The sequence below is a fragment of the Haliotis asinina genome, chromosome 6, assembly GCF_037392515.1.
Source record: "Haliotis asinina isolate JCU_RB_2024 chromosome 6, JCU_Hal_asi_v2, whole genome shotgun sequence".
Taxonomy (NCBI): domain Eukaryota; kingdom Metazoa; phylum Mollusca; class Gastropoda; order Lepetellida; family Haliotidae; genus Haliotis; species Haliotis asinina.
The window spans coordinates 60,422,790-60,541,284 of NC_090285.1; the positions used below are offsets into that span (position 1 = coordinate 60,422,790).

Here is a 118,495-nt window from a genome sequence, read left to right on the forward strand (position 1 = left end):
TGCATAAACATCTCCGAGAGGGCACGTCTATCCCACCTTATCTTTTGTTGAAAATCCTCCGTTACCCATAGATTAGAATCTGAGTCGAGCTCTACACGGCTCCGCATGAAAATGTCACTCTTGTCTCTCGACAGAAGAAATTAGCGATGATAGGGCTATTTCTCTTTTTTGGATTGAGCCTATGGGCCCTTACGATAATGATATCGTCTGCATTTACCATATCCAATTTGTCTCGAATCATGTCCCTTACTTTATTTTCATTTTGTTGCCAAGTTTCATCTTTCTCTGCCTCTATTCCATGAAACAGTAAGTTATTTCTGCTATTTCGGCACTCCAAATTTTCCAACTTTTCCTCCATTTTCGAATATTTTCGTTGTAACTGCAGGTTTGCTTGCACGAGGGAATCGCATTTCACGTGCAGATCGGACGCCATCTTGTCCACCCTTACATTCAGCTGTTTCTAGTTCTCACTCATAATTTTCATATTATTCTTAATTCTCTTAATATCAGGATAGCCTCACTGCCCACAGTTGCAAGTTCAACATTGCCACTTTCACCTACTGTCAGAGTTTGCGGTACTTCTTGTTGTCGGGTGGTCGGGCTGAGATTGGACTCGACGTCTCCACTTAAGAAGTGCTGTTACGCTGAGCAAGAGAATAACACTCAAAAGTTGTGAAGATGCCCTCTTCTTAATTATAATACCGTGCAAAGTCCTCCTGGCCTTATAAGGCTGCATAAAACAGCCTATTCCGGCCCTGTACTGGGCAAGGGAGTCTCCCATCGTCGAAACTCCAACACCCGCGTCTGCTCAGTTTGACGCATGCGCCTAAATTATAATGGTGATAATCTAGTTATTCTACTGTCCATCGATGACAAGTTTTTATTCCCTGTGTATTTAGTCTTGAGATTCCAATTCTAGTCACGATACAGCTGAATTAGTGCCGATGTGACGTTAAATTTGAACTCACTGTCAGGACACAATGACAGGTCATTTAAACTCAGGGATCATAAAACGTGAGCAGTCCTGATTTTGACGCATTCCAAGAAGTTTGCGAACCATTGTTTTGTTGTACTGAACAATCACCAAAGGAGTTCTTTGGTATACTGTTATTCCACCCCAAATCATCACGGAATCTCCACCAAAACGATTCCTCAGGCATGTGCATAACGTTCTCCCACGCGGCTATAGGCACTATGGGAAATGTTAAACCTGGACTCATCTGTGAAAACAACATTTCTCCACCAAAACAAGGGTCTGCGGACATGATTTCGGCACATTAGGTGAGCTTGTTCATGACGTTTTGTCAGGATAGGGCGTGTGGCGGGACGCCGTGGTCTGATCCCGTGATGACCCCGTCACTGCAAATTTGTGGTTAAGATGGGTCACCTTATCCATGTCCTCTCTTGGCGTTGGTGCACGTGGACGTCCAGCCGATCGGTGACGTCATTTGTGTTCTGGTATCATCTCACCAGTGCAGAAATGGAGTTCCGGTGGCAGTGGAAATGCGCAGCCACTTGTCGTTTGGACATTTCCCCACGGACCATCCCAGTGACCTCATGACGTTATGCAGTCGTTTGCCTTAGCATTTCAATAGCCGTTTACGTTTTGGAACGATCGCAAGGACAGGGGTTAAGCTTTCCAAAGTGACAGTATTGTGTGGCATTCATTTGCTCTGTTTCTCTTTCACGGAATGCACGTCCAACAGCGTATTGCAAGTCACATGGAGGAAACCACGGCCGTCATGGAACGTGGTTCGTGCACCCACAGACATAAAAAACATGTCATGTGTTCAAGTATCGCACCTGCCTAATTACATAATGTGGCAGAGACAGGGCTCGGGTGCACGAGTCATAAATCCATTTATTTTGTTTGTGGCGTCTTGCCTGATATGTAGCCAATGATTGAAGCTGTGTATGGCATATTGTCTTTATCAGAGAGGCAGGCAGACATATAAGTGTCAATAAACCAGACACTGAGCTTTCTTTGTGACAGAGGCTGCTTACCACAATTAACAAGTTGATTTTTTTAATGTAATGAGTGGATTATTTACTTGTATGTGAACACAACCAAGATTGACTACTGTTAACAACATAATATTCAGGACATGCATACTGTTTCCCGCTCCGCGAACCTATTCACTGCGCATGCGTTATGGGCGCAGCGCAACAGAGCTGTTGAAATCGCCTTTTCCCCAGCGCTAATTTAGTGAATCGTTTGAACTCCGATTTCGCGGGCTTTTTTCACGTTTTATTCAATTTTATAGGCTGAACTGGCATTTTTGATGATTTGTTTCGGTAAGTGCACACCGAAAGGTATCAGAATCTGCAAAGTTGTGTTTTGCGTTGCATGTGACATTTAATCCAGAAAATTCTGGACTGGCAGTTTTCCAACCGGCCTGCTAACTTTCGACAGTTACCAGACCAGCTGTCTGGCTGAAATTTTGGGGATTTTACAACACTGCTTTTCATCCATGACATTTGTTCCTCTTGTTTGAGTGACTGAACGCCTGAGTCTGAGCGCTGCAAGAAACGGGCTTAAAGCAGCCTTTTCTCGTCGTAAGAAGAATTGAAATCGTGGTAGGACTTCGTTGATGGCGCATAAAAAATAAAAAAAATAAAGGGATAACATAAAAGCACATGCGTTTCCTTCTTTTTTGCCAGGTTTCTTCACAAGTTATGAGATCCAAAGTCCTTTCATGTGATCCCTTATTTTTCCCTCAGTATATTAGAAATATGTCATCTGACATTCTGAACATTGCAGTGGAAAATACTCGAATGTGCCTCAGGTGTGGCTTAGGATTTGTGTTCCTCTTAAAATGTCTTACTTTCTCTGTCCATATAGTCAAATATATAGTTTGTTCATAGCACAAAATATCAATAAACATATATCGCAAGATGAATTTCATTATAGATAATGACATTTCATTTCAAGTCCTAAGGCCTATTCAAATCCCATCTGTAGCTCAAATTGCAAGGAAAGATATATGACGATTTACAACAAATGCTCTACGAAATCCTTGTTAAACCATTAGCAAATTCAAGTATTACTTTCTGTATATTTGCAGAATTTATTTGAATTTATTGAACACAATGAAACCTATTTTCAATCACGGAAAAAACACAAATGAAGTTGGTCAAATGGTGTGGGTTTTCACATTTTTTACATTTGTACATCATTATTTCTCACGGCCAGTTTTATTATTTTCTTCTTTCGATCCACCGGACATTTGTCACTAAACGTAGTGGCCGTAGACATAGTTAAGTACTTATCTTCAAAGGTATAGGACAATTTGTTAAAAAGGCAAACAAATAACATCAGAAGCAGCGTTCGAAATAATCACCGGTCCAGAGGCCCAGCACCCTTGTGGCCTTTGGTAAATTATGTGCCATTTTCTTTTCAAACAGAATGTATCTTATATGTTTTCTCATTAACGTTCGAGAACAGTCTATGATTAATCATGTTTCGATAACTTGCAGTTCCATTTCCTGGTATTTCAGCGTATTGAGCAGAGGAATGGTAAAACCAGTGTTACTAAAATACATTTTTCTCTCTGCACTATAGTCTACGCGAATGAATTTTGTAGAAACAATGTGAAAAAACTCGAATGTGCCTCAGGTGTTTTCTTTGTTTTTATTGGTTTGACTTTATCAAATTGGGCCATCAGATTTCATTCAGATTTTAAAACCCGCAGGGCCTGATGACCAACTGGTAAATGAAAGTATAGCAAACACTGGTCTGAAGTATATAAAGTTTTTGTGGGAGAAATCCTCACTGAAAACGTGAAAATTGTGGATGAGATGGCACCAGCTGAACGTACTTACCTTCCTACCAATCTGTTTCTTTCTTCATTATGAATATTCGTACGTTACCCCGATATTTGAAAATATAGTGTCAAACAAAACAGTGAGGAAATTATACACAGTTTCAATTTGTGTCATAAAATAAACTGACTAATTCAGTCCATGTAAATAAATGCAAACTAATTTCAATGGCAGTACAAAACATATTCGTAGGACAATGTTCAATGGCAGTTGTAATTAGAACTTACGCATTTTTTCCGCTCAGCAGGTAAGGTTTTTCCTTTAATTATCTTCGGCAAACAACCCAATTCCCACAGGACAAATCCTAACGTCCCAAATTTTCAAAATATAAGAAGATGTTCAGACATTTTATGTATTTTATAGGATATTTATAGAGCACGGATATCCATGCAACTAGTGCTTGCTCAAGGCCATGGTATTTGTTTCCCTCGATCTTTGGATGTCACTCTCAACGTCACATCGTATCATCAGTCTCAACTCCCTTTGGAATATACAACCCTTGCACCCACTCGGTGCGCCGAGTTTTATTGTGGCTCTCTCATCCTAACGAGGTAGCCAATTTACAGCTGGATGGACTGAGACACATAGTCACAGTACTTTGTCCAAGTTTACTGCACGTTGCTGTACCTGTAACTAGGTGTATGCGTGCAATCATCACCATCTGGTCATAAACCCATAGGTTCGTGGCTTCTTTTAAGTGCCCAGAGTTATGTACCGTACACTTGGGGTTGTGACAACACGGAAAGATCGCACACCTCGTCTCCTCTCCCTTCTAAATCATTAATCATATGAGAATAACATTTGGACTGAAATGTCCATTGGATACAAAAGAATGAGTTAGTGAATGCAGCTTAGTACTTTTGTTATTAATCCTTTCATCGACTCCAATACCCTTTTGTTCTATTTTATTGCTATAAAGGAAATGTGGAAATAAGATACAAAACCTTTTCCTGGTTCATGGGCGTTCCTGCATTCAGCGTCCCAGAAGCTGTGACCTTGTCACAGAAGCTGGACTTGGCTAAAACCGTGTTTATTTGACAACCTCCAGACAGAGACTTTACAGTATATTCAGCTAATAATGGATTCTTGTTCATATGTCATGGACCAGAACAGGAGACGGGCTACAATAAAACAATTAATTTACTAATCTGCTCCGTACATAATTATCATGCCTCTCACAATAATCACAGACCGAGAGGATGAGAGAGATATAATGTTTATTGCAATTTCTTTCTGTGCATGGTCACACAATGCAAATATTTTCGTGACACACACATACATGCAAACCTACATACTACATGTGCACCTACACGAACCTACAGATATATCTACATACCTACATACACACATACATGGGCAGTTATACACGCACAAATATATTAATCCACCTATCCATTATCCACATATACATGCATGCATGCACATACGTCACACAAAAACATACACTTGCATTATAATCATAATCTTTGCAAAAATAGAAGACCTGCATATTATGCCATCCATATCATGCAGTTCATTCCAATGACGACATCGGTACTGTCAAGCTCAGACCTTGACACACTCACTGCTATTGGTCCACATGGGCCCCGTTTCACAGAACTCCCGTAAGCCGGAGGTCTCGTAACTTTTGTTGTAGCATTCGCACATTCTATACTGTAACATAGGAAGTACGAATGCAGCAAACAAAAGCTCCGAGATTTTAGGAGCCCTGACTAATATCAAGACAATGCCAGTCCACATATCCAGATTTCCAGAACATCTGGCAGCAGAACATTCCCTTACTCCCATAGACAGATGTTTCTCCGGGCCTGTCCCCTATCGACCACGCTTGGTATGAAAGGAGGGACATTTACGTCAAGCCGAGAATTAGCCACTGGTTCAGATATGGAACATTTCCCAAGGTTTCTTCAGTCGCCTATGCATCGTCGTTGTTCTTTATTCCAGTTGTAAAACTAAGACCGTTAATACGTTGCAGAGACCAAACGGCATGCAGTTGTACACAAAAAATCACAAAGGACCTACAGTCAAACCTGTCTTTCCCTTATGTATAACGATTCGAAAGTCTGAAGTCCACACACATCCGTAGTGTTCCATTCTTTCCCCTCTCATTCGTTTTGATGACCGTAGGTAGTATCAGTGACAGGTGACTCAACTTGCCAACAAATGTGTCGGGTGTCATTGCTGCTTCCTTGAAGTCCATAGGATTCATAACATTCTGGGCTTAGATTTTCGAAGCTCTCTTAGCGCCAAGTCGCAAGTCTGTGTTGCAAGTCTTCTTGCCTTCTATGTTTCTTCTTGAAAGGTGGCTCGTCCTGAAGGTCTGTCTTGAGCATAATTTGTCTCACCATAGCAAAATACAACCAAATACTGTGAGATAATATGTTTCTTAGTCTCCACCTTTTCGGGTGTCACTGCTGATTCCTTGGCGTCCATGAGATTCATAACATTCTGGGCCTAGATTTTGGAAGCTCCCTTAGCGCCAAGTTATAAGTCTATGTTAATGTATGGGACTTCATATGAGCTCTAAGGGAGCTTTGAAAATCCAGGCCCTGGCCTTTACCGTGACTCCCACTCTCAAGAAGACGCTCAGCACTGACGACTTGGAGTTCACACAAAACTGTACTGACTGACAACGCCACAGTCCTTGTTGCTATATTTGCAACAAGTACCTCTGCCATACACATAATGGTAGTTGGTGACAGTTGGTGCTATTATCGAGATCAGTTGGTATGACAGATTCCTTAGTTGATTGTATCATTACACGTGTATCGTTACTAACAACCCCTCAATGCTGTATAGGGGCACAACACCTCAATACATCTTTCAGCGTTTCGGTGGTATTATCAGTCATTCAGTCTCAGCGCTTCTTACCTTGCCTAAATGAGCTGTCGTTTCTTGCCAGTTCCTTCTCCTAAAGTATCATGTTCATGAATGCTGTGTGAATCTTTGCCTGGTAGAGAATACGGTTTATACTGTTGTACTGTTGATATTTAATAATACAGGAATAATACAGGGACTGTTGGATGTATCTGGAATGATTAGTAGCGTATACGGAAGTGAAGATATGCCTCCTGTATCCTGCAATTCAACCTCGATGTGGCCAAAATAAGCAAGAGGAATCTGTGCAATTAATCTGTATAGAACATCCAAAGACTTGGATGATGTGAAAAATGCTTTCAATAAAACTATAGCCGACAGCTGACACAGTGGATCCTGTATCAAAAAGAACAGTGGCCTTAACTCTGCTAATGAAAACTATCCCTTAATTTGGTTGAACCACTGCAAGTTGCTTTATTGTGATGGGACACTTCTTCCTTCTTATCCCATCCCATAGGTTTCGTCCTGTTTAAAGTGCACCTGTGATCCAGAATTACAAGCCAGACTTACTGTAAACGTTCTTGCTGGTTGCACCTGAAACAAATGGTCCCTGAGGTTACAATGAAATGGCCACATGCCTTTCAAATTCATTGGTATTTACAAAACAGCAGAATAAAATACACAGCTGCAGTTTCGTGTGTCATTGGTGTGGAAAAGCAATGTGAACATCCGGGCGTGTAGTATAGTATTTCAGATTTTTATCAATTACTTGCAATAACAACACTACTTGGAGCAGTTACAAGACAGACATTTGTTTAACAATAAATCATCATGTTTTAAGCATAGTCTTTACACCAAGTGTGCAGTTTTGCACGTATTATATACAGAACTACGTCAACAAATAAACAACACTGAAAATGGTTCTGTTTACGTTTTTAAATTTAAATTTCTCCGACACATTCACAGGTTTACTGCTTTGTCACTTGACAGGAAACCATATTTTTTCAACATTCAGCTTACTTTATTCAACAGCGATTTATAAAGAAATGATTAATTTAGAGACAGTGAAAAGTAATTTACATCACAATTCCTGTCATTTACGTTTCACAGCCATGTTGGAAGTCAAGGAATGGTTTTCATGAAACATGTCTGAATTACTTTTATTTAACTTGATGAATCAATATATTATCGTAATGTCACAAAAATAACTCGAAAACGTTATACATGATATGGCTAAACAGCACAGTCGTACTTGTCACTGGAAACCATTGGACCATTGAATGCTGTTGATTTCATGTGAAAATCGACTTCAGTTTAAGAGTATAGCAGGTGCTGAAATTAGTCCGACAGCATTTGTACAATTTAACTAAGAAGGACTGTGCAGCGTTCAGATATGACCCTCACTTCATGGTACAATTTACTCCAGTTGTTAGACAAACCTAATAGCTACACACGAGCGAAGCGCCAACAGACACACTACTTACACGCTGAGTTTCTCCACATATGTTCAGGCGGAAAGTATTGACCCTTTCGTAATTGTGTTTAATGTGATCGGCGACAATACTAGTACTGCTTCATGACATCTGGCCTTCTCTTTATTGAGATACGCTAGCGGGGATTCATTCAGAACAGATCTTGTCAGTAAATATCTTTGGAATTGAATTATCAACTGTATAAGTTGCTTCCGATGACGATAGGGCTACTGATCAACAAGCGACATGACGTCGAAAGTAGGTTCATCAAAACGTAATATGAAATGGGAAGAGAGGCGTTTTGTTTGATTCATTAATGCCATCTAATCGAACCTGACCTCTGAGCGGAAATTGCTTGCAGCTGCTTGGTAGATTTAGCTCTTCGGCAATCTATATTCAACACTACTAGCATACTGTAGTAACAGTTGGAGTGAATGAGTGTTTATCGTACCTTCTTGTATATCATGTCAGTTATATGTGACGACGTGTCATTGTGAAGATGGATGAAATGCCATAGTGATTCTTGGCTTCTTGCGTTTAGTAAAACATACCAGCCTGCGAGGACAGTGTGAAAGGGACAAGCTAACATACTGTCTCAAATATGTTATTACACAACATATTTCTGTCTTTTAAACAAACTCTGAGGCTGCCTATCTCGCATGTTTTAATTATCTCTATCAAATTAAATGAAGGTTTAGGGCAGAGACATTCAAAAACGTCCAACATCTGGGCGTCTTCATCTCGCAAGGCAAATATTTTTGTGTCTTTGCAATTTCCTTCAAACATTTATGTCGTAATGTTTGCTTGTGACAATCGATAACCTCATCATTCAAGAACAAGGATGCGGAAACCGGCCCTTACGAAAATGTTGGGAGAAGACATGAAATTGCATAATCCGGTTTTTCTGAGATATTAATCATAGTATTGTCAAAAGATTGATATATTGTAGTTCTCATTTATGTCAAGTATTTGTGACTGATTCGTGTAACTCATTTGTGTTGTTTAAATAAATTATATCCTTCATTTAAACTACAAGACCAACGCAAGTGAGCATTGATTTACGCAGTATGGACATGTCTCAACCAAGTCAGCAAGCCTGACCATTAAGGGTCTAATTGTTTCGTTGAAGACAGTATTATACTCTGCCTCAACATGTGCTGAATTACTCGAAACATTCTTTCCTCGGCCAAGCACATGCCTAACTGCAAATGTTGCATTTACGTCAACAGTAGGTAACCATATGGTAAAACGATTTTATTCCCTTATTAAGTTTTTTTCAATTAGTCATGCATTTGTTTGGAAGGGAAACTTTCACAGACATCATGATCAGTATTGTCTATTTGTTATGCCGGCATACAAGCGTTTATTCGCCATCAACTTTTCAAGGGTTGTGTTACGCAATCTCAATTTAAGACTTCTTGCTAGGCTAATTGTTTTAATACCTACTTGTATGAGAATATTGCCATTGTCTGTTTCTATATGTTATTCTAATTGTTGCTTATACAATACTTATTCAATAGCGTCTGTAACTAATATTCTGTCATTGAACACAACCATGCTTGGTGTACAAGCTTGTAGCCTGATGGTGCTGGAAAACAATGACATTTTCAAGGGCTTTTCTTTTGGAAGAGTATCCGGACTCATGACCACAAGACTGTTGTTCGTTCGTCTATGAACAAGTTATTTTGAATTCCCTTCGGCTTTTCTTCACGTGAACATTTCCTGTCCACCCCCACATTCCTTAGGAAAACCATTTTAAGTCCGAGTCAACGAGCCTGTTTTATAAATTTACTCATTTTTTCAGTTTGCACATATAAGAATTGCAAAGCTTTTAAACCCATGTATGCATTTCAATATCTTCCTGGTGTGCAGTAAGATCGATGCAATCGACTGAGATCTCGGTTGGCAGTCAACAGCGTTCTGCAATAATACCTGAAATCTTACCGCCAATCGCCCTGTGGCATCATTGTAGCAATATCTCCCGTCGGCCATTTGTATGTAAGAGCACTGTGACACCGCCAGGACACTTGTTATTGAGAGAGCCGTGAAGGCCCGGTTTAGAACAGGCCTTCAGCAACCCATGCTTGCCAGAAAAGGTGACTATGCTTGTTGTATGAGGCGACTAACGGGATCGGGTGGACAGGTTCGCTGACTTGGTTCCCATGACATGTCATCGGTTCCCAATTGCGCAGATCGATGCTCATGTTGTTGGCTGGATTGTCTGGTCCACACTCGATTATTTACAGACCGCCGCCATATAGCTGGAATATTTCTGAAACTCAGCTCACTCACTGTTTTTGAGATATGTGGCAACATGAATTGCAAAAATCATAACAACGAAGCATTTTAATTTGTAAGCAAGATACATAACTTACAATGGCTCAGAAAAAACATTCACCAGTCAACTTGATTGTTTACAAAATTGTTTACCGGTCTGAATTTATAGAATATTTTACTGTCACCAAATCTCCCAACCCAGACCTGTGTTCTATTACTTTTTATTATATAATAGGATATTTATATAGATATCCACGCAACTATACTGAAAGCCATTAAAAACGCAATTGTTATTTGTGGGGCTGGAACTTGCGAAACTTCTATTGAAGATTGTTTTACCTGTGATGCAGAGGATGTAGGGATAAAAGGCTGATATTCTTATTCATTTCGAGTTTGAGTCCCAAAGCATTTCTCTTTTATGATCGTCGATACTTAAAACTGCACTTTGGACATTTCTCGTAAACACAACCACATTCACGAAACACGTTGTGCATGTGCATTACCTGCACCGAGGTCCTGCACAAGGAATTGTGAAACTGAATCACGTTCAGAAAATGCCACGCTTGACACAAGACGACAAGAATCGGGTTCTCGGTGTGGTTAGCAGCGTTTCTTCAGATGTGATGATTGTCAGGCGCTGTAATGTGCATCCATCCACCGTTGGTCAACTCAGACATCGGAAATCGGAACATCGGAAATGTTGCATTTGTCCGCGACCTGGCGCACCACCTTTGACGACAACTCGACAGGACCGCAATATCCGAGTTCTACAATTCCGAAATCGGTTGAAAACAGATGCTCATGCTGCAAAGAGGACAAATGTCACAAGACAACGTCATGTCTGCGTCAAAACTGAGCGAAGATGCCTTAACGCAGATTTAGCGCACCCTTTGCAGATGGACGTAAACGGATTTATCGACGTACGTCGAGAAGAAAGGCTGGCGCCAAACTTTTTTATGAACATTGTCGTTTTAGAAGGGGTGGTGCCATAACCAAGGGCAAGTGCTGAATTGACACCGACCTGTGTCCAAATAAAGAAGCTTCTTTCAACTTTGTAATAATGGATATGCCACAATTCATAATTTTTTGCTTTAGTTCAAAGTGGTATCATTTGCAAATATGGATGCGCGACAGAGAGGAGCAGGCAACATGGCGTACCAGTGGTGAGACAAAACTTTATATTTGTAGTGCAATGGCGTATATAGCCTAACGTGCTTAGTTCCTGCCTCCTGTTCACGGAAGGAAAGTGGCTGTATTATCCTGAATGAAATAATTCGTTGTTGTTGTTGTTGTTGTTGTTGCTGTTGTTGTTGTGTTTTATTTATTAACTCCGCACTCAGACAATCCAACGATCAACGGCGTGTGTCAACGGCGTGTGTGAACAAGGTCAGCGAACCTGACCGCCCAAATATGAATGGAGTTTGACATGCCAATAGTTTGCCATCTCTGGCCAGCTGATAATCTGCTTCGTTCCACAATGGTAGAAATATGATCGAACATTGTAACGAAAGCAAACTGAATACCATCATATGGCACGTGCACAACCTACACATGCTTATGGACATGCTTCCCAAGGTATGGTTGGGAGACACTTTCCAGCAAGTACACTTGGAAAAACATTCTTAAATGAACATTCTTATCAAACGCATCATTATACACATGCTTCAACTTGAACGATCCACATATTTAGCGTGCTTAACTTAAACGTGCGAGCGTATATTTTTATGTGGTGCGTGGTGCAAATGTAAATATATATACTCACATCAGATATCTAAACAGGAAACAAATGCGAAACCCTAAATTGCATATAGCATATAGTGAAGCCTGATGGTGTATTAATACACATCAATAGAAGGAATAAACAAAATGCACCATGTCAATGAACATGTTGGTATCATGCCAACACTTCTCGTGAAATCGAACATGCTCGGATTGTCACCACCACTGGTGGGTATAAGATTGCACAAAACTCATTGTTCAACTCCACATTACTTCAAATTGAACGAAAACAGGCAATCGGACGTTTGGAAGCTGCAGTGTCTGTCCAAAATGTTGCCCGTCATTTCGAAGTAAACATAACAATGATTTACCGTCTCCAGCATCGATACAACGCTACACAGACAGTTGATGACCTTCCTCGGAGCTGTCGTCCGACAAGATAGTCACAGTACCGGTCAACACCACCGACATCCGTTCGAAAACTTAATAATGTCAGCAGTCTTGGTGGCCAAAGAAATGTCTTCACTCTAGGTTTTTGTCTATCTGACCCTGTTTGTATTTCTTGTATTTTATATTCTCTATACTTAACCTGAAATACGTATATATCATGCAGCTGTTCTAATTTAAATTTAGCAGAATATTAATTTTAGCAGAAATCAATGTCCGATGTATATTGAGTGTTTTAGTGAGTCTAAATCTTTGAAGGGAGGTAAAATGGATCACTGAAACCAGTTTTAACACCAAGTATTCCCTTCCAGTGGGAGCAAGTAAGTCCCAAAACATTCTAGGTACATTTATACTACCCATATTTTTAACCGTAGTATTTTTGTAATTTTATATTATGGCTTGATTGGCCTTCAATCACCAGAAAGGGATAGTGCGGATCCAGCTGGAGTCCATGTCGGTAGCAAAGGCACTGTAAGTCCCGATGGTCCCTAGTATGGTGACCTGCCCTTAGATGTAGGAGATCTAAAGTCCATTTTAGATCGTATTGTCCAAAAATAGTTTTCTACTTTTAAAGATATTTGCTAGCTAGTTTTAACTCATTTTATGGTAATCTAATAATTTTACTGTCCTTCGTTGACAGGGTTTTATATTTTAGATGTCTGTGTTATGAATTTTGAACTAGCTTCAGTTAGGATATGGATAAAATCTCTCTAAGGCATGATGTCATTGCAGTGAAGGTTGTTGGCTCACTGCCACTCATTACAGTGCAGATCATCTACATTACGTAGCATATATATCATTGTGTTTTACAGATTAAAGATAGTATGCAGCAGAGGGGGTTCGGGTGATTATGGCACAGTCAGGTGGGTATGGCTCATCTTCAATTCAGTGCCCTCGACCCGTCTACACGCAGCCCAGACAGCGAATGGGAACCTTCCCAACACTGCAGCCTTCTGCATTACCCAGATTGTCAGAAGGGCTGTGCTCCCGGTGGGGAACCCGGACACTCTCCTGATCTCCGCCAAGTGTTCAGGAGGTACCAAACCAAGGGCACAATTGGGAGCCTGGCGACAGTGTACTTAGGATGCAAGGGAGACATTTCAGCGAGCCATGCCAGTATGTCTTTTCCGATAGGATGTTTGTGCCAAGGAAGGGCATCCACTGACAGTCCATGTGAATTCATTGCAAAGACAACATTTCATATTGGTATTTTCTTTAAGGACTACATCCTGGCGATTGCAAGTGGGACGTGACGGGTCCTGAGCAGCAAAAAGAAAGCCCTTTCATATTTGAGATCAACCGACTTCATCCAGGCGAAGGACTCGGTTGGATTGCTGTTCTGCGACGAGGATGGTGTGTTCTGTTAGTAGAGGTAGTAGGTAGCTCAAATTAGACACACTTGTTTTTGCAAAATGTTCCTGTCTCAGTTGTTGGGACTGAATAATTTCAAACTACACAACTGGGTTACAGAATATACATTCTCGAAAATTGAATTTTACCCAATCTTACAAACATTATCAACACGTCACTTGAGGGGCCTTTTGTGAGATACGCATTCATGTGGTATCAGTTACGGCACGAGGTCCTGCGTATAGAGAGGTCACAAAACAGTTAAGCAACGTTGAACGTGGAGAGTCCTTGGATGGGTGACCGTGTTTGCTTGACTCGTGAAAGCTTCTGGGCAGCGTTCGAAACAATCGCCGGTTGTTATTGAATCTCATTTTTCCATCTGGACTCAGTGGTGTTATACTAGTCATAAACGCTTAGAATTAAACACTGGGAAACTTTTACAGTGTAGTCTATTTGGGGTTTTTTTGTGTGTTCTTTTTTAATTTGGTTGACTTAAAGAAAGTGGGACTGCAGATTTCATTCATGGCCTGTAGATTTCAAAGCCTGCATGTGGTTGCAGACCCTGAAGGCTAACTAGCAAATTAAAGTATTGTAAACACTGTTTCTGGGTCTTCAGTCTTGACCCACAGTGAAGCACATCTAATGCTAGTGGTCTCACCTTAGGCAAGTGAGTTGCCTAATTGCCTCTATTCACCCAGCAGAAAACGGGTACTCAGTTGGACAAAGTCATGAAACTCTAATGTTCTAGCGCCTAACACGCAGGTTGGGATATCCTATGTAATAATAATCGGATTCTGATTACAGCAGATGGATACTAACAGTGTCACTCTAAATTCAAGTATCGCATTTACTTACAACAAAGCAAGGGAACTGATTTAATGATACAGGTCTCTGTAACGTTAGTCCGGGTGTGCAGATCATTATCTGATGTGTACCAAATCCGCCACGTAACAGAGTAGCAGAGGATTTAGCTAGTCATATTATTGATAAAATTGTTGCTTGACCTCTGCCCCACATGTGGATGTTCTTAAATAGGTAGGTAGGTAAGTAGCCTAAAGACAACTTGAGTAAACATATTTGTTTCAACAATGTTCAAGTGATACTGACTCAATTATGTTTTTACTATTTAATAACAACCATATAAGATTTACGTTTTCGAACAAACCAGCTAATGCCTCATTTAAAGCTACCTTTGTCCATAGTAATGTAGCTTGGGATTTTTTCATCATGGGTAGTGTTTCAATCAAGAATCATTTCAAAAGGAGGATTGACCTCATCTTCCTTCATAGCTTTGTAACGGCAAATGTTAAAATTTGCCGTCTTATTGTTGCTCGAATAAATTGCTAATATGGGCAGATCTTTAACTAATCATCATAGTACAGGTAATGATTATCTGGTTAAGGTGTTGTTATTAAGCCTTGTCACTTGCTCGAAATCAAACACCTTGCCTTAACAATTTGCCTTACTTGTTAACCTCAGTACGTACATACTATGCAATTGTACACCCCAGCGGTAACTGAATTCATATCACCAGTTCCTCTTTTGTTCGCAATATACATTGCTTTGGTTTTGTTTACACTGAAATATTTATCTCTTAAAAAGGTGAATGAGTCGATTTACAGTCATCTCAGATTTAAATGTCATCGCCCACAGGTGAACAATGAAGAGAGGCTACACAGCGAGATATGAGTTTCTCCGCACGAACAGAGGAGGCTCAGCAAATCAGTTTGACTAACTTATTTTGTTTATTCAAACCGTAAATATTCGAGTCGGAACAGACAGACAATACTTTATCACCTGACAGGGAATCACACAACTTGAGAGAAATACAAATGAAAAACAACAAAAATGAAAGTACTAAAAATAATTAAATGAAAAAGATGATAACAGGACAATCAACGTTTGTTTGAAATTGCAATGCTTTGAGGTACGAAAGAAATGACACTATGTAGCGAAGGCTCGAAGGTAAAAGCTTATAGTCTAGATTCATAAAATGTGTTGGGTCATCAATTGTTATTTCTTCGTATTTCAGACGTTGGAAGTATTTGCCGCTCATAGAGAAGTACGTTCAACGTCTGAAAACCCATTCAGTGAAGTGATATGAGCATCGATATATGCTTTGGGGATAAGATGACATGATCAGGCGCCTCCTGTCGATCCTTTTAACCCGCCTCTTATGACAAGCAAGTACTGCAAATTATCAGTTATGTCCCTGATCCGTAACTATGTGCTACTGGACTGTGTACCAACCAATGTGCAAAACGTGCAATATGTTGTATTATTCAATAATGTCTGGGTTCTAGAAACATTGGGTAAGGCATTCTTCTAACTGTGTTGCCAACAGACATCACCATGCTTCAGGAGCTCATCAAAAACGACTTCATGTTAAGAATAATAGTGCCATTCAAAAATGGAATGAAAAACTCCTAACCCTCCAACGGGCCTCCTAATCGTGCACGTGTGTATCCCCTGCTCCGCGCAAGATGCAAAGGCTGAGATTCAGTTCTACGAAATACAGATCGTGTTAAACTGGATCACAGAGATATTCGTTGACAGAGGCGGATGCTGACGGTGTATTCGCTGGAAGGCGATTCTTTTGGGCATATGTACAAATGGGCCATTTTTCGTTTGGACTTTTGCAACAATGGGTTCGAGTGTTTATACAAGAAACCTAATTCCAGAGGAAGGCGAAAACCACAAGACGTTCATGTTCATTTCATTCATACATATTTACTAAATATTTCACTTCCACTGTCCCTCTTAATCACTAATCATTAAAATATGTTCAAAGTGCCATCAGACATGTAACAGTATGCGATGCACATACGACCATACTCATACACAGTCATCTGGTTGAAATACACCTTGCACTTCAGTTCCTCGAGCTTAATCTGCAGATTCCTGTACCTCTTTTTCCTTGGTTGAGAGGAGCTGAAAGGCGGCGTATTGCACCATATAATGATTTCCGTGGATTCATGCACTCTTAGAAGGAAGTCTGGGGTGGAGGTGGAGTGGTGGTTGTGGGTTGCGTCTCACATGCTGACTACGAATCATGGTTCAGCTTTCAGGTAAATTTGAAATTCACTTTGAAATTATTAACTCTTTGTTGCTGATGTATAACCGGCTCAAACATGCTCGTTGAGTTGGTGGATGGAGGTGTGCACTCCCTGACTTTGTGTACCTATAGTTTCATACTTTGAAAATTTGTAACCCTCTCTTGCCAATGTGTAACCAGTTCCAAGATGGAGTGTACACTACATGTCTTAGTATGAGTGACTTGGTCCTGGCACTGGCACAAGATCACCCTTAGTGATGAATGAGGCAAAGAGCATTTCGTTCACTTATGCAGTATCAGATTGCAGTCTAAGAGATCCAACATACAAATATATTAAGACTCAAAATCAACAAGACCTCACACTGATGTCCTGTATGGTTAACTGGTTACAGAACACCCACCGGGAGATGCCAAGCAAAGATTGGGCTATATATAGTCAGAAAAGCTGGGGTAAACTTTGACTGACTCAATGTGCGCCCCTGCCAAGTCACCTGCACGCACGTCTGTTTCAGGCTTGGAAAGAGTAGTGTCCCAGAACAAGCGAGACTGCAACATATTCTCTCTTCTATTAAAAACAATGGGGATAAAAGAGTTTATTGCAACTACTCTGGATCTCTACGGGGAGTATCGGGGATTAGACCTTCATATGTGGGGTCGTGAACAGCCTGCAGAAACAGGCTTATAGGACGTAATCCAAATCATATATTTATATCAGTTATAATTCATAATTAAAGAGACGCCTGTTAAGATTCTTATTTCTGATGCTGTTTTATTTCTCCACGATGTAAAATATACTGTCACAATATGTCAGCGGTATGTTAAAATAGCATGTCATATCTGAAAGCCTTCTAAAGAAGTGAGCTGTGTTTTCAGCTACTTCTGTTTAACTGAACTGAACCTGACTATATGTATATGCTGTTTCTATATACGGCTACTCTTGATGCTTGTTTCGGAAATCTTGATTCAAAAGGCTTGACAAAAGAAGCTAGAGCATTTACTTTCGTGTGATTAAAGACCGATACAAAGCATCTGAAGTGAAGCTCAGTTTCACAAAACAGAAGTAGACCTAGAGTGTATTTCAGTCTTTGCGCACAAGTATGTGAATGACAAAGTAACTCGGGTTAAACGTTGCTTTGTGTGTCACTGATACCTCATGGGTGTCACCTTGGTGTGGGAGGAAATCACCCAGTAATAAACATGTGTGCCACTAGATCATGACATGGACAAGATGACAAACCAAGAAACATAATTGGGATTCGAACCCACGATCGTAGGTTTCAAGCACACGTGACGTACTCGCCTCGGTTCAGTGCGGCTCATTGTTCAAAGAAGACATCACCTCATTCTTAGTGTGAAAAGTAACGATATTTCTTTGGTCTTTTGACGCTGACTACCCATTCAAAACATATCATTTTCTTGTGAATTTACAAGTGGTTAGATTCTCGGGAGTACTTCTCCAGTATATGGCATTTTTTGCATCTGTCTCAAGCTTTGTCAATGTCTTGTTACCCTTCGTAGTAGTACATGATGGTGGCGTGTCTCATAGTACATGTTAACACTTTCATCATTTGGAGACAAAAAAAAGTATATGACCGTCTCCTATTCTCGCGGGTTTCCTATTCTCGCGGTGAACGCATTTTCTGCCGAGATCGCCTATGCGTGATACTTAGCGGTTGTTTACATCATTGACCGGTAACTAGGAAGTGGTCCAAGTCTGTGAATTATCAAACTTTTGCAATATAACAAATATTCGTGAGTTGTAACCACCTTGCCCGCCCTTGGCGATAAGATTCCCCTTTCTTACACCTAATAACGTTACTTTCTCGTTATGCCGCGCGAATGGGAGACGCCTCGAAAAGTCAGCGGCGGACGACCATGTTTTTCGTGTGCGAAAATACACCTGATGGATCAAGCAGTTGATAGGTGCAGATGTTAGAGGGAGAATCTCTTCATTTAAAATCAAAAAGCATACCTACGAAAAGAACTGTTTGTATTATTTTTTCAGCCGATATCCGTAAGTACCGCGAGAATAGGAGACGCCAGTATAATATTCCATAAAATAGAACGATTCTTTATAGCACATTATTTTGAAGTACTGTTTGGGCAGAAACTTGAGTCGAATATATGTTATATTCCATTAAGGTTTCATTACCAAAAAATAGCATCCATAACTACCAATCATGAACTTGGCATTCAGTGAGTACTTTTCATAAGTCCATCATTGTACACAAGACGTCAAGTCCTTGCCCAACTTGAGCACGCTCGCGGCACATCGAAGAACCTCCGTTTCATCTCCACTGACACCATGATCTTCACCTGCCATACTTGTGTCATCTCCACTGACACCGAGATCTTCCACCCCTCACTTGTGTGATCTCAGCTGACGTTGCGATCTCTCTCTGTCTCACTTGTGTCATCTCCACTGCCAGCGAGATCTTACGCTGCCTCACTCGTGTAATTTCAGCTGACGTTGTGATTTTCCTCTGTCTCGTTTGTGTCCCCACCACTGACCCCGAGATCTTCCCCTGCCTTACTTGTGTCATCTCCACTGACCCCGAGATCCTCCTCTGCCTTACTTGTGCCATCACCACTGACAGTGAGAGAGTGAGTTTTTTTAGCCGCACTCATTGTTCCAACTATATGACTTGCTATAATACTATTTATGTTGTACTTGTTTGTTGCAGAAGTGTCAAATAAGAGCACAATAACCAACAGTTAATATGATTCAGATTTTGTATACATCAAACTTCCCCTGTCTGGTGGGGTAACAGCCAATGAGTATTTCTACTCGTTTCTGTCATAATGAAAATTCAAAGAAAGCAAAAATTACCCACCATTATGTATTGCAAGAGTAAAGTAACACGGCATGCCGTTTGTTCCCGTGTTGTCAAGGTTTTTCTTTCAGATGAAGTATTGACTTACCTTAGCATGTAGCTATGACAGGTCCCAGCTTCAACGAACGGCTGGTATCATCACAATCGTGGTGATTCGTGGTCATGGGGTAGTCTAGTGGTTAAAGCTTTCGCTCCTTCAACCTGAAGGCAAGAGTTCCCCACATAGGTACAATTTGTGAAGTCCATTCCAGGTGTCTCCCATGATGATATTGCTGTAACATCGCTATAACTAAACTCAGCCATTCCTTTCCTATGGACATAGTCATGATAAAGTGGAATTTGTAACAGTCTAGGCTGTTCAGATTGGTCCTGTTCGTTTTAATAGCTATGTTAACCTGCTGAGCGAAAAGGCAACTTTAGAATATAGCTGAATGAATCACATATCCGTTGTACTGGTTTTTTTAGCGCTTAATGCATTAAGTTGCATAAAAAAGATTAATGTTTCTCGGGCTCATTTTTACCAGGGCAGTTGGACTTGCTTTTTAATTTTTTTATAGAAAACAAGTGACGAAAGGGGAACACATTTTTATTTGTTCATCTCAGAAATGTAGCTTTGGAAGTTTAGCACGTGTTGATGAGATGTAGATTCAGTCAGACTCGTTCTCACAGACACTTATTCTTATAGTGGACAAATGGATGATCGGGACGCGGCCAGGTCACAGTTGTTTCTTAAATGGCTATAAAAACATGTTACGCGCACAAATAAAAGTGACGCATCGATGCCCGAGAAACATTTCACTTTTCATATTTAGCCTTGCAATGGACTGTTTATTGGAGATGCACTGAAGTAAAGACAGACGAATATCTTCCGCACCTCTTACATTATGTTTTCAAAAGGTATGGAGGGCTCAGGTAAGATATCTATCTGCGTAAAATGTGCATGTATAATTCAGATAAACGCGTATCAAAATCAAGCATATGAATGAAGGATACGCATAATTTTCTCAGAATACTGTAAGATTTTGTATACTGCAGTACAGCAAACACGTCAAAATATTTTTTTCAGTCCTTTTCACTCGATGTTAAGATCTCGAATAGTGTTGGTTGTCTGTATTGAAGCAAAAGTTTGGGTTTTCTCAAATGATCCCCATTATTATTTTTTATCCATGTTCGTTGAACAGTTATTTAAAATCCAGAGCTGCTATATGTTGTGTATCTATGAAAGTAATATAACCATGCAGTTAGTGAAATACTCCTTGTATTTCCGTTGGTACTTTACTCTTGAACTTTAGTTTTGAGGAGTGAAATACCCCTGAGTCAGAGTAATTATCTGGAGCCCTGTGAAACTAACTCACCGTAACATTATCTGTTAGCTGCAAGCAACGTTATGAAAACATATAATTCAAACCTCCATAATGCAAGCACAGGCATGAACTATGCAGAAATATCTTATATCAAATTGCCTGAGATATTAGAATTAAAAGCGGATGCAATGTTAATAATAAGGTATACCGACACGCCATGTAAAGTGAGCGTGTAACTCCAAATGTCAAATGAAATGACAAGAGTAATCATTTGAAGTATAAGGTATTCTCTTCGAGTGATAAAGAGTTTCATATTTATAATTTGGTCAGTTCCACTTCAAATTCCATGACAGAGATTAAGGATATATGTTGAGTGCGAGTAACAGCATATGTATGATTTGTGCACGTCGTGAATATTATGTAGGGATGGTTGCATATATAGCCTTTAGTTCGAATATTAGTTGGAATGATTTCTAACGCTGACCACGTAAGTCGCAATTTTGTACATATTAAAACTTATGCCGTATCTCCTGGTTGGGAACCATAACTTTGCATGATTTGTCCGGTATCGTATTTGGATGTACAGAAAATACGAAGGCTTCACAGAACACTTCTTTTTCTTAACTTGAAAGGTATTTCCTGGAAACCTGCAGTCACTGAGTGTCATTACCTCCAAGCCTTAATTTTGCTTCTTTGTACGTTGCAGTGTTTCAGATGTAATACATGGATTATAGGGAACGTGTTGGTGGGTGTGTACACTCTTCAAAACAAGGAACGCTTAAGTAATTTTAGAAGAATTCATTTTGTTAGTTTAAAGGCAAATTCCATGTACAATTCACGCGTCTATAGACAAATGGCTCTCCTACAGAACAGCAGCCTGTATTGATGTGTTCCTGTTAACTTGGGTCAACAAGAAGGTAGCAAAGTCTGTACTTTGTATGGCCACCATTGTCAGTAATTACTGGATAGGTCGACAAAGGGCCCCCTGCGGAATTGTTTCCGACTCCTCACTTAATGCAAAGGTCAGCTGTGGAAGTGTCGGAGGCGTGACTTGTCAATCGAGTGTTCTATTGGGTCCAAATCGGGTGATTGGGAAGGTCATGGCAAGACACTGACCATTTTCGATGTCTCCAGGGTATTACGATCCTATAAATCTCCACTATACCCTGGATGCATCTACGACTCTATGAATTCATTGCCTTTTATCCAAACAGTTGTATACGCTGGGAAGATGAGCGTGGATGTCGCAACTCAATTTCGCTTTCTATTTTATTAAACCGATTTAACTTGGCAACACAAATGGTGCAGAGGTACACTGAAAGAGGTAGAAGGAGTTCTTGCATATTTTGTAAAAGTTTCGAAACTGTCAGTTTGTCTGCATGTTCTCCCAAAACCTGAGTCGAACTGCGAACAAACTTCGCAGCTGCAAACGCTGTCTTTGCTGACACTGGCAAGTTCGGTTGTAACGGCGGCTTAGCTGATTGGTTACTTTGAAAATGCTCAGTCAGTAAAGGGGGGTAATTATCCCGATGTATCCATGGTATAGTGGAGATTTATCGGAACGTATACCCTGGAGATATCGAGGATGGACATCCACTGTGACGCGTGTTGCATGTGCAGTAACGCTCAGTAACTCCCTCTGACGGTCCATAATCAGAACCGTGTGACTTGCAAGGACTTCTTGGATCTAATGTTTTGCCGTGAAACTCCGCTAGGCCACCACTAAATCAGGTCCTTGTGTGCTGGATATCTCCCCTCGCACCATGACATTGTCTCCGTCGAATATATCAACTTGTCGAATGCAATTATGGTCAAACCGTTCATTTCTCCGACGGTAAACTCCGACGATTACGAAAGTCTTCAAGCACGCGAAGAAGAAATCGTTATTCATCACTGAACCAGATTCGCCAGTTTCTAAGGTTTTACTGCCGGAATCTACGACACCATGACGATTGCGCCAATGGGAATCTCTCAAAACAAAGGTAACAATTGGCCTTCCTGGTCGAATTGCCACCTCACGCAATCGATTCCGACAGTTTGGTCGAACATTCTTCTCAACGCAGGAATGTGCTGTACAGCCTCTACGGCTTTGGCAAGATGTTGACGCAAGTGAAAAACCTGCAGGTGGATGTAGCAGTCTTGGTGACCGCTTCTCGGGCGACTCGGAGCAAAACTGGTCTGCATAAAACGACCCCAAAGGCGATATATGGTACTCTGATGAAAGTTGAAATGTCGGGCAAGTGCAGACTATGACTCCTCATCTTCAAGGCGGCCTACGGCGACGTTTCCATTGACGGCACTTCCTCTTTCTCATGCAAACAGAATGACAAAGCCAGACACACCGTTTGTCTTTTGACAGTGATCGATACCGCTTACTTTCACGTGCATTTCGCTTTGCGTGTCTTGATTCTAAGATGCTTCTAAAACAAAGAATCCGTTTACAATCATACAGAGATCGTTTTGGGGATGAAATGGTATATTTGTATTTTTTTCTTTTTTTTCGCAGATACGTTTGTCTAAAATTCTAAAAATCATCTATGCGTTTTTAAAAATGTAAATCATCATTTAAAGAGGCAGTGTCATGCGCTGTGTATCTTGTGCACACTGGTTTCAGCCCTATTATGAAACTACGTTGACATTAACGCCTCACAGTGCAGAGCAATTCAGTTATAATTACACAATAAAGACAGCATAGCTGACCTGCCCCGAAGTACAGTCTTGATAGAATGGCAACAAGAAAAAAACAAAGTAAAATCCTAAAGCTGGGCAAGTGTTGTCCGAATTCCGACCACGCCAACTGTAAGTAGAAACAATTATACTTCGGGAGATATTAGAATATGACCTTGATCTGTGGAAATGTCGGTCGTTTTTTCGTATGTTGTATAAATCTGTCTACCTCTGGATCTAAATTCCATGCCAACAAAACTGACAACACGGCGACTTTGTGGGTGGGTTCTCGTTTTAGCGGACACCGTCGAGAACCGGAAGGACACGGCGATGTGCCCTTTCAACGAGAGACAGAGAGTCCTTCCATGAGCATGCTGCGAGTGATAACTATACATATAAATGATCCGTCTAAAAAGATTTAGGTCAAAAAGGGTGAAGTGATTCAAACAGAACGGAAATGAGATCTCTTTTAATTCATATGAATGTAAAACCTGAAAAAGCCCTCCATTCTGAAACACAGTAGAGTTGAAAAACGCGTCATCCTACACTCTTGAGCATACCTGTCATGCGCAGTTTTCGCGTGGGCGTGTGGAGTCCGTGCACATGCTTGATGATTTTATCCTCTCAATTGGCTGTTTATTTATAATGAGAGTTAATGATTGATATTTAGTTTCACGCCGATTCTTTAATAGGCATTGTTTAAATATTTGCATTTAAACCAAGTACTCTTTTGTAGGCGTCCAAAGTCTTTCTTATTCTCACTACAAGAAATACGAAGTCTTGACTTCGACAAGTTTGAGCTTTGGACATTTGTCAGCTAACTTAACCTGGCAACTTAACCGACATAAATCTGTCTTGATTTTAAGCTGCAGCAGATTTCCATATAAAGGTCATGACAATATGAATGGACAACTGATAATCAGAGTGGACACCAGGTGTGCGAAAATGGTGAGGGTGTCTTGCGCTATTGGTAGCACCCACCGCTCAGACACTTTGCATAGAAGTGAGTGTTTGTTTGTTGCCTTCCATCGCCGCAATGCAATTGTGAACTAAACAATCACGTCTTGTATTGAAATTCAATGTTGCAACAGTGATTTTACACACTACGCCAAGAACTTAGCTAAGTACCCCTCACATCTCAAGACTGAATGAACCTCGATCCTTTGGAGAATATCTGGAACATGATTAGTTATTGTGTACAACAAAGGAATCCTCCTGAACAGAAACCGGCCAGACTGGAACCTGCTTTACACGAGGAATGGTATGAAAAGTACCTTCAGAGGATCAGGAGGCTGACAGGAGATATGAGGTGGAGAGTGTTGGCTACCAGTCACATGTAGGTTACACTCGGTATAACCTTGAATCCGGTTAACACACAAAAATGACATTTTGAATGTTCACACTCACCAATAAATTCAACATTAAACATTCCAGTGCCATACTTATACAGGTGCATAGTTTTGATTGAAAATCAGTGGATTTTGTTGTAATGAGCATTTATCATCATAAAATCAACAGGGATTGTACTCATTTCATGGTTTGTATGAGTTAACGAATCATACGGGTCAGAAAAAACTAGTGTTTCCATCTTGATCACCACAGGAAGTTTCATGCACGTGTTGAAAACCTGCCATTGCCAAAATACAGGTGGTGCTTCATTGGGTTCTGTGTGAATATGTCTTTACAGAATGATTAAGTAGCTCGGTGCCTCAGCGTGTGCTCTTTTCGAAATTGATTAAATTGCCCGTCATCATGTTTTATCTTTTAATACATAAGTGAATGATTCAGTCGCCTTGGGTGGCTGCTGTTTCAACATTTCGTTTGTACTGCATCAGCCTACCCACCCTGAGCAGTTCATTAATTAGTAGGTAAGGCCAGGCAGTTACATTGGTCACACTTGACTGATTTTCTAATGACTGAGCTGGAACGTCTGAGAGTGAACCCAGGTAGGCAAACCACGTTTCACCATCCTGTCATCGTTCCCGTTTCAAGACATGTACATCGCTTCTTCGAGCTCTACTGATGCCACATCAAATTATAATTTAGTCCCATGTTCGACGGCGTTTGTATTCCAAATTTTAGACCTGGTTTCAAGCCGTACTTAAAAGATTTTTTTTTAAGCCTGGACACTATTTCACTCGTCTCTCAACCCAAACATACTCGCCTGTGATTTGGGGTCCCAGTTTGCGAATGTCAGGCGCGTAGGAGGCCATTGTTTGCGCGTAAGCACGATAGGTTGCGAAACTTTTCATTTAGATAGTATTAAGGGCTAGCCCAGACTTGTTAGCAGCAATCATGGGTATGCCCGGGCTTTTTCATAATGGTGTACGGTAGCTACACCCCCGAATGCATGTCCTTCTTGTTCAGAGACAAAACTCGGCAAAGTGATTGCCCACTGTCTATCTGAAAATGATAATAGTGAATTTATACAGCACCTCCTTCCAAAACGTATTTGCTCAAAGGCGCCGAAGAAGAAGTAGGGGGGGATATGGGAGGGATATTGTGAACAGGTCAGTTTTTAGGGCTTTTGTGAAAGAGTCTTTACAGCTGATTTCTCTTATAGTGCTAGGTAGGCTGTACAACAGGAGTGAGTGAGTTGAGTTTTACGCCGCACTCAGCAGTGTTCCAGCTATGTGACGGCGGTCTGTAAATAATCGAGTCTGGACCAGACAATCCAGTGATCAACAACATGAGCATCGATCTGAGCAATTAGGAACCGATGACGTGTCAATCAAGTCAGCGAGCCAGACCACCCGATCCCGTTAGTCGCCTCTTACGACAAGCACAGTCACCTTTTATGGCAAGCATGAGTTGTTGAACGCCTATTCTACCCCGGGACCTTCACGGGTCCAACAATAATAGGGCTGCAACTGAGAAGACTCTGTCACCCATAGTGGTTTTGGTGGTTGGCTTGGAAACAAGGGATTTGCTGGAACGGAGTGATCAGCTGGGGGTATGGGGGTTAGAGGATTCTTCAGATATATGTAAACCTCCACGGAAACCTTGACACCACTAGTAAAGAATCCGTGGTGCAATCAAAAAAGGCATACCTTTCGACTGCGTGGTGAACTGTCGGCCATGTTGATGGGCAGCAGATCCGGAAATTCTTTGATCACACCTTTACTGACATTAAAGTTGTTGCAACATAACGTTGTGTTGAAAGAGGTTTACGCATGCTCAGACAACGGTTGCGTAATTCTTTGGTCGTGGGCGTTCAAATGTTAAATTCAAGTTTGAATACAGTTTTCTTGCAGCTTGTGAGGAATACACATTCACTTATGAAGAATGCCGGAAAGCATGGTCTTGACTATCCTCGGTATCTCCACAATACCCTGGATGCATCTACGGCTATAATTTATTATCTCCCCTGGTTGGCCTCTTATCCAATCAAGTGTACACGCTAGGAACTTTAGCGAACCATTCACAACTCCCTTTTGCTTTTGAAATTATCTAACCGATTAACACGTGCCGTGCACGGGTTCCCTGAAAGAGGCAGAAGGAGTTCTTGCATGTATTTTGTTTTGATTTTCGGACTTATCAATGTGCCTGTATGATTTCCCCAAAATGTAAGTCGCACTGCAAACAAACCTTCGCAGCTGCGACCGGTATCTTTGTTGACACTGGCAAGTTCAGTTGTAACGGCAGCTTTGCTGATTGGCAACTGTGACAATAGAGCCAGCAAACGGAGGTAATAAAATGTTCGGGCCAAGCAGCAGATGCATCCAGGGTCTAGTGGAGACCTATCGTAACGTATACCCTGGAGATATCGAGGATGGGTCTTGACTGACACTGGCAATCAAGAGTCGAATTCTCAACATGGGAACCCTCTGCTGTTCCTCATGCAGAGCCTTCGTCAATGTTGAGATTGAGATCTCTAGTTCGAATCTCGCCAGTGCCATGCAAATGTTTCGACGGCGTTGTTCTGCAAACTGGCGAGGTCTCGAGACCGATGAGGTGTGGCGTTGTCATCCATGAACAGACTGGCATAGATGTTATTATAAAAATGTTGCACGAGGGCTGTATCTACTAATTTTTGTTGGTGCAGGTACTGTGTGTGCGTGCGTGCGAGGAAAGAAGGGACACCGTTGATCAAGTATATATTTCGTAAAAAAAATGGCAGCATTATTGAGCGTAGAACTTCAGACTGATGTTAACTGTGGTGAGAACAGTTTACACAGACTGTTCTTTGAAACACTGACACAATGCTACATTTCATTTTATCAAAATTTCAATTATCCAAAGGCCAATGACTGAAAGATATCACTCAGATATCCAAGGTATCAACCCGAACCAGCCGTATTTGAACACTGAAACAATACCATATGACTATGGGTAATATGATGAAAGGAGTTTGATTGGTTTGGAATGTCTCCATTTCTGTTAAAATCTGACGAATTGTGAAACATTATAATCCAACCATACCGAACTGGAGAATTTTTGAAGCTATCGGGTGGAATTTAAACCCATACTTTGCATGACACTGTTGATTTCATTAAGCTGTAGTCTTGATAAATGAAACATCAGTGCGCTTGAAATGCTTTGGAGAGTTTTATCAGATGTCAGTGTAATAAACACCAATTTGATGGCCACACGTTCCAGCTGGGATATGGAATTGCGGACTAGTAGTCTGACATGAAATTTTGTGGTGGGTTTGTGCTGTTCCATGATACAGAAGTTCGGTGTTCTAGGTTTATCATCTTCAAAGATCCACGGCATCACACACCTTTATCAATAGATTCGGTAGTATTGGATTTGGTTCAAGTCAACGTAATGAAGTACAATATCACTGAACGTATGTTTGTTGTGTGCGACGTAGACGAGTCCATTTTCCTATAGGCGATATAACTATCAAATCAACAAGACACATTTGACATATGTAAATAAAGACGTACGGTTATATGTCAATCTACTGCCCGAAATCCAGTCTGATAGAGCCCGAGGATTATCTCTTGAATTCGAGGTTGAATGCACTAGCTTATTTTTAACCATAAATACAAATTCCAGGATGAGTGAGTGAGTGCGTTGAGTTTCACGCCACACTCAGCAATAATCCAGCTATATGGCGGCGCTCTGTAAATAATCGAGTCCAGATCAGACAATCCAGTGATCAACAACATGAGCATCGATCTGACAATTGGGAACCGATGATCTGTGTCAACCCAATCCTGTAAGTCGCCTCTCACAAGAAGCATAGCCGCCTTTTATGAAACGCATGGGTTGCTGAAGACCTATTCTACCCTGGAATGTTCACGGGTATATATTTTGAGACATTAAATACGATGCTTTTCTGTGGGAATCAGGTATCATACTCCTTTACAGATCTTAACATAAACTTCATGAAAGAAAGACACGTAGAATGTTAATCAATAGCTGACATTCAACGCACATGAAAAAGCACAAATATCTTGGAGATGACCCCGTGCGCCAGTACACAGTGCATACGCCTCATTCCAGTTGAGTCGACAGTCGTTATACTTGCCTGAGCCACCTAATAGCCATCTATCGTCAGATCTAATTTTTTTTTCTATCTACGCATTACCTGATTTTACGAGTAAACATGCTTTTCTGGACACCCTCTAACGCATCCCACTGATTGCCCAGTTAGGCCGAAGTGAGTTATTTCAACATATCCTACTTGCAGTTGTGAAAAATTGAGGTATACAGAGTAACAGCCTAAAAACAGTTGTTGTTTTTCATTATTTCCGATAGTACTTAAGATCCCTACTCTGATTTCTAATCACGCTCTTGATTGCGTGGAGGATAGAACTTTCAAACCTGCAAATGGGAAGTTTGTCAAAGATCACTGACATATCAAACATAACAAGCATTGCTAAGTAAATAAAATGTGTGCCGGAGAGCGAAAGGTCAGTGGTTGGATCCCTTCCCCTGGCCTGGGCTACCTGCCGAACATGTGTGACATCATCTTAATGCTATGTACTGGTAAACACATATATGATGATCCACGACCTGACAAATGACAGAACGATCCACTTGAAACAAGAGGGAGACAGGTTGTCTGATAAATATCGAGAAGTTCATTTTCCCCGTGTGTTTCACACATGAATTGTTATAGCACACTCGATTTGGGAACAGGTAAATCCCAACGAATTGAATCAACACAATATACTGAGCAAATATGTTTATGACCACCGATCCATTTCACGAAGCAAATGACTTTCCTGGTTTTATTTTTTTGGTTTTTTAAACAAAATTGTTGTGTGTGTTTTTTTACGCCCCATAAACTTAGTACAAATTGACGGTCTGCACACCGGTCGAAATCATCAAGTTTGTAACTGCAAGTTTTGGGTTCGCGCAACTTGATGGAACTGATAAATGTAGGTCCACTCGCACTCCTACCACCTTCTGCCTTAATGCGCTTTAAAGCTGCCGTTGAGAGTCCAGTAGCAAGGCTACTTTGTAAAAGAGGATCTGCTTTGGTTGCACAATTGTCCATATACATGATGACATTCTATGCTATCTTCCTTGGCTGAGAATGAACTATTTGCCCATGTTTTCCTAACTTGGACATTTTTTACTACAACTGAAATCTGTTTAACAGTAGCCAGACTGGTGTTACACAGTAGCAAGACCGGTGTTAATCAGTAGCGGTGTTGATTACATGTCACGGTTAGCATGTATTGCAGGTGCATAATCGTACCTGTAGCAGCCAAGTGTACTCGCCCAATTCGTTGTACCGCCTCTGTTGTCACAAATGCGTTTAGTGCGCAGGATCATCTAATATGTGTCTAGCAGTAAGTCAGTCTAACCTTACGCTGCTTTAAGAAATTTTGACCCCTGAAGGTCCCGGGGTAGAACAGGACTTCAGCAACAAATGCTTGCCATGAAAGGCGACTATGCTTATCGTAAGGGGCAACTAACAGGATCGGGTGGTCAGCGTCATTGATTTGGTTGATACATGTCATCGGTTCCCAATTGCCCTGATCGATGCTCATGCTGTTGATCACTCGATTGTCTGGTCCAGACTTGATTATTTACAGACCACCGCCATACAGCTGGAATATTGCTGAGTGCGGCGTAAAACTCAACAGTCATTTTAGCAATATTCCTTCAAAACCATGGTGAGGTGATCCTCTGCATGACAGGCCAACGATTTAACCACATGACTGCCCCACCACCCAGCAGATAAGTTATCTTGAACATGAACCAATTTAACCTCATCTCTTTGCTGCATGTAGAGTGATTCAAGACAGCATTCATTGACTATGAATAAAACACAACAAAGTTTTACAGGGTTTGCTTGATAAAATGGACTGGTCATGAACTACTGTCTCTTGACACTGAGATTTCACATAGTAACAAAAGACAGATAGAATTTACATTATTTAATTGCCTAAAGAGTCAAATAAGACATATCTGCCCCATAAAAATACTTACAAGAACGTGAGTGAACTTGAAGAGGACTTAATTAGCCAAAAGCTTGTCATTTACAGATAAGTTTATTTAATATTTTCATAACTCAATATACTCTTTTTTTCATGGGTTGTAACACAATTCAAAAGCAAACAGTAAACCTCCCCGATCTGAAATACTGTAGCAGGAACTGAAGCTAGCAAGTACCTACTTATGTTCCACTCACACTTCCCAAATGACAATCATAAAAAATGCTACAAGTAACACCAAACACCAAACCCTTATATACAAACAGGTTGTGGACATCAGTAACCTGTACAGCGTTATCTAGTAAATACAGGAAATAATAGCTGCATCATACACACTTGCACCTGCAGAAGACACTGGAACATCGTGGGCACACATTCTAAACCTGGGACATGCCATTATTACCATAATGAGGCCACCATGGTTATACAATCTGGTGGTGCTGAATATTATCTCATTCTAACAAGCACTTTTCATGTAATAAATAAGACGTCATTTTTTTTAATTTCATCACATTTTTTTCACATTTTCACTTTTTTGAATCAATGGCAATTTTGGTATCATTTGTGTTTTATGTAATTGTGAAATGCATCACTTTTCCTTTTAACTTCAAAATGGCAAAAAAAAAGTGATTCTGTAAACAACTTTTAAAAATGTCTCTACAACATGATTAACTTACAAAGCTTTCATGCAATTAAAATACACTGGAAAGTGATAGAGAGAGAAGTACTTTGTCATATTATTCCTATTCAGATTTGATAATGACAACTTACAAATCACACACCTCAAAAGAAAGAAAACAAATATTCCAAACAATCAAAAGAAACACAAAACCTTACAAATATGAATGAAAGAATTTCAAAATAAAAACATCTTCAGAATATACACAGATACACAAACATTGTTTTTGAAAAGATTAAGATGTTCCTACCGGACATTAAAAATAGCATTTCACAAACATAAATGTAATCAGTAATCCAGACAGAATATGGTTCAAATCCGTCAGTTATGGATTGTACTTTGTAAAGTCCCTCTTCAAACATATCAGAAGGCTTCATGAAGATTGTTTCAGTGTTTGAATCTGAGTTGTACAGTTGCCATGACAACAGCAAAAAACCGAATCTGTGATGTCCCTTGTGGCAACTGTAGTGATCGTTACAGACTCCATGGTACCATTGTCATGATTCTCAGTATTCTAACATTAACTATACTTCTCAACTCCCAACTTCGGAAAGCTGCAGTGAGGTATTCCTAGATCTGAAACATAAAAGTTGAATTTGGTTCATAATCAGTAGTTTGTGGTGGTATAAATATTCATCAGATACACAAATTCCGTAATGAAACTATTTTTAGAAATGTGGGTTTTTTTGTATATCATTAACATTTCAATGAGATAACTATGTCTAAATCAAAGTTTTCAAAATACTAATGAAAGACATACTGAAACTGAATTCTTCAAAATACTTTTTAGGTAACTATACTAACAAATGTTTATTCCTGTACACATAAAATCCTTGCTTTGGTCCTGGACTATTTAAAAAATATTGTTCACAGCACATATATACTACTTGAAAGTAAAGATGTATGCAATTTAATATCAATTTCTGCAACAACCGTTTATTTTAATTTCCGTTACACATTTTGTTTTTAATGGTAAGTCAGGGTAAGCAATTGGATAAGCAGCCAAAGTGTATGCCTTTGCGTATATAAAGTGCCATCAGTCACACGTCTGTGCTCAAAATACCTTCGGCAAATTCTGTCAGGGCTCGGAAAACTTTTATAAACATAAGTTATTTAGTATGTCCCTTCGCCATTAATTTCATATCTGTACTCGAGATGTTTGCTTAACATTAGTTTAATTGCCTAATTAATTACTTTGAAATAATTCAAGATGCTGCCCTTACCGCTTCATCTTGCACCCGAGCAGCAGAATGTTTTGACCACAGAGCACATTGTTTGGCCCAGCTTTTGATTAACTAACTCAGGACTGAGTAAGTACATTCCCTTGGCATATGAATTGTGTGCTTAGGCCATATATTGGTTTTGATAATGGCACTGACCATGTCTCACTGTTCACAAGTTGTGATTTGTTTGAATGAATTACTTCATAAGTCATCCATTGTATATGTTACTTATTATAGAAAAATGTTTCATTGTTTAATAAACTTTAAATGTGTTGTCATGAAATGTACATAGAGTAGAACTGTAACATGAAAACATGTAAGTTACTCAATTATTTCATGAGAACAAATAGGACACAAAATGCTGTTGTTTTGCGTGATCAACTAATTAGTGACACTTCTGTTGTACTGTTTATTTCAATTGTCACTCCGTGAAAGCATTTATCTCCCATGCTAAATGCTACTCTGCAGATCCCGTGAACCGTACTTATTCACTCCAATTTCGGATCCATTGTTTAATTTGTTCCAAATTGTTAGTTCCAAAACCATGTGTTAGTAGTAGTGATTATAGTGATTAGGTTAGGCTTGAATATAGTAATGTTGGCAGCAATCCATCCTTATTAATGCCATGACGTGTTTGTATGAAACTATTAGTACTCATTGTACTGTAGTTGCATGTACTAGGCGAGGAAGCCCTGTCACTTGTCCAGGTGTGTAGCAATGTAATCAAGGTAGTTGGGGGTGAGTTTAGATACCTACCTCAACTGGAACACTGTATGACATTTTTTTTGTTTTTCATTTTGGTTATTCTTGATATTAGAAGATTAATTTGTGTAAAACTATCACATGAGTTGACATACTCACTGGGTCTGTTATGTTTACTGGAAGTTAATGCAAGTGCTATTGGTACATTTGACTTTGGATGTAGAAGATACTTTCTTCCAAGCAAATGTTTATGTTGAACTTGTATGCACTTACTAATTTGAAATAAGTTACTATGTATGTACACTATGTATATGGGATCAGTATGTACAAGTTTCATCTGTGACAAACCATCCACAATGTTATAATGTATATTAATGTATGTTTCTGTTTTATTGTTTAGGTTGTTCTGTCGCCAGTATTCATAAAATACACAGACGCAAAGAACAACTTGTTCTGCTTTTTACACATATCAGGAATGCTAAAAATATATGTTTTACACGAATACACAGCTTGTCAAGCTCTCTGCTAATCATACTAACTATCAGAAAAATGTGTAACAATTTTTTTTCTGTACCTCTTATACAAGAATACATTACACAGTCGGACATTTCCCACTAGTGTGGGAAGACGGATCACACTCAGTCCAGCAAATATCTGTAATGCATTATGCATAACGCACAGAACCACTGCTATTAAATTCTGCATCAGCAACAGGAACTTCTGTCATTAAAGTATCAAAAGTGTATTGTCAGATCACATAGCAGGAATGTGTACTACAACAATCTCCTGAATAATTAAATCAAATTGTGTAGCCATCACATATGATGTAAAACTCCCATGATTCATGGTTGTATCAGAAACATGTAGTGACAGACAAAACATGACACTGTTTATCTGATTTATTGCCAGCTAGGAGGAAATCTACAACCATCAAGGTTCAATTACTTAAAAGCTATGCCCCAGTCCTGGACAAGCCAACCATTCATCAATACACTGCAGGGGGCCTTCAAGCATGAACAAGCTGTCAGTGGTGGGGATATTGTATTTTGTCTCTGAGATGCATGAGCATCTATTAATTCGGGGCACAGCACTGACCTATCATCAATAAGGGCCTTATGGCTATTTAAATGTGATCAGTGTTCATGTAAACAATGGTAAAGACTAAACCACAAACCTTTGACATGTTCAGTTAACATGAATCGGATGGAGATGGCATTACCTTATGGATGATCAACTTCTTTATTTTCACAAAAGCAACTTTTTTTATTGATTCTTATACCATTTTCAAGCATATCAAGTTGTCACCTCTGTACCACCAAGTTCTAGAATACCAATCAATAACTGGGATAACTGGGATAATTCATTTCATTAGTGATGAACCAGGCCTCTGACACATGACCGAATGTGTTTTGGCAGATTATTGGATCTGGCAGCCTTTAGGGGCTGTCATGCATTGCGGGTAACCTGGTACATGCCTTACAGATGTTCATGTTTTACTAGCTTCGAGCCAAAAACTGAAAACAAAAATATGAAAAGAAAAGAACACATTTCACATTACTTGTGAGTGGTGACATATTTAGGCTTGGATTACTAACAGTTTAGTTAAGCTGTTTTTGAAGCCTTATAACCTTTTATCATGTCATGTTATTAACCATAACACCCTGTAGGTGAGATTCTCTACTTAATTCACATGGGTACAACCCATGAGAATGGTGCCGATGTACTAGTGAGCCCCAACAATATTCCAGCTGACAGCATTAGAAAGTCACAAGATCTACTTACATCATCAATTTCATCAACACCTTCTTCAACGTCATCGAAGGTGATGTTGTCATCAACATCCTCTTCCCATGTGTTTTCATTGATTTTAGCTGAAACAAACACAGACCACGATCAAGATACAGACTACCACATCAGCCAATATTCTGGCTACTACACAACCTGTACAACCTCATTGTATCATTCCTCTGCAGGAAGACAATTCTGCATCCCTCTGTTTACCTGTGTGACATTAGTGAAGTGTTTAATTGATAGATACTGACTAACCACCTTTGAAACAGACCTGTGTTCAACTCATTGAAATAAATAAAGAGATATTACACTATCCTTTTCTCATGTTATAGCAGGAAAGGCCACATTTGTTAGGAACATGGTATGTGAATGAGTGAGTCAGTATTGTTTCAACACAACATCTGCAATGTTGCAGTAATGTGCAAAGATTTTAGAACACTTACACATGACCTCTAACATTTATCAAATTGGGTAGTGTGTCAGACAAGCTAGCATGTGAGCATAAGCAAAGGAAATCATATCTGAATGTAATATGAAGCCAACTGGGCAAAAGTATTCAAGGAATGAACACTGACTTGCACAAACATTCATAGACCTTGTGATCTTAAAAAACCATAACAAAGATAAAATCTCTGGAGCATCTGTCATTCTGACTCAGGATTGTCTTCACTAATGATTAGTACCTAAAGGAACACACAGAGATTGAGGAGTTTTCTCCCTTTATACAACTCCAGCAAATATCTCACCTGTGGGTGGCAGTTCTCCATAAGCCTTCAAATTCCTGGCCTCATCTGGCGTGTACTTTAATATGACATCAGCCTTGTTATCCTGGTAATCTCTCAACCCCAGCAGAATGATGTCCCCACCATTAATCCATACCTACATGAAATTAACACACACACATGCGGCAAGTGCAAAGCAAAGAGTATCACTAACAAGTCATCAAAAAAGTTTCAGTGCTGAATACTCCATAAACCATATTTTGAAAACAATTCAGCAACATAACAATACATATCATAACGACATATTTGATGCATCCTTAATTCTGATATACTACCAATCAAATTCTTCATAACAAAGGAAGATAAACAAACATTCATGTTGCATTTAAGAGCAAAAATGATTTCTTCCTATCAACACTTTGAAACTATCAGACATTCTAAAACAACTGTGAGTCATTGGTCACTATGTCGCTGGTCATACATATATGAACTAACCTTCTTTCTGAGTTTGCCTCTGATGTGACACAACCTCTTGACACCATCAAAGCACAATGCTTCTAGCCTGCCATTCCCCAACATTTTTGTAACCTGGGCATACTCTGAAATGCAAGCAGACAGACCTACAGCATAACTAGACTTACTTTAAAACATGTTAGCACTACGATGTTAACGATGGTACGATTCACTCACATATTCAGCGAATCAAACCACAGTCCTTCATGAATTCAATTTGTTATTCATGGTCACCAGAACCAAATATTAACAAATATTTACATTCTTAAGGGAGCATGTTTGACTTTAACCCTTCTGTGCTTTTGCAAAGTGAGACATGCAAGACTGGAACATGTAGTAGCCTTGCAATAGAGCAAGTCATGTCAGCTTGCCAAGGCCGTACATGATACTGTAGACAATAACTATTACTTACCAAATTTTAGTATCATGAGTTCACTTTTTATTGCAGTGACAAACTAACACTTTTTACATGGGCAATCCATATTATTCCTTACCCAATATTCGTAAAATCCCTTGAACTTCCCTTCTTAAAATGAGGACATGAAATCACACTCACCCCCAAGTACACTCCCTTTCCTCTATGTTACATGACCAGCCATATTTTTCACTCTCTCAGAACATTCCAAACACAAGGATTTGCAGTGAAATTCAAGTGACACGAAGGGGAAGTTGGGAGGGTTGACCTCATGGGTCAGGATAAGGATAAAATATCAACTTTATTCAGAAAATTACACACTTTTCCTTATCCCTACTGATGCTTAATCATGTTAATTCGTTACAATATCCGACAGATACGATGGTGGGTCAGTATTCTTGGATACTTTCTTCCTGCAAAATGTCCTGAATATCCCCCAACGGAACTATAATGACACTGTAATTCTCTTGTTTCTTTAAAGTCCAACTGGTGTCCTGGAGCGAGCCACAGCGTCAATTTACTTTGATGTCCATGTGTGGTCATATAAGTAACGTCTTGTTAGTCTCTCTCTCACTTACTCACTCACCTAAATGTATCCACCTGCCAAGTTACAACCCATACACCACATATTATCCAAATATGTACAGGGTATATGATCACTCATGCTAGTCTGTCGCAGTGTGTGCATGGACTCTCAACCAACCAACCACCTGGTTATGTGAAGTTATGAACAAGTCATGTGATAAGGTGAGCTATTTTTTATTGCGTTCCAGGAACAGTTTACTGTTGTGCTGCAACAAGAAGGACAAATTGGTGAATGCCTGAGATGTCCTCTGTGGCAATGTCTCCAAGACAGTGGTTTGCAAACACTGTATCTGATTTTCAAAAACAGCCCTCCATATAATTCAGAATTTTCCATGTAGGTGGAAGTGGGCATAGGTACCAGAGCTCTCACTTTTTATGTATTGGAGGCTCATGGTGGCTCAGGTCCTGCTGCTTTATATGCTCTTAAAATAACAGTTTTTATCAAGACTGACACCATTTTTTGTTGGATTTCTGTAGGTATCTCTGTAGACAACAGAATAAATAGACGCTTAAAATATGTCTTGAGAGCTCTAACTCGACACAAAGATACATCCTGCGTATCGTGTGGTCCAAGTACTGTACATAATGCTGGGATGTGAAATTCTCTATCCCAACATAGTCCCAAAGGTTTCACAATTTGCGGTGTCAAACCAATTTCACGTAAAATCCAAAGCATGAATTTCTGACATCCTGGCTGCCGTGGCTAGGGCAAGTAAAAAATATTGTCTTTTGTGTCAAATATCTGTAAGCGGGAGTTACACTCTCGGTTTGTAATGATGTTTTATTGTTAATTTAAATGTCAATTAAAATAATTTTGTACATTATAATTTATATGAGTTAGAAAGTGTATATGAATTGTGTGTTATAAATATTGTACATGATGACTGGGAGTGCAGATAGTGAGGGATTTAGGTAATTAATTGATTGTCCGAACTCGCTTGACATCGGGCAGTATTACAAGCGTTGGGGTTATGTCTATATCAGTAAAGACAGAGTACATTATCATGGGAAGGGGGGATACAAGCGGAGAATTGTTAAAATGGACAAGGGGTGATGTAGTGAGGGATTAGTAGGACCAATTGAGATGGGAAATGATATACAAATTGTGTTTCTTTTAATTTCTATAAGTCTTGATAGTTTATCAAGACTTAAGAAGTAGGTATAGAGGTGGACAATTGAAAGGACAGCCCAGCGATGTGTCATGTTTTTAAAATTGTAGGTTGATAGATTATAGACTTTGATGTTAGGAGGATTGGGATAAAACTAGAGGGAAAAGTTAGATTCAGGGAGACGGTTTGCTGGGCTAAGTTAGACGGTCAGAGGTCGCTGTGCTCCCAAAGATTCAGGATTGCTTACAGTAGGTTTGTAAAGCACCTGAGTAGTCTTCCATATAACCGTTGATGAAAACTTCAATAAACCACTAGACAATCTACGAGAGACTTGGCTCTTTGTTCCTGTTTCAAAACCACTTGGACACAAAGCCCAAACAAAGAACCAGGTTACATATTCAAAGGATTCTGATCCTCCAATTTGAATGAGCGAAGTAATGCAAGTACTTCCGGTACTTTAATTTTTGACATCTGATTTCACAGATATTACTGTACTGAGTGCAGCTAGATAAGTTGAAAGTGTCAATCCTTTTAATCACCTTGTTTGACAAGGATGACATATGCTTCAAACCGTTTCCATTTGTAATCATACAAATGGCGCATAGATCAGCATAGTACAAAAGTAACTGCCCTGGCCACCCTTCCAGAATATCTCTATTTTTTCAAACAGGTTTTGATACAACCCACACATATGGAATATTCCTGGATTCTTGTGTGCTTGTTTGGTATGCAGATGAACTCAAGTGCCCCATACATGCTGTTGCAGACGGTTGACCAGGATGAGAGATAGAGAGCGTTTGCAAGAATGTTCTTTGCTCCTGGAGTATGACATGCTTTTATGTGAATGTTCAACTCATTGACCATGTTGAACAGGGGTTCAAACATTTTTAAAAAGCCAATTGCCACAGGGCAACAACAGCTCTAAATTACTATTATTGCAAAATGTAATAGCTATATCATGAGCAGATATGAAATGAAACCTAAGTTTATTTGCAGTTTGAAACTATAAGTGAAAATTATTTAGTAATTTCCCCTGCATGTCATGTCCTGGGCTGAGGCTAGCAGTCCTAGAAGGCAATGCCAATCTCAGAGTTTCAGTGAAGAAAACAGTGTTTGTGATATTCCAGCTTGAATCTTGATTCAGCAATTGCTCAGAACCACAATAAGGCTCGGAGGTGAAATGAACCATATCCCTAGCAACTGCATATCCTCATTCGGTTCTAGTTCAGATTATAGTAGACTGACAAACCATCATTGCTGAGCTTGTAGTTTGATGGTGAAGTCAAGTTGTAGTCTGAGCTGACTGACTTCATCTTGCACTTGAAACCAGTCGTCCAGATAAAAGGCACTGCACAACCCTCGGCGATGTAGATAACTTACTATAGGCCTTGTTATCCGTGTAAACAACGAAGGGACCGACGATATTCCAAATGGGAGGACATTCCATTGAAAATGATGACCCTAGAACAGGAATCTTTGGTACTTCCTTGAATGTGGATGTATAGGACATGCACATTCACACGTTGTGAAAGGTGAATCATTTTTAAACGTTCTGGTTTCAGTATATAATCTTGAATTTCCTCATATTGTAAATAAGTCTGAACATTTCTCTGGAGCTCTTCTTTGGTACCAGGAACATTGGGGAATAAAACCATTGAGTGAGATGATCCCACTTATTTCTTTGACTGCGTACTTGTCTGGTAGAGACAAAATTGCTTCTTTCAATTTCTGGGCCTGATTTGCTGCGTAGTTGAATGTCAGTGATGTGCTGGTAAGCGGTGGGGTAGCCTTTAGCTTTATCTGGTATCTTGCACAATGAATCTAACATATGAAGTCATCCTGTAGAATTCCCTAAGTTTCCCAGTAACTCTGTAGTCTTCCACCCACAGTTGATGGTTGTACGGAAACGACTGGGGATGGAACTTGAACTTGATCTTCAGTGACGTGACTGTGTGCCACTCCTAGGGGAACGGTCTCCTGTTGTTCCCTCTAATAGTAGCCAAAGTATCAACAGACTTAATCGTCATCACTTCCCCAATTCCTGCATGACTGATCTAGCAACATCTGCAATTCCTCCACTAAAGATGGAGCAGACCAAGGGACTCTACATAGAGGTTTGGTAAATCTGTCTCTCCAATTGTAAGATGATAAAAAGTCCATGTCTTCTCAGTTGAGTTAATCCTGCCAATGTAGATGAAAGGTGCGCCAACATAAATTGTTGATCTCTTTTCCGTGTCAGAAGGGCTGACAAAATCATCCTGTCCTCTTCTGAACTTTAATTCTTGAATCTAGATATTATTAATGCTTCATAAACAGCTCTAGATCTGGCTAGACCATAAAGTGTACGATGAGTGGTGCCATCTAGTTAAGCTAATTTCTTGTCATCCATTTTACAGATTTAGTTTGTGTCAGTAATAAGATTATAGTCTTCGTTAATCTATGGAAAATTCATGATGGGTTCCATGAGGTGTAAAGGACATCTTTTTGCATTGAAAGGTGATATATCTTTGACTTTGACATACTGTAGCTTTGTTGAAGGCTGCACAGAGACTATCCAGGTATTTATGAAATACGATAAATGAGAGGAACATATGGGAGCATATCAAACTCCTCATTGACCATCCTGTTAGTGAACACTTCATTAGATTTCTTCGATGGAGAATGTAAATCCAAGCCATCAGCTGTCCATGAAGTTACTTCTGCATCGGAAAATATAACCTCTGAATCTTCATCCAAGAATCTATCTAAAGATAAGTGTCCCTGCTTGATTCCCTCCATGTGTGAATTCTTGCATATCCTTCAAATGTGAATCCTCAGAACATAATTCCTTATCATCTGTTCATGTTCTACACGTATCACCCTTACTGCACTTTCTTTTCTGCACGAATCATCAAACTAAATCCCTGCACGCAATAGCCGAAGGCTTCCTATATGTGCGTGAGGACTGATCCCTCATTGAGGAATCCTCCTGAGCTTTAAGGTACATGCATGCAGGAGTGCATGCTTCACAATCTGGGGGTGAAGATGATACATAACGTTGTTGCTGATGACAAGATGTGCGCGGAGATTCCTTTCTACTGTGAATGTGATGTTGATGATTAGTAGAATCTCCTTCCTGGAGAAGTACTGTTGATGGAAGAGGTTGTCAATGGAGATAATCTATGAGAACATAAACGTTAAACGTTTGCACATATCGTCTTCAACATTCATATGGGTTTGACAGTAAGGTGGGCCTTCATGAGCAATGACATTCACCGCAGGTGCCTTCATGGCAGCCTTCTCTTCTACGAAACATCAATCCATTAAGGGCATCATGCGTTGTGCGAATTGTTCCTTAAAGAGTGGAGGATCAAAATCATATGCTGAATATGTTGACCTCTGTGGAGGTGAGTATTCTGCCGAGAATACAGATGCCTCTTCTGATGCCACAAAGACAATTTAGATCGCTTACTCTGAAATGCAGGTGATTCCCTCAACATAGATCTCTTCTTATCCTTCACCAAATCAGAGTCATGCTCATGAGTCATGACTAGCATCTCACTGGAATTACAAATATCAGCTGTAGTATTCAGTACACGGTTCTTAGCGCAATCATTTGCCTTCCCAGACTTGACTGAAGGATACCATCTGACTTGTCCCATGCATGTCTAAGAATGGGAAACAAATATTGATGAAATTCTTCATATGATAACTGTCGACAAAGATCACAGCAGATGTTGAAAGAACAAACCATAGTGCTCGATACACATAATTAGTGTAGATTGAACACTGAAAACCTTTATCTACGAGTCAGACAAGTTTTCATCAAAATGTAAAGAAAGTATGAACTATGAGTATGACTACAAACTGAAAGCACATATAAAATACATAAATTATACATAAACTTTTTACATCATATAATTAATAATACAGACCGAAAACCATATACAGCAACATTTAGATAATAGTCCAAAAAAGTAAGAGACTAGTGCCGTATAGGGACCCCACGTCGCCTACACAGCCTTCCTGTTGGGTGAAGGAGAGAGTGATAGATATGGCCGGTCATGTGACCAACAATGGCACCAAAACATAGAGGAAAAGGAAGGTACTAATAAGGTGAGTGTGATTTTATGTCTTCTTTTGAAGAAGGGAATTTCAAAGGATTTCAACTATTCCACTAACTTTCAATTAGGAGAGGGAGACAAGCAATTAAGCATAAGTCAGGATAAGGAAAAATTACAACTTATTTATTCTGTATGGGCAACATTGCAACACAGATTCTAATCATGTAATATGATAGTCAAGCAAGTGTCTCCTCAACTTCTTGCAACTGTTAAACAGATCACAGCACATGCTAGCATTTGCAGGTGTTGGAAATTACTGTAAACTACAGATAATAAGCCGAATTTTGACGATTGAAAAAGGCATTCAGAAGAAAGTAGACTTATCCATGGGTTACGCCTTCATCAAACTTTTTTCCAGAAGTAAGCAAACACCACAGCACTCCGTGTGAACAAACAACAGAAGACTACTTTGTAAATAAACACATAAAATATGTAAGTCAACATCACTCGACAAAATATCTGAAATTCTACAAGCCCTTGGGATATTTTTTTCAGTTTAAACAAAGCTGGTCCAGACAAGCAGGCTGATACTAGCAACAATTTTTCATGAAATTAAAATCCTGCATTTTAACTTCACACACCTATCAGCACACAACACAGCAAAACTAAAATCACATGATGTTCTATAGAAAGGAATGGGAAGGGGAAGGGGAGGGTGTCACATTGGAAATGTTTTCAGAAATATTTTGTCCATAAATGGTTACAGTAAGACATACACCCATACCTGTACAAAAACTGTCAGTAAAACAATAAGACATCATGAAAAGGAGTATTGATCACCAAGAACAGTTAGGCCATGATACTAGGGGCAATACTTGGTTTGTGGTACATGCACAATGGGGCAGCAATTGGATGTTTAATATTTTTCTATACTTTATGACAAGAAAACACATTTGGATAGACATCTTTATAAGCTAAATCCAAAATAACATGCTTCACCAGACAAAAATGTCCAGCTGCATGAATGTTAACATTGCCATGGTTACCAAACATTTTATTGTAAACAATATTAGAATATTCAGTTCAGATTTACCTTGTCCATCTTCCTTGAACACCAACTCTCTCTTTTCATTTTCATTTTCGTTCTTACCCCTCCTCCTGTTTTTACCTCCCTTTCCTGTAATTTAGAGTAAATCAGTCTCTTAGTAGGAAAACATTGACAACATGGTTTTTAACATGTTAACATCATTCTATCTATACTACTCAAAAGTGAGTGAGTGAGTTTAGTTTTAAGCCACACTCAGCAATATTCCAGCTATATGACAGCAGACTGTAAATAATCGAGTCTGGAACAGACAGCCAGACCACCCGATCCCATTAGTCGCCTCCTACGACAAGCAGAGTCACCTTTTGTGGCAAGCATGGGTTGCTGAAGGCCTATTCTACCCCGGAACCTTCACGGGTCACTACTCAAAAGAAGTTGAGAACACAATTCTTTCATATTACAAACATTACACTTACCGTCAGTGTCATGCTATGACAAGATAATATTCAGAATAACTAAGTGCAAGAATGTTTGTGTTAATGAACATCTTTTTGAGTAGTACATCAGGGATTGACTTGGGCCGCGATATCGCGATTTTCTCGCACCAGTTGCTTTAAAATCGCACTCAAATCTACCTGCAGCGATTTAAAATCGCATCCTGCTTACCTGTATGATAGGAAGTTTTTAAATCTGTTTTACTGAGAAAGGATTTGTCGTTATTTTGTCCTGTCAAAGATATTCCCGTTGCTTTCTACCAAATTTTAATCTTCGAAACATAACTTCTGGTATGGAACACCGAACATCGTTACACAGTGCTGCACAAAATGAGCTGCGCTGCAAGGAGTATGGCAAACTCTGAACCCCGCAGTACTGTGTTGTTTATGCACAGTGCGACGGTGTACAGAGTTCGCATTTGGAAGTTGTGTTCTGCAACGTCACACAAAGGGCAGCTTCTAACGAAACCATCTTATTCGATATAAAAATCTTTAAATTCTTAAAGACTACGAATGAAAACGAAGAAACAACTTGACCCATTCAACACCGTAGGCCGAAAAATTGGCCAAGACATCGCCAGTCCCCAGGAGCTGTAGGTCGAAAAAACGACCAGTCAGTAGTTGCATCAAAATGATTTATACTTTTCGGAACCTAACTAACATATGATTCATTTATCAAATCTATCACTCTTCATAATGCCTGTCAACACTTATTACATTTAAGATAGCCATATTTATCGACAAGGTTAGAATTGAAAACTATTTTCTTTTTCCGTAATGTTATTTTTAAAAAAAACTATTCTCACACACATGCTTCGGCAACGGGTCCACATCCGAGTTCTCAGTGAGCAAATCAACAATGCGTAGAGGATATAATTAAACAAATCACATAAACTGAAGAATAAAAGCAACAACAGTAATCATAAAAATTGTCTAAGAACATTATAACTTACTATTTCAAACGTTATTGTGCGATCGTGTCATGTCATTCTTTCTCGTTGGGGGGGGGGGGGGGGGGGGGGGGGGAGGGGAACAGTATCCATTGCTGTTATCTGATTGGCTGACTTAGGTCACTTGTCTGAATTTGACCGATCACGATCCTTACTGCAGGCTGAGGCTAAAAAGCGTCATTAGAAACCAATGTTTATCCAATAAACGCGCTTCTTACAACTATGAAAATACTCTAGGCAAGGATACCTTCATTTTGTTGATGTTCAGAGCTTTCGAATGATACCCGCCATCAAACGAATCGCCTCACATGTTCTTCATTATCAGACAAAGATTTTAAAACGGAGGTTTTTCACGCTGTTGTATCACGTTACCAAGCGAATTGCCACTGATATCAGGAAATACACGACCATACATATTACTTCTGAAATCTTTCTAGAATATTTTTCTGATCGTGTATAAATGAACATATGAAAGAAAAAGTGAAGGGGATGTCATGACTTGTTACAAACAGAAAAAACGCTCCAGGTTTTTGTTCCTCCGTGGTTCATCTAGACATACAAATGTCTATGCCTGCATTTTCATTACAAATTAACTTATTTAAGTTGTAGTCGTATTACGTGAAACATATGATAAAAATAACTTTCAGATTTACAAACAGTAAGATTAGTCCTTTCAACTGGTGTATGATATGCAGTAGCAATAATGATTTATAAGTTGATATTTTCTCTTGATAAACATAAACTTCATCTATGACCTCAGAGTTGCTAGGAACTCGGTGTCATGGCAGTTTATGCCGCTGGTTGACTGGTGTTGAAAGAGTTAAGTCGTTGACCTTGATGACAACCAGAATGCAGACACCAATGGTGATGCTAGTAGATCTACAGACTTTTAATTCATTGCAATTCAGGATTGCTTGACTTGAAATTGATTATGACAATGTTTTATTTGTCTCGTTATCTTTTTCTTCTGAACGATCATGAACAGTTAAATCTCATAAGACTTTAAAAAATCTCATGCTTTTGATCCCATGTGAGATTTTATCTCACATGTTTTCTGAGCCAGGTTTATCCCTGGTACATACATAGTTATACCAACTCAATGAGCCATCAATCCCAAAAACAAGAGAGAACACACAGTACACATGATACAAGAACTGCAAAATGACATGAAAATAATCAATGGAATGTGACTGGGTCATTCTGGTCTACCACAATTACTACAGCCAATACATTCTCTACAAAAAATACAATCAAGTACACATATCAGTATTCTGTGATAATTAAAGTATTTCCAAAATGACTACAAATGTCCTTTTTTTATTTCCAAATTCAATTTAATCATTAATTTAGGCCAAATACAAATAATCAGTACTTGTCAACACCACTCAGGCACCACCCACTTATATACAAAAGATTTCATAAGTGTTCTGCCTTCTATAACTGCATCATCTTACCTGACAGTATGATGATATTTTGTGCTTACACCATCAAACCAAAAGTAATGCCAAGCACAATTTTTTAGATTTGTGTTTTAAGTTTTTAGTTTGAGTGACAGGATGTATTGCCATGCATTCAGATGCCCTTCCAAAGCAACAAATACAATTGGTCTCAATTTCCATGGATTTCATCAGGATTTGTTTGAGAGGAAGCCATGTCTGGCATGTTTTCTAGACACTGATGTCAAACTCAAAGACTTAAGCAAAGACAGCATCATTACGGCCTGAGTTTATTGAAACTAAATATTTGTTCATTGTTTTCTCACTAAACTTAAATATGCATTATATGTATACATTCTGTTAGGGATATATTTTTTGTGACACTATCAAGAGAACAGATTCTACTGATTCAATAACTTGGTCAACGAATGATCTGTTCCTCTCATCAAAGAATGAAGGGGCTACTACTACTGTTCTAGATGGTTGGTGCAGGCTACACCTAACTATATCGTTAGCACTTGGAACCCCATTCCAATCTTTATGGTTAGGTACCACGTTCCCATCAAACATAACTTTTTACAATCCTTACTGCTAGTGGTTAGATACCTCTTTTTATCATGTTTATGATCATGAAAGTCAGTTGTGAGTTGAAATCTGAATCGAAAATGAAACTGTATGAACTTTATTGGAGGAAATAGTTACACTGAATAAGAACATTAATCATTTAAGTGGACATGATTTGGTAAACGAGACCTTAATGTTTGTGATTACGTCTGCTGACTGTCCATGGTGAGGTGAAGTCTATTTCCAATTCAACACATGCTCAAGTTCAAGCTGGTAAAAATAGATCATCCATGAGACCAAAATCGAAATTTAACAGTGTGTCATAAAGTTCAAATAGACAATCACATGAAAATTATTTATCCTGCAAAATGTTCACCTGCATAAAGTTTTTTCTTGCATTCAATGAACCTCACTAAACCATGTTCATTCATACCTGAAAGGGTGTCGAACCAGAGGAAAGTCATTCACGATGTTCATATACAGACAATTGTAAGCCTTTGTGTCTAAATTAAACTAAGTCATGATAACCTTGAATGCAGGATGTTTCTTTCCCGAACAATCATTCACAGATACATACATTCTTTCCGAAGTAGTGTATCCCTCAAATGTTTGACAGTAAACAAAATGGACGATTTGTGGATTCGCGTGTACACTTTCTGTCCTGTCTCTTCCTCGCTCAATAATTCTAAGCAAGATTTTAAAACGACGAATCAAAGACGCTTACCCTTATTCTTTGGCATGACTACTTGCTGTGTGAGATGAACAGTAATTCAAACTAGTGAAACCAGACAGCTGTCGAAGACTAATAACTAACCAACTTCAACATGTGTTGAGGACAATCAGCAACGGAAGTCTGTAGTTTCAAGAATGCTAGTTACCTTCAACACTTTATGTTTGTTATTCGACAAAATTACAATAATGTTTAAATGAAATTAACTGGCAAGATATTTTCTCTTTTCTCGTTTCAAAATATTTACCTGAATAATCTATTAATAAATGTTACACATACTCATCTTCTCAGCATAGTTAATTATATACGTGTTTGTTTAAGTAACAATAGTTGTGAAAAAGTAGTAAATAGTTTCGCAATAGGTTCCGTAAATCTTTAAATAGGCCTTGGGTCATTCACATTCGGTATGACGCTCTCTGGCGAAATTCTGTCAAATCCGTATGTTAAAAACAATAAAAGTGAAATGTTCAAACGTCGGTTAACGACAAAATTTGATGACAAACAATAACAACAAACTCTAAGATCGACTTTCTGTGGAGTTTGTGGAAGATCGTGTGCGTGTTATTGGTGTGTTTCTTGCGATGTACAATGTGGCTGGAATTAATTCATTTACAAACTAGTTCTGATTACAAATTACCGTTAACGACGCATCGTTCTTCCATGAAAGTGAGCTCGAAGTTACCAGACGCCCTCGTGCATTCTTTAGCACCCCACGCAATTTAGCTTTAAAATAACTAGAATACACAGATTTTTAAATATTTTTTTCATTTTTTTAGCATACTTACACAGTGATTTTATGTGTCATGTTAAATTATGGTTAAAACTGCCTACAGTCGATAGAGGCTGAAGGGATGACACAAATCCAGTTTGGTCCATGCAGGTAGCACTGTAAGTCCCCATGGTCCACGTGTACAGTATGACGATGTACCTTCATAGTTGCTGGCCATCTATATAACCCTTATATTGTATAGTCAGTTCACTATTCCAAATGCTCTCAAACTAGTTATAAACTGTACGTGATACTAATTGTTAAACTGTCCAGGTTTTTTAACTTATCAATTTTTTTTGACGAACAGGGTTCTCTAGTTACGAAATGGCTGAAATAATCCCATGTGATGCTAAACTTTTACTTACTCACGCCAATGTTAGAAAAAAGATTCCTGCAAAACACAGAGAAATAATAGAAAATTACCAACAGTGTGTATTAGGAATCGGTCATCCATTATTTATGTTGTTGCACATTTCCTATATTGTACTCCTTTCTTTCTCTCTATTTTTCTCTCTCGAGAGATAGTGGATAAGGTGTCAGTCGCGTCTTTCTTTTTGTCTTTTTTGAAACACCGCCGAGTTCATCTGCACCTTATAAGTGTAATAGCGATAAAAACGATTTCTTTGGAATTTAAATTTTACACAGGCTAAATGAAATACGAATCCTGCAAAATACGAATTGATCTTTCTGTAAAGGGAGAGTTTTGGTGTATAATTAACATATAGACTAGAGGAAAAGGTATTGGGACACTTGACGTACACAGACTTACATGAAGTGAGTTTAGGATGGATCTTTGACAGGCAAATTTGAAATCAATCTCTGCTATGCGCACGTAATTTCAGTTCATTTTTCTGACCACTATTTAACTAATGACATCACCTTATCAAGTTACGTATGGTTCCCCAATGCACTATCCCATGGGCAACCATGTTAAGTGACTTCACGGCACTGCACATGTTGATTAAAGTATTGCCATTCGATAAATAAACAACGGGAAATCAAACAGAAGTCATGTGATTGAAGGTAAGATGATTCCTCATAAATGTGCAAACCTTTACTTGGATAAATGCGAAAATTAAATTCACGAACATTATTTATGCTCCACTAAATTAATGTGTAAGTTTTTGGAAATTACGTTAAGTGTCCAAATACACGGGATGGCCTAAAAGTCGGGCCGGGCTTATTGTACTTTTTTGCACGCCTGCACATGTCACGTAAACCCCTTAGGGAGTGATTTTATGGACGTTTAAATGCATTCCCTCCCTTTCTTCGCTCTCACAGTGAGAAAGGTGATAACAAGCGTCACATGACTGGCCATGTGACTTCATATAATGTGAATTGTTGTGATACAGTTCCTGTTCCCCAAGTCAAAAATGACTGTACCCAGTATATTCACGTAAGTCTGTCAACGAACACTTCCCACCAATGCATGCAGTTATAGACTATGCAAAACATATTTTGGTATTTTTGAGCATTAATTGATTTCGCGCAGTGACTTCAGAGACGTGTATAATGAAGTATTTACAACACCCACCAGATCACCAGCCTTTATGGTTTTCGACGTAAGTCGGAGATGTTAGACCATCGAGGATGAATGACAAGTCACCTATTCTCTTACTCTTGACTGGGTATGGACAGAAATTAATGTTACAATGATTGTGTGCATTGTAGGCAAGGAAGCAGAAAAAAATACATCATTACCACAGCAGACCAACCCAACAATAGCAGCAACAGCATAATTTTAAGTGGGTTATCATAGGCGTATCCAGAGGAGGGGTTCATTCAGGGGGTTCGACAACCACCACTACCCCCCTACCAACCCTCCCCCCACCCCCTTTTTGAAAATCACTTATGACCACAATGAAGATTTTTATTTATTTATTTATTTATTTTGGCTTTTGTAGAATCTATGGGGGTTGAGAGTCTTTGATCCCCCAAGACCTGACCCCCAGCCCTGACCCCCAGCCCCCTTTCATCCATTCCTGGATGTTAATTAATGTTACATTATTAATAAGTCATTATTTTATTACTTGCCATTCTTGCAAAACACATCTTACATCATGTTACGTGCAGTTGGGTTGAGGTTATAGTCCAAGCAGCTGAGTTTTAAGAATTCTCACATTCATTGATTGTCAAGATTTGTGATATATCATTATGCGATCCATGAAGGTCCCAGGGTAGAATAGGCCTTCAGCAACCCATGCTTGCCATTAAAGGCGACTCGGCTTGTAAGAGGCGACTAACGGGATCGGGTGGTCAGGCTAGCTGACTTGGTTGACATGTCATCGGTTCCCAATTACGCAGATTGATGCTCATGTTGTTGATCACTGCATTGTCTGGTCCAGACTCGATTATTTACAGACTGCTGCCATATAGCTGGAAAATTTCTGAGTGCGGCGTAAAACTAAAACTCACTCACACACTGATATATCATTATGCCTGTAGCACATGCTTCAGAGTGTGACTTACCATATTTACTCTAACAACAAAGTTCCAGACCTGGGGCTTTTTAGAGGTTTGATGCTTCTATGCTTAATGGGTGTAATTTCCATAATTGTTAGTGAGCTGCTTTACCCCCAGCACTTATTGGAGGCCTGAGACTTATTAGAGACCTGGCGCTCATTGGAGGAAATGCTGGGGAAAAAATCCATTCTTTCTGCTGAAAAATATTACCGAAGTTCTTATTGATCTGACCTAAATTCAGACATAAGCATGGTTAAAATGTGGCATGATGTTGGTGATCAGCATCTGAGTTTGCCTTCCTGCCTTTATTCATTCAGTCAGTGAATCTTAAAAATACATCTTTTTTAACTGATATTTATGTTTGATTTTATAATGCTATTTATGACATTTTGTATGTTCTGGCAAATATATTGCAGTTACAGTTTGAAACACATCCTACGGTGAGCTGAGGGAGTTCTCAGCAAAAAGATGGCCTCTGGTGGTTGGTCACATGTCCTCGCAGAGTTGTGCCCCCTTGGTGCCCTTGAGGCTCCTCTGCAACGCTCCGCAAGACTACGGGTATTGTGCTGGATTACTGGAAATATGGTTAACCATATTTTACCTGTAGTAAACAGCTTTTTATGCATTGTAATTCTAATGAGGATTTATAAGGTAACCAAATAATTTCAATATGTCAGTCCATTGTGATTTGGGCTATTTGGAAAAAGGGTTGCATGGTGATTTAATAGACCCTACACTTCTGTTCCAGCATGTACGCCCTGAGTAAATCCACTGCAGATATTTACATAGAAAAGAAGCCAGTTCAAACTAAGTACTAAGAATATTGCTGCTAATTTTTGTATTGATGTGTCAGTAATTCATTTTTTTTGCACCATGTTGTTCAAACTCCATGCAAATGGGTGCAGGGTATATATCATGATAATCCCCATTGAATTATTTCAGTATACATGTGTATCGGTGTCTAAGAAATACATCGCTCTTGGCAGCAACACTGGTGGCGTCTACATCTTCACGAGGGACACACTCAAACATTTACAAGTGGTCTATGGCGATGTGGTAGGTTTTTCAAGTTCTGATCTTGTCATCACTGTCAGTTTCTGATCTAGAATTCGGGTATTGTTGTGTCATAGATTTTCAGCTCCATGGATAATATGGGATGCTGCACATCCCTGGCAGCCTTTGCTGGTTGTAAGGAGAACCCAACTATGATCATATGGCAGGGATGAAAATAATTCTTGAATTGCTGTAGTACCCCGGTACAGTGGCACTTGTAAAATCACTTGCCCTGATAATTTTTCCACTATATTAGCCGATTTTGTTATTGATTATTTAAATGCGAATCATCCGGACTACTGAATAAAATCCCACGTCTCAGCAAGCGTTTCTTCCCTTTACCATTACAAAAAAGACACGACTCTGAATTAAACATATAATAAACATTTAATGTCATAAAGCTTATAAAATGACCAATAGCAAGCACAACAATACATGTAAATAAATTCAAGGCACTGCAAAGTCTCTCGTTGTTGATTTTCCAGGAACATTGTACAATGTCACAGTCACACCAAAAAGTCCTTCATGGTCATTTGTGTGCGTGTTACCTTTTTCATCGAATTCTTGACATCGATGATTTTCTCGAGTGATATCTCGTCCCCAAAATGCAGGGTCACATTTTGCAATGTGATCGAAGCACATTTATGGCTTGCAGCATTGTCAAGAAGCAAAATCACTTGAACGCACCTGTCTGTCAAACAATCAGAAAAGAGCTCACTGGTTATCCACGCCTTTGAGTTGTGTCTGTACCTCGCGTACACTTAGTTAACAAGAGTTCATCATGTCAACTCAATGTTTATTGTTCCCAATGACTGAGGGCAGTTACGTAAACATCGCCCTGGAGGCAAGGGAGGCGCTGTTACGGTTCGTGAACATGATTTACAGTGTCCGGACAATGAAGCAATTTACTGTTTGTTTTACTGATTGGTTTTACGAGACATCCGGATTATCGGCGTCCAGACTAACGAGGCTTCACTGTATACAAATTAACTTGCCAGACAGAAAAAAAACATGAGGCTGGGATGTTGGGTTATTCCTCCCCTGACATGGTCTATTTGTCTGACTCGCTTGTTTGTGTGACATGTATCTAGACAACATGAATAGTGTTTCTTTACATCAGTCATTTGGGCGATTGTTTTTGTCATAGCAGTCAAGGGAGAATCACAATACATGTATTTGTTTAGCGGCTAGCATTGGCAACCAGGGTGGAGTTGCTTGAACGGGAGGTGATGACAATTGTGTTCTGAATAAAGATGGACATGTGTGATGTGTGTGTGATACTTATCCTGGAATACTTGACTGTTCTGATGGCCCATGCCTATGAGATATTGTCTTACTATGTATGCAGAGAATGTTACAATGGGAATGGATCAGTAAACAACAAACAAAACATTCAAGTTTTCATTGTTTTTGCTACTGTTGCAAGATCATTGATCATTTTGTCATGATTTATTTGTTACTGGATACCAACATATAGCTAAAACATTGCTCAGTGCATTTTTGAATATCAAATACAATTGCAGCATTGAACATCAAACAACTACGTTATAGTGTAATAGTGAATAACAAACACAATTGCACTGTAGTGTAGACAGCTTTCGCAATTGCACCTCCATTTGGATTGCTGTTACAGAACACATTCTTCCAAGTACAAAAGAATGAGAAAAAGGTCTGTTAGCTCAAGAACACAAAATGTATGCATCATTATTGTTTTGTCTGCTGCAGGAGTCCAGCCCCCTGTCATGCACAGCCCTCAGCCCCAATGACAACTTTGTGGCCTACTCAACTGGGTAAGGCAAATGCCAAGTGTGCATGGGATGGTGGGGTAGCTAAGATATTACAGTCTTTGCCAAAATGTTTCAGTCTGCAAGGCCCACTGTTATCATTTTCAGTAGAATACTAGACGCACTTCAGACTAATGGCTAGTCACTGATTGTTATCGCATTCAATTTTAATACTGAAAGACAAACTAGGATGAATTGAATATAAACTCATATCTGTATAGTGATGATGGTACTATAGTCCATTGAATGCAAGTCAAAATCGAATAAGCATAACATGAAACACTGATCATTATCAAAACATTGTACTAATTCTGTGAGGTTTTTTGCAGAATAATCTTCTTTAAAACAAAAAAGTTGTTTAACAAACGAATATGTTTAGCAAATGAATAATGAATAAATAACTTTCTCGGCACTTGTGCTTTTGCTTCTTGAACACCTGGCTGTGCCTTTCTCTGCAGTCCTCCCTCGTAATAAACAGTGAACTGTGTCAACATTTTAATGATAGTTTATTAAACAATGTTTTTATTATTAGGACAAAAATTCTGCAAAAACCTAACAGTTGGTATGATGTTCTGATTATGATCAGCGTTTCATTCAGTATGTTATGTTTATCAGTTTTTGAGCTAGACTGGGGCAAAATATGGTCTCACTGGTATAACCCTCTTGACACTTGCTCTTGACAGTGAGAGGAATAAAGATGCCATATTTTCATTGTAGAGCTTTCTTTCCTATAGATTTTGTTTAAGGCCCAGCATAAAGTTTCAGATCTTTACACTGCATCTTATTATGCAAACCTTTGTGGTTGGAAAGATCTGAGTCAGTTGTCTAGGTTTGTTGTAAAATGCAACTCTGAATTTTACAGCTTAAGAGCTTAGTTGTGAGAGTAGTCAGCTTTGATTTTAGATATGTAGTCATGTCTAGCACATTCTCTGTACATGTCATTAGATCATGGCAACGCAGAATGCCTGTCAGGCTGTGCTACAGCTTAGAGGACAATTGAATGGACTGCTGTAATATCAGATATACTTTTAGTAGTAACTAGGCAAGCTTGATTCTTTTTCAGAAGAAGTCATCCTTGGGGTACATATTTAGCATTAAAATGTCCATTTTACAATGCCTGCGACAGTTGTAACAATATTGCAATAAATATTTTACAAAAAAAAAAAGTTGTTCTTGTCTTGTGAGACCACCCCTACAGGGCCCCTTCCTGGGCCCCCAACAGCCAAGAGCATGTAACTCTCGCTGTCTACCTCGTACCTCACTTTTCATACTGTCGTTGTCGAGTACAGTAGTCCATTCACAGCTCTCTTCACAAAACTTACGATTGAAGTTAGAAAATGAGTGAGAAAGCACCCAACACTGTATGTATGGTTCCTTTTTATCGCACGGGCGCTATCAGGAATTTTATAAGTCACTCCTTTTCATTCATGAAATTTTGTAACTTTGCATGCTGCTTCCAGCCATGTGGCCGGTAAGATGGCGGTCGGCACAGTCCTCGTTATTTTTTGCAGCCTTGTCAAAGACAATAGGCATCGATAAAGAGTACTACAGGATTATATTTTAACATTAGTACATGCTTACTTTTTATCTAATAATTATGTAAAAAGTGACGTGTTCATTAATTGTTGTTGAGTAATATGCTGGTTACTTAAATTTGTATCTTTACAGCCTCTCTAGTTATGCACATATGCCTGTTATTTATCCATTGTAGGTATAATAGCTTTAATTATTTAACAGTTAAATACTGCCTGTGCATGCTATTGTTTCTGTTGAATATTCATGTGCACTATATGGATTAACGGACATAGCTACTAGTCATAGGTCGGCTCTGTTTTTTCCAGTTCAAAGGTCGTGCTACATGTAGAGCCATTCTGCCTCTACAATAGGCTACAATATAGGCATTTATTATGCCTAAGATGTCTGGCAGAAGAAGCGCATGATGAGCAGGGGTGCAACATATGCCAAGATTTCTCTCCTCGTGCCTTGAAAACTAGACACACGGACCTTATGTTTTATCGGTCCTTAATTCAGACGGGGAGTGATATATGGGCGCAGGAGCCACCATCTAAGATAGCCAAAAAAGACTCCAAGTAAAAGGGTTTGTCTTCAGTTTCGGGGGGGGATCTTCTTCCAAACCAGTGAAGAGTACTTCGGTACCCCTCCACTGGCGGTGGCGTCAACTTCTACTGCACCCCCCGGAAACCCCTCAACCTTAACACTTGAACTAATTTCCTCTTTGCTTGAGAAGCAGATGGCATCGGTACATACCCTTATTTCGGACGCGATGTCCGGTCTCCATCAGGAGATCGGTGTCCATCCGGAATCAGGCGTGTCCCCACGCACAGTGTCCAAAGAAATCCCCAACCAAGCCATGGGTTTTGGTGTGGGGATGTCCTTAGGGAGTGAGCTGGTACCGACTACGTCATCGATATCCGTCCACTCTATGGTTGCCAATATTGGTCTGGCGGGTTCTGTCCCTGCAGTGTTTGCGCTAGGAGGGTTGCCGGCTATCTGCCACCCGCAGTCCGTCTCAGGTGTCAGGTTGATTGCGTCGGGCCGCTTGGCTCTGCTCGAGCCTCTCTCACTCACGGGTGTTCCCTCAACCAATTCTCCGGAGCTGTCTCTTGACTCAGAGACGTAGCTGCTGGGGGATCATGTCAAGGAGACTATGGAAGAGGGTCGGGGTGGGCCGAATGGGTCTTTCTTTTCACTCGACGCTTTGCTGAGGCAGGTACAGGAGCGTATAGCTACCGTCCTAGCAAGGCGTTTGCTCCAGCAAAAGTGGTGGATACCTGGCTCCGTATTCTTCCATCTATCTTCGATGAAGTGGTTAATCCCTTTCTGTCGGGTTCTCGGTCTAGATTCAATTTACCCGGACTGGACCAGAGGTACCTGATGGGGAACCTGTGCTTGTACAATCTCCCAGTGGTTGACAACTGTATTTATGCGTTGCTCGCACTGGGGGGTTCCTCAGCCAATTCTATGGCTTTGGCAAAGGAGGGGCGCCTTTTACCTCAAACATCACAGCTGTCAAATCAGCTTACCGCTCTTTTGAGGAGCAATAATGCTCAATTTTGAGTAATTTTAATAATTTTGAGGAGGAGTTCTCCCCCTCTACCCTCATGCAGCAGCTCACAGAGGTGCAGTCACATCTGGCACGGGACACTATCAGGTCCTCGGCGTGCCAGATGATGTCAGCAGTTATGGCTGTCCATTGGCTAGTTTTTTTGTTTTGTAAAATATTTATTGAAATATTGTTACAACTGTCATAGGCATTTTAAAATGGACATTTTAATGCTATATATGTACCCCAAGGAGGACATTCATCAAAGAATTCATAGCCTCTACAGATTCCATTATTATTGCTTGATATTGTATCATTGTTAATGGATACTTTCAAATCTTCCAGTTCATATGAAAGTATGTAAACTTGATTGGTGGCAATTCTTTTTACATACTGGTATCATAAGAACAAATACATTCACTGTGATTTTAAAGACTGGTGACCCTTAATGTCGTGCAGGTCGGGTCACGTGGTTGTCATGGAGATGAACATAGAGAAGCGTCAGAAGCCGGAGCGAGTACGTCTGACATCAGATCACGTTGGTTGTACTGTAACTTGCCTCCAATGGGGGGGACACAACTTTAAGTTGTTTGTGGGTGACAGTGTTGGGAAGATCACTGTGTGCTACATACCTTCATCAAAGGTAAGTTGATTCATTTTTGTAAAACCATTTAGTTACCAGCAGTATCACGATGGGAAACACAATAAATGAGCTTCACATTGTTGCATGGACAGTACTTTCCATTGGCCTTCATGCTCAGTAATTCACATAAACCAAACATCGGATATGTGTAAATTGCTCTCAGTATGGCTCATTGTAAAATAGTTGACTTTGATCTATTAGAGGCAGTGATAGATGACGTCATGGATTGAATGGTCAGAGGAGGTGACTTTGTTCATTGTGTGTCTCCCTCAGCCTTTACACTTATTATCAGTTACTTCTTAACCTTGGTTGAGACTCCATGTTTGCCATCAGGCCAAGACCCTGTTCCTCCAGCCGTCTGAAATCATCCTGCGTCTGGACACCACAGTAGTGCAGCTGGACTGGTGGGGGGAGAAGCTGTTGGTGTCCACGATGACCAGGAGTTACCTCCTTAACACCAACAAGTAGGACATCATCACCAGTTGAAGGCTGTGTACCTCACCTTCTTACAAGGAGTTAATCCTCTGTGCCTCTTCTCACCTCTACTGAGTTCTTTATTGTTTGGGCACCAATCATGCTTCAAATTACATGCCATTTTTATTAGACATAATTGACAGAAGCATTATTAAAGTCAGGTTTTGAAGTAATTGTGTTAAAAGCTCCAGACTAAGAGTGTTTGAATGAAAATTTCCTTGTATGTTTATTATTTTTTGTTATCCTGACACATACAATTTGCTTCTCACTCCTTTAACCCTAGACATAAAATATAAGTGTTGTTAGTTATGTTCCCCATGAACATTAAAAACATCTTCACCCAGTGGCATGGTTGGGGAATATGTCTCTCTGCTTTTAATTCAAGCCATCCTATCAAAATTCTCTGTTAAGGTTTCGTTTTTCATATGAACAAGTTAAACATTTTTGACATCCTCAAACCATCCTTAGTCAAGCAGACATCATCAGTCAACAAAGGGTTCACTAATACTTCTTTGATAGAAAACAGCATTGGGACCTACTGAGTAAAACACCACCTCCTGCACACAGCAAGATTGCATGCAGCGCACAGCCTTCATAATGCTTCAGGTGAAACTGCTGCATCAGATCTTCGCGCAACTACATGCTGGCACACAGCTGAAGACCTCCATGAATCGACTGTCACTATCACCTCACGTGAAACCACAAGCAGTAGAAGAGGATAAATGAAAACTGATCACAGAATTTTCAGAAGATGTTAGTTTCTTCAGCCACAAATCTTCACGCAGCTTCCTCTTCTATAACTATTACCTCAAGGTTCACAAATTGTTCAGCAGAAGAAGAGGGTGAAAAAGGGACCTGTTTGCAAGATTCTCAGAAGACATGTGTAAGTCTGCATACAACTTCAGACCTTCAAGCAATATTAGACCTTTGTGAAGCCTCTGTTATGTCAATTCTGGTAATTGATGGATATTTTTTATGCAAATAAAGATTGGTTGGCTGGTTTGTTGTTTAATGCTGCACTCAGCTACATTCAGCTTTATGGCAGCAATCTGTAAATAGTAAAGTTTAGTCCAAACAATCCAGGGATCAAGAGCATGAGCATTGATTTATACAGTGGGGATACAATGACGTGTCAACCAAGTCAGCGAGCCTAACCATCCAATCCCATTAGTCGCTTTTTACGACAAGCATTGGTTACTTAAAACCAATCCTAACCGGCATCTGCAAATAAAGAAGTTGTATAGGACTCTGAAGATCAGAGGCTGATCAAGTCTATGCTTAAGTATTCTTCCCAGTCTTCCTTGCTGTTTTATTTTAGTGTAATATTTTGTCATTATGAAAAACAAGCTAGTGATAATCATAATGATAAGAGTACTTATATGGCGCCTCATCTACATCACTAAGGGACATGCTCTAAGCACATAACATACTGAACATCATTATTATTACCCCTGATAACCCAAGCTGCCTGCTAGAAGCTTATAGTCACATGACTTTATCTCACCGGGTCACAAGGATCTGTCACAAGGGGTCATATAGGGAACTGTTGTGCATGCACAGGGGAGGGATTCTACTGTTGTAGTTGAATCTGGAACAGAGTTCCACCATGTCTCAGGTTAAAGGAGAGAGAAACAAATAGTATGAGTGAAGATAAGTATAAAATGAAATAATATTTTCCTCAAAAATTTTCATTTTATGGACCGTTCATAATTTATGGCCTTTGGAGGGTGGAGTGATGTTGATTTTAGTAGGGGGAGAGGGTGTCACCCATTTTGTTCAGGGGAGGTAAGGGGATCATAAATTTTACTATGGGTATCAGCAAATTTGTACATGACATGCAAGAGGGGAGGTCTCTTACTTTGTATAAACTTTAGTGGGGTCATTCAAATGGTACATGCATCTCCATAAAAAAAAGCACCATCACTCTACTTGCCATAAGTTATGATTGATCCCAAATGTGTTAATATAGTTTTGTATGTTTTCTCTCTTATCAGTTTCTCATTTTTCAGACAACAGTATACTCAGATTGGAAAAAAGCTTAGGTATGTTAAACAAAATATTGTTTAAGATGCTTACTTACAGACATTGCACTGTCCTTTGGAGCATAATGTATTAACCCATAAACAAAGTCTTCAGCTGAAATGTTCAGGATTCCTGGACAAACCAAGTTGCAATCAGTTAGTAACTTAGACAGTTAGTACAATGTTGGCAAGTTTAATGAAGCTGTGCATGTTTCAGAGATGGAGAGTATGGGTCATGTTTCTTCCTGGAGCCTAGTTCCCAGTACCCTGTCATCTATTGCTCACGGCCTGGATCTCGTGTCTGGGAGGTACAGAGATATGTCAGTCTCACAATAGTGTGCCACAGTGGCAGTGCTGCCTTCAAGCTGTTCACCATGCAGTGTTGTAGAATCCCATGGTACTGGGTTAACACTGACTTGATGTGACTCTGCCCAAAGTTCATACTTTATCCGACATTAAGCTTATGTACTTCTATGTAACTATTCAAATAGGCATGGATTTAGTCCTTATTTCAATGAGTGTCTGAGTGAGTTTACTGCCACTTTGAACAGTGTTCCATATCATGGTATGTCCCTTGTGAGTAAAGCCCAAATTTACTTGAGGCCTCAGGCTTATACAAAGCCAGAGCTGAAATTTTAACCCAATTTCACACACAGAGCTAAAATGTTGAAAGGATGGAAATCTGCATTACAATGCCTTTAAGAATATCAGTCAACTGGTCCAGCTGTCCCCCTCTTTCCTTTGGCAGTTGTAGTAGCAAGTGTTGATCTCTCCTCACACAGTGTTTCTGCTTCAGGTTGACTTTGATGCCAATGTTCTCAACACCCATCAGTTCAAACAGCTGCTGGCAATACCCCCTCTACCAGTCATCAAGTTCCAGTGAGTTCCTGCAATCTGTAGATTCACTATACTTTATTCCATGCTTGTTTCTATGGTAGTTAGAGATGGGTAATAGCATGATTTTTGCAGTGCAACTAGTATTCATGTGTTGTGATGCATACCACAGTGTTTTGCTGAGCCATTTTAATCACCCTGGTTCACAATAAATATGAAATAAACTGGATCCATGCATAATATACTGAACTGCAAAAGAAATGCAAGTCTGACTTTTGTCAAGTTTTTTAATAGAAACAACCAAAATTATATCTAATCATTTTTTCTGTAGAAAACACTGTCAATTTAACAGCTGAAAGTTATTGCTTACATTGAATTGCAATAAGTTCAAATTGATCACAGTCTGTCAAATGGAGATACCCCTGAACTTGAAATATGAGTCTCATTAGCAGCGTATATTGCCACCTTGAGCTTGCACACAGGCTGTGCAATAAAATGCTGTCTCATTGAGTCTGAAAGAATGCCTGAGGAATGTGGTTCCACTCAACACCAGTTTCGATTCCAATTGTGCATGTGTGCGCGGCTGTCTGCCTGCAGCCATGTTGTGTCCAAGTCCGTCCATGAATGTGTCAGTCGGAGTCATATCCAGGGAAAGAGACAGGCATGGAAGAACGATAATATTATTCTCAGTCAGAAAGTTCATCTTGTCGTTAATCTAGGTATCATTTTTGAGGGGTGTACATCTAGCGTCAATACTAAACTGTTTTCTGACACCAACCTATATAAAGCATACATCAGGTTGAAATACATGCTTTCCTTCCAGAATCGTCAATGCATGTGCTCAAAATATGTTTTTTCTGCACTGTGGGGGTGTTTGTGCGAACGTTTCATATGGACGTCAAATTGCATGACATCATCTCATCTGGGATCATTAGGTCACTTTACCATGACCGTTCCATAAACATGAATTCTTACCTTTATAAGATTTCATTTTTTCGCAACTTGCATTTCTCACGTCATGAGAAAGGAATTAAGGACCCAATTGGTTTAACATCAAATCGAAGATTTATCGTCATATTCCTACCATACAAAAAGCCAAACATCCATAACCATTTCAAAACAGATGAAAACAGTGACTGACCAGTAACATGACCATTGTTGGGTGTTGTAGCGACCATGTGGTGAAATTTGCTGACCCCTCCCATGTCTACAACACTCAGTCTGTCGGCTTCAACAAACTCTGCAGGCTTGGGTGTGTACTGTTTTCTACTTACTGTTTACTTACGGAATCTCACAATATGGCCACATGCTAATTTACATGTCAATTAATTTGTTTCTGATGATATGGACATCTGACCAAATATGTTTCTATATTTGTATTCTGTACTACTGTGAATAAATGCTTGCTAATCTTTTCAAGGTGCCTACCCTTCTTTTCTGCGTATTTACAGCAGCATGCAAGACATGGCTGACATCACCTACCAGGGATGCAAGTTCAGAGCATACTCATAAGAGATTTTCAAAGCTGTCTTAACGCTACAATAGTTATAAGAGGCATACATTACCATTACCTTACAACTATCTTAGCGCTAAGAGAGCTCTGAAAATCAAGGCTAAGGAAGTGGCAAATTGATTATTTTATTTCATTTCATAATTGTCTGGCAGCAAAGTTTTGAGTCATATGCAATAATTACAGACAGTTTACTGATATTGTCACTTGTCACTAGTTTCCACTCAGTGCTCCACAATGTTTTTTGTCTATTGCTTGAACACTAAAGAGTTTAAATGTTATTTCATGTTGCAGTCCATATCTAATAACATGGTCTAATCAACGGGTGTATGTGTTTGATCCGGTACGTGTCAGGATCATTCTGTGGACTGAACAGCATGCCAGTAAGTCCAACATTAATCCCTAGTATATATTATGGCACATTCCATAGGATTTTTCTCAGTTTGGGGTAAAGTAGACTGAATGATGGATGGAAGTTGTCTTCTAGCAAGCTGAGTTTCATCTCTTGCTACCATTTACTTTTTTGTTTGGCCTAGACTTGTTTACTTACATGCAGCAATGTTTACATTCCATTTACTTCACTAATCACTCCAGACTGGTTCACATTCTTTTCTCTACTATTTCACTCTCTATCTCTGATGTCTTACTCACTCACTCCACTATCATTTGCAGGTGTGAGGGACATGGTGACAAGTGGGACAGAGATTTACATCTTCCTGGCGGACCAGTCCCTGTGCCGCCTGCATCTCCTTCCAGTGGAGCGGTGTCTGCAACTGCTGCTGGCCAAACAGGTGTGGTCAGTTGCTGGGGAATTGTTGTGTTACCTTGACAACTTTGTTGCTGTACCATTTATCCAGAGACATATCAAACTTGGCTCCCTGTCAGAGCTAGTCAGCAAGCTGCTGAATGATGGACATGCAGACACAGCAAACAGAGTTCAAGGTAAGTCCCTGTCCAACCCAACTCAGTGATGTAAAGTAATATTATATGGGTAGGCCTATCTTTTCAATGCACTATTACTTGCAGGAGCATGAGGTCTATCATTAACTGCCAGACGAAGGAAGCCAGTTGAAAAGACCGAGGATTCTGCAAATGGTAGTGCCCTGAAAAACAGCATAACCATTATTGTAGCTGAAATTGATAGAATTTCAAATAAAATAAGAATAAAATCAACCACACTGGTTTTGAAGCATTTACTGCTGACAACAAACAACAGAGGTCACTTACACACTTTTTACAAGTACGGAATTGTCATAGAACAAAACGGGAAACATCACCACTGAGAGTTATGACATTTGACCTTGACCTGTGCCCATACTACCAGCCATTTGTTATCATGTTGTGAGCAACGTTAGAGTTCCAGTCGATGTCTTCATTGCTGTCTGTTGTAATTTATGGTACAATTGTTATGGTTGGCAGCACCAAGAAAATGCATAATGGCACATGTACATGTGATGAATGTGAATCAGAAATATCACCAGTAATGAAGTTCCACATCTAACCAGCCATAGGTGAGCTACATATGACATCACCTATTAACAGGCTTTTTAATGGCCCGTCATCAAGCATTATGCAGACATTATGTTATGAGTTACACTGGCACGCTCATTTCTGATAACGCACAGTCATTTTAATAATCACTCTACCCATTTTAGCTAAAAGGTGTAATGTGCATGTGGTAGGGATGGGTCATTTGTTCTGTTGATTGATGTGGGAACTGGTCATTTATTGCATGTGTGTGATCAGTGTTAGAGGTCATGTACTGGTTCAATGATCAGTATTAGAGGTCATCCATTGGTTTGGTAATGAGTATTAGAGGTCATGCACTGGTTCAGTGATCAGTGTTACAGGTCATGTACTGGTTCAGTGATCAGTATTAGAGGTCATCCCTTGGTTCAGTGATCAGTTTTAGAGTCATGTACTGGTTCAGTGATCAGTGTTAGAGGTCATGCACTGGTTCAATGATCAGTGTTAGAGGTCATGTACTGGATCAGTGTTAGAGGTCATGCACTGGTTCAGTGGTCAGTGTTTGAGGTCATGTACTGGTTCAATGATCAGTGTTAGAGGTCATGTACTGGTTCAGTGATCAGTGTTTGAGGTCATGTACTGGATCAGTGTTAGAGGTCATGTACTGGTTCAATGATCAGTGTTAGAGGTCATGTACTGGTTCAGTGATCAGTATTAGAGGTCATGTACTGGTTCAGTGATCAGTATTAGAGGTCATGTACTGGTTCAGTGATCAGTGTTAGAGGTCATGTACTGATTCAGTGATCAGTATTAGAGGTCATGTACTGGTTCAATGATGAGTATTAGAGGTCATCCATTGGTTTAGTAATGAGTATTAGAGGTCATGCACTGGTTCAGTGATCAGTGTTACAGGTCATGTACTGGTTCAGTGATCAGTATTAGAGGTCATGCTCTGGTTCAGTGGTCAGTGTTTGAGGTCTTGCACTGGTTCAATGATCAGTGTTAGAGGTCATGTACTGGTTCAGTGATCAGTGTTAGAGGTCATGTACTGGTTCAGTGGTCAGTGTTTGAGGTCATGCACTGGTTCAATGATCAGTGTTAGAGGTCATGTACTGGTTCAGTGATCAGTGTTAGAGGTCATGTACTGGTTCAGTGATCAGTATTAGAGGTCATGCTCTGGTTCAGTGATCAGTATTACAGGTCATGTACTGGTTCAGTGATCAGTGTTAGAGGTCATGTACTGGTTCAGTGATCAGTATTGGAGGTCATGTACTGGTTCAGTGATTAGTGTTATAGGTCATGTACTGGTTCAATGATCAGTATTAGAGGTCATGTACTGGTTCAGTGATCAGTATTGGAGGTCATGTACTGGTTCAGTGATCAGTGTTTGAGGTCATGTACTGGATCAGTGTTAGAGGTCATGTACTGGTTCAATGATCAGTGTTAGAGGTCATGTACTGGTTCAGTGATCAGTATTAGAGGTCATGTACTGGTTCAGTGATCAGTGTTAGAGGTCATGTACTGGTTCAGTGATCAGTATTAGAGGTCATGTACTGGTTCAATGATCAGTATTAGAGGTCATCCATTGGTTTAGTGATGAGTATTAGAGGTCATGCACTGGTTCAGTGATCAGTGTTACAGGTCATGTACTGGTTCAATGATCAGTATTAGAGGTCATCCATTGGTTTGGTAATGAGTATTAGAGGTCATGCACTGGTTCAGTGATCAGTGTTACAGGTCATGTACTGGTTCAGTGATCAGTATTAGAGGTCATCCCTTGGTTCAGTGATCAGTTTTAGAGTCATGTACTGGTTCAGTGATCAGTGTTAGAGGTCATGCACTGGTTCAATGATCAGTGTTAGAGGTCATGTACTGGATCAGTGTTAGAGGTCATGCACTGGTTCAGTGGTCAGTGTTTGAGGTCATGTACTGGTTCAATGATCAGTGTTAGAGGTCATGTACTGGTTCAGTGATCAGTGTTTGAGGTCATGTACTGTATCAGTGTTAGAGGTCATGTACTGGTTCAGTGATCAGTGTAAGAGGTCATGTACTGGTTCAGTGATCAGTATTAGAGGTCATGTACTGGTTCAGTGATCAGTATTAGAGGTCATGTACTGGTTCAGTGATCAGTGTTAGAGGTCATGTACTGGTTCAGTGATCAGTATTAGAGGTCATGTACTGGTTCAATGATCAGTATTAGAGGTCATCCATTGGTTTAGTAATGAGTATTAGAGGTCATGCACTGGTTCAGTGATCAGTGTTAGAGGTCATGTACTGGTTCAGTGATCAGTATTAGAGGTCATGCTCTGGTTCAGTGGTCAGTGTTTGAGGTCTTGCACTGGTTCAATGATCAGTGTTAGAGGTCATGTACTGGTTCAATGATCAGTATTAGAGGTCATCCATTGGTTTAGTAATGAGTATTAGAGGTCATGCACTGGTTCAGTGATCAGTGTTACAGGTCATGTACTGGTTCAATGATCAGTATTAGAGGTCATCCATTGGTTTGGTAATGAGTATTAGAGGTCATGCACTGGTTCAGTGATCAGTGTTACAGGTCATGTACTGGTTCAATGATCAGTATTAGAGGTCATCCATTGGTTTGGTAATGAGTATTAGAGGTCATGCACTGGTTCAGTGATCAGTGTTACAGGTCATGTACTGGTTCAGTGATCAGTATTAGAGGTCATCCCTTGGTTCAGTGATCAGTTTTAGAGTCATGTACTGGTTCAGTGATCAGTGTTAGAGGTCATGCACTGGTTCAATGATCAGTGTTAGAGGTCATGTACTGGATCAGTGTTAGCGGTCATGCACTGGTTCAGTGGTCAGTGTTTGAGGTCATGTACTTGTTCAATGATCAGTGTTAGAGGTCATGTACTGGTTCAGTGATCAGTGTTAGAGGTCATGTACTGGATCAGTGTTAGAGGTCATGTACTGGTTCAATGATCAGTGTTAGAGGTCATGTACTGGTTCAGTGATCAGTATTAGAGGTCATGTACTGGTTCAGTGATCAGTATTAGAGGTCATGTATTGGTTCAGTGATCAGTGTTAGAGGTCATGTACTGGTTCAGTGATCAGTATTAGAGGTCATGTACTGGTTCAATGATCAGTATTAGAGGTCATCCATTGGTTTAGTAATGAGTACTAGAGGTCATGCACTGGTTCAGTGATCAGTGTTACAGGTCATGTACTGGTTCAGTGATCAGTTTTAGAGGTCATGCTCTGGTTCAGTGGTCAGTGTTTGAGGTCTTGCACTGGTTCAATGATCAGTGTTAGAGGTCATGTACTGGTTCAGTGATCAGTGTTAGAGGTCATGTACTGGTTCAGTGGTCAGTGTTTGAGGTCATGCACTGGTTCAATGATCAGTGTTAGAGGTCATGTACTGGTTCAGTGATCAGTGTTAGAGGTCATGTACTGGTTCAGTGATCAGTGTTAGAGGTCATGTACTGGTTCAATGATCAGTGTTAGAGGTCATGTACTGGTTCAGTGATCAGTATTAGAGGTCATGTACTGGTTCAGTGATCAGTATTGGAGGTCATGTACTGGTTCAGTGATTAGTCTTATAGGTCATGTACTGGTTCAATGATCAGTATTAGAGGTCATGTACTGGTTCAGTGATCAGTATTAGAGGTCATGTACTGGTTCAGTGATCAGTGTTTGAGGTCATGTACTGGATCAGTGTTAGAGGTCATGTACTGGTTCAATGATCAGTGTTAGAGGTCATGTACTGGTTCAGTGATCAGTATTAGAGGTCATGTACTGGTTCAGTGATCAGTGTTAGAGGGCATGTACTGGTTCAGTGATCAGTATTAGAGGTCATGTACTGGTTCAATGATCAGTATTAGAGGTCATCCATTGGTTTAGTAATGAGTATTAGAGGTCATGCACTGGTTCAGTGATCAGTGTTACAGGTCATGTACTGGTTCAATGATCAGTATTAGAGGTCATCCATTGGTTTGGTAATGAGTATTAGAGGTCATGCACTGGTTCAGTGATCAGTGTTACAGGTCATGTACTGGTTCAGTGATCAGTATTAGAGGTCATCCCTTGGTTCAGTGATCAGTTTTAGAGTCATGTACTGGTTCAGTGATCAGTGTTAGAGGTCATGCACTGGTTCAATGATCAGTGTTAGAGGTCATGTACTGGATCAGTGTTTGAGGTCATGCACTGGTTCAGTGGTCAGTGTTTGAGGTCATGTACTGGATCAGTGTTAGAGGTCATGTACTGGTTCAATGATCAGTGTTAGAGGTCATGTACTGGTTCAGTGATCAGTGTTTGAGGTCATGTACTGGATCAGTGTTAGAGGTCATGTACTGGTTCAATGATCAGTGTTAGAGGTCATGTACTGGTTCAGTGATCAGTATTAGAGGTCATGTACTGGTTCAGTGATCAGTATTAGAGGTCATGTACTGGTTCAGTGATCAGTGTTAGAGGTCATGTACTGGTTCAGTGATCAGTATTAGAGGTCATGTACTGGTTCAATGATCAGTATTAGAGGTCATCCATTGGTTTAGTAATGAGTATTAAAGGTCATGCACTGGTTCAGTGATCAGTGTTACAGGTCATGTACTGGTTCAGTGATCAGTATTAGAGGTCATGCTCTGGTTCAGTGGTCAGTGTTTGAGGTCTTGCACTGGTTCAATGATCAGTGTTAGAGGTCATGTACTGGTTCAATGATCAGTATTAGAGGTCATCCATTGGTTTAGTAATGAGTATTAGAGGTCATGCACTGGTTCAGTGATCAGTGTTACAGGTCATGTACTGGTTCAATGATCAGTATTAGAGGTCATCCATTGGTTTGGTAATGAGTATTAGAGGTCATGCACTGGTTCAGTGATCAGTGTTACAGGTCATGTACTGGTTCAGTGATCAGTATTAGAGGTCATCCCTTGGTTCAGTGATCAGTTTTAGAGTCATGTACTGGTTCAGTGATCAGTGTTAGAGGTCATGCACTGGTTCAATGATCAGTGTTAGAGGTCATGTACTGGATCAGTGTTAGAGGTCATGCACTGGTTCAGTGGTCAGTGTTTGAGGTCATGTACTGGTTCAATGATCAGTGTTAGAGGTCATGTACTGGTTCAGTGATCAGTATTAGAGGTCATGTACTGGTTCAGTGATCAGTGTTAGAGGTCATGTACTGGTTCAGTGATCAGTATTAGAGGTCATGTACTGGTTCAATGATCAGTATTAGAGGTCATCCATTGGTTTAGTAATGAGTATTAGAGGTCATGCACTGGTTCAGTGATCAGTGTTACAGGTCATGTACTGGTTCAGTGATCAGTATTAGAGGTCATGCTCTGGTTCAGTGGTCAGTGTTTGAGGTCTTGCACTGGTTCAATGATCAGTGTTAGAGGTCATGTACTGGTTCAATGATCAGTGTTAGAGGTCATGTACTGGTTCAGTGGTCAGTGTTTGAGGTCATGCACTGGTTCAATGATCAGTGTTAGAGGTCATGTACTGGTTCAGTGATCAGTGTTAGAGGTCATGTACTGGTTCAGTGATCAGTGTTAGAGGTCATGTACTGGTTCAATGATCAGTGTTAGAGGTCATGTACTGGTTCAGTGATCAGTATTAGAGGTCATGTACTGGTTCAGTGATCAGTATTGGAGGTCATGTACTGGTTCAGTGATTAGTCTTAAAGGTCATGTACTGGTTCAATGATCAGTATTAGAGGTCATGTACTGGTTCAGTGATCAGTATTAGAGGTCATGTACTTGTTCAGTGATCAGTGTTTGAGGTCATGTACTGGATCAGTGTTAGAGGTCATGTACTGGTTCAATGATCAGTGTTAGAGGTCATGTACTGGTTCAGTGATCAGTATTAGAGGTCATGTACTGGTTCAGTGATCAGTGTTAGAGGTCATGTACTGGTTCAGTGATCAGTATTAGAGGTCATGTACTGGTTCAATGATCAGTATTAGAGGTCATCCATTGGTTTAGTAATGAGTATTAGAGGTCATGCACTGGTTCAGTGATCAGTGTTACAGGTCATGTACTGGTTCAGTGATCAGTATTAGAGGTCATGCTCTGGTTCAGTGGTCAGTGTTTGAGGTCTTGCACTGGTTCAATGATCAGTGTTAGAGGTCATGTACTGGTTCAGTGATCAGTGTTAGAGGTCATGTACTGGTTCAGTGGTCAGTGTTTGAGGTCATGCACTGGTTCAATGATCAGTGTTAGAGGTCATGTACTGGTTCAGTGATCAGTGTTAGAGGTCATGTACTGGTTCAGTGATCAGTATTAGAGGTCATGCTCTGGTTCAGTGATCAGTATTACAGGTCATGTACTGGTTCAGTGATCAGTGTTAGAGGTCATGTACTGGTTCAGTGATCAGTATTGGAGGTCATGTACTGGTTCAGTGATTAGTGTTATAGGTCATGTACTGGTTCAATGATCAGTATTAGAGGTCATGTACTGGTTCAGTGATCAGTATTGGAGGTCATGTACTGGTTCAGTGATCAGTGTTTGAGGTCATGTACTGGATCAGTGTTAGAGGTCATGTACTGGTTCAATGATCAGTGTTAGAGGTCATGTACTGGTTCAGTGATCAGTATTAGAGGTCATGTACTGGTTCAGTGATCAGTGTTAGAGGTCATGTACTGGTTCAGTGATCAGTATTAGAGGTCATGTACTGGTTCAATGATCAGTATTAGAGGTCATCCATTGGTTTAGTGATGAGTATTAGAGGTCATGCACTGGTTCAGTGATCAGTGTTACAGGTCATGTACTGGTTCAATGATCAGTATTAGAGGTCATCCATTGGTTTGGTAATGAGTATTAGAGGTCATGCACTGGTTCAGTGATCAGTGTTACAGGTCATGTACTGGTTCAGTGATCAGTATTAGAGGTCATCCCTTGGTTCAGTGATCAGTTTTAGAGTCATGTACTGGTTCAGTGATCAGTGTTAGAGGTCATGCACTGGTTCAATGATCAGTGTTAGAGGTCATGTACTGGATCAGTGTTAGAGGTCATGCACTGGTTCAGTGGTCAGTGTTTGAGGTCATGTACTGGTTCAATGATCAGTGTTAGAGGTCATGTACTGGTTCAGTGATCAGTGTTTGAGGTCATGTACTGGATCAGTGTTAGAGGTCATGTACTGGTTCAATGATCAGTGTTAGAGGTCATGTACTGGTTCAGTGATCAGTATTAGAGGTCATGTACTGGTTCAGTGATCAGTATTAGAGGTCATGTACTGGTTCAGTGATCAGTGTTAGAGGTCATGTACTGGTTCAGTGATCAGTATTAGAGGTCATGTACTGGTTCAATGATCAGTATTAGAGGTCATCCATTGGTTTAGTAATGAGTATTAGAGGTCATGCACTGGTTCAGTGATCAGTGTTACAGGTCATGTACTGGTTCAGTGATCAGTATTAGAGGTCATGCTCTGGTTCAGTGGTCAGTGTTTGAGGTCTTGCACTGGTTCAATGATCAGTATTAGAGGTCATGTACTGGTTCAATGATCAGTATTAGAGGTCATCCATTGGTTTAGTAATGAGTATTAGAGGTCATGCACTGGTTCAGTGATCAGTGTTACAGGTCATGTACTGGTTCAATGATCAGTATTAGAGGTCATCCATTGGTTTGGTAATGAGTATTAGAGGTCATGCACTGGTTCAGTGATCAGTGTTACAGGTCATGTACTGGTTCAATGATCAGTATTAGAGGTCATCCATTGGTTTGGTAATGAGTATTAGAGGTCATGCACTGGTTCAGTGATCAGTGTTACAGGTCATGTACTGGTTCAGTGATCAGTATTAGAGGTCATCCCTTGGTTCAGTGATCAGTTTTAGAGTCATGTACTGGTTCAGTGATCAGTGTTAGAGGTCATGCACTGGTTCAATGATCAGTGTTAGAGGTCATGTACTGGATCAGTGTTAGCGGTCATGCACTGGTTCAGTGGTCAGTGTTTGAGGTCATGTACTTGTTCAATGATCAGTGTTAGAGGTCATGTACTGGTTCAGTGATCAGTGTTAGAGGTCATGTACTGGATCAGTGTTAGAGGTCATGTACTGGTTCAATGATCAGTGTTAGAGGTCATGTACTGGTTCAGTGATCAGTATTAGAGGTCATGTACTGGTTCAGTGATCAGTATTAGAGGTCATGTATTGGTTCAGTGATCAGTGTTAGAGGTCATGTACTGGTTCAGTGATCAGTATTAGAGGTCATGTACTGGTTCAATGATCAGTATTAGAGGTCATCCATTGGTTTAGTAATGAGTACTAGAGGTCATGCACTGGTTCAGTGATCAGTGTTACAGGTCATGTACTGGTTCAGTGATCAGTTTTAGAGGTCATGCTCTGGTTCAGTGGTCAGTGTTTGAGGTCTTGCACTGGTTCAGTGATTAGTGTTAGAGGTCATGTACTGGTTCAGTGATCAGTGTTAGAGGTCATGTACTGGTTCAGTGGTCAGTGTTTGAGGTCATGCACTGGTTCAATGATCAGTGTTAGAGGTCATGTACTGGTTCAGTGATCAGTGTTAGAGGTCATGTACTGGTTCAGTGATCAGTGTTAGAGGTCATGTACTGGTTCAATGATCAGTGTTAGAGGTCATGTACTGGTTCAGTGATCAGTATTAGAGGTCATGTACTGGTTCAGTGATCAGTATTGGAGGTCATGTACTGGTTCAGTGATTAGTCTTATAGGTCATGTACTGGTTCAATGATCAGTATTAGAGGTCATGTACTGGTTCAGTGATCAGTATTAGAGGTCATGTACTGGTTCAGTGATCAGTGTTTGAGGTCATGTACTGGATCAGTGTTAGAGGTCATGTACTGGTTCAATGATCAGTGTTAGAGGTCATGTACTGGTTCAGTGATCAGTATTAGAGGTCATGTACTGGTTCAGTGATCAGTGTTAGAGGGCATGTACTGGTTCAGTGATCAGTATTAGAGGTCATGTACTGGTTCAATGATCAGTATTAGAGGTCATCCATTGGTTTAGTAATGAGTATTAGAGGTCATGCACTGGTTCAGTGATCAGTGTTACAGGTCATGTACTGGTTCAATGATCAGTATTAGAGGTCATCCATTGGTTTGGTAATGAGTATTAGAGGTCATGCACTGGTTCAGTGATCAGTGTTACAGGTCATGTACTGGTTCAGTGATCAGTATTAGAGGTCATCCCTTGGTTCAGTGATCAGTTTTAGAGTCATGTACTGGTTCAGTGATCAGTGTTAGAGGTCATGCACTGGTTCAATGATCAGTGTTAGAGGTCATGTACTGGATCAGTGTTTGAGGTCATGCACTGGTTCAGTGGTCAGTGTTTGAGGTCATGTACTGGATCAGTGTTAGAGGTCATGTACTGGTTCAATGATCAGTGTTAGAGGTCATGTACTGGTTCAGTGATCAGTGTTTGAGGTCATGTACTGGATCAGTGTTAGAGGTCATGTACTGGTTCAATGATCAGTGTTAGAGGTCATGTACTGGTTCAGTGATCAGTATTAGAGGTCATGTACTGGTTCAGTGATCAGTATTAGAGGTCATGTACTGGTTCAGTGATCAGTGTTAGAGGTCATGTACTGGTTCAGTGATCAGTATTAGAGGTCATGTACTGGTTCAATGATCAGTATTAGAGGTCATCCATTGGTTTAGTAATGAGTATTAAAGGTCATGCACTGGTTCAGTGATCAGTGTTACAGGTCATGTACTGGTTCAGTGATCAGTATTAGAGGTCATGCTCTGGTTCAGTGGTCAGTGTTTGAGGTCTTGCACTGGTTCAATGATCAGTGTTAGAGGTCATGTACTGGTTCAATGATCAGTATTAGAGGTCATCCATTGGTTTAGTAATGAGTATTAGAGGTCATGCACTGGTTCAGTGATCAGTGTTACAGGTCATGTACTGGTTCAGTGATCAGTATTAGAGGTCATCCCTTGGTTCAGTGATCAGTTTTAGAGTCATGTACTGGTTCAGTGATCAGTGTTAGAGGTCATGCACTGGTTCAATGATCAGTGTTAGAGGTCATGTACTGGATCAGTGTTAGAGGTCATGCACTGGTTCAGTGGTCAGTGTTTGAGGTCATGTACTGGTTCAATGATCAGTGTTAGAGGTCATGTACTGGTTCAGTGATCAGTATTAGAGGTCATGTACTGGTTCAGTGGTCAGTGTTTGAGGTCTTGCACTGGTTCAATGATCAGTGTTAGAGGTCATGTACTGGTTCAATGATCAGTATTAGAGGTCATCCATTGGTTTAGTAATGAGTATTAGAGGTCATGCACTGGTTCAGTGATCAGTGTTACAGGTCATGTACTGGTTCAGTGATCAGTATTAGAGGTCATCCCTTGGTTCAGTGATCAGTTTTAGAGTCATGTACTGGTTCAGTGATCAGTGTTAGAGGTCATGCACTGGTTCAATGATCAGTGTTAGAGGTCATGTACTGGATCAGTGTTAGAGGTCATGCACTGGTTCAGTGGTCAGTGTTTGAGGTCATGTACTGGTTCAATGATCAGTGTTAGAGGTCATGTACTGGTTCAGTGATCAGTATTAGAGGTCATGTACTGGTTCAGTGATCAGTGTTAGAGGTCATGTACTGGTTCAGTGATCAGTATTAGAGGTCATGTACTGGTTCAATGATGAGTATTAGAGGTCGTCCATTGGTTTAGTAATGAGTATTAGAGGTCATGCACTGGTTCAGTGATCAGTGTTACAGGTCATGTACTGGTTCAGTGATCAGTATTAGAGGTCATGCTCTGGTTCAGTGGTCAGTGTTTGAGGTCTTGCACTGGTTCAATGATCAGTGTTAGAGGTCATGTACTGGTTCAATGATCAGTGTTAGAGGTCATGTACTGGTTCAGTGGTCAGTGTTTGAGGTCATGCACTGGTTCAATGATCAGTGTTAGAGGTCATGTACTGGTTCAGTGATCAGTATTAGAGGTCATGTACTGGTTCAGTGATCAGTGTTAGAGGTCATGTACTGGTTCAATGATCAGTGTTAGAGGTCATGTACTGGTTCAGTGATCAATATTAGAGGTCATGTACTGGTTCAGTGATCAGTATTGGAGGTCATGTACTGGTTCAGTGATTAGTCTTAAAGGTCATGTACTGGTTCAATGATCAGTATTAGAGGTCATGTACTGGTTCAGTGATCAGTATTAGAGGTCATGTACTTGTTCAGTGATCAGTGTTTGAGGTCATGTACTGGATCAGTGTTAGAGGTCATGTACTGGTTCAATGATCAGTGTTAGAGGTCATGTACTGGTTCAGTGATCAGTATTAGAGGTCATGTACTGGTTCAGTGATCAGTGTTAGAGGTCATGTACTGGTTCAGTGATCAGTATTAGAGGTCATGTACTGGTTCAATGATCAGTATTAGAGGTCATCCATTGGTTTAGTAATGAGTATTAGAGGTCATGCACTGGTTCAGTGATCAGTGTTACAGGTCATGTACTGGTTCAGTGATCAGTATTAGAGGTCATGCTCTGGTTCAGTGGTCAGTGTTTGAGGTCATGCACTGGTTCAATGATCAATGTTAGAGGTCATGTACTGGTTCAGTGATCAGTGTTAGAGGTCATGTACTGGTTCAGTGGTCAGTGTTTGAGGTCATGCACTGGTTCAATGATCAGTGTTAGAGGTCATGTACTGGTTCAGTGATCAGTGTTAGAGGTCATGTACTGGTTCAGTGATCAGTGTTAGAGGTCATGTACTGGTTCAATGATCACTGTTAGAGGTCATGTACTGGTTCAGTGATCAGTATTAGAGCTCATGTACTGGTTCAGTGATCAGTATTGGAGGTCATGTACTGGTTCAGTGATCAGTATTAGAGGTCATGTACTGGTTCAATGATCAGTATTAGAGGTCATCCATTGGTTTAGTAATGAGTATTAGAGGTCATGCACTGGTTCAGTGATCAGTGTTACAGGTCATGTACTGGTTCAATGATCAGTATTAGAGGTCATCCATTGGTTTGGTAATGAGTATTAGAGGTCATGCACTGGTTCAGTGATCAGTGTTACAGGTCATGTACTGGTTCAGTGATCAGTATTAGAGGTCATCCCTTGGTTCAGTGATCAGTTTTAGAGTCATGTACTGGTTCAGTGATCAGTGTTATAGGTCATGCACTGGTTCAATGATCAGTGTTAGAGGTCATGTACTGGATCAGTGTTAGAGGTCATGCACTGGTTCAGTGGTCAATGTTTGAGGTCATGTACTGGATCAGTGTTAGAGGTCATGTACTGGTTCAATGATCAGTGTTAGAGGTCATGTACTGGTTCAGTGATCAGTGTTTGAGGTCATGTACTGGATCAGTGTTAGAGGTCATGTACTGGTTCAATGATCAGTGTTAGAGGTCATGTACTGGTTCAGTGATCAGTATTAGAGGTCATGTACTGGTTCAGTGATCAGTATTAGAGGTCATGTACTGGTTCAGTGATCAGTGTTAGAGGTCATGTACTGGTTCAGTGATCAGTATTAGAGGTCATGTACTGGTTCAATGATCAGTATTAGAGGTCATCCATTGGTTTAGTAATGAGTATTAGAGGTCATGCACTGGTTCAGTGATCAGTGTTAGAGGTCATGTACTGGTTCAGTGATCAGTATTAGAGGTCATGCTCTGGTTCAGTGGTCAGTGTTTGAGGTCTTGCACTGGTTCAATGATCAGTGTTAGAGGTCATGTACTGGTTCAATGATCAGTATTAGAGGTCATCCATTGGTTTAGTAATGAGTATTAGAGGTCATGCACTGGTTCAGTGATCAGTGTTACAGGTCATGTACTGGTTCAATGATCAGTACTAGAGGTCATCCATTGGTTTGGTAATGAGTATTAGAGGTCATGCACTGGTTCAGTGATCAGTGTTACAGGTCATGTACTGGTTCAGTGATCAGTATTAGAGGTCATCCCTTGGTTCAGTGATCAGTTTTAGAGTCATGTACTGGTTCAGTGATCAGTGTTAGAGGTCATGCACTGGTTCAATGATCAGTGTTAGAGGTCATGTACTGGATCAGTGTTAGAGGTCATGCACTGGTTCAGTGGTCAGTGTTTGAGGTCATGTACTGGTTCAATGATCAGTGTTAGAGGTCATGTACTGGTTCAGTGATCAGTGTTAGAGGTCATGTACTGGTTCAGTGATCAGTGTTAGAGGTCATGTACTGGTTCAATGATCAGTATTAGAGGTCATCCATTGGTTTAGTAATGAGTGTTAGAGGTCATGCACTGGTTCAGTGATCAGTGTTAGAGGTCATGTACTGGTTCAGTGGTCAGTGTTTGAGGTCTTGCACTGGTTCAATGATCAGTGTTAGAGGTCATGTACTGGTTCAGTGATCAGTGTTTGAGGTCATGTACTGGTTCAGTGGTCAGTGTTTGAGGTCATCCACTGGTTCAATGATCAGTGTTAGAGGTCATGTACTGGTTCAGTGATCAGTGTTAGAGGTCATGTACTGGTTCAGTGATCAGTGTTAGAGGTCATGTACTGGTTCAATGATCAGTGTTAGAGGTCATGTACTGGTTCAGTGATCAGTATTAGAGGTCATGTACTGGTTCAGTGATCAGTATTGGAGGTCATGTACTGGTTCAGTGATTAGTGTTATAGGTCATGTACTGGTTCAATGATCAGTATTAGAGGTCATGTACTGGTTCAGTGATCAGTATTAGAGGTCATGTACTTGTTCAGTGATCAGTGTTTGAGGTCATGTACTGGATCAGTGTTAGAGGTCATGTACTGGTTCAATGATCAGTGTTAGAGGTCATGTACTGGTTCAGTGATCAGTATTAGAGGTCATGTACTGGTTCAGTGATCAGTATTAGAGGTCATGTACTGGTTCAATGATCAGTATTAGAGGTCATCCATTGGTTTAGTAGTGAGTATTAGAGGTCATGCACTGGTTCAGTGATCAGTGTTACAGGTCATGTACTGGTTCAGTGATCAGTATTAGAGGTCATGCTCTGGTTCAGTGGTCAGTGTTTGAGGTCATGCACTGGTTCAATGATCAGTGTTAGAGGTCATGTACTGGTTCAGTGATCAGTGTTAGAGGTCATGTACTGGTTCAGTGGTCAGTGTTTGAGGTCATGCACTGGTTCAATGATCAGTGTTAGAGGTCATGTACTGGTTCAGTGATCAGTGTTAGAGGTCATGTACTGGTTCAGTGATCAGTGTTAGAGGTCATGTACTGGTTCAATGATCACTGTTAGAGGTCATGTACTGGTTCAGTGATCAGTATTAGAGGTCATGTACTGGTTCAGTGATCAGTATTGGAGGTCATGTACTGGTTCAGTGATTAGTGTTATAGGTCATGTTCTGTTTCAATGATCAGTATTAGAGGTCATGTACTGGTTCAGTGATCAGTATTGGAGGTCATGTACTGGTTCAGTGATTAGTGTTATAGGTCATGTACTGGTTCAATGATCAGTATTAGAGGTCATGTACTGGTTCAGTGATCAGTGTTAGAGGTCATGTACTGGTTCAGTGGTCAGTGTTTGAGGTCATGCACTGGTTCAATGATCAGTGTTAGAGGTCATGTACTGGTTCAGTGGTCAGTGTTAGAGGTCATGTACTGGTTCAGTGATCAGTGTTAGAGGTCATGTACTGGTTCAATGATCAGTGTTAGAGGTCATGTACTGGTTCAGTGATCAGTATTAGAGGTCATGTACTGGTTCAGTGATCAGTGTTGGAGGTCATGTACTGGTTCAGTGATTAGTCTTATAGGTCATGTACTGGTTCAATGATCAGTATTATAGGTCATGTACTGGTTCAGTGATCAGTATTAGAGGTCATGTACTGGTTCAGTGATCAGTGTTTGAGGTCATGTACTGGATCAGTGTTAGAGGTCATGTACTGGTTCAATGATCAGTGTTAGAGGTCATGTACTGGTTCAGTGATCAGTATTAGAGGTCATGCTCTGGTTCAGTGGTCAGTGTTTGAGGTCTTGCACTGGTTCAATGATCAGTGTTTGAGGTCATGTACTGGTTCAGTGATCAGTGTTAGAGGTCATGTACTGGTTCAGTGGTCAGTGTTTGAGGTCATGCACTGGTTCAATGATCAGTGTTAGAGGTCATGTACTGGTTCAGTGATCAGTGTTAGAGGTCATGTACTGGTTCAGTGATCAGTGTTACAGGTCATGTACTGGTTCAATGATCAGTGTTAGAGGTCATGTACTGGTTCAGTGATCAGTATTAGAGGTCATGTACTGGTTCAGTGATCAGTATTGGAGGTCATGTACTGGTTCAGTGATTAGTGTTATAGGTCATGTACTGGTTCAATGATCAGTATTAGAGGTCATGTACTGGTTCAGTGATCAGTATTAGAGGTCATGTACTTGTTCAGTGATCAGTGTTTGAGGTCATGTACTGGATCAGTGTTAGAGGTCATGTACTGGTTCAGTGGTCAGTGTTTGAGGTCATGCACTGGTTCAATGATCAGTGTTAGAGGTCATGTACTGGTTCAGTGATCAGTGTTAGAGGTCATGTACTGGTTCAGTGATCAGTATTAGAGGTCATGTACTGGTTCAGTGATCAGTATTGGAGGTCATGTACTGGTTCAGTGATTAGTGTTAGAGGTCATGTACTGGTTCAATGATCAGTATTAGAGGTCATGTACTGGTTCAGTGATCAGTGTTAGAGGTCATGTACTGGTTCAGTGGTCAGTGTTTGAGGTCATGCACTGGTTCAATGATCAGTGTTAGAGGTCATGTACTGGTTCAGTGGTCAGTGTTAGAGGTCATGTACTGGTTCAATGATCAGTGTTAGAGGTCATGTACTGGTTCAGTGATCAGTATTAGAGGTCATGTACTGGTTCAGTGATCAGTATTGGAGGTCATGTACTGGTTCAGTGATTAGTCTTATAGGTCATGTACTGGTTCAATGATCAGTATTAGAGGTCATGTACTGGTTCAGTGATCAGCATTAGAGGTCATGTACTGGTTCAGTGATCAGTGTTTGAGGTCATGTACTGGATCAGTGTTAGAGGTCATGTACTGGTTCAATGATCAGTGTTAGAGGTCATGTACTGGTTCAGTGATCAGTATTAGAGGTCATGCTCTGGTTCAGTGGTCAGTGTTTGAGGTCTTGCACTGGTTCAATGATCAGTGTTAGAGGTCATGTACTGGTTCAGTGATCAGTGTTAGAGGTCATGTACTGGTTCAGTGGTCAGTGTTTGAGGTCATGCACTGGTTCAATGATCAGTGTTAGAGGTCATGTACTGGTTCAGTGATCAGTGTTAGAGGTCATGTACTGGTTCAGTGATCAGTGTTAGAGGTCATGTACTGGTTCAATGATCAGTGTTAGAGGTCATGTACTGGTTCAGTGATCAGTATTAGAGGTCATGTACTGGTTCAGTGATCAGTATTGGAGGTCATGTACTGGTTCAGTGATTAGTGTTATAGGTCATGTACTGGTTCAATGATCAGTATTAGAGGTCATGTACTGGTTCAGTGATCAGTATTAGAGGTCATGTACTTGTTCAGTGATCAGTGTTTGAGGTCATGTACTGGATCAGTGTTAGAGGTCATGTACTGGTTCAATGATCAGTGTTAGAGGTCATGTACTGGTTCAGTGATCAGTATTAGAGGTCATGTACTGGTTCAGTGATCAGTGTTAGAGGTCATGTACTGGTTCAGTGATCAGTATTAGAGGTCATGTACTGGTTCAATGATCAGTATTAGAGGTCATCCATTGGTTTAGTAATGAGTATTAAAGGTCATGCACTGGTTCAGTGATCAGTGTTACAGGTCATGTACTGGTTCAGTGATCAGTATTAGAGGTCATGCTCTGGTTCAGTGGTCAGTGTTTGAGGTCATGCACTGGTTCAATGATCAGTGTTAGAGGTCATGTACTGGTTCAGTGATTAGTGTTATAGGTCATGTACTGGTTCAATGATCAGTGTTAGAGGTCATGTACTGGTTCACTGATCAGTGTTAGAGGTCATGTACTGGTTCAGTGGTCAGTGTTTGAGGTCATGCACTGGTTCAATGATCAGTGTTAGAGGTCATGTACTGGTTCAGTGATCAGTGTTAGAGGTCATGTACTGGTTCAGTGATCAGTGTTTGAGGTCATGTACTGGTTCAATGATCAGTGTTAGAGGTCATGTACTGGTTCAATGATCAGTGTTAGAGGTCATGTACTGGTTCAGTGATCAGTATTAGAGGTCATGTACTGGTTCAGTGATCAGTGTTAGAGGTCATGTACTGGTTCAGTGATCAGTATTAGAGGTCATGTACTGGTTCAATGATGAGTATTAGAGGTCGTCCATTGGTTTAGTAATGAGTATTAGAGGTCATGCACTGGTTCAGTGATCAGTGTTACAGGTCATGTACTGGTTCAGTGATCAGTATTAGAGGTCATGCTCTGGTTCAGTGGTCAGTGTTTGAGGTCTTGCACTGGTTCAATGATCAGTGTTAGAGGTCATGTACTGGTTCAATGATCAGTGTTAGAGGTCATGTACTGGTTCAGTGGTCAGTGTTTGAGGTCATGCACTGGTTCAATGATCAGTGTTAGAGGTCATGTACTGGTTCAGTGATCAGTGTTAGAGGTCATGTACTGGTTCAGTGATCAGTGTTAGAGGTCATGTACTGGTTCAATGATCAGTGTTAGAGGTCATGTACTGGTTCAGTGATCAATATTAGAGGTCATGTACTGGTTCAGTGATCAGTATTGGAGGTCATGTACTGGTTCAGTGATTAGTCTTAAAGGTCATGTACTGGTTCAATGATCAGTATTAGAGGTCATGTACTGGTTCAGTGATCAGTATTAGAGGTCATGTACTTGTTCAGTGATCAGTGTTTGAGGTCATGTACTGGATCAGTGTTAGAGGTCATGTACTGGTTCAATGATCAGTGTTAGAGGTCATGTACTGGTTCAGTGATCAGTATTAGAGGTCATGTACTGGTTCAGTGATCAGTGTTAGAGGTCATGTACTGGTTCAGTGATCAGTATTAGAGGTCATGTACTGGTTCAATGATCAGTATTAGAGGTCATCCATTGGTTTAGTAATGAGTATTAGAGGTCATGCACTGGTTCAGTGATCAGTGTTACAGGTCATGTACTGGTTCAGTGATCAGTATTAGAGGTCATGCTCTGGTTCAGTGGTCAGTGTTTGAGGTCATGCACTGGTTCAATGATCAATGTTAGAGGTCATGTACTGGTTCAGTGATCAGTGTTAGAGGTCATGTACTGGTTCAGTGGTCAGTGTTTGAGGTCATGCACTGGTTCAATGATCAGTGTTAGAGGTCATGTACTGGTTCAGTGATCAGTGTTAGAGGTCATGTACTGGTTCAGTGATCAGTGTTAGAGGTCATGTACTGGTTCAATGATCACTGTTAGAGGTCATGTACTGGTTCAGTGATCAGTATTAGAGCTCATGTACTGGTTCAGTGATCAGTATTGGAGGTCATGTACTGGTTCAGTGATCAGTATTAGAGGTCATGTACTGGTTCAATGATCAGTATTAGAGGTCATCCATTGGTTTAGTAATGAGTATTAGAGGTCATGCACTGGTTCAGTGATCAGTGTTACAGGTCATGTACTGGTTCAATGATCAGTATTAGAGGTCATCCATTGGTTTGGTAATGAGTATTAGAGGTCATGCACTGGTTCAGTGATCAGTGTTACAGGTCATGTACTGGTTCAGTGATCAGTATTAGAGGTCATCCCTTGGTTCAGTGATCAGTTTTAGAGTCATGTACTGGTTCAGTGATCAGTGTTATAGGTCATGCACTGGTTCAATGATCAGTGTTAGAGGTCATGTACTGGATCAGTGTTAGAGGTCATGCACTGGTTCAGTGGTCAGTGTTTGAGGTCATGTACTGGATCAGTGTTAGAGGTCATGTACTGGTTCAATGATCAGTGTTAGAGGTCATGTACTGGTTCAGTGATCAGTGTTTGAGGTCATGTACTGGATCAGTGTTAGAGGTCATGTACTGGTTCAATGATCAGTGTTAGAGGTCATGTACTGGTTCAGTGATCAGTATTAGAGGTCATGTACTGGTTCAGTGATCAGTATTAGAGGTCATGTACTGGTTCAGTGATCAGTGTTAGAGGTCATGTACTGGTTCAGTGATCAGTATTAGAGGTCATGTACTGGTTCAATGATCAGTATTAGAGGTCATCCATTGGTTTAGTAATGAGTATTAGAGGTCATGCACTGGTTCAGTGATCAGTGTTAGAGGTCATGTACTGGTTCAGTGATCAGTATTAGAGGTCATGCTCTGGTTCAGTGGTCAGTGTTTGAGGTCTTGCACTGGTTCAATGATCAGTGTTAGAGGTCATGTACTGGTTCAATGATCAGTATTAGAGGTCATCCATTGGTTTAGTAATGAGTATTAGAGGTCATGCACTGGTTCAGTGATCAGTGTTACAGGTCATGTACTGGTTCAATGATCAGTACTAGAGGTCATCCATTGGTTTGGTAATGAGTATTAGAGGTCATGCACTGGTTCAGTGATCAGTGTTACAGGTCATGTACTGGTTCAGTGATCAGTATTAGAGGTCATCCCTTGGTTCAGTGATCAGTTTTAGAGTCATGTACTGGTTCAGTGATCAGTGTTAGAGGTCATGCACTGGTTCAATGATCAGTGTTAGAGGTCATGTACTGGATCAGTGTTAGAGGTCATGCACTGGTTCAGTGGTCAGTGTTTGAGGTCATGTACTGGTTCAATGATCAGTGTTAGAGGTCATGTACTGGTTCAGTGATCAGTGTTAGAGGTCATGTACTGGTTCAGTGATCAGTGTTAGAGGTCATGTACTGGTTCAATGATCAGTATTAGAGGTCATCCATTGGTTTAGTAATGAGTGTTAGAGGTCATGCACTGGTTCAGTGATCAGTGTTAGAGGTCATGTACTGGTTCAGTGGTCAGTGTTTGAGGTCTTGCACTGGTTCAATGATCAGTGTTAGAGGTCATGTACTGGTTCAGTGATCAGTGTTTGAGGTCATGTACTGGTTCAGTGGTCAGTGTTTGAGGTCATGCACTGGTTCAATGATCAGTGTTAGAGGTCATGTACTGGTTCAGTGATCAGTGTTAGAGGTCATGTACTGGTTCAGTGATCAGTGTTAGAGGTCATGTACTGGTTCAATGATCAGTGTTAGAGGTCATGTACTGGTTCAGTGATCAGTATTAGAGGTCATGTACTGGTTCAGTGATCAGTATTGGAGGTCATGTACTGGTTCAGTGATTAGTGTTATAGGTCATGTACTGGTTCAATGATCAGTATTAGAGGTCATGTACTGGTTCAGTGATCAGTATTAGAGGTCATGTACTTGTTCAGTGATCAGTGTTTGAGGTCATGTACTGGATCAGTGTTAGAGGTCATGTACTGGTTCAATGATCAGTGTTAGAGGTCATGTACTGGTTCAGTGATCAGTATTAGAGGTCATGTACTGGTTCAGTGATCAGTATTAGAGGTCATGTACTGGTTCAATGATCAGTATTAGAGGTCATCCATTGGTTTAGTAGTGAGTATTAGAGGTCATGCACTGGTTCAGTGATCAGTGTTACAGGTCATGTACTGGTTCAGTGATCAGTATTAGAGGTCATGCTCTGGTTCAGTGGTCAGTGTTTGAGGTCATGCACTGGTTCAATGATCAGTGTTAGAGGTCATGTACTGGTTCAGTGATCAGTGTTAGAGGTCATGTACTGGTTCAGTGGTCAGTGTTTGAGGTCATGCACTGGTTCAATGATCAGTGTTAGAGGTCATGTACTGGTTCAGTGATCAGTGTTAGAGGTCATGTACTGGTTCAGTGATCAGTGTTAGAGGTCATGTACTGGTTCAATGATCACTGTTAGAGGTCATGTACTGGTTCAGTGATCAGTATTAGAGGTCATGTACTGGTTCAGTGATCAGTATTGGAGGTCATGTACTGGTTCAGTGATTAGTGTTATAGGTCATGTTCTGTTTCAATGATCAGTATTAGAGGTCATGTACTGGTTCAGTGATCAGTATTGGAGGTCATGTACTGGTTCAGTGGTCAGTGTTTGAGGTCATGCACTGGTTCAATGATCAGTGTTAGAGGTCATGTACTGGTTCAGTGATCAGTGTTAGAGGTGATGTACTGGTTCAGTGATCAGTATTAGAGGTCATGTACTGGTTCAGTGATCAGTATTGGAGGTCATGTACTGGTTCAGTGATTAGTGTTATAGGTCATGTACTGGTTCAATGATCAGTATTAGAGGTCATGTACTGGTTCAGTGATCAGTGTTAGAGGTCATGTACTGGTTCAGTGGTCAGTGTTTGAGGTCATGCACTGGTTCAATGATCAGTGTTAGAGGTCATGTACTGGTTCAGTGGTCAGTGTTAGAGGTCATGTACTGGTTCAGTGATCAGTGTTAGAGGTCATGTACTGGTTCAATGATCAGTGTTAGAGGTCATGTACTGGTTCAGTGATCAGTATTAGAGGTCATGTACTGGTTCAGTGATCAGTGTTGGAGGTCATGTACTGGTTCAGTGATTAGTCTTATAGGTCATGTACTGGTTCAATGATCAGTATTATAGGTCATGTACTGGTTCAGTGATCAGTATTAGAGGTCATGTACTGGTTCAGTGATCAGTGTTTGAGGTCATGTACTGGATCAGTGTTAGAGGTCATGTACTGGTTCAATGATCAGTGTTAGAGGTCATGTACTGGTTCAGTGATCAGTATTAGAGGTCATGCTCTGGTTCAGTGGTCAGTGTTTGAGGTCTTGCACTGGTTCAATGATCAGTGTTTGAGGTCATGTACTGGTTCAGTGATCAGTGTTAGAGGTCATGTACTGGTTCAGTGGTCAGTGTTTGAGGTCATGCACTGGTTCAATGATCAGTGTTAGAGGTCATGTACTGGTTCAGTGATCAGTGTTAGAGGTCATGTACTGGTTCAGTGATCAGTGTTAGAGGTCATGTACTGGTTCAATGATCAGTGTTAGAGGTCATGTACTGGTTCAGTGATCAGTATTAGAGGTCATGTACTGGTTCAGTGATCAGTATTGGAGGTCATGTACTGGTTCAGTGATTAGTGTTATAGGTCATGTACTGGTTCAATGATCAGTATTAGAGGTCATGTACTGGTTCAGTGATCAGTATTAGAGGTCATGTACTTGTTCAGTGATCAGTGTTTGAGGTCATGTACTGGATCAGTGTTAGAGGTCATGTACTGGTTCAGTGGTCAGTGTTTGAGGTCATGCACTGGTTCAATGATCAGTGTTAGAGGTCATGTACTGGTTCAGTGATCAGTGTTAGAGGTCATGTACTGGTTCAGTGATCAGTATTAGAGGTCATGTACTGGTTCAGTGATCAGTATTGGAGGTCATGTACTGGTTCAGTGATTAGTGTTAGAGGTCATGTACTGGTTCAATGATCAGTATTAGAGGTCATGTACTGGTTCAGTGATCAGTGTTAGAGGTCATGTACTGGTTCAGTGGTCAGTGTTTGAGGTCATGCACTGGTTCAATGATCAGTGTTAGAGGTCATGTACTGGTTCAGTGGTCAGTGTTAGAGGTCATGTACTGGTTCAATGATCAGTGTTAGAGGTCATGTACTGGTTCAGTGATCAGTATTAGAGGTCATGTACTGGTTCAGTGATCAGTATTGGAGGTCATGTACTGGTTCAGTGATTAGTCTTATAGGTCATGTACTGGTTCAATGATCAGTATTAGAGGTCATGTACTGGTTCAGTGATCAGCATTAGAGGTCATGTACTGGTTCAGTGATCAGTGTTTGAGGTCATGTACTGGATCAGTGTTAGAGGTCATCTACTGGTTCAATGATCAGTGTTAGAGGTCATGTACTGGTTCAGTGATCAGTATTAGAGGTCATGCTCTGGTTCAGTGGTCAGTGTTTGAGGTCTTGCACTGGTTCAATGATCAGTGTTAGAGGTCATGTACTGGTTCAGTGATCAGTGTTAGAGGTCATGTACTGGTTCAGTGGTCAGTGTTTGAGGTCATGCACTGGTTCAATGATCAGTGTTAGAGGTCATGTACTGGTTCAGTGATCAGTGTTAGAGGTCATGTACTGGTTCAGTGATCAGTGTTAGAGGTCATGTACTGGTTCAATGATCAGTGTTAGAGGTCATGTACTGGTTCAGTGATCAGTATTAGAGGTCATGTACTGGTTCAGTGATCAGTATTGGAGGTCATGTACTGGTTCAGTGATTAGTGTTATAGGTCATGTACTGGTTCAATGATCAGTATTAGAGGTCATGTACTGGTTCAGTGATCAGTATTAGAGGTCATGTACTTGTTCAGTGATCAGTGTTTGAGGTCATGTACTGGATCAGTGTTAGAGGTCATGTACTGGTTCAATGATCAGTGTTAGAGGTCATGTACTGGTTCAGTGATCAGTATTAGAGGTCATGTACTGGTTCAGTGATCAGTGTTAGAGGTCATGTACTGGTTCAGTGATCAGTATTAGAGGTCATGTACTGGTTCAATGATCAGTATTAGAGGTCATCCATTGGTTTAGTAATGAGTATTAAAGGTCATGCACTGGTTCAGTGATCAGTGTTACAGGTCATGTACTGGTTCAGTGATCAGTATTAGAGGTCATGCTCTGGTTCAGTGGTCAGTGTTTGAGGTCATGCACTGGTTCAATGATCAGTGTTAGAGGTCATGTACTGGTTCAGTGATTAGTGTTATAGGTCATGTACTGGTTCAATGATCAGTGTTAGAGGTCATGTACTGGTTCACTGATCAGTGTTAGAGGTCATGTACTGGTTCAGTGGTCAGTGTTTGAGGTCATGCACTGGTTCAATGATCAGTGTTAGAGGTCATGTACTGGTTCAGTGATCAGTGTTAGAGGTCATGTACTGGTTCAGTGATCAGTGTTTGAGGTCATGTACTGGTTCAATGATCAGTGTTAGAGGTCATGTACTGGTTCAGTGATCAGTATCAGAGGTCATGTACTGGTTCAGTGATCAGTATTGGAGGTCATGTACTGGTTCAGTGATTAGTCTTATAGGTCATGTACTGGTTCAATGATCAGTGTTAGAGGTCATGTACTGGTTCAGTGATCAGTATTGGAGGTCATGTACTGGTTCAGTGATCAGTGTTTGAGGTCATGTACTGGATCAGTGTTAGAGGTCATGTACTGGTTCAATGATCAGTGTTAGAGGTCATGTCCTGGTTCAGTGATCAGTATTAGAGGTCATGTACTGGTTCAGTGATCAGTATTGGAGGTCATGTACTGGTTCAGTGATTAGTGTTATTGGTCATGTACTGGTTCAATGATCAGTATTAGAGGTCATGTACTGGTTCAGTGATCAGTATTAGAGGTCATGTACTTGTTCAGTGATCAGTGTTTGAGGTCATGTACTGGATCAGTGTTAGAGGTCATGTACTGGTTCAGTGGTCAGTGTTTGAGGTCATGCACTGGTTCAATGATCAGTGTTAGAGGTCATGTACTGGTTCAGTGATCAGTGTTAGAGGTCATGTACTGGTTCAGTGATCAGTGTTAGAGGTCATGTACTGGTTCAGTGATCAGTGTTAGAGGTCATGTACTGGTTCAGTGGTCAGTGTTTGAGGTCATGCACTGGTTCAATGATCAGTGTTAGAGGTCATGTACTGGTTCAGTGGTCAGTGTTAGAGGTCATGTACTGGTTCAGTGATCAGTGTTAGAGGTCATGTACTGGTTCAATGATCAGTGTTAGAGGTCATGTACTGGTTCAGTGATCAGTATTAGAGGTCATGTACTGGTTCAGTGATCAGTATTGGAGGTCATGTACTGGTTCAGTGATTAGTCTTATAGGTCATGTACTGGTTCAATGATCAGTATTAGAGGTCATGTACTGGTTCAGTGATCAGTATTAGAGGTCATGTACTGGTTCAGTGATCAGTGTTTGAGGTCATGTACTGGATCAGTGTTAGAGGTCATGTACTGGTTCAATGATCAGTGTTAGAGGTCATGTACTGGTTCAGTGATCAGTATTAGAGGTCATGCTCTGGTTCAGTGGTCAGTGTTTGAGGTCTTGCACTGGTTCAATGATCAGTGTTAGAGGTCATGTACTGGTTCAGTGATCAGTGTTAGAGGTCATGTACTGGTTCAGTGGTCAGTGTTTGAGGTCTTGCACTGGTTCAATGATCAGTGTTAGAGGTCATGTACTGGTTCAGTGATCAGTGTTAGAGGTCATGTACTGGTTCAGTGGTCAGTGTTTGAGGTCATGCACTGGTTCAATGATCAGTGTTAGAGGTCATGTACTGGTTCAGTGATCAGTGTTAGAGGTCATGTACTGGTTCAGTGATCAGTGTTAGAGGTCATGTACTGGTTCAGTGATCAGTGTTAGAGGTCATGTACTGGTTCAATGATCAGTGTTAGAGGTCATGTACTGGTTCAGTGATCAGTATTACAGGTCATGTACTGGTTCAGTGATCAGTATTGGAGGTCATGTACTGGTTCAGTGATTAGTGTTATAGGTCATGTACTGGTTCAATGATCAGTATTAGAGGTCATGTACTGGTTCAGTGATCAGTATTAGAGGTCATGTACTTGTTCAGTGATCAGTGTTTGAGGTCATGTACTGGATCAGTGTTAGAGGTCATGTACTGGTTCAATGATCAGTGTTAGAGGTCATGTACTGGTTCAGTGATCAGTATTAGAGGTCATGTACTGGTTCAGTGATCAGTGTTAGAGGTCATGTACTGGTTCAGTGATCAGTATTAGAGGTCATGTACTGGTTCAATGATCAGTATTAGAGGTCATCCATTGGTTTAGTAATGAGTATTAAAGGTCATGCACTGGTTCAGTGATCAGTGTTACAGGTCATGTACTGGTTCAGTGATCAGTATTAGAGGTCATGCTCTGGTTCAGTGGTCAGTGTTTGAGGTCATGCACTGGTTCAATGATCAGTGTTAGAGGTCATGTACTGGTTCAGTGATTAGTGTTATAGGTCATGTACTGGTTCAATGATCAGTATTAGAGGTCATGTACTGGTTCAGTGATCAGTGTTAGAGGTCATGTACTGGTTCAGTGGTCAGTGTTTGAGGTCATGCACTGGTTCAATGATCAGTGTTAGAGGTCATGTACTGGTTCAGTGATCAGTGTTAGAGGTCATGTACTGGTTCAGTGATCAGTGTTTGAGGTCATGTACTGGTTCAATGATCAGTGTTAGAGGTCATGTACTGGTTCAGTGATCAGTATCAGAGGTCATGTACTGGTTCAGTGATCAGTATTGGAGGTCATGTACTGGTTCAGTGATTAGTCTTATAGGTCATGTACTGGTTCAATGATCAGTGTTAGAGGTCATGTACTGGTTCAGTGATCAGTATTAGAGGTCATGTACTGGTTCAGTGATCAGTGTTTGAGGTCATGTACTGGATCAGTGTTAGAGGTCATGTACTGGTTCAATGATCAGTGTTAGAGGTCATGTCCTGGTTCAGTGATCAGTATTAGAGGTCATGTACTGGTTCAGTGATCAGTATTGGAGGTCATGTACTGGTTCACTGATTAGTGTTAGAGGTCATGTACTGGTTCAATGATCAGTATTAGAGGTCATGTACTGGTTCAGTGATCAGTGTTAGAGGTCATGTACTGGTTCAGTGGTCAGTGTTTGAGGTCATGCACTGGTTCAATGATCAGTGTTAGAGGTCATGTACTGGTTCAGTAATCAGTGTTAGAGGTCATGTACTGGTTCAGTGATCAGTATTAGAGGTCATGTACTGGTTCAGTGATCAGTATTGGAGGTCATGTACTGGTTCAGTGATTAGTGTTATAGGTCATGTACTGGTTCAATGATCAGTATTAGAGGTCATGTACTGGTTCAGTGATCAGTGTTAGAGGTCATGTACTGGTTCAGTGGTCAGTGTTTGAGGTCATGCACTGGTTCAATGATCAGTGTTAGAGGTCATGTACTGGTTCAGTGGTCAGTGTTAGAGGTCATGTACTGGTTCAGTGATCAGTGTTAGAGGTCATGTACTGGTTCAATGATCAGTGTTAGAGGTCATGTACTGGTTCAGTGATCAGTATTAGAGGTCATGTACTGGTTCAGTGATCAGTATTGGAGGTCATGTACTGGTTCAGTGATTAGTCTTATAGGTCATGTACTGGTTCAATGATCAGTATTAGAGGTCATGTACTGGTTCAGTGATCAGTATTAGAGGTCATGTACTGGTTCAGTGATCAGTGTTTGAGGTCATGTACTGGATCAGTGTTAGAGGTCATGTACTGGTTCAATGATCAGTGTTAGAGGTCATGTACTGGTTCAGTGATCAGTATTAGAGGTCATGCTCTGGTTCAGTGGTCAGTGTTTGAGGTCTTGCACTGGTTCAATGATCAGTGTTAGAGGTCATGTACTGGTTCAGTGATCAGTGTTAGAGGTCATGTACTGGTTCAGTGGTCAGTGTTTGAGGTCATGCACTGGTTCAATGATCAGTGTTAGAGGTCATGTACTGGTTCAGTGATCAGTGTTAGAGGTCATGTACTGGTTCAGTGATCAGTGTTAGAGGTCATGTACTGGTTCAATGATCAGTGTTAGAGGTCATGTACTGGTTCAGTGATCAGTATTAGAGGTCATGTACTGGTTCAGTGATCAGTATTGGAGGTCATGTACTGGTTCAGTGATTAGTGTTATAGGTCATGTACTGGTTCAATGATCAGTATTAGAGGTCATGTACTGGTTCAGTGATCAGTATTAGAGGTCATGTACTTGTTCAGTGATCAGTGTTTGAGGTCATGTACTGGATCAGTGTTAGAGGTCATGTACTGGTTCAATGATCAGTGTTAGAGGTCATGTACTGGTTCAGTGATCAGTATTAGAGGTCATGTACTGGTTCAGTGATCAGTGTTAGAGGTCATGTACTGGTTCAGTGATCAGTATTAGAGGTCATGTACTGGTTCAATGATCAGTATTAGAGGTCATCCATTGGTTTAGTAATGAGTATTAGAAGTCATGCACTGGTTCAGTGATCAGTGTTACAGGTCATGTACTGGTTCAGTGATCAGTATTAGAGGTCATGCTCTGGTTCAGTGGTCAGTGTTTGAGGTCATGCACTGGTTCAATGATCAGTGTTAGAGGTCATGTACTGGTTCAGTGATTAGTGTTATAGGTCATGTACTGGTTCAATGATCAGTATTAGAGGTCATGTACTGGTTCAGTGATCAGTGTTTGAGGTCATGTACTGGTTCAGTGGTCAGTGTTTGAGGTCATGCACTGGTTCAATGATCAGTGTTAGAGGTCATGTACTGGTTCAGTGATCAGTGTTAGAGGTCATGTACTGGTTCAGTGATCAGTGTTTGAGGTCATGTACTGGTTCAATGATCAGTGTTAGAGGTCATGTACTGGTTCAGTGATCAGTATTAGAGGTCATGTACTGGTTCAGTGATCAGTATTGGAGGTCATGTACTGGTTCAGTGATTAGTCTTATAGGTCATGTACTGGTTCAATGATCAGTGTTAGAGGTCATGTACTGGTTCAGTGATCAGTATTAGAGGTCATGTACTGGTTCAGTGATCAGTGTTTGAGGTCATGTACTGGATCAGTGTTAGAGGTCATGTACTGGTTCAATGATCAGTGTTAGAGGTCATGTACTGGTTCAGTGATCAGTATTAGAGGTCATGTACTGGTTCAGTGATCAGTGTTAGAGGGCATGTACTGGTTCAGTGATCAGTATTAGAGGTCATGTACTGGTTCAATGATCAGTATTAGAGGTCATCCATTGGTTTAGTAATGAGTATTAGAGGTCATGCACTGGTTCAGTGATCAGTGTTACAGGTCATGTACTGGTTCAATGATCAGTATTAGAGGTCATCCATTGGTTTGGTAATGAGTATTAGAGGTCATGCACTGGTTCAGTGATCAGTGTTACAGGTCATGTACTGGTTCAGTGATCAGTATTAGAGGTCATCCCTTGGTTCAGTGATCAGTTTTAGAGTCATGTACTGGTTCAGTGATCAGTGTTAGAGGTCATGCACTGGTTCAATGATCAGTGTTAGAGGTCATGTACTGGATCAGTGTTAGAGGTCATGCACTGGTTCAGTGGTCAGTGTTTGAGGTCATGTACTGGATCAGTGTTAGAGGTCATGTACTGGTTCAATGATCAGTATTAGAGGTCATGTACTGGTTCAGTGATCAGTATTGGAGGTCATGTACTGGATCAGTGTTAGAGGTCATGCACTGGTTCAATGATCAGTGTTAGAGGTCATGTACTGGTTCAGTGATCAGTATTAGAGGTCATGTACTGGTTCAGTGATCAGTATTAGTGGTCATGTACTGGTTCAGTGATCAGTGTTAGAGGTCATGCACTGGTTCAGTGATCAGTGTTACAGGTCATGTACTGGTTCAGTGATCAGTATTAGAGGTCATGCTCTGGTTCAGTGGTCAGTGTTTGAGGTCTTGCACTGGTTCAATGATCAGTGTTAGAGGTCATGTACTGGTTCAATGATCAGTATTGGAGGTCATCCATTGGTTTAGTAATGAGTATTAGAGGTCATGCACTGGTTCAGTGATCAGTGTTACAGGTCATGTACTGGTTCAATGATCAGTATTAGAGGTCATCCATTGGTTTGGTAATGAGTATTAGAGGTCATGCACTGGTTCAGTGATCAGTGTTACAGGTCATGTACTGGTTCAGTGATCAGTATTAGAGGTCATCCCTTGGTTCAGTGATCAGTTTTAGAGTCATGTACTGGTTCAGTGATCAGTGTTAGAGGTCATGCACTGGTTCAATGATCAGTGTTAGAGGTCATGTACTGGATCAGTGTTAGAGGTCATGCACTGGTTCAGTGGTCAGTGTTTGAGGTCATGTACTGGTTCAATGATCAGTGTTAGAGGTCATGTACTGGTTCAGTGATCAGTATTAGAGGTCATGTACTGGTTCAGTGATCAGTGTTAGAGGTCATGTACTGGTTCAGTGATCAGTATTAGAGGTCATGTACTGGTTCAATGATCAGTGTTAGAGGTCATCCATTGGTTTAGTAATGAGTATTAGAGGTCATGCACTGGTTCAGTGATCAGTGTTACAGGTCATGTACTGGTTCAGTGATCAGTATTAGAGGTCATGCTCTGGTTCAGTGGTCAGTGTTTGAGGTCTTGCACTGGTTCAATGATCAGTGTTAGAGGTCATGTACTGGTTCAGTGATCAGTGTTAGAGGTCATGTACTGGTTCAGTGGTCAGTGTTTGAGGTCATGCACTGGTTCAATGATCAGTGTTAGAGGTCATGTACTGGTTCAGTGATCAGTGTTAGAGGTCATGTACTGGTTCAGTGATCAGTGTTAGAGGTCATGTACTGGTTCAATGATCAGTGTTAGAGGTCATGTACTGGTTCAGTGATCAGTATTAGAGGTCATGTACTGGTTCAGTGATCAGTATTGGAGGTCATGTACTGGTTCAGTGATTAGTGTTATAGGTCATGTACTGGTTCAATGATCACTATTAGAGGTCATGTACTGGTTCAGTGATCAGTATTAGAGGTCATGTACTTGTTCAGTGATCAGTGTTTGAGGTCATGTACTGGATCAGTGTTAGAGGTCATGTACTGGTTCAATGATCAGTGTTAGAGGTCATGTACTGGTTCAGTGATCAGTATTAGAGGTCATGTACTGGTTCAGTGATCAGTGTTAGAGGTCATGTACTGGTTCAGTGATCAGTATTAGAGGTCATGTACTGGTTCAATGATCAGTATTAGAGGTCATCCATTGGTTTAGTAATGAGTATTAGAGGTCATGCACTGGTTCAGTGATCAGTGTTACAGGTCATGTACTGGTTCAGTGATCAGTATTAGAGGTCATGTACTGGTTCAGTGGTCAGTGTTTGAGGTCATGCACTGGTTCAATGATCAGTGTTAGAGGTCATGTACTGGTTCAGTGATCAGTGTTAGAGGTCATGTACTGGTTCAGTGGTCAGTGTTTGAGGTCATGCACTGGTTCAATGATCAGTGTTAGAGGTCATGTACTGGTTCAGTGATCAGTGTTAGAGGTCATGTACTGGTTCAGTGATCAGTGTTAGAGGTCATGTACTGGTTCAATGATCACTGTTAGAGGTCATGTACTGGTTCAGTGATCAGTATTAGAGGTCATGTACTGGTTCAGTGATCAGTATTGGAGGTCATGTACTGGTTCAGTGATTAGTGTTATAGGTCATGTACTGGTTCAATGATCAGTATTAGAGGTCATGTACTGGTTCAGTGATCAGTATTGGAGGTCATGTACTGGTTCAGTGATCAGTTTTAGAGGTCATGTACTGGTTCAGTGATCAGTGTTAGAGGTCATGTACTGGTTCAGTGATCAGTATTGGAGGTCATGTACTGGTACAGTGATCAGTGTTAGAGGTCATGTACTGGTTCAGTGATCAGTATTGGAGGTCATGTACTGGTTCAATGATCAGTGTTAGAGGTCATATACTGGTTCAGTGATCAGTATTAGAGGTCATGTACTGGTTCAGTGATCAGTATTAGAGGTCATGTACTGGTTCAGTGATCAGTGTTAGAGGTCATGTACTGGTTCAGTGGTCAGTGTTTAAGGTCATGTACTGGTTCAGTGATCAGTGTCAGAGGCCATGTACTGGTTCAGTGATCAATGTTAGAGGTCATGTACTGGTTCAGTGATTAGTGTTATAGGTCATGTACTGGGTCAATGATCAGTGTTAGAGGTCATCCCTTGGTTCAGTGATCAGTATTAGAGGTCATGTACTGGTTCAGTGATCAGTATTGGAGGTCATGTACTGGTTCAGTGATCACTATTAGAGGTCATGTACTGGTTCAATGATCAGTGTTAGAGGTCGTAAGTAATAATGATAAGAAGTTTAATGCTTGACATTTCTAATGTTGAGTGATTGATGGCCGATCACTTGTAATAGGGAGAGACAAAGAAAACTGGAAGGTGTTTTTATGTAAAGCATCACTGACTCAGGTGTAATAAATACAATGCACATTTCAGTTCATTGAATTGTTTTTTAATCAAAATACTAAAGGAGCAATGTGTATTATTGATTAGCTATAGGTCCATTGGAGACTTGTTCAGCATTATGAGGAGACATGAGCAAAGGAGTTTCAAATACGCATCAGTCTCACAAGCAAGCTGATCATAAATGGTGTCCCATTATCTCCTCCCCTGACTTGTTACAAAGACAGAACAATGTAGTATATGTTCAATTTGTGACTGGTCTCAACTAGATACTTTTAATAGAGTACAGCTCACATGCATAGAAATAGTGGTTTCTGTTAACCTTGTACTTCAGTAGCCTTGTTTCTCTCTTCAGCTATCATAGATGAGATGTCCAACTTGAGTGACTCCACAGAATCAGACAGCATGAATGGAGATGTAGCAGATGGTCAGTCAGTATTTCTAGACTCTGCTGTCAAACTTCCTTCCGGAATATTTCTTGTCAACAATGCCCGCAAACCCTCCCTTGAAGAGGAGCTTTACAACCCTGCAGACAGTGTGCAGACAAGGTTCACTGTCCGTGGAGGAGAAAACAAGATGGCCTCCCTCCAGGATCATACGCTTCTGCGGTACATGAGTATGGACAATCTGGACTCCAGATCAAAGTATGGCTCACATTATCAAGACGCAGATGGAGAAAGTGGAATGAGGAAGTCCTTTTCAACAACAGACTTGGACACAATCAAGGATGAAAGACAAAATGTTGAAGAGACTACGTCAAGTAGTATTAGCCTTCATAGTGACAAGCTTGAAAGTCAGAATGGTGAATCACAACCTGATAATTTTGTCAATGTTGATTTAGACACTGAGGAGGTGGGAGAAGAGATTTCTAGAGAGGTGTTGAAGGGAAATAACTCTTCAGACAGAATGGATGGCAGTTATCCTTCTAAGGAGGAAGCAACAGATAATAAGAATATAAATCATGTGCCATCTAAGCCTCATCAGGACACATCACAAGGTAAGATACCTTTGTTTCTATCACTTCATAAGGCATTTTAACAGAAAGGGATATTTGCCTGGGTGGTGAGATGTTAGAGTAAGGTGTGTCTTGAAAAAGTGATACTGCAAAAGATTAATGACAACCATATTGGGACGGAGGGTAATAAAGAAATTAACACATTCTTTTTAAGGACAGATCTTCTTTAGGTTACATCTATGTAGTTTCTGCTGCCAAAAATATCCTATGTCAGCTGTAGCAATGTTTTAACATGAAAATATTGTACAAATATGTCATCATTCCTTCCTCTTACACATGATGTAACCTTTTATCTAAATTTTTCTGATAAGATGTGTGAGTCTCTGTATCTTGTCCTTTTTATAGTTTAACATTCTTAAGACGCAGCAGTATTTTATCACATGAAACGTTTGGTTTGCATGTGGGGATTTTATCTACTTGACTTGTCCACATTTTTGTCTAAAGTTTGCCTTTCTTGAAACCTGCCTGCGTTCAACAACTGTTTTATATGTGTTCCTCTTTCATGTTTTTTTTTATATCTATTAATATAATGTTATGTTTGCTTTAGCTTTTTACAGTTGAATTCTTGGCTTGTTTGCTTAATGCTTGACACACAGGATAGGGGTTCTCCTTTCTAAGATTAAGAAAGTCGAAAAGAATGGTAAGGTGCATAGTGCAGCTTCGTCTTCTTGTTCATTTATCCGTCATACATTCCAGTAGCTAGTTCTTTTTGTTACTTCTTTCTGGGTGATTTGCTGATCAGAGTTCCTTGCAATGCCTGAAAGAGGGCTCAACGGCTTCAGTTGGACTTCCTGCTACCAAAGGCACCAGTTCAAATGGGGTTGCCTCCTGATGAAGGGGAGGATTTGTGCCCAGATCTTTTGAGGATATTGGATGACTCCAGCTTAATAGATATGTCAATGCCTCAGTTCCCTCAGTTAGGTCTAAACTACCTTCAGGCTTCTTTCACGAGCCTCATTCATGGTGTCCAGAAATTCAAGGAACAATTTCTGAATGCTGCCAGTGTTTAGGGTGGCAGTTGATGGTGCATACCTTTCCTTCACAGGTCATTCCTGGAGGTGGAGGGGGACCTCACTGACGTTTTTCCCAGTGTGGTCTTCTTTCATCACCTGACCCATTTACAGGCTCACCTTACATGGAAATCTTTGCAGTCTTGGGCAGTTTTGCGTCTTGTGGATCTGCGGTTTCCATGAGACACAGCAGGTATTTCAGGAAACTGCAGATGCAGCTACTACTTAGATTCTAAGGCCTGCATCACCTCTTCATAGGTGTCATTGCTGAAGTGTGACTTCTCTGGTTGGCTGAAGCCAATATTAAGCAAGAGCAGAGGGAAGTTCTATGCCAAGAATTAGAGTAAAGTTCATTTGCTGATGGAACTAAGCGAGTGTCTCTTTCATGTGTAACCTGTCATGCAGAATTGATGTAGCAGTTGCAGACACAATTCTGGTATCAAGGCAGGATTTGCCACACATTCAGTATGAGGATCAGTGGGTTCAGTATGAATGCTTGTGTGCCAATAAGTGGATTCCAGATCCTTTTTCTGCTTATTTAGTCCAGGTGCTAGAGTACCCTCAGTCCCCTTTGGTCTTGCAGGGTAGACCATTTGTGAGTTTCACACCCCTATTGTTGGTGTTCTTCTGTTACATCACTTTGTGGCATGGATAAGGTTTGATCAGCTCATTCAGTGGTTTATTATTATTGATAGTTATTTATTCATTGCCCATATCCAGACAACTAGTACATGCTCAATGCACTTTAATAGTTTATTTGGAATATCACTGTTCTTGAAATGGTAGCCTCTCCTGATTCACCACTGATTATCTTTTACAAAGATTACCTTCGTGATACCAACTGTTTTCAGAGTGACGGTGTGTTTTCAGTGTGATATCCTTCCCTTCCCCAGTCTTTCATATGGGTGACCAGTCTTTTTTGAGTGCTTACTGGCAGTTGAAGGCTCATTTAGTCAGGGGCTCACTGCATCACCTCGCACACTGAAGAGATCTATCTGAAACTGTCAGAGCACCTTCATTGGTCACAACCATCTTGACGCTTTCTAGGGATTATGGTCAATTCGGTCACTCAGTTCTTTCCAGTCGGCAGGGTCCTGCCACCCTGACTAAGTGAGTTTTGTCATTGTATTCTGTGTTCTATCCTTTCCCCTATCCAGTTTCAGAGACAAGGCACAAGTTTGAGGATATGAATTTTGACACAGATATAGAAGTTGTAAATTTGAACGTTACTCCGGGAATTAGACGGGATGAGTGTTACAAAAATTCTCCCCTCCTTGAACATTGTGCAGTATTAAGGTTGAGTGCCGGTAATTCTTTCTTTTAATTGTAGTTATGCTTTTGAAAGCTACCCCAGTTTTGTGTCAACAGTGGGCCCCAAACCCTATAGTTGTGTTATCGTCAATTGACTTCAGCTTACCTCAAGAGAAGCATCATGATTCACATGTTGTTTTATTAGTGGCAGTTGTGTTTGTCAGGTTTATCCATCAATCTGTTGTTAGTTTATGAGATATTTACACAGTGCACATATCCACACAAATAGTACATGCTCAAAGCGCTGGAGTGTTCCCTTGATCAAAAGAAGTCTTTTTTTCTGGCATTCTTTTATCTCTTCTTAACTCTTCCAGGAGAGTATTCAACTCATGCAGCCTGTTAGGCACAGCGAGTTATCACACAGCTTCCTCCTCGCAAGGTGCCCATTTTGCAGTGAACTGGGACACATACCAGTAGTCACAGTATTTCACAGAGACCCAGATACACTGCGTATCCTGGCAAAATATGCATAGAAAATTTCTAATTATGCATTGAAAAATAATTGCTGTGCATCAGTTATGCATTTAAAATGTTAGATATGCAAAAAGTTCAAATCACATGCACACGGAATGTATTAACAAAAATCACTTGCGTAATGAAAAAGACATTGATTGCTATCAAGTTGTATTGTTAGTGTTGGACCAGTGTTGTACTGTCAGTATAGGATGAAATCATTTCCGTTATGTTGAAGTTGTTTTTGCTCAGTAAACTTACTCAATGACATACACTTAGCTGAGTAAAATAACTGAAATACCCACATATTTGTAAGAAGTGGGTAACTGAAAATGAAGTACCCACCCAACATTCATAGTACCCACTCAATAAAAATACAGTAGGTACAGTACCCACATGAGGTAAATCTCACCTGGAGCTCTGTTTCATCTGATGATACTACATGTTACTATGCCTGCAACTTGATGTCTGCATATGTTTGTGTGCCTGCCATTTGGTCTCCTACCATAGGATGCATGGGTTCTTTTTAAGTGCACTTGGTATTGTGCTGCACACATATGAATGTCATGTGAATAAATGATATTTATTTGTTTTCTGTTGGCCAAATCCATTAAGCAGACGCAGATGACAGCATGTAGTCAATCTGTGCACTGGACCATAATGTGTAGTTTTAAGCTGTAGTTCTTGTTGGTAGTAGTTCTTATGTGAGGACCCCACCAGGAGAAATCACTTTTTGACAGTGATGAACTGCAGACAACAACCTACACACTTGCCTTCTCTCTCTTCAGCACTGGAGGATGCCACACCAGTAATAGCAGAGTCTGTGTCACGGCGGTCTCGAAAAACCGGGAGGAAGAAGCGAGTCACTCAGGTGGACATTCCATCACCTGGGATCTCAACTTCAGACATCAAGATAGGCAAAAGTGAGCCACTTGAACAGCTTTAGAATGCCTTTCTGTTATTCCAAAGTTACTGAAGGTTATCACCCCCTGCAAGATACAATGCAATACTACTTCATGTACAGGTTGCTGAATTTTAAAATCTGTTTTTGTCAGCAAATCATTAAATACATTAACATGTACGCCACATTTAATATATTATACAATCTTTGCAAGTATTTGCTCAGTGAAATATGTAGCTGAATAGCTCTCTGGTTTCATCTTCATTATTTATCCTATTAATAACGCTTGAATATCTGTCTCTATCAGCCCGTCTCCACAGATCAGCCAGTACAGGATCCATGAAGAAAACATCCAGGAAAAAGGGTATGGCATGTGTTTGACTAATGGGATCGGGTCGTCAGGCTTGCTGACTTGGTTGACACATGTCATCAGTTCACAATTGTGCCGATCGATGCTCAGGCTATTGAACTCTGGTCCAGACTCAGTTATTTATGGAATATTGATAAGGGCGGCGTAATAATAAACTCACTCACTCACTCACTCACTCACTATAAGTATGTTTACAAGTATGGTTATACAAGCTTCTTAAAGAGAAATCACTTGGGTGAGTTGAAGCAAATCTCAGGAGATCTACCAAAAGTGAATTCTACTACTATGCTTTGAGACTGTTCTGACAGTCACCAAATGATATAATGTCACCATTGAATCACATCATTAACCACTTAGATTTTTTAACATGATGTTGATTTCTTTGATATCAAAAGTCACAAGGATTTACATATTCAGTGGACACATGACTAATATTTTCTTTTCTCCAAATTTTCAGAATTGAAATCTGTTCCATCTGTCACCTTTCCAATCATTGAAGAAGACTCTGACAAAAGCCTGTATATGAAAGTTGATCAAGAGTTTGACACTGTCTCCATTGACACTGTCAGCAGCATTGACGAAGACTCACAAAGTCGGGCTGGGGACATAACTCCTGACACACTTTCTATTGGTGAAGGTGACAGCGTGTCATTGTATTCAACTCACAGTCGATCAAGGACCCCAATATTTCATACAGACGACGAACCAATTCCATCTCTCCTGCAACGACTTTCTGCCAGTGGTGTATCAGCTGAGGATTCTGCCACCAACAGCAAAGATGGATCCCCTGTATCCCAGAGTTCCCTGGGGCAGTCTGTTGACAGCAGTGGAAGTGGGTCACCAAGTTCACAGTCGCCAAAGATGGCCCTCCTAGCAGTCAAGGAAAGGTAATGTTCCCACAGTTTACATGGCTGTTTTACAGAGATGTATGTCTTTCTTGTATTAGATTGGCACTTTAATGATGGATTGGCTTAAGTCTGAATACTACCTGTGTTTTTTAGAAGATTCATGTATAGCTTTTTTCACCTGGTTGTGTTTCATGGAAAGTTAGCAGCACAGATGGTCCGATCTTATCAGGCATCCATAGATTATTTAATTGGGTCTCAATCCCAGTTCACCATGATGTTTCTATCTGTGCTCATGCATTTCTCCGAAGTAGTAGACATGTGAGACTCTCATCAGGTTGGGTTTTTATCACACATCATGCTGACACACATAGCCATAATGGGCACACAACCAGGTACATGTTCCTGCTTCATGGGTATGAATAGTAGAGTGACATTTTACTACTACCGGCTGTTGAAGAGCAGCGACCTTGCACTCACAGTATTTGTTATGTTGTGTAGTCTTTCTCTCAAGTTCTCCAGCAAGACCAAGTCTTTCATGCAGACAATCCGGAAGAAAAGCCTCCTGAGCATGCCCAACTCTCAGCCAGATCAGCCTGGCCCAGAACAAGAGGTGAGACGGCTTAGTGCTGCCATCCAAATTGTATTATTACCATTATTACCATTAAAGAGTGCTCTGGTCAGTCAAATGTTTTCTAGATTACAAGCAGTTAGCAGACATTAGAAGCTATTTGTTTTCTTAGACTTTAATCTCCAAACATTGTACCATGTGTAGTGCAAACAACCCTATGCTAAAATGAATATGTTATAGCTTTCTCTGCTTGTTGACATGGTAAGCCTCTATGGTCGTGTGGGAAGACACCTGACCTTGGATCAGATTGACGATTATTTGAATCCACACACAAGGCCCACAAGTTTTGTAGTCCTATGTTAAAACAAGTCGTTTATTGATTGTAAACTGGTTGTTTCAGGAGACAACTGGCCTTGGAGAGAAACGAGACTCTGATGACACAAACAGGACAGAATCCGAGTGTTCTTCTTCCGTAAGTCCTTTTAGTGGGTTCTCAGCAACAGTTGATCTTACTGAGCTAGAGTCTTCCACAACATTAACCAAGAGAAAACTCCAGGACATCACTCTCCTGATGAATCCAGACTCTGTCAGGTCACTCCTGCGGGACTGGATAACAGGACTTCACACTGCGCTACAGAAGCTTCACCAGGAGGTCGAACATCAGAGGAAAATTAAGTTCATGGCAAGGAAATCAAGAAGGCGGCAAGTCAGCAGCGAAAAGGAAGCCATCTTGATAAAGGACAGAAGTAAGGATGACCCTGAATACACAGAAGATGAAGTTTTCAGCCAAGAACAACAAGGCAGTAGTCTTACACCAGAAGAGACCCAATTATCAAATGTAGGGCGAATAGGGTCATGCAGTGATTTGGATGTGATGGGTGATGGACACAGTGCACTTGACCATGGTGACATGGATGGTTGTCCATCATCACCAATAGACAAGTCTAGACATGGAAATTCTAGTGTGGATGAGCAACAGTGTGCACCCCTTGAAAATGGTAACCATTTAACGGGCTCTGACATGAGTGACAGTGAAGAAGAGGATCCTGACCAGTTGAAACCCATCAACTGGGCAGACGTCAATCACATCAACGATCCCTTTAAAATGTCAACAAAACTACATACAGATGTTGCAGCGTTGTGTTCCCTTTGTTTACAATCCGGTTGTCATGGCAATATATCAGAATACATTTTGCCAAATTTTGCAAGTAGGCATCCAAGTTCAAACATGAACTCAGGAGTTACTCCTACTGATGGCAGTGAGTCAGGCAATCAGTCCACAAGTCAACCATTCAGTCCATCCATCAGTCCACCCACGCCAACACACTCAGCAGCAGATACTCAGGAACACTCAGGCAGTAATTGCCACAATGATGGGTTTATGTGTGAAGATTACTGTGATGCATGTGATAATGAAGTTGCTACTGTTGTGAGATGTTACTACCACTTTTTAAGTATGGATCAACTCAGGAAGACTGTGAGCAGCTGGCAGAACAACTGGCTGCAAACATGGACTTCCATGGTGAAGGCAAGTCAAGGTGAGACATAGTCGACTTGCTTCTCTTGACTCTTGTCTTTTGAAAGAGGAAACAGTATGGAGATGAGACAAAATATTGTTGTTGGGCCAATTCCCTAAGCTGCAAATATTTATGTGTAAGTTGTGATGAATCTACGGTGATAAGATTTATTAGTCTTGATGCACTGCAGCAAAGATACTTTTATTCCATATCAAAATATTTGAAGCTAATTACGGAGAAAAAAGAACATATTTTTTGTCGTACTGTTACCATTTTTCCTTCCACTGGTGATGACAGCATGCTATATTTTATAGAACTTGGGGAAGGTGACCCTGTCTGTGACAAGATCCTGGCCAAAGACTACAATGGTGCTACAGACTTACTCCGATCTCTCATCCTGCCAAACAAACAAGCCTTCCTTGGCCATGTTGCCAGGTGCTGAATGTTATTTACTTTCCTACCTAAATTACCCATTTATCCAAGAGGGGTTGCAATAAACAATTCTTTCAATCATACGCAACGAAACATCCAAGCAAAATATTTGATGTTGCATTATTTTCACTTCCAACATGAGTAGGAAGTATTCGAAGTGTGTTTGTATTCCATGATATAGCCACTGGGCAACCTATGGAGAGTCTGTCCTCGTGGCGTCCCTCAGAGGTTCCAGGAAAGGGTCACTTGTGGTTCTAGTCATAGATTCACCCATAGTTTATCAACATTGACTGAGATTAACTAGAGCTTACTCAACCACAAAATAGCTCTATGAGACCTACCGCCTTAATGATACAGTTGATACAAGAACAATTTGACCGTACACCTGCACATTCTGTTGGCTATGTTTGTAGTAAATAGAAGAAACATTTATTTTCTTGTAGTATCCTTAGTAACAGTTATGATTTCTTGTCTGTGATGGTATTTTCAGATTATTCAGTGCTAGTTCATCTCGTGCTATAGAGTTTGCATCAGAGGTTCCAAAATTAGTCTCAGTACAAGATATCTTGAACCTCTGTCATCTCTATGGAAACAAAACTGCTGCCAGCATTACCAAATACGTCCATCTGAGACTTGGAGAGATGCCATCATATCTCAGGTATGTCACATGTGCTGAAGTGACCAGATCATAATAATCTCATGTGTGAGCGCATCATAATTATAGGTCACATCCCTTTTCGTGCTTAGATAGATCATATCATATCTTTTTAGCTTCTAAATCCTGGATTAAGCACATGTCTTGGTCACATCATATCTCAGTTTGGTCACAATGTATCTCAAGGTGGTCACATATCTTGGATTGGTCATGTCTTATCACAGGCTGGTCACATCATATCACAGGCTGGTCACATCATATCAGAGACTTGTCACATCACAGCACATCACAGACTGGTCACATCAGATCACAGGTTGTCACATCATATCACAGTGGTCACATCATATCACAGACTGGTCACATATCACAGGTTGGTCACATCATGTCACAAGCTGGACACTTCATATCACAGGCTGGTCACATATCACAGGTTGGTCACATATCACAGGTTGGTCACATATCACAGACTGGTCACATCATATCACAGGCTGGTCACATCATGCCACAGGCTGATCACATCATATCACAGATTGGTGACATATCACAGACTGGTCACATCATGTCACAGATTGGTCACATCATATCACAGGCCGATCACATCATGTCTCAGGAAGGTACATAATTGGGGAAATAATGGATGTTGCAGTGATGTGACACCGGTTATCATGCTCGTCAGTTGCAGATCGTCATATAACTACATGTCATGTTCTCTTGTAGATTGTGATGTAACTGTTTGTAGTGATCTCTAGTTGCAAATTACCGTGTCACAGTATGTGTGTCTGAGATTGCAATTTTTCACGTAATTGTGTGTGTGTGATCTCTGGTTGCAGACTGCCATTAATCAGTATGTGTTGCAGATTGTTATTAAGCAGTATGTAAGTGGTTGCAGATTGTCAAGTACGTTGCCTCCTTGTTTACAGGTTGCAGGTTGTGAAACAGTTGTGTGTCCAGCAGTATGTGAGACTGGCACTACTAGAAAGTCTTTTGAACAGACATCCCATCGATGATGTTGACAGTCTTCAGCCAAGGTAGGGATAAATAGCCACTTTAAAAATCCTTAAAAAAGAATTCTGAATAAGAAGTGTTTTGTAATTTTAATTGTAGGGATGGCTGAAAAGTTGATAATCGTTGATGAGAAGAATCATTAACACTGAGAAGTGTGTCCTCAATAGAATCTAACATAGCAGTGGTGAATAAGAGCAGTTTAATTACCATCACAATACACTGAATTAATGATGGACCACATCTAGAGTATGTTACGAAAATTGTTAGGTAAATGTGTTAGCACTCATCACTGACACGAAGTTTGTTGATTTGTTGCTGACGTGTTATGTATTTTTGTTTAGATCAAGCATTACTTCTCTTATATTCATCAATAACTCATCAATACTTTGATCTCAAGAATATATATTTATAGCCAGACCTGCTTGTAAGAATGTTTTAAGTGGCTGTTGAATTAGTAAGGTAATTGACTGTACTTTGTATCATGACTCCACAAATATATGTATTATGCAAAATGGTGGTTGGTCGCAGGTGAGCATCACTGCAGCAAAATCATCACCACAAGTATCAATCACTTCATTTATCACAGGCCAGGAAGTCACATGATCAAGAAAGCTGATGGAGACCTCATTGACTGTGTCCTTGACCTATGTGCAGAACAAGACTTTGATGCAACTCTCACAGTATGCAAAAAACAGAGGTAATATGTTCACCAGGGAAGGTAGGGTCATTTATGGTTGAAGACTTGGCTCGTCATGTGTGCACAACTTCTGACAACTTGTCACTGACTTGCACACCAGTTACGGTCTTGTGCTGGATAGATATTTCAAGGCACAGTTCCTATACAATATCTGCCTTATAGATAATCAATGGGACAAAGTTCAGAATTATGCCTTCTGTGTAGGAGAGACTGCTCAATGTGATATAGGCTGTAAAATAACTGAAGGGACTCTGTTGAGAATTTCCACTACCATAGACAATTCAGGACACCATCCAGACTGACCTTCTCTGTATAGATAACTCAGGACACTGTCCAGAATGACCTTCTCTGTATGGATAACTCAGGACACTGTCCAGACTGACCTTCTCTATATAGATAACTCTAGATATTGTGCAGAATGACCTCTGTATAGATAACCGAGGACACTGTCCAGACTGACCTACTCTATGGAGGTAACTCTAGACACTGTCCAGAATGACCTTTTCAGTATAGATAACTGTAGACATTGTGCAGAATGACCTCCTGTTTTTATTATTTCAGCTACTGGGCAGGTTGTCTCCAGTTGTGGAAGAAGAAAACCATGCTGTCATGGCAACACATGTTGCAACTGATTGTGAAACTTGATGATATCACTCTCCTTGATGATTCACACTCATATGGTGAGGTTACATGCTGTAGATTAAGCCTAATGTCTCTTTCAATCACAGAAACTCAGCCAATCACACTCTTCAAAGTCAGAAGATTTATTCTGTCCTGAAGAGTTCATAAAGTCATCATCAAACATTCTGTTGACTCAGTGGGTGATCTTTTTGTTGCGAGGGGCGATAACTCTCCTTTTATAATGATATAAGCGACGGTCCAACTTCTCGCTTCTGGTCTGGTTCCCGAGTCAATGTGCACTATGACAACTTGGTATGTGTAAAGATAGAACCCAGTTTACGCGTTGCCATGTTTCACCTTAACTGAAAAAATTATCGTTTACGATGAAAAGCCATTAACTGACGCATGTTTTGATTTGATTTTTAATTTAGAAAGGCATCTGTTGTTTAATTTCCAAATGCAGTATGAATTATCACAATAGAAGATAACAGGGAAAACGCCATGAAAAGTTGGTATATTGTCACGGCATTTCCTACGACAGAACACGAGACCGAGCAAGTCTCGGGTGTCATAGCATCGGTGAAGTAATGAAAATTCTTTTATATATGTTATCAGTCGTTATGTTGTTCCCAACAGTAATTCTTTAACTATTGCCACATTAAAATCTTAAAAATAGTTCCTATACAACCACTGATCAGGGCTACACCTACGACGAACAAGCATCCCCTGGAAGTTCTTTATCGAGAACATCCCTGACAATTGAAGAAATTCTGTATAGAATGTAACAGTTACTTAGAAACATACATATTACGTTTTTAGCAGCAGTTCCTCACTCATCTGAATCCATTTTCTGACACTACTGTATATTTTTATGTTTACATGTACAAGTGCCATACACCTATTATCCAAGCAATTAGTCATCAGTCATCATAGCTTGAAATAAAATATTTACCCCTTGAAAAATATGTCCACCAGTCAGTATTGTGAGTCATGTTATATATGTGAATTTATTGGTTCATTTCTTACAAAAGTTTATCCCCACTTAAAGCTCTTTGTATAAATAGCCATTTACAGAGATTTCTCTCAACAAACAACATATAATTCTGACTGCCCAAGCAGATGTGTATGATAGAAATATATTTCATATGTTTCTTGTTTTGGTAACATTAAGTTGACAAAATATTTCCCATGACAGACAATTTACTATCTAACTTTAACTATCTAACTTTCTGATTTTCATTCAGCAGTTCTTAAAGAAATTTTTAGGTTACGTCTGTTTGTTAGGGATTAACACAGAAAATGTGTTTATTATCAAATATATGTTTTAGATGATATAAAATCGAATTTTACCCCACAATTAATATATGACGATATGTTTGTGCATTTATATATATTATTACAAATTTAACAGTGCAATGTACAATGACTGAATAAAGTCATCCATGTGTAATGTAATATGAAAGTACACACGCACCAGCATACAAAGGATCAGATATAATTACAACATTGTACAGTGCAGATACAATGTAAAGTGGGAAAAGATATTGACTTTATTGATATATTTGTCTTAGAATTTGATTAATCAATTAACGCAACAAAACATAAGAGCGAGCTCTAAAAATAAAATATGAGCTTTTTCATAACTATTAAAATAATCTGATCATTGTGAAGACAAGATGTACGTAGACACTGCAGGAAAATATAAACCATTTGATGCTGACAACATTTATCAGTACCATTTATAATATTACAGACTGAAATTTATTATCAATATGAATATAGGTATTGTTTAGTTGTGTAATGAAAATAGAATTTGGAAAGTGCCCTTGAATATGTACTTAACCTAATGGTAGTTTTGCCTCCTCTCTGTCTGAAATAGTATATTTAATAAGTTAATATTTTAATATTGTTTCCTTTATTAAAACTTAAGAAAAACAAAACATGTTAATTTATACCCTTAATTGATGATAATTAAATTGCAGTCATTGTAGAAATTTGCAATATCTTTATGTATTATTTGCCTGGACAGTGAATTTATATTTCATGCATCACGAACCGTTACAGAGATAAAAAAAAATAGATTTTAGTTATGCCCATGTTTATCGCATTTGAATGTTGGCTACATGTAGGAGATGACTGACATAATTCGTCCACTACTGTTATTTTATAATTACTTGACCATTGTTTCTCACTTTCCTCTGTACCTGCTAAATATCTGTGTTCTCCAAAATCTTAATCCCATCATGAACAACCCGATGAAATTTACATGAAAAGACTTTCAGTGTTTCACACTCTGTGCACAGCATCAGCTTCCGCCGTTGTAAATTCAATGAATGAAGCCATATCGTCCATAATACTAAAATGATTTGAGTACATATACACTGAAAGTGCACTGCAATTTTGAATGTGTGATACTGGGACATCTATTGCCAGACTTAAATAACCGATTGCAAAACGTCAACAAAACGATGAAACATGACCTGAAAATGATTAGCTGATTCCACCTCGCCTCACTTCGAACTGCCATTTTGCGATTCATACTTGCAAAGTAAGCAGTCATGCCTATCCAGGGTGTGTCATAGAATCATGGAATAAATATTTTAGGACATAACACTTGATATATCATCGTAAAAGTGAAAAGATATTCTGTCCATGCACTGGCGTGAACATTACCGTTGAAGGTGAAGGCAATACTGGTTAACTATCTCTAAGTGTAATGGTAACACATACGGCTCACATCGCGCATATGACATGCGCTGTCAGTTTAAGGTTGGACCGTCCGGATCAGTGCACCTAGCGGAATAGTGAAGGGAAGATAAATTCAAGAAGATTGCCCATTACTTTGTATGGGAAAATATACTATGTCTGATAAGTCCTACTGATTGATTACAGTAAAACAATTGTGAATATATATAGTGTCAAACTCACAGGATACCTACTTCAATGATGTTCTCAGGTTATCTCCCAAAGACAGCAGAGGAGTGGGAGTATTTCCTGCACCTCTACACAGACTCACTCTCCTCCAGGCCAGCTTCTGATTGGACAAATAGTCTGACATGGGAGGGAATCAGTGAGCTGATGGTGAAGACGATTGGTCCATGTGTTGCCATCATGATGTTGCAGGAATATCATCTCCCAGAAAGAACATTGTCACCTCAGTTCTACCAGAATTGCATACTAGAGTCTCTTGTGCACCGCCAACAGAGGTGAGATGTATATATATTTACACATAATGCTCTTTGGTTAGATTATGGTATTGATGTCATGAATAATAGCATTATGGACTGGTCAGATTAATTATGTGAGTAAATTTACAATCAGACTCATTTATGTCTTCATATCATATGCTTTTGTTGTTTATTAACCTGAGAAAATCCAGGAGGATATTTTGTCAACTGTGAATATATCCCTTGACTTCTTCAGACTGGTTGTACACAATATGCTGGAAAAGGTGGACACATACCTTTGGGCCAAAAAACAACCACATCTTGCTCCACAGGTAGGTCACCAGTCCTTTTTATTTGCCCTTATATATTATTGTCTGTTACATCTGGATTTTTCCAACGACCCATGTCTGACTCTGTTACCAATGGTTACAGCTTTTGTATGCAGTGCAGGCAGAGAAACAAGGTCGCTTGGGGGCTGAGGAGGACCGACATGAGTACCAGCAGCTGGTGAGTTCCATTTTTTTTTTGTAGTTGTTTTTGTGTCATAACCCTGTGTCATTATAAAGTCCCATTTTGATTATTAGCAGGCTGACAAGTGTGGCATTTAAATAAAAGGCATATGTATACCATGATGCTGTAACTGTCTCAACTCAAAGTTGAAGTCAGTAGAAATCTGTGATCTATTGGGTGAAAGATCTCACCATGTGATAGTAAACATGTAGATTTGACTCTACATAGAAATTGACAAGAACATTTTCAGCAGAAACATGTTATGCTGTTGTCTCCAACAATATCTGATGATATCTGTGGTTCTAAATTAGTACATTGAGGTCAGTATTTAGTATAGTCCATATATTGCCAGCCAGGGTCTCCGACTTTTAGACACTTATAGATGTTCCTCTCACTGGTCTATGTGTGTCTCTAGTTTTCCCGGCTGTCGGTGAAGCAGCACAGCGAGGCACGAAGCATGGAGGATGCAGAAACTCACTGGGGCATCGCTGCAGACATAACTGGGTGAGAGCATGTTAGCAAGGATGACAGTATCTGGGTGAACAACTTCTTTATTGTTATGAGAGCAACATTTTGGTGTAGGTTCTAACACCTTTATCAAGCAAGTAATGAACAGCATGAGGATAGAGGAGCATATATACAATTTAGAGGAGATGTTTGTACAGTAATAGGGAACTAGGAAGCCACTGCTTATGTATACATCCTCATCATTGATATCCCCAATTTATGTATAGCACATGCTTCGATACCCCATTGTGTATTAATGCAGGCTTCATTTATTACAGTTTTAACTGAGCCCATATGTTGTTATTGTGTCTGGCCTCCTAATTATTGTACAGTACAAACATCTTCTCTAAATTGTATGTCTGCTCCACTGTCCATATGCTGTTCATCACTTGCTTGATAGCAGTGTTCAAACCTGCACTAAAACGTTGCTATCATACCAATAAAGAAGTTGTTCATCCATATATTGCAGGGATTCACAGGATGCAAATTCACATGTCCCATATGCATAAAATTTAATAATGGACACAGCAATGTTTAACAGTGAGTCAAGAAGGATGCAGAAAATGTAAAACCTTTGAACTAGTAACAAAAAGTTGTCACTGAGCCTGCTGTAAGCTGGGTTGTGGTATTTTCGCATTTTAATTACTGTAAAAATGTGATGATCATGATACACAGTGCAGTAGAAATAACTGAATTACAACAGCATTACACAATTCACAACATGGTATTAATAATATTTAGGTGTCTGGGACCCCCATTTTATAGTCCAGGAGCCCTGAAAATTAGAAGTAAGTGTCAGGGACCTTCAAATATAGGACTGAAAGTAAATCCCTGATATTGTCATCCTTCCTTACTGCCCCAACTTCTAAACGACATGTTAACACTGTTTCCCAGATGTCGACCTGTTTTGGACCATTAATACACAAATGTTGTGACACAAATGAAACACTGCTCAAAGTGACTGAAAACTCACTAAATATAGCTTGGTTTTAAACTGTCCTTTGAAGAAACAGACATCATGCACTATGAAGATTGTGTTATTTTTGCTAGGGACATACGCGGGTTAATGAAGTGGGAAAACTCATGAAAGCACAAATGTTCAAGTGTTTATTCCCTGAATTTCACCCACCTTGAAAAGAATAAGGGAAAATTTGTACTTTCATGTATTCTGCTATTTGTTTTCCATGAATGTATTCGAGATCACACATTATTTCAAATGATATATTCAATTGCAAGATATGGTGTGTTTGTGTGTGTCTGTTTCTTTGTGTATTGAATGTGGAATAATCTGAGGTGCCCAATATCAACCCAGTATGCATATATCTTGATATCATGAATGTTTATAGATGTAAGATCCTTTGTGCTTCATGTTGTTGTCTCATTGACAGCATAGTTATGTTTATACAGAGGCTGTCGGAACTGCTCTATCAGTCTCACTGAGACGGTGTCACACATCGTACCTGGAGTCCTCATCTTTACCTGTGGTATGTCGCCTTAATACTCACCTGTATACACGTATTGTCACCTTTCTTTCCAAAATATCAACTTTAAACATACATTACCTTGCTACTCGCATCATTACCTCAATATTTACACCATTACTTTGATACACACCTCATCACCTCTCTTGTCATGTAGCTTTGATACCCTCGTCATTACATTAAACTAGCATCATCATTTTAATACTGATATGATCATCTTAATACTCATGTTAGGTTGATGCTCACATCATCACCTCAGTACTCACATCATCACAGACCTGTGAAGGTCCCGGGGTAGAATAGGCCTTCAGCAACCCATGCTTGCCATAAAAGGCGACTATGCTTGTCATAAGAGGCTACTAACGGGATCGAGTGGTCAGGCTCGCTGACTTGGTTGACACATGTCATCAGTTCCCAATTTCACAGATCGATGCTCATGTTGTTGATCACTGGATTGTCTGGTCCATTTACAGACCGCCACCATATAGCTGGAATATTGCTGAGTGCGGCATAAAACTAAACTCACTCGCTCACTCACATCATCATGTTAATGCTCACATTTCCTACACAATGCACACCTATGTACTTACATCCCCATCTTGATACGTACATGATTATGTGAGGTCATGGAGACTATTACAGTAAGTACAAATGTGGGATACTGCTGTAGTGGCAGTGTTTTAACCTTGTGAGGATGAATATTTGTACCCATAAAGGCTTCACTTCAAGGTAGAATGGAAGAACCAGGAAGTAACCTTAGTGCTTGTTTGTGTTGCAGGTCACAGCTTCCACAAGTTCTGTGTTCCGCTTAAAACCTGTCCCTTGTGTCATGATGACCCTGAGTTAGATGAGAATCTTCACAGGCCAAGTGACACCACAGTTGACTGACCCTACACAAGACCAGTATATCCACAGGATTAGTGACACCACATCCATCTGACCTCAAACAAGACAAGTACCACCATGGGCCAGCTACACCACAAAAGGTTCACTTCAAGCAGGTTCACTTACCATAAACAAGACTAACACTTGTTAGTGGGCCTAGTATCACTTGTCATCTTGCATAAATACTAGTATCTGCATCTCCTGCACATAACTTCAAGGTGTGGAGCTGGAGGCTTTGAAATTTCAAATAATAAACAACCCAAACAGGCAAGCAATACAAACCTCTTTTGATGTTCACTCATATGACCATGAGCATTAGAATGTTGTCTTGTTTTATTCTTTAGTGATCATACTGAGAATATGAACAAATATTGATTTGAGACACAATATTTTGCTTACATAATTATTCTACTGTTGCAGTCAGTTTAAATGATGACATATTTAGAAGTGTTTGAATGTGGTGAAGTCCTATTCATCCTTATGATTATTCATGGGAAAACATAAACTGTCACTTATAGATATAATTTGGGAAGCATGTATTTGTACAGATTGTCCATTATGCCAAACTGGCTGTACCCTGATCTCATTGAAATTAAAAAAAAAGAAGCTCCCATCTCAGCTCCAATGAAAATGTAGAGATATCAGTGATATATTTTAGATCTTTGTAGATAGTAGCCATTATACATATCTGAAGTGCTGTTATGTTGCTATGTTGTACACATGTTATCATTTCCCCTATTAATGATCAAAACACGAACAAATAGTTATTCCTATGGTACTTTGTAATTTCATGTTTGTATGCTTCAAACAGACTTTATATAGTGAGTCAAACAAACCTAGTTCATTGTTAAAGTTGAAAGAAGTCGTGATGATGGTGGTATATCTTTAACACTGCTTCATACAAAAAATTCAAGAGGAGCAGAATTATTTTCCCTGTCCATCTGACATTTACTGTAAACAGCAATGTCACGTCATGTTAGGGATGTAAAGACGCATTGAACCATCGATGTATTGCAATTGTTGAGTTTCCGATAGCAATTAATTGATTGTAGTAACGAAAAACTCTCCATGCATTGTTAGTATGTGTGACTAACGATAGTATTTGACTTCCACTGATAAATGCGCAATGCAAAATACAGGAAGCACCATATCCGTTCACACTGATTTAGAATTATCCGCCCCTGTCACCTCTTGAACAAACTTGATCTGGTTTGTCCAAGTTTCTTGTCAATTATGAGCAGAGGCTGAGACTGCTTCAGCTTGTATTCATATCATGTAAACTGTACATTCATTTACAACGTGACTTCAAATGAAGCAATGCCAGGGGAGAAAAGACTTTTGCAATAGTATTTCAATAGTTGCAATAGATAATCACTATTGCAATAGTATGTTGCTATAGACTGTCGCTATCACAATAGTTGTTTCGCCCTCAGTAGTCTCCCCTAGTCATGTCATACCTTGGTGTATTCTGTCAACAGCCAATCATGTAATATTTGAATGCCCAACTACACACCTTTGTTCATGAATATGTAATGACTTTGTAATTAGTAATGAATATCTCAGTCTTCCTGTCAAAGGCATGTTATGCAACTCTGCCTTGCAGGCACTATGGATGTCCAGAGAAGTGGGGTGGGGTGGCACAGAAGTAGGAAATTCTGTACATTGTATTAGGCTATATGCCATTTCATATATCATATCTAATTACCACGTCATGTTACCTGATATGGCCAGATGAACAAACAGCTGACCTGTCTATTATGCAAATCTGTTTCAGCCGGGTATACTGCTTCGCATAAAGCAGTTAAAATGTATTGTTTGTGTAAATGTTTGTCATAAAAAAGTAAATAAATACTAAATGTTAATGAATATTGATTTCATATATTTCAACTTGCATGATTCCTGCAATAAGTTCAAGTCATCTTATTGGCAAAGTACAACTTATTAAACACAAAGATGAGCAGCACAGGTGTGGTACACGATCTTGTTTATTCCACATGGGTTGCAGAGACGATTTTGGTGACAGAGAGTCAAGAGCTTCAAATCCAGTCCCCACTCATTCCAGACCACATTTAGCATTTAGTCCTTATTTCTGCTGTAATATATCTCTGTTTACTCAGTTGTCAACTAGGTAGGTTGGAGGGTGAGTTGGTTTGCAGAGGAAACAATAGCAAAGACTTTCACCATAGTTATGCTGTGTGTCAGTAAGTCATCTATTTTGGTATCTGTTATATCGGCATATCACCATAGCATCCACAAAGATCTGAAATTGTGTTGCTTGCAAATTTCTGCATGTTACATGACATGTCTATCTTATGTGGAAATGTTCAGAAAACAGTGCTTAACTATATTCATGATCTATATATCAGTATTTTTCTGCAGTAATCCTTCAGTTTGGTTGTTTCAAAAAGTGCCTTCAGCAATGTTATGTATTGTTGACATCTGTTTTTTGTGAGTTATTGTAAGAATGACTACCTGGCTAGATAGTCTTTGTTTCTAAAACCCTGCTCGTTGACTAATTCAGTAACAAACTGTTCCTCCTTGACAAAGTCACATGTATGGGGAAGAACGCATGTTGTGTTAGTTCATCAGATACTGAGTTATCCTGACACTTCATTGCATGACACATTGTGTTTAGAACTTCCAAGTTTCACATGGTTGCCAAAAATATTCTACTTTCAAGAAAATTTCATTTTTAGTCAACTTTTCCTGCCTTTGTACCTACCAGGGAAACGAATCAAGCAATGATTCATTGGATCTATTGTTTACTAGTGTATTTCTCACCAACTCTTGAATTTAGTCTGGTGTCAAATTGATTCAAACATGTTGTTACATTTAGAGTGAAGAGAAAGGTATAGATTTCGTCAGATGTTTCACATATATCAATATGAGAAATCTCTTTTCTTTAAGATTCAGAAAGATATATTTTATTTTCCTCATCTCCCCCACCCCCACAACTGTATTTAAGTTAAATCAATTGTTACAATGTTTTCTTATTGTTTTCTGTATGGCAGATTTACATTTGATTATCTTCACTGACATGAAACAATCAGGTTTTCTTTAACTGCTTTTGAATCATCATAATTCTCTGAAACATGCACAAATAGAAAATTCCCACAAAGTTAATGATTATTGTTCAGTAACCTCCAATGAGTCCATTCTATACAATATCTTATTATCATCATGTAGAACCCATTTGATTGCTTCTTGTTCTGGTACCAGTTATATTCCAAATCTGTGTAAGACAGGATATATATATATATATATCTGTAAATAGAAATCCTGTTCCTTGCTTCCACAGACCAAGTTTTATCTGCAAAGTGATTTCAGCAACAAGCAGAGATGATTGGGTATGGAGCCTTTCCTTTTGCTTCTTCCTGCTGAAATGTTTCAGCACAGACTGGTGTATTTATAGCGACTGGAGTACTGTGATAATGGTCTTGAGTCAGTATAAAAAGTATATCTTTGCATATCCACTGTAAGTTGCTCTACTGAGAAAGGAACAGAAGAGGCAACTGTTGGTGTTTACTTATGGTTACTATGCAATATTTATTTATGCAGTGGTGTTCATAAGTTCATATATTTATATAAGTGTTTCATGTATGTCTGTTCAATGTTAATGCAATTGTTTTATGTTCTGTGCATCTATTTATTTACAATGTACTTGTTCAGCCAAAATAATCTTCAAGAAAATTACAGCACACCCTGTTAACACCTATGTTAACATAAAGTGTCATTCATATTAAACTTTAAGTAAGGTGGAGAACTAATTGTTAAATAGCAGGTAACGCTCTGGAGTTATGAAAATGTCAATATTCAGTATTTTAGTTGTTATAATGTGTTGACATGTTGACATTCCATATCCAATAATTTGTCATCGGTTATATCATTTTTCTATTTTTATCAGGGGGCTTGATTAATTTCCTTGTGTATATATGTCATTGTTACTGAGCTTCCGATGCGTCAGAAATTGCAGCTGGAAAAGCATCCTTATGATCAATATAGCTTTTTCCTTGTTAGCACATTATATTTGAAAGAGGTCAGCTGATCTCTCAAAATGTTATGGTGTTTGTGGGTGTGGATGCGCATGCATGAGTGCATTTGCTGTGGTTTGTCACAGGGTTTTAATGTTGGGTCTCAGGGTGCACAAGATTATAAAATCTTATAAAGTTATATATATCATGGGAAATCATGATTCAATTGTTGAAATATTTGTTGTGTAGCAGTTATGATGCTCCATGACATTATGCAAAGACCTCAGTGCTCAGTCAAAGGTGACATAACCTGAAGAGATCTATTCTCTGGTAACATGTGACATCATTCGAAGAGCTGTATACTGAGGTCATGTGACATGATGTGAAGAGCTGTTCACTCAGGTCATGTGACATGATGTGAAGAGCTGTATACTCAGGTCATGTGACATGATGTCACAATCTCTGTACTCAGGTGGCATGTAAGTGTCATCAGTCAGCAGGATAACAATAAATTCTAATCATTCACGGTACATTTCTACCAAATGGCAACCTACCCAAGTCCAGTATTTTACTAGGTCATGTAAATGCAATGCTTATACAATTTGTATGTTATT

General features: G+C 40.1%; 2 protein-coding genes across 3 annotated transcripts; one reads left to right on the top strand and one right to left on the bottom strand.

Annotated features, from left to right (window-relative positions):
• Positions 1–31,092: 31,092 nt before the first annotated feature.
• Positions 31,093–48,307, bottom strand: LOC137288137 (eukaryotic translation initiation factor 1A, Y-chromosomal-like). Of its 2 annotated transcripts, none has more exons than XM_067820547.1 (6): positions 48,160–48,307; positions 44,040–44,123; positions 36,777–36,880; positions 36,306–36,438; positions 35,551–35,639; positions 31,093–32,419 (listed from the first exon to the last, which is right to left on the bottom strand). In XM_067820547.1, exons 1-6 carry the CDS (start codon positions 48,173–48,175, stop codon positions 32,414–32,416), a joined length of 432 nt encoding a protein of 143 aa, XP_067676648.1. In that variant the 5' UTR covers positions 48,176–48,307; the 3' UTR covers positions 31,093–32,413. The 2 variants fall into 2 exon arrangements, with proteins under 2 accessions (XP_067676648.1, XP_067676649.1); XM_067820548.1 differs by lacking the exon at positions 31,093–32,419 and adding an exon at positions 33,922–33,944 and having other exon boundaries at positions 48,160–48,304.
• Positions 48,308–50,238: 1,931 nt separating this feature from the next.
• On the top strand, positions 50,239–114,279 carry LOC137286177 (uncharacterized). Its single transcript, XM_067817875.1, has 29 exons — positions 50,239–50,330; positions 51,814–51,955; positions 52,340–52,453; positions 54,176–54,240; positions 57,758–57,941; positions 58,275–58,405; positions 60,425–60,457; positions 60,654–60,744; positions 61,233–61,315; positions 62,442–62,522; positions 63,075–63,163; positions 63,453–63,722; positions 96,313–96,954; positions 100,535–100,669; positions 100,955–101,011; positions 101,475–101,904; positions 102,364–102,475; positions 102,834–103,971; positions 104,265–104,385; positions 104,873–105,040; positions 105,958–106,065; positions 106,629–106,739; positions 107,301–107,419; positions 110,317–110,566; positions 110,784–110,859; positions 110,960–111,034; positions 111,453–111,541; positions 112,952–113,028; positions 113,804–114,279. Exons 2-29 carry the CDS (start codon positions 51,866–51,868, stop codon positions 113,911–113,913), a joined length of 5,049 nt encoding a protein of 1,682 aa, XP_067673976.1. The 5' UTR covers positions 50,239–50,330; positions 51,814–51,865; the 3' UTR covers positions 113,914–114,279.
• The last annotated feature ends 4,216 nt before the right edge of the window (positions 114,280–118,495 follow it).

Bases quoted from the DNA above. Each gene is read 5' to 3' on its own strand.
- LOC137288137 (XM_067820547.1), bottom strand. The intron at 36,439-36,776 runs GTTAGTTCATAT...AATTTCATGTAG, and splicing joins GAGGCAAACTCAGAAAGAAG to GTATGGATTAATGGTGGGGA. The intron at 35,640-36,305 runs GTGAGATATTTG...TGTTTGTTTCAG, and splicing joins TGGAGAACTGCCACCCACAG to CTAAAATCAATGAAAACACA.
- LOC137286177 (XM_067817875.1), top strand. From the start codon at position 51,866: ATGGCCTCTGGTGGTTGGTCACATGTCCTCGCAGAGTTGTGCCCCCTT. The intron at 61,316-62,441 runs GTGAGTTCCTGC...TGGGTGTTGTAG, and splicing joins CTACCAGTCATCAAGTTCCA to CGACCATGTGGTGAAATTTG. The intron at 101,012-101,474 runs GTATGGCATGTG...CCAAATTTTCAG, and splicing joins GAAAACATCCAGGAAAAAGG to AATTGAAATCTGTTCCATCT.